At 51.5% G+C, this 104,001-nt stretch overlaps 1 protein-coding gene across 4 annotated transcripts; it reads left to right on the top strand.

Annotated features, from left to right (window-relative positions):
- Positions 1-5,832: 5,832 nt before the first annotated feature.
- SFXN5 (sideroflexin 5) lies at positions 5,833-97,888 on the top strand. Of its 4 annotated transcripts, none has more exons than XM_038745589.1 (15): positions 5,833-5,910; positions 15,124-15,192; positions 23,429-23,506; positions 28,520-28,546; positions 29,163-29,217; positions 31,097-31,122; positions 33,309-33,362; positions 36,293-36,349; positions 38,805-38,870; positions 51,587-51,677; positions 59,834-59,949; positions 62,184-62,269; positions 68,971-69,088; positions 96,712-96,781; positions 97,620-97,888. In XM_038745589.1, exons 1-15 carry the CDS (start codon positions 5,857-5,859, stop codon positions 97,799-97,801), a joined length of 1,149 nt encoding a protein of 382 aa, XP_038601517.1. In that variant the 5' UTR covers positions 5,833-5,856; the 3' UTR covers positions 97,802-97,888. The 4 variants fall into 4 exon arrangements, with proteins under 4 accessions (XP_038601517.1, XP_038601519.1, XP_038601518.1 ...); XM_038745591.1 differs by having other exon boundaries at positions 38,805-38,874; positions 97,620-97,639; XM_038745590.1 differs by having other exon boundaries at positions 38,805-38,874; positions 96,712-97,709.
- Positions 97,889-104,001: the final 6,113 nt, after the last annotated feature.

The following is a 104,001-nucleotide window of genomic DNA, read 5'->3' as shown; positions in this document are numbered from 1 at the left end:
CGCTATCCGAAATTCCATTCGTGATCGGGATCACCCGGTCTTTTCCTCATCCCCCTGCCTGAGGAACCGCAGCCGGAGTTGGGGGGACCATGGCCGGTTGAGGTCTTTACTGCTCTGGTTTCCCGTCTTCCTGTTTGGTTGCCAAAACCAGACCGTGTTTGAATTTAAGGAAAATGTGCCTTTGTGTGGGAGTGGATGGGGCTGGGGGTTGGAGAGAAGATGGGCACGGAGCCCCGCCAAGGGCCCTGACTGGGGGCAAGACCTGTGTGCCCCCCAGCACTGGGCAGAGGGGATCTCCCCCCTGGGTTTTCCTGACATGTCTGTGGCTGTGGGGGGTCTGTGGTCTGGCCCAACCACAAACCCGCCCCCATCAACGTTCATGAGGGAGGGAGGAAGGAGTGAAGGCAGGAAGGGCTACGCTAGTCTCAGAGGCTGGGGTCAGAGCGAGAGTTGAGTCCCAAAGAGTCCTGCCCAGCCCCCACAATCCCCTCCTTCTGACAGAAGGGGAGGAGGCAGCCAGCATGGTGCCCTGACCTTGACGCCCCCCACCCCAGCCAGGATTAGGGATGGGGCTGGCCACACTCCCCGCTCCTGGGTTGTTGCACTTTGGCCTAGCTCTGTTTCCTGCCGCCATGTTGGCTCAGCCGCCTCGCACTTTAAATCCCCCTCCCCTGATCTGTCCACCCCAGACGTATTCGCCTTTCCATCCTATGCCACCCCCCCGGACGCCCAGCTCAGCCCCTGCCCGTGGCTCCATCCCAGTCCCCTTGGCTTTATCCTCTCCACATCCACGTGGGGCTCGGCGGGGGGCCGGGACCACTGTGATTTCTGTCCTCCACACACGCTTAACGCCCAGAATGGGGTGGGGTGACTGCAGGACCGAAGGAGCACAGACTTCTGGGGAACACTGAGCTAGGGCTTGACCAGACCTGCTTTCTCTCCCACCCACCCGTATCCCGACAGCACAGCGTAGCTCCTGGACAGCCCCGGTGCCAGCTTTCGTGGTTGGCTCAGAGGAGCTGGTGCCCAGGGGCCTCCAAAACCTCAGAAGGGCATCCAGCTAGGCGTGGGGAGAGGGATAGGTCTTCAAAGGGGTCTAGACAAGGTGTGTCCCCTGCCAAGATTAGGCTCGTAGAAGGGCCCCAAAGATGGTGTGGCCAGTGTGTCCACCTTGCTGTGGTGGGGGGGTGGGGGGGCTGGGCTCAGATTCCCACAGGCACTGTCTGTTCTCCCGACCTCTGACCTCCAGTGGCCAGGGGAGATGGATTTTTTTGCTTTGTATGTGTCTTCCTAGTAGCCAGCCTGGTTTGTAAAGAGCTTTGTTCATCCCGTTTTGAGCACTTTAAGGAAAATAAAAGTTACTTCATGTACAGCTTGCTTACTTGGTCTGTCTTTGGTGGGGGCCAGGGCAGGGGGCGAGGGGAGTGGTTTGTGGGGAGGCTGAGGGGGGGCCTGGGGAAGAGAAAATTGAGGATGTCTGGAAGTGGATGGGGAGGAAGAGGGTCTGAATTACTCCCTCTTTGACACCCCCACAAACCTGTCATGCCGTCTATCCCCCTGCCTCTGGATGCCCACATCCCCTAACCCAGTATGGGCAGTGAAACCTCGTCTGGGTCCTCTTCTATTCCCCATCTACACCTACCCCCTTGGAGAACTCATTCACTCCCAAGGCTTCAACTGCCTCCTCTCTGCATATAATTCCCAGATCTACAACTCCAGCCCTGATCTCCCTTCTCTGCAGTCTCACATTTCCTCCTGTCAGCTCTACTTGGATGCGCTGCTGTCCCTTCAAACTTAACATATCCAAAACAGAGCTCCTTATCTTCCCACCCAAATTCTGTCCTCCCCCTGACTTTCCTGTCACTGTAGATGGCACCACCATCCTTGCTATCTCACAAGCCCGTGACCTCGGTATTATCCTTGTCTCCTCTCTTATTCAACCCACATATTTGATTAGAATGGAGTAGAGGCCATTGGGTTTGGCAAAAAGGAGATCATTGGTGACCTCTGAGAGGGAGGTTTCTGTGGAGTGAAGGGGACGGAAGCCAGATTGGAGGGGGTCGAGAGAATTGGAGGAGAGGAACTTGAGACAGAGGGCATAGACAACTCGTTCAAGGACTTTTTTTGGGTGGGGGGGGGGCGCTGAGAGGAATGGTAGGAGGGAGATGGGGTGGTAACTGAAGGGAGCCTTGGGGTTGAGAAAGGGTATTTTTAGGATAGGGGAGACATGAGCATCTTTGAAAGCAGTGGGAAGATGCCATTGGAGAGCGAATGATTGAAGACGGGGGTCCAGGAGGGAAGAAGGGGAGGGGGTGAGTGTTTAGATAAGGTGTGAAGGAATGGGGATGGCCACGCAGGTGGAGGGAGTGAATTTTGAGAGAAGGCAGGAAGGGATAGGGGAGTGAGTGAGTTGAATTTGAGAAGCAGGGAGGCCTAGTGGCAAAGCCCAGGCTTGGGAGTCAGAGGACGTGGGATCTAATCCCGGTTCCGCCACTCTTCTGCTGTGTGACTTTGGGCAAGTCACTTCACTTCTCTGGGCCTCAGTTACCTCATATGTCAAATGGAGGTTAAGATTGTGAGCCCCATGTGGGACAACCTGATTACCTTGTTTCTACCCCAGCACTTAGAACAATGCTTGGCATGTAGTAGCGCTGAACAAATATCATTATATTCAGTAGAGAGGGAGGTGTTGAGAGGGTCAATTTGGTCATCAAAGGAAGGTAGTTTGCAGATGGAGGCTAAATGAGGCATGTTGACTTGAGAAAATTGGATGGGGTCAAAATATCGGAGGTCTCTGGGGGGGAATGGCACAGACTTATTAATTATTATTATTATGTAATAATGGTACTTATAATAATAATAATGGTATTTGTTAAGTGCTTACTATGTGCAAAGCACTGTTCTAAGTGCTAGGGAGCTTACAAGGTGATCAGGTTGTCCCACTGGGGGCTCACAGTTTTAATCCTCATTTTACAAATGAGGTAACTGAGACACAGAGAAGTGAAGTGACGTGCCCAAATTCACACAGCTGAGAGTTGGACCCATGACCTCTGACTCCAAAGCCCATGCTCTTTCCACTGAGCCACACTGCTTCTTATTAAGCACTTGTGATGTGCCAAGCACTGTTCTAAGCACTGGGGTAGATAAAAGTTCCATCAGGTTTGTGGGGTGGAGATGTGTGGCAGAGAAAGCACGTGAAGAGGCTATAGTCTGATAGAGGGATTTCAGATTTGGTGAGGATAGAGGTTATTCAGTAGCTAGAGATGATGAGATGGAGTGTGTTCATTCATTCAATCGTATTTATTGAGCGCTACTGTGTGCAGAGCACTGTATTAAGTGCTTGGGAAGTACAAATCAGCAAAATATAGAAACGGTCCCTACCCAACAGGCTCACAGTTTAGAAGGGGGAGACAGACAACAACACAAAACAAGTAGACAGGTGTCAATACCATCAGAATAAATAGAATTATAGCTATATACACATCATTAATAAAATGAATAGAGTAATAAATATGTACAAATATACACAAGTGCTGTGGGGAGGGGAAGGGGGTAGGATAGAGGGAGGGAAGAGAGCGATGAGGAGGGGAGGAGGAGGAGGAGAGGAAAAAAGGTGGGGGCTATTTCCAGCCCATTCCTAGATTTCCGGCCCATTTCCAGATTTCCCGCCCATTTCCAGATTTCCCATTCCCATTTCTACTAGAATCTTGGTGCTGGGATCTGCCTTGGCTTGGAGAGGATAGGTCTAAAGTTCAATGTTGACCCAGGCCCTGTTGACCTGTGAAAACCGGGGAAACCTGCTGGGACGGGCATAGGCTGCCTGCCAAACTCGTTGGGAAGCAGCATGGAATTGTGGATAGACCATGGGCCTGGGAGTCGGAGGTCATGGGTTCTAATCCTACCTCCTTCACGTGCTGGCTGTGTGACCTTGGGCAAGTCACTTAACTCCTCCGGACCTAGTAGGCATTAAGGTGTTTGCCTGATGGTTCGTGAGGTGCCCGCTCTCTTATGCCTGACCCTGCCTCTGGACGCCCCCACCCCTAATCCAAATATCCGAATATTTGGATATTTATATCTTAATATCCTAATCCAAAGGCGGTGAAATATCTGTGGAGAAAGCCACTCTGGGACAGAAATATCCCAGCTTTGGGAATCCGACCTCCATCTCAACCCCCATCCTAGTTACAGGACCCAGCGATCATTCAGTCAATCAATCAATGACATTTATTGAGTACTTACTGAGTGCTTGGAAGCAGCACAGCAAAGTGGCTAGAGTCAGAAGGAGTCAGCAGGTCATGGGTTCTAATCCCGGCTCCACCACTTGTCTCCTGTGTGACCTTAGGCAAGTCACTTCACTTCTCTGGGCCTCAGTTCCCTCATCTGGAAAATGGGGATTAAGACTGTGAGCCCTATGTGGGACACGGACTCTGTCCAACCTATCTTGTATCTACCCCAGTGCTTAGAACAGTGCCTGTCACAGAGTGTTTAATAAATACCATTATTATTACTGTAATTATTATTCTCTGGGCCTCAGGCACCTCACCTGTAAAATGGGGATTGAGACGGTGAACTCCGCGTGGGACAGGGGCTGGGTCCAATCCGATTTGCTTGTATCCATCTCAGCGCTTAGTACAGTGCCCAACACATAGTAAGCACTTAACAAATACCATAATTATTATTATTATTGTTATTATTACAATACAAGAGAATTAGCAGACACGTTCCCTGCTCGTAAGGAGCTTACTTCCTTGAGGGAATCAAATTGAGGAAAGTCCCCTCTCCTACACTGCCAATCTCCACCAGTCCAGGAATCTTGTCCCTAAAAGCCTATCCTCTGGATGCTTGGCATTGTGGGGAGTCCAACTGTGTCAACGGAGGAGTCATTTGTTCATTCAGTTGTATTTATTGAGCGCTTACTGTGTGCAGAGCACTGTACTAAGTGCTTGGAAAGTACAAATCAGCAACATATAGAGACAGTCCCTACCCAACATAGAGGTCAGAGGCCTGAGAAGCAGTGTAGCCTAGTGGATAAAGTAGGGCCTGGGAGCCAGAAGGACCTGGGGTCTAATTCTGACTCCACCGCATGCCTGTCGTGTGACCTTGAGAAAGTCACTTCACTTCTCTGGGTTTCAGTTACCACATCTGTAAAATGCGGTTTAAGAATATAAGCCCCATGTGGGACAGGGACTGTGTCCAACCGAGTTCGCTTGTATTCACCTCAGTGCTTAGTACAGTGCCTTGCACATAGTACAAATACCACTAGTACTATTATTGCCTTGTATCTATCCCAGTGCTTAGAACAGTGCTTGGCACATAGTGTTATCGACAAGTAGGGTGCAAAATAGGTTGGAGTCAGTCATGTCAAGTCCGCTGTGGACAACACATAGTAAGCGCTTCACAAGTACCATTATTATTATTATTATAAATACTATTGTTATTTTAAGTCCAGTAATAATTTGACTGATTGATTGATTGCCTTGGGCAAATCACTTCCCTTCTCTGGGCCTCAGTTCCCTCATCTGTTAAATGAGGATGAGGGCTGTGAGCCCCATGAGGGACAACCTGATTACTTGTATCCACCTCAGCGCTTAGTACAGTGTCTGGCACTTAACAAATGCCATTATTATTATTATTCAGTCTGTAACCCCTCCAGACCAAGATGGCCGCCGGGGCAAAGGCCTGGAAGACGCTCTTGCCTCCCCCTCCTTCTCCCTCAGCCCGCAAGGACTACAACCCCCACAATGCACCGCGCCCCGCGCACGCTGCGGTGGGCGGTGACCAATCAGGAGAGGCGGCCGCGGCGGGGGCCGAGGAGGGACATTTTAAAAGGGCCGAGGATTGCGGGCGTCGGGGGCCATGGCGGGGACGGCGGCTCCTCCGTTCCAGCTGGGGAAGCCGCGTTTCCAGCAGGTAAGGGACGCGGCGGCGTTGGGAAGGATCCGGCGGACGGGATGGAGGGAGGAGGGTCGACAAGATAGAGGGGGAAATCCCCTGCCCCCGCAGCCCCGGCCGCCAGGACCGGCAACGCTGCGGCGGCGGCGGGGGGGCGTGTCCGCCGATACGCCCTCCCCATTGGACGGGAGAGGAGGCGTGAGAAGGGAGACCTGCGCTCCCATTGGCCGACGGGGCCGTCGCTCTCCCGCCTCAGGCCACGCCCACTCCCACTCCCGAGGCGGCCCGTGATTGGCCGAGGAAGGCACTGAGGGGGCGGGGCTTAACCCGAGGGGTGACGAAGCCAACGGCTACGGACCCTGTGGCCGGAAGGTCACGGGTTCGAATCCCTCCTCGAGTAGCCCGGGCGACGGGCTGGGGCCTGTGGCTTTCTAAATTAATTTATTTTGTGGCGGGGAGAAAGGGGATTCATTCATTCAACCGTATTTATTTACTGTGCGCCCAGAACTGTACTAAGCGCTTGGGAAGTACAAGTTGGGATGAGGGGAAGGTGAAGAAACCACCTCCTTCCCCAGTGTGATAATCGCTGATAAGGCACCTGTGCCCAGTCCAAATAGTAATAATAATAATTGTGGTACTTGCTAAGCGCTTTCATTCATTCAGTCGTATTTATTGAGCGCCTACCGTGTGCAGAGCACTGTGCCAGGCACTACACTAAACAATGGGGTGGATACAAGCAAATCAGGTTGGACACAGTCCCTGTCCCACTTGGGGCTCACTGTTGATGATGATGATGGGACAACCTGACCACCTTGTAAACTCCGCAGCACTTAGAACAGTGCTTTGCACATAGTAAGCGCTCAATAAATACTATCATTATTATCACCAGGCTTCTAATAATAATAATAATGATGACATTTATTAAGCGCTTACTATGTGCAAAGCACTGTTCTAATCACCGGGAAGTTTACAAGGTGATCAGGTTGTCCCACGGGGGGCTCACAGCCTTTGTCCCCATTTTACAGATGAGGTAACTGAGGCCCAGAGAAGTGAAGTGACTTGCCTAAAGGCACACAGCTGACAAGTGGCGGAGCCGGGATTTGAACCGATGACCTCTGAATCCAAAGCTCGGGCTCTTTCCACTGAGCCACGCTGTTGTAATTCCCATTTTACAGATGAGGGAACTGAGGTCCATAAAAGTGAAGTGACGTGCCCAAGGTCACACAGCAGACCACTGGCAGAGTTGGGTCTAGAACCCATGACCTTCCGACTCACAGCCCCGGGCTCTATCCCAAAGGCGCAGCCCAATTTTGTTAGCCTCAGGTCTGGGGGCTTGGAGTGAATTTGGCCATTCCTTAGGGACCCCTGTCCCTTCTCCCCCATTTTCCATCCTGAGAAGCAGCATGGCTCAGTGGAAAGAGCCTGGGCTTTGGAGTCAGAGTTCATGGGTTCAAATTCCGGCTCCGCCAGTTGTCAGCTGTGTGACTTTGGGCAAGTCACTTAACTTCTCTGGGCCTCAGTTACCACATCTGTAAAATGGGGATTAAGACTGTGAGCTCCCCGTGGGACATCTGATCACCTTGTAACTTCCCCAGTGCTTAGAACGGTGCTTTGCACATAGTAAGTGCTTAATAAATGCCATTATTATTATTATTATTCCCCACATCCACCCGCCACGGCCCTCTCAGGGCCCAACTGTGGCCTAGTCTGTCATCTCCTCCTCACACCCCATCAAGGTGGCTAACCAAATTGCAGAGTCATCATCCTAAATTTCTGGGCTGGATCCCACTGGCTTTTTCATTTATTCAGTCGTATTTATAGAGCGCTTCCTATGTGCAGAGCGCTGGACTAAACGGTTGGAAAGTACAACAGATAGGGACGATCCCTACCCAACAACGGGCTCACAATCTAGAAGGGGGAGACAGACAACAAAACAAGTAGACAGGCGTCAGTAGCATCAATGTAAATAGACATAGATATAGACACATCATTAATAAAATAAATAGCATAATAAGTATGTACAAATATACACAAGTGCTGTGGTGCGGGGAACGGGGTAGAGAAGAGGGAGGGAGAAAGGGTGATGAGGAGGGGAGGAGGAGCAGAAGAAAAGGGGGATTCAGTCTGGGAAGGCTTCCCGGAGGAGGTGAGCTCTCAGTAGGGCTTTGAAGGGGGGGAAGAGGGATTGTTTGGTGGATGTGCGGAGGGAGGGCATTCCGGGCCAGGGGGAGGACGTGGGCCGGGGGTCGACGGTGGGACGGGCGAGAACGAGGCACGGTGAGTCAGTCAGTCAGTCAATCGTATTTATTGAGCGCTTACTGTGTGCAGAGCACTGTACTAAGCGCTTGGGAAGTACAAGTTGGCAACATATAGAGACGGTCCCTACCCAACAGTGGGCTCACAGTCTAGAAGGGGGAGACAGACAACAAAACATATTAATAAAATAAATAGAATAGACTAGAATAATAATGGCATTTGTTAAGCGCTTACTATGTGCAAAGCACTGTTCTAAGCGCTGGGGGGATACAAGGTGATCAGGTTGTCTCAGGTGGGGCTCACAGTTTTAATCCCCATTTGACAGATGAGGGAACTGAGGCTCAGAGAAGTTAAGTGACTTGCCCAAGGTCACACAGCAGACATGTGGCGGAGCTGGGATTCGAACCCATGACCTCTGACTCCAAAGCCCATGGTCTTTCCACTGAGCCACGCTGCTTCCCAACAGATGCATGCCCCGCCCTCAACAAGCTTACAGTCTAGAGGGTTGGGAGACAGACGTTAAAACACAGAAATTACAGGTACAGATGTGGATCACAGCCACCAGGGAACCAATGTTAATCATGACGATGTTTAGTAAGTGCTTCTTCTGTGCTGAGCACTTGGGTGGATACGGGTTAATCAGTTAGGACGCAGTCCCCGATCTGAACGTGGCTCACAGTTTAATAATAAAATAATAATAATAATAATAATAATAATAATAATAATAATAATAATAATAATAATAATGGCATTTGAGTGCTTACTATATGCAAAGCACCATTCCAAGCGCTGGGGGTGATACAAGGCGATCAGGTTGTCCCACGGGAGGCTCACAGTCAATCCCCATTTTTCCAGATGAGGTAACTGAGGCACAGAGAAGTCAAGTGACTTGCCCAGAGTCACACAGCTGACAACTGGTGGAGCGGGGATTTGAACCCGTGACCACTGACTCCAAAGTAGGTCATTTCCCTCCTCGGTGCCTATTTCAGCGTGGCTCAGTGGAAAAAACCTGGGCCTTGGAGTCAGAGGTCATGGGTTAGGAGGTTAGCGGCGGCAGAGGAGCGGAGGGTGCGGGCTGGGCTGGAGAAGGAGAGAAGGGACGTGAGGTAGGAGGGGTCGAAGTGATGGGGAGCTTTGAAGCGAATAGTGAGGAGTTTTTGATATGGAGGATGATAAGCAACCACTGGGTATAATAATAGTAATGATACTTGTTATAAGCGCTTACTATGTGCCAAGCGCTGTTCTAAGTGCTGGGCGTAGATAATAGTAATTATGGTAAAATAATAATGATGGCATTTATTAAGCGCTTACTATGTGCAAAGCACTGTTCTAAGCGCTGGTGAGGTTACAAGGTGATCAGGTTGTCCCACGGGGGCTCAAAGTCTTAATCCCCATTTTCCAGATGAGGTACTTGTTATAAGTGCTTACTATGTGCCAAGCACTGTTCTAAGTGCTGAGGTAGATAATAGTAATTATGGTACTTGTTATAAGCGCTTACTATGTGCCAAGCCCTGTTCTAAGGGCTGGGGTAGATAATAATGATTATGGTACTTGTTATAAGCGCTTACTATGTGCCAAGCAGTGTTCTGAGTGCCAGGGTAGATGATGAGAAGCAGTGTGGCCTAGCGGAAAGAGCCCGGGCTTGGGAGTCAGAAGTCGTGGGTTCTAATCCTGACTCTGCCACTTGTCAGCTGGGTGACTTTGGGCAAGTCATTCACTTCTCTGGGCCCAAGTTACCTCATCTGTAAAATGGGGGATTGTGAGCCCCACGTGGGACAGCCTGATGACCTCGTGTCTACTTCAGTGCTTTGCACATAGTAAGTGCTTAATAAATGCCATTATTATTATCATTATGTTTTGTTGTCTGTCTCCCCCCTCCGGACTGTGAGCCTGTTGTTGGGTAGGGACCGTCTCTATCTGTTGCCAAATTGTACTTTCCAAGCGCTTAGTACAGTGCTCTGCACACAGTAAGTGCTCAATAAATATGATTGAGTGAATGAATGAACAAATACCATCATTATCAATCAATCAATCATATTTATTGAGCTCTTACTGTGTGCAGAGCACTGTACTAAGCGCTTGGGAAGTACAAGTTGGCAACACATAGAGACGGTCCCTACTCAACAGTGGGCTCACAGTCTAGAAGGGGGTGACAGAGAACAAAACAAAACATATTAACAAAATAAAATAAATAGAATAGATATGTACAAGAAAAATAAATAAATAGAGTAATAAATACGTACAAACATATATACATATATACAGGTGCTGTGGGGAAGGGAAGGAGGTAAGGCGGGAGGGATGGAGAGGAGGAGGAGGGGGAGAGGAAGGAGGGGGCTCAGTCTGGGAAGGCCTCCTGGAGGAGGTGAGCTCTCAGTAGGGCCTTGAAGGGAGGAAGAGAGCTAGCTTGGCAGATGTGGGGAGTTGGGGGGGGGCATTCCAGGCCAGGGGGTGTATGGTGGATGTGTAGCGGGCCAAAAGCGAGTAAAATTGAGAAGCTGGATGTTCCCCAATACTGCAGGTGCCAGATCCAATTTTTCTTCATAAAACTGAGTAACTAAGCAGAAGCCATCATGACGCAAAAATTAAAGGGTTCTGCTGAAGCGGTAGCAAGCCGAGACTAGGTGGCTACACCTTCATGCCTCCTAAAGATGATTTCTTACTTTGTCATTGGCAGGCATTTACTTAAAACGTTTGTCTGTGGGGGGTGATGTAACCAATCCAATAATGTGCTTTTAACGCCCAACTCCTCCTCTAAACTCCTTATGGGCAGGGGTCACATCTACCAACTCTGTTGTAGTGTACCCTCCCGAGCGTTTTGTACGGGGCTCTCCACAAAGCAAGCGAGCGCTCAGTACATACCAGAGATCAATCGATAACCATGGATAGATAAGCAGTATGGCATAGGGATAGGGCACGGGCCTGGGAGTCGCAAGGTTTGCTGCCATTTGTCTGCTGCATAGGGATAGAGCACGGGCCTGGGAGTCAGAAAGTTTGCTGCTATTTGTCTGCTGCATGACCTTGGACGAGTCACCTAACTCCTCTGTGCCTCAGTTCCCTCACCTGCGAAATGGGGATGGAGACTGTGGGCCCCACGTGGGATAGGGAGGGGGTCCAACCCAATTTGCTGGTTTCCACCCCAGCTCTTAGAATGGTGCCTGGCACGTGGTAAGTGCCTAGCAAACAAATAATAATAATAATAATAATGATAGCATTTATTAAGCGCCTACTATGTGCAAAGCACTGTTCTAAGCGCTGGGGAGGTTACAAGGTGATCAGGATGTCCCATGGGGGGCTCACAGTCTTCATCCCCATCTTACAGGTGAGGGAACTGAGGCACAGAGGAGTTAAGCGACTTGCCCAAAGTCGCACCTCTCCCCACCCGCTAACCCCCCAACATTTTACTTCTCTGGGCTTCAGTGACCTCATCTGGAAAGTGGGGATTGAGACTGTGAGCCCCATGTGGGACAGGGACTGTGTCCAACCCGATTTGCTTGAATCCACTCCAGAGCCTAGCACAGTGCCTGGCACATAGTAAGCGCTTAACATATGCCACAATTATTGTGATTATTATTATTAGACCATAAGCCCCTTGTGAGCAGGGAAAGAGCCTACCAATTCTATTGTATTGTACTCTCCTGAGCACTATTTATTATGATAATAATTATGGTACTTGTTATACGCACTTACTGTGTGTCAAGCACTGTTCTAAGTGCTGGGGTAGATAATAATTATGGTACTTGTTCATTCATTCATTCAGTCATATTTATTGAGTGCTTACTGTGTGCAGAGCACTGTACTAAGCACTTGGGAAGTACAAATCGGCAACATATAGAGACGGTCCCTACCCAACAATGCTTACTATGTGCCCAGCACTGTTCTAAGTGCTGGGTAGATAATAATAATGGTACTTGTCAAGCGCTTACTAAGCAATGGGGTAGATACGAGTTAATCAGGTTGGACACAGTCCCTGTCCCACAATGGGGCTCACACTCTTCATCCCTATTTTCCAGATGAAGTAACTGAGGCCCAGAGAAGTGAAGGGATTTGCCCAAGTCCACACAGCAGGCAGAGGTGAGATTAGAACACATGTCCTTCAGACTTCCGGGCCCTAGCTCTGTCCACTAAGCCACCCTGCTTCTCATAAGATACAAGTTCATTCATTCAATCATATTTACTGAGCGCTTACTGTGTGTAGAGCACTGTATTGAGCGCTTGGGAGAGTACGGTACAGTGGGACCAACTAGATTAAACCAGTACAATGCTAGATTTGCTTGTATCTACCCCAGCACTTAGTGCAGTGCCTGGCACATAGTAAGCGCTTAACAAATGCCATTATTATTATTATTTTCATCGGGAAGCAGCATGGCTTAGTGGAAAGAGCATGGGCTTGGGAGTCACAGGTCATGAGTTCTAATCCCCGCTCTGCCACTTATCAGCTGTGTGACTTTGGACAAGTCACTTAACTTCTCCTTCTTCTCTTCTGCGCATCAGGCAGAAACTCCTCACCCTGGGCTTCAAGGCTCTCCATCACCTCGCCCCCTCCTACCTCACCTCCCTTCTCTCCTTCTACTGCCCAGCCCGCACCCTCCGCTCCTCCACCACTAATCTCCTCACTGTACCTCGCTCTCGCCTGTCCCGCCATCGACCCCCGGCCCACGTCATCCCCCGGGCCTGGAATGCCCTCCCTCTGCCCATCCGCCAAGCTAGCTCTCTTCCTCCCTTCAAGGCCCTGCTGAGAGCTCACCTCCTCCAGGAGGCCTTCCCAGACTGAGCCCCTTCTTTCCTCTCCCCCTCGTCCCCCTCTCCATCCCCCCGTCTTACCTCCTTCCCTTCCCCACAGCACCTGTATATATGTATATATGGTTGTACATATTTATTACTCTATTTATTTATTTATTTATTTATTTTACTTGTACATTTCTATCCTACTTATTTTATTTTGTTGGTATGTTTGGTTCTGTTCTCTGTCTCCCCCTTTTAGACTGTGAGCCCACTGTTGGGTAGAGACTGTCTCTATGTGATGCCAATTTGTACTTCCCAAGCGCTTAGTACAGTGCTCTGCACATAGTAAGCGCTCAATAAATACGATTGATTGATTGATTGATTGATTCTCCGTACCTCAGTTGCCTCATCTGTAAAATGGGGATTAAAGACCATGAGCCCCACGTGGGACAACCTGATTACCTTATATCTACCCCAGCACTTAGAACAGTGTGTGGCACATAGTAAGCGCTTAGCAATACCATTATTATTATTCTATGGGCCTCAGTGACCTCATCTGTAAAATGGGGAGGAAGACTGTGAGCCCCACATGGGACACAGATTGGGTCCAAGCCGATTAGTTTGTATCTACCCCAGCGTTTAGTATAGCGCCTGGCACGTAGAAAGCATTTAACAAATACCATAAAAAATCCCCCAGAGATCGTTCATTCAGGTATGTTTATTAAGTGCTTACTGTTTGCAGAGCACTGTACTAAGTGCTTGGGAAAGTACAGTAAAGCAATAAAGAGAGACAGTCCCTGCCCACAAAGAGCTCACAGTCTAGAGGGGGGAGACAGACATAGCCCTGAGAAGCAGCATGGCTTTGTGGCTAGAGCCCAGGCCTGGGAATCAGAAGGTCATGGGTTCTAATCCCATCTCGGCCTCTTGTCTACTGTGTGACCTCGGGCAGATCACTTCACTTCTCTGGGCCTCAGTTACCTCATCTGTAAAATGGGGACTGAGAGTGTGAGCCCCACATGGGACAGGGACTGTGTCCAACCCGATTTGCTTGTATCCACCACAGTGCCTGGCACGTAGTTAAGCACTTGACAAATGCCATCATTATTATTATCATTATAGCCCCTGTGTTATAGGAAAACTGAGGGTAGTAATGATAATAATTATGGTATTTGCTAAGCGCTTACTATGTGTGGTATGTGGTAGCCCCCCGGCTCGGACTTGAGTCAAGCCCTACCCCGGGCATTTCTGGCTGTTAATTCGCCGGAAGCCAGGGTCCCTAACCCAAGACAAAAACCGCTTCCCTCACCCTAGACCCCAACGTGGGGCCACCTTGGCCCCGGTCCCGTGGCTACCCACAGTTGCCCAACTGGCTGGCTTAGAGCTACCGGCTTCCGGCGGCCACCGCTTCTTCCCCTGGCACTGGCTAACTCACCCTCCCTGCGAGGTGGCATGGAGAAAAAAGCAGGTCTGACCAGAAGGCGGCGGGAGGGTCAGAGGCCAAGCCCTACTTTTCCTGGCGGCGTTGACTGACGGAGGAGAAAGAATGCTTATGTTGTCTCACACACACTCACTCTCACACTCTGCTGGACTGTGAGCTCGTTGTGGGCAGTGAGCGCCTCCGTTATGTTGTTCTATTGTCCTCTCAGGGCTCTGCACCCAGTAAGCGCTCAATAAATGCATTTGAATGAGTGAATGATCCAAAGGAAGGGCAAGCCCCAGCCGCTGACCTCAAGGGGCCAGTGGTCTCGGGGAGGAGGGATCCGTGCGCCGGTCTTTAGGGGAGAGGGACAGGGAGAAGGACTCCGTCTTTTTAGGCACTTGGAGTCGGAGGAACGTGGCGTCGACCCTACCAGATGGCCATCCCATCAAGCCACGGGGGAAATCAATCAATCAATCAATCGTATTTATTGAGCGCTTACTGTGTGCAGAGCACTGTACTAAGCGCTTGGGAAGTACAAGTTGGCAGGAAAGGTGTGCGTTTGTGGTGGGCGATGTCAGGGTTGGATGCAGGGAGACAGGAAGTGACAGAGCGGCCCTAGATCGGGAGGGTGGGCTAGGATCTTCCTAGCCTAGGGGGTGGGAGATGGGGGGGATGCCTAATTTGGGGGCAGAGAAGTGGCATAAGCCAGGATTGTTCCCCCAGGACCCGTCCCCTGATAGCCCCTTTCCACCATTCCCCGGAGAGCCCCATTTTACCACAGGGCACAGGCCTCCACTCACGGCCTCTCCCACCTCCTCTCTCATCTACAGACTTCTTTCTACGGCCGCTTCAGACACTTCCTGGATATCATTGACCCACGTACGCTCTTCGTCACAGAGGTAGGAACCTTCTCTCTCCGCCCCACCGACCTCCGGTTCCTTGTTTCTGGCCTCCTTCAGGCCCGAAGAGACTTCCAGAGGTCGCTGAGCCGACCTCACCTCTAGTCAGATCTGCCTGTAGCCTCCCTCCTTCTCCCAGCATGATCCTGGGAAATCTGTTCTCCCGGGAAGCTGTGCATCCAGAAACGGCAGCAGTGGCCAGAAGGGTTGGGTCAGGGGGTGCATCCTGGGTCACAAGGGGATGGAGAAGGGAGAGTTGGGAGTATCAGATCTTCTTCGATGGATCACTGGAGGGATAGTCAGGGATGGAGAGGGGAGAGATGGGGTGTAGGCTTGTATCCCTGACTGTGAGGGTGGAGCAGAGTCAGGGCCACCAGGGAGACATCCTGCTCCCCAGAAAATGGGCAGACATGGCTGAAAACCCAGCCGGGCCAGGTTGGGGCACAGAAGGGAAGGGGAACAAGCAGAAACCTTTCAGAAGTGATGGGGGAAGGGGGTGTGTATATTGGGGGGGGGCAGGTACCTGTGGGACAGTGGCCCAGTATCCCGTCTCCGCAGCTCCCCAACCATGTTCATTCATTCATTCAGCCGTATTTATTGAAGGCTTACTGTGTGCAGAGCACTGCACTAAGCGCTTGGGAGAGTACAATAGAAAATAAGCAGACACATTTCCCCTGCCTCTGCAGCCCGAGAGGGAGCCTGAGGGAGACCCCATCCCACGACCGCCTGCGTTGCCCACACAGAATTGTCCCTGAATCCATTCTTCCTGTGGCCCCCAAAATCCTCCCCTCTGCCCCCTCACCTGCCCCTTTTCACTCCACACCCACCAAATCCATCTCTCTTCTCCTCACACCTCACCTCCTGCCCCTCCCCACTGCCCCCTCCCCTGCCCAAACCCAGTCACCTCCCCTCCTGAGGGCCCGGCGGGAGGGTCTGAGCAGATGTGCGTCCCAGCTGGACTGCTTCTCTAACGCCGCTGCTTCCCTGGGCCCGGCCTGGCCTGCAGAACGCACAATCAACCAACTAGGCCAGCTGAGATCAGGTAGAGCCATTCAGTCATTCATTCAATCGTAGTTATTGAGCACTTACCATGTGCAGATCACTGTGCTAAGCGCTTGGGAGAGGACAGTAGAACAATAAACAGACATTCCCTGCCCACAGTGAGCTTACAGTCCAGAGGAGGGGAGGCAGATGTCCATACAAAGAAATAAAATTATGGATACATACGTAAGTGCTGCAGGGTTAGAGGAGGGAGAACAAAGAGAGTCAGTCAGAGTGAAGCAGAAGGGAGTGGAAGATGAGGAAAAGTGGGGTTTAGTCTGGGAAGACCCCTTGGGAGAGATGTGCCTTCAATAGGGCGTCGAGGGGGGAGAGTAATTGCTTGGAAGAAGAAAGAGTCGGGTGATTGGAATTAGATTTTGAACCATTCCTGGCAAGGAGACAGGGCCGGGGGGCACTTTTATCTTTGTCGAGGAAATTTGTGCCTCCGTTGCTAGTTCTGCACCGAATGCAGGGAGCTTTGAAGTCAGAACACAGACTTTCTGGGAATAGCTCCAGTCTGACTGGGTCTGGGGATGAGTCAGCAGTGACTGAGGAGTTGGGAAGGGGGAGATAGATTCTCTTGAATTTGCGACAAGGAAAATTGGGGTCGCTGTGGGAGGGTTCAGCTTTGGTGACCTATCTTTTCTGTGGGGTGGCAGGGCTTTTCTAATGATAATAATAATTATGGTATTTGTTAAGCCCTTATTATGTGCCAGGCAGTGTACTATGCCTGCGTACGAGCAAATCGGGTTGGACACAGGGCCTTGCCTGCCTGGGGCTCACCGCCTCGATCCCTGCTTTACAGATGAGGTAACTGAGCCCAGTGATGTGATTTGCCCAAGGTCACAGAGTAGGCAAGTTGAGGAGCCAGGATTAGAACCTATGAGCTTCTGACTCCCTTGAGGAGGTGTCTGGGTATGGGCAAAGGTGGGGGGCTGTGGGGAGGGGGAGGTGGCTTTGGAGAGGGGCAGGAGGTGAGGTGTGGAGAGAGGAGGGGGCCTTGGGGATGGGGATTTTGGAGGCCGCAGGAAGAGCGTGCTTTCCCATGCTGCTTCTCCTATGCCATGCTGCTTCTCTTGGCTCTGGGATCTCCAGATAGAGCAGACAACAGTTCCTGCCCTCAGGGAGCCTCCAGTCTGGTGGGGAGTTGGGCCGGACATTGCCATGCCCTCAGGGAGCCCCTGGTGCGGAGGGCGGGGGGGTGGGGGGGTGGGGGGGGGGAATGACCAGATGGACACAGTCCCTGCCCTCAGGGAGCTCCTGGTCCTGTAGGGGAGATGGGCCGGGCCCGGTCCCTGCCCTCAGAGAGCCCTCGATCCCATGGGGGTGACAGGGGTGGCCAACCAGAGCCATCACTGCCATCTGATATAGAGAGAAGGCCCCTCTGCAGCGCCCTGCCCACCCAGCGCAGCCTCCAGCCTCGTTGGCCATTTGACTGCTATCAGACAAGAAGTTCTGTTCACTGGACCCATTCCACAATTCTACTGCCTGAGTCATTTTGCTTGCCAACCCTCTTTTTTTAAAACAAAAAAATATATTTGGTAAGTGCTTACTAGGTGTCAAACAGTGTTCTAAGCGCTGGGGTAGATGCAACTTAATTAGGTCGGATGCAGTCTCTGTCCCACGTGGGGCTCACAGCCTAAGTAGGAGGGAGAATCTTGTGGCTTAATGGATAAGAGTTCAGGAGCCACAGAGTCTTGGGTTCTAATCCCAGCTCCGCCTCTTGTCTGCTGTGTGACATTTGCGCAAGTCGCTTCACTTCTCTGGACCTCATCAGTAAACTGGGGATTGAGATTGTGAGCCCCACGTGGGACAAAGGACTATGTCCAACCCAATTTGCCTATATCCACACCAGCATTTAGTACAGTTCTTGGCATGTAGTATAAGCGCTTAACAAATACCACAGTTATTACTACTATTATTGTTCTAGAAGGTGGTGTACGCCCCCAGTGCGGCTTCAAGCTGTAAACCAGACTGAAGGTTGACAGCGCAGTGCAGTATTAAACCTTCTATTTGGCTGTGAGATCCAACCCTTGAACCCTCCTCCCAAAATTGCCATCCCCGCCCTTCTTGGCTAACTTCCATTTTGTAACACTACTAAATACCCACCTTCTTCAGGAAACCTCTGATTGGCCCACCCCTGCTTTCTAAGCATTTCAGTTTCCCCCTCCCGCCAAGGTCAGTGTCCATAATTGTGTCTCTGTTGTCATGTTTGTGTGGATCGGGGATGTCTGCATTTGACTTCCTGTCTTCCCCCCGTCCCCATGAGCATCTGTGTCTCCCCCAGGACCCTAAATTGTGTGTGTGTACATCTCGTATCTCCCCCGGTGAGAGTCAGCCCCTCGCCCAGTGCCCAGACCATGACTCTTTCCCAAAGCAGGTTTCCAAGATGAGCTGTGGGAATTTGGGGCTGTCCCAGCCCAAATAATAACTGTGTATTCAAGTGCTGACTATGTGCCAAACACTGTACTAAGCGCCGGGGCAGATGCCAGATAATTGGGTTGCCAGTCTAAGTAGGAGGGAGAACAGGTAGTTTGAATCCCCATTTTGCAGATGAGGGAACTGAGGCCCAGAGATGTTAAGTGACTTGCCCGAGGTCGCACAGCAGGCAAGTTACAGAGGTGGAATTAGGACCCAGGTCCTCTGTCTCCCAGGCCCAGGCTGCTTCCCCCAAATTATCCGCTAAATCAAGGAGTCCCCAAGGGGAAAAGGGATTGGGTCAGAGGCGCAAGTGAAGTGGGGAGATTTGGGGGAAAAAAAATCTGGAAGATCTGCTCATGAGAGAGTGGATGTAGGGGTGGGAGGGGGAGGTTTGGAGGAGCCCACCTTGATGGTATGGTCCTCAGGGGCGAGAAAGTAGGGTGGCTGGGATATTCCTCAGCTGTTCTCACTGCCCTTGGGGAAGCCCAGGTTTCAGGTCTGCTCCCTTCGGCTAGGATTTCTGGACCAATCAGTCGTATTTAGTGAGCGCTTACTGTGTGCAGAGCACTGTACTAAGCGCTTGGGAGAGTACAATATAACCAAGTTGGTAGACACGTTCCCCGCTCACCAGTCTAGAGGGGAAGGATGGAAGACCACTGTCAGTTTATCACGGGCGAGGAGTGGGCGTGCTAATCCTGTAGTATTGTACCCTCCCAAGAGCTTAGCACAGTGTTCTGCGCATAGGAAGCACTCAGTAAATACCATTGATTGATTGGCCATTGTTCACCCTCATCATCGCCTCTAAACCCTTAAGTTGGAGAAATCTTCCACCATCCAGCCCCATGGATCTCTCCACCCTTGCTGACATCAAGGGAGGAGAAGGAGGAGGACATGGTATTGGTTAAGCGCTTACTATGTGTCAGGCACTGTACTAAGCGCTGGGGTGGATACAAGCATATCAAGGGGCTGGGGGCTTCTTCTCCACTTAGCCAGCCGCCTCCTTACTCCCTTTCCAGTCCTCCCCTGTGATATCCTGTGGAGGCCAGGCCCTGGGAGAGGAGGGGAATGTGTTATGTTATCATTTAAACAGCATGGCCTAGTGGATAGAGTCCAGGCCTGGGAATCAGAAGGTCATGGATTCTAATCCTGGCTCCGCCTCTTGTCCGCTGTGTGACCTTAGGCAAGTCACTTCACTTCTCTGGACCTCAGCTACCTCATCTGTAAAATGGGGATTGAGCCTTTGAGCCCCGTGTGGGCCAGGGACTGTGTCCAACCTGATTTGCTTGATCCACCCCAGTGCTTAGAACAGTGGCTGGCACATAGTAAGCGCTTAACAAATGCCATCATTATTTAGTAATCTCCTGTTTGAGAAACTAGAAAGTCCTCCCCACCCGCTGACCCTCGCGTTTGCTCCACACCGGTTTAAATGTAGTCTTGCTTGAAGGCAGCGGGCTGGATTGTGTTGCTTTCCCTGCCCCATCTTCACACGCTTTTCTGACCCAGTTTCGGCTCCGTGACAGAGCGGTCGCCCAACTTTTCGTCCTCTGGAGTTTAAGGGATGGAGCCTTTGCCTCCCACCTACCCCAGGCCCTCCCCCTACCCCCTTTCCCCGGAGTTGGGGCCCCGCAGGCTCCTGGCCGGCCGGAGTGTGGGGTCTGTCGTGGGGGTGGGCGGCGAGGGGCTGGGATTGAAGCCGCCCGCTTTGATCAGAGACCCTGGAGCCCAGCCTGGGTTGCCATGGGAACCCTGCAGCCGCCCCCCGCTCCCCTCCGAGCCTATTCATCGCTCGGCCCGCAACCATGGTGGTGGTGGGTGCCCGCTTCGGAGAATTCGGGGTCCCAAATGGCCATGAAAGTTCCCCTCCCCCCGCCCAAGCTGCCGTCCAACTGGCTGCTGCCCGGCAAAGGGGCCGAGGTGCCAGGGGAGAGTGGTGGGCAACACAACGGCTCTACCTGCAGATGATAATAATGACGGTATTTGTTAGGCACTTACAATGTGCCAAGCACTGTTTTAAGCACTGGGGTAGATACAAAGTATTCAGTTTGTCCCCCGTGGGGCTCACAGTCTTCATCCCCATTTTACAGATGAGGTAACAGGCACAGAGAAGTTAAGTCGGTTCCTATCGTGGCTGCAGCCGTCCCTTGGCAATTTTCCCGCAGCTCTGGACGAGTCTATCAGAGACAGTTCCCTCTCTCTTCTCCCTGCTCTAGCCCCAAGGAGATGGCCTCCGCTCCTTTCTCTCTGGCCTAGCCCCTCGGAGACAACCCCCCTCCCTTCTTTCTGGCCTAGCCCCTTGGGGATGGCCCCCTTCCCCTATCTCTGACCTAGCCCCACTGAGATGACCCCATCTCTCCTCTCTCTGACCTAGCCCCATGGAGACAGCCTCCTCTCCCTTCTCTCTGCCCTAGCCCCGTGGAGGTGACCCCCTCTCCCTTCTCTGTAGCCTAGCTCCATGGAGACTGCTTCCTCTCCCTTCTCCTGGCCTAACTCCACCGATCCGGCCCTCTCTCCCTTCTCTCTGGCCTAGCCCTGTGGAGACAGTCCTCTCCTTTCCCCTGGCCTAACCCCACAGAGACACACAGACCCCACAAGCCTGCATGTCTTCCATATCCAAAAATGGGAGTGAGGTGGATGGGCGGGGGGTGGGTAAAACTCCCCTGGAGGCCAGTAGGTATAGCTGGACTTTTCTGGTCTTCAAGAGGCTCGATGAGACTGCTGCCCCTTCTCAGAAGGAAGTTTTGGTCCCCAACCTCTCTTCTCCCTGGCCTAGCCCTGCAGAGACAACCCCCTCTCCCCCTCTGGCCTAGCCCCTCGGAGACGGCCCCCTCTCCATTCTCCCTTGGCTAGCCTTCCCGCCGCAGCCGAGCCCAGCCCGAGAACCATCCCCACAGGTCCTCGAGCAGATCGGGGTTACAGTACTGAAGGCTGGATGAGCTGGCTGCCTAGCTGTGATTATTATTTGTGGTGTTTGTTAAGCGCTTACTATGTGCCCAGCACTGTACTGGTCTTGGCAGCTTCGGCTTGGAACCCAGCGGGAATGGAGGTTCCAATAGGGAGGTTTTGGGGTGTTTGTGTGTCTGTGCCCTGTTTCCCCATCACACTGGCAGCCCCTTGAAGGCAGGGACTTTAATAATAATAATGATAATAAATGTGGTATTTGGTAAGTGCTTACTGTATTAAGCACTTACCGTACTCAACACCAGGGTAGATGCAGGCAAATCAGGTCAGACACAGTCCCCGTCCCATGTATATATGTTTGTACGTTTTTATTACTCTATTTATTTATTTTATTTGTACATATTTATTTTATTTTATTTTGTTAATATGTTTTGTTTTGTTCTCTGTCTCCCCCTTTTAGACTGTGAGCCAGCTGTTGGGTAGGGACCATCTCTGTATGTTGCCAACTTGTACTTCCCAAGCGCTTATTCAATAAATACGATTGAGTGAATGAATGAATGTGGGGCTCACACTCTCAATCCCCATTTTCTAGATGAGGTAACTGAGGCACAGAGAAGTGAAATGATTTGCCCAAGGTCACGCAGCAGAGAAGTGGCGGAGCCAGCAGTAGCACCCAGGTCCTTCTGATTCCCAGGCTCTATCTGCTACGCCATGCTGCTTGTCCTCCCTCTATCCTTTCTCCAGCCTCCGCTGAACTCAGGTCAGACTCTAGATTGCATAACAGCCCATCCCTCCCCCGAATCCCGTGGACAGTGAGGAGGAGGAGGACTGTGAGTTGGCCAATGTTCCCACAGCCTAGATGACGTGGCTGGCCTGTGGGTCCTGCCCACTGCAGACTTGCCAGCTGCCCCTCTGCTCTCTGCCCGGCTCTACCACCCCCAGGCTAGTTCCCCCTCCGGCCTCCCAGCAGATTGGCATCCCCCCGTAATCCGGCAGTGGCACCCCAGACTGGTCCCCATCCTCTTCTGGTTTGCAGGAGGGAAATACCTCCCCTCAATCCAGCCCACACACTTGGCTCCTCTAATGCCAGCCTAGTCATTGTACTCATTTCCCCGCCGACCTCTCACCCACATCCCGCCTCTGGCCCGGAATGCCTTCTGTCTTCATTTCCCACAGGCCACCGCTCTCCCCACCTTCAAAGCCTTATAATAATAATAATAATAATAATAATGGTACTTGTTAAGCGTTACTATGTGTCGAGCACTGTTCTAAGCACTGAATAGAAGGCCTGTCTCCTCCAAGAGACCTTCCTCAACCAATCCCTCATTTCCTCCTCTCCCACTCCCTCCTGCGTCGCCCTTGCATTTGGATTTGCACCCTTTATTCACCCCCTCTCAGTCCTTATATACATCTCCGTAATTTATATTAATGCCCGTCTCCCCTTCAAAACAGTAAGGTCTTTGTGGGCAGGGAACATGTCTAACAGCTCTATTATGTAATACTCTCCCAAGCACTTAATACAATGCTCTGCACACAGTAAGCGCTCAATAAATGTGATTGATTGAATCTATGGACAGGGTTGTCTGGGGGCACCCGCCCACCCACGATACCACCCTACGTCTGCCGACTTTGGGCAAGTCGCTTCACTTCTCTGGGCCTCAGTTGCCTCATCTGTAAAAGGGGGATTAAGAGTGTGAGCCCCACATGGGACAGGGACTGGGTCCTATCTGATTAACTTTTATCTACCCCAGCTTTTGGAACAGTAAGGGGCACATAGTAAGGACTTAACAAGTACTATTATCATTATTATTATTATTATTATTTCAGGGGACTCCTGTCCACAGGGACTAACCTTCTACCTTCCTCTCCCAACCAGAGTCGCCTGCGAGAAGCTGTGCAGCTGCTGGATGACTACAAACATGGCTCCCTTCCCCCCGGGGTCACTGATGAGCAGGTAAAGGGAGTCCTTTTGGGGGTTCTGGATGCCCCCCTCCCAACCCTGGTTAGGTCCGCCGGACCCCCCGGAAGGAAACACAGCTCACGGCGTTAGGCTCGTCGGCCCATCTGGGACCACGGTTGACCCCCCGCTCCTCTCCCCACTTTCCAACGGGGTTTCAACCCTGAGAGCTGGCATGGAGGACGGATGAAACCAGGCGGGTCTGTCTCTTAGCTGGATGCTCGGTTTAGTGTGAGTCTGAGACGGCCTCAACCAGTCCCCCCACCCTTGACCCCAGCCCCTCTGACCCCAGCATTTCCCCCCCAGTTCCTCCTAAATGCCCTCCCTCCCCACCATACCGCCTCCTACCCCTACTTGGTGTGGTGGCTAGAGCCCAGGCGTGGGCGTCAGAAGGTCCTGGGTTCTACTTCCGGCTCCGCCACTTGTCCCCTGTGTTACTTTGGGCAAGTCACTTCACTTCTCTGTGTCTGTTACCTCATCTGTAAAAATGGGGATTAAGACTGTGAGCCCCACGTGGGACAACCTGATAACCTTGTATCTACCCCAGCGCTTAGAACAGTGCTTGGCAAATAGTAAGCGCTTAACAAAATACCATTATTATTATTATTATTATTATTATTATTATTATTACACTGTAACAGTAAACACTCCCTGCCCACAACGAGCTTACAGAAGCTCCGGGACAGCAAGAATCAGGGAGGACACTGAGGACCCTGCCATCTCCGTACCCCTTGTTGGCTTACGGACGGCCCCCAACCCCCTGGCAACAGGGGAAACTCAGCCCTGGCCCTGGTGACAGATGGCGCCTAGCCCGCCACTTGTGTGCTCTGTGACCTTGGGCAAGTCACTTCACTTCTCTGGGCCTCAGTTACCTCATCTGTAAAATGGGGATTAAGACTGGGAGCCCCACATGGGACAGGGACTGTGTCCAACCCGATTTGCTTGTATACACCCCATCACTTAGTACGGTGCCTGGCACATAATAGGTGCTTAACAGTACCACAGTTATTATTATTATTATTTTTATTATTATTATTACTAAACCCCAACTCCTGCCTGTCGGCCCCTAGAGGGGTCCCACCCTATGTTTTCTCCCCCAGCTCCCCTTTCTGCCCCAGCCGTCCCCCACCCCAAATATTGCTCTTGGCTATTCCAACTGTTCCCTTCCCCCTCCTAGCCCCTGGTCCTCCCCTCCCTGTCCCAGCCCCTCCCAGCCTGAGTCCAATCCCTATTCACCCGTACACCCCCGACCTGCCTCTGGTTTTGAGTTCCAGGGACAGGTGGGAAGTTCCAGGCTGGAATGGGGAGCTCAGCGGGAAGTTACCCAGTTCCCTCAGGGCTGGAGCTGGGGGCTGGGGGCTGGGGCGAGAGGTGAGAAAGAAACTGCTACCAAACTGCTGCCATGTTAATATGGTCACTCATCCTCTCCCACCTGGATTATTGAATCAGCCTCCTTGCTGACCTCCCAGTCTCCTGCCTCTCCCCACTCCAGTCTGTCCTTCACTCTGCTGCCCGCATCAGTTTTCTACAAAAATGTTCAAGATGTTTCACCCCGCTCCTCAAAAAACTCCAGTGGTTGCCCATCCACCTCCATATCCCACAAAAGCTCCTCACCATTGTCTTTAAAGCAGGCCACCATCTTGCCCCCTCCTACCTCACCTCCCTTTTCTCCTTCTCCATCCCAGCCCACACACTCCGCTCCTGTGGTGCTAACCTTCTCACTGTGCCTCCATCTCGCCACCAAACCCTCGCCCACGTCCTGCCACTGGCCTGGAACACCCACCCTCCTCAAATCTGAGAGACAATGACTCTCCCCCACTTCAAGCCTTACTGAAGGCCCATCTCCTCCATGAGTCCCCCCGTTTCCTCTTCTCCACCTCCCTTCTGCTTTGCCCTGACTTGCTCCCTCTCTTCATCCCCGCCCCTCCCAAACCCACAGCACTTGTAGATATATCTATAATGTATTTATATTACTATCTTCACTTCTAGACGGTCAGCTCGTTTGGGCAAGGATTGTGTCTGTTTATTGTTGTACTCCCAAGCGCTTAGTACAATACATAGCACTCAATAAATGTGATTGAATGAATAATAATAATAATGGTATTTGTTAAGCGCTTACTATGTGCAAAGCACTGTTCTAAGCGCTTGGGGGATACAGGGTGATCAGGTTGTCCCATGTGGGGCTCACAGTCTTAATCCCCATTTTACAGATGAGGGAACTGAGGCACAGAGAAGTGAAGTGACTTGCCCAAAGTCACACAGCTGACAATTGGTAGAGCCGAGATTTGAGCCCACGACCTCTGACTCCAAAGCCCAGGCTCTTTCCACCGAGCATGAATGAATGAACGAGGGTTCGGGTGGAATTCCCAAGTGCTTAGTACAGTGCTCTGCGCAAAGTAAGTGTTCAATAAATACGACTGAATGAATGAGTTGCCCCAAGCCTGGGAGAGCAGGGAAGGGAATCGGGGCAGACGTGAGCCCAGGGCACGGGAGCCAGGCCGTCTGGCGCCCAGATAGATGCCCACCGAGGGCCCCCCGAGAGCCAGGGTCTAATGAGACGCTCAGCGTGGCCATTAGCCACGGAGGGTTGGCCGAGGAATGGCCTGGGCTGTCACTGGCCACGGGCGGACACAGCTGCTCCCCACCTCCCCCAGGCGTCTGCTTCCTGGCGGACCCATCTTTCCCGGGAAAGCTCAGTCAGTCAGCTCAGGGGGCGGAGACGGATGCCAGAGGACCATTAGGTTCCTGGCCGGCGGGGGTCAAAATTAGGGCTGGGTCCTAGGGCCCGGGGGAAGGACTTCATGGGGATCCCCCACCTCTGCAAGGAGCTGGGGATGCCCGTCTCTGCTCCTGCCAGCAGCGATGTTCCTCAGAGTAGGGTGAGCTGGCACCTGCCCTGCCCCTGAGGCTTCTCTGGCCCCAGATGGCTCATCGCATCGCTGTGTCCGTTGTCCCCGGGGTGTGAGGTTGCCAGCAGATTGGAGGAGCAGCTTGGGGCCGGCGTGCCGGCTGACGGAGCCGGAGGGAGGGCGGTGAGAAGGGAAGGCAGCGGCGGGGCCCGGCTCCATGGACGGGGCCGGGAGAAGGATGAGTCGGAGGCGATTCCGGCCCCTTTCGGGTTGGCCGAGTTCCTGCTCCGGGTGGGGAGCCGAACGTGGGAGGGGAAGACGCGCGGTCCCGGGAAAAGATGCTTTCTCCATAAAGCCGGGAAGGACCGCTCCACCCAGCTAGCCCCGGCCAGGGGCTCGGGCTTTCAGCGACCCCCGTCTGCCCCTCCTGACTCCCACCTCCTCGGCAGGCAGGCCTCTTTGGTCGGCTCCCCTTGCGAGAGCCGGCCGTAGCCTCCGGGAAAGGCAACGGTCCCGAGAAGGCAAAGGCCGGGGTTCAAATCCCACCTCTGAGGGTGGGGTTTTTAGAAAAGATGCTCGCTTTCAAAATGAGATTAAAAGTCAAAACCTTAGGATGCGATGAAATTAGAAGGTCATGGCGTATAGTCCCAGCTCTGCCACATGTCTGCTGCGTGACCTTGGGCAAGTCACTTCATTTCTCTGGGCCTCAGTTACCTCATCTGTAAAATGGGGATTGAGACCGTGAGCCTCACATGGGACAGGAACTGGGTCCAATCCAATTTGCCTGTATCCATCCCGGTGCTTAGTACAGTGCTTGACACATAGTAAGTGTTTAACAAGCACCATTATTATAATTAAGAAAGTCCCTATTCCTCTGAAAGGGCCCATGCCTAGGACTGACTTCCCTCCTGAGCCTGAATTCACACTTGTGACCCACCGCAGATTTGTCGGCCCGGCTCTGCTTGTGCCCTTCCTCCCCCCGCCAGTGGATTATGAGCTCCTCAAGTTTGGGGACTTGGGAGTCAGAAGGACCTGGGTTCTAATTCCAGCGCCGCCACTCATCTGCTCTGTGACCTTGGGCAAGTCACTTCACTTCTCTGGGGCTCAGTTATCTCATCTGTAAAATGGGGATTAAGACTGTGAGCCCCATCTCAGCATGGCCTAATGGAAAGAGCACGGGCTTTGGAGTCAGAGGTCATGGGTTTGAATCCCAGCTCCACCACATGTCTGCTGTGTGACCTTGGGCAAGTCACTTAACTTCTCAGAGCCTCAGTTACCTCATCTGTAAAATGGGGATGAAGACTGTGAGCCCCACGTGGGACAACCTGATCACCTTGTATCCCCCCCAGCGCTTAGGACAGTGCTTTGCGCATAGTAAGCACTTAACAAATGCCATCATTATTATTATTATTATCTCGGACAGAGACTGTATCCAACCAGATTGTATCTACCCTAGCGCTTAGACCAGTGCTTGACACATAGTAAGCGCTTAACAACTACCATCATTATCAGTCCTGGCTCTACCACTTGTCTGCTGTGTGACCTCGGGAAGTCACTTCACTTCTCTGGGCCTCGGTGACCTCATTTGTAAAATGGGGATTAAGACCGTGAGCCCCATGTGGGACAGAGACTTTGTCCGACCTGACTCATTCATTCATTCAATTGTATTTACTGAGCACTTACTGTTTACAAAGAACTCTACTCAGCGCTTGGGCGAGTACAGTATAACAACAAGCACATTCCCTGCCCACAACGAGCTTGCAGCTGGTATCTACCCCAGCGCTTAGAACAGTGGTTAACACATAGTAAGCGTTTAACAATAATAATAATATACCATTATTTTTAATCATTGTTATTATTACTATTATTAATAAGAACCATACCTTGTCCTAACACTGATCAGAAGTCTGGGTTGGCTTGAGATAAGGAGATGTGTTTCCTGCCACCGGTCAGCGGCCGACGGAAACTCTTCCCCAACCTGAGTGTTGCCTCCGAGGTTGTCCCCGATCCCGGGCGAAGCCGGCTGGCAGCGGGGTTGCCGGAGAACACCCGCTCCGCCACTGCCTCGACTGCAGCTCTCGGGGCTGCACCCCGCAAATGCCAGGGTTTGCACACCAGTCCTCGCCGACTTTAACATTTCCTGTCTCTGTTGTTTTTGCAGCTCTGGGGAGCCCAGAAAATAAAGCAGGTAATCTCATTTCACCCCTTCACCTTTCCTACCTCCTCTCTGGCCGTGGTGGGTGTCTCAGTGAACAGCCCCCATCCCCCTCCGCTGGCCTTAGGACTCTGATCTGACGGGCTCTGGCGGGACTCCTCGGGGTCGTCGTCCTGGGCCCCTCATGCCCAGGTGAGATGTTGGGTGGGAAGCACGAGAAGGGAAATTTGGGTTTTACATGGGGCATGGTCTTCTGTCCTTCTCAAAATGGCCCTGGAGGGGACTGGGGATCCCCAGAAAAAGGTGCTAGAAGACTGGGAAGCGACAGCAGTTGTGACTGTGCTGTTGGGCTGCGGGGCCGGGGGTCTTCCCTCCGGCCTGTGGGTGGTCTTGGGGCTTATGGGACTGTGGGAGAGAACCGCTCCCATCACCCAGCATCTGACTGGTCCTTCCTCTGTCTAGGAACAGGGTCCAGGGGAGGTTAGGGAAGCAGGGAGAGGCGGGGGGACTGGTAGGGAATGATGGGAGAGGTGAGCTGGTATTGGGGTGGCGGGGGGGAGAAGCGATGACGGGGTGAGGGGAGTGGGGAAGGGGAGTCAGTCCCCTCTGGGCCTCCATTTTCCACTTGCCATTCTCCCCCTGCCTTCAGGCCATTCTCCACCCAGACACAAATGAGAAGATCTTCATGCCTTTCCGAATGTCAGGTAAACATTGCTGGGAAACTCCTCCTCCCCCTCCATGATTCCCCCTGCCCCCCCCATCATTCCAGCCCTTCCCCTCTCCCCTTGACCATTAATAATAACTGTGGTATTCGTTAAGCACTTACTAAGTGCCAAGCACTGTGCTGAGCCTGTACGGGAAGCAGTGAGGCCTAGTGTATAGAGCGTGAGCCTGTTCGTCAGAAGGACATGGGTTCTCATCCTGGCTCTGCTATTTGCCTGCTGTGTGTCCTTGGGCAAGTTACTTCACTTCTCTGGACCTCCATTCCCTCATCTATGAAATGGGGATTGAGACTGTGAGCCCCACATGTGTCCAACCCGATTAGCTTGTATCCATCTCAGTGCTTAGTACAGTGTCTGGCACATAGTAAGTGCTTAATGAATACCACAATTATTATTATTGTTATTATTATATTACAACCCTCCCTCCCCCCGGTTCTCTGGGAAATCTGTCACCACCATCCACACAGCTGGGGTGGGGAGAAAGGGAGTCGGCGGATAATCCAAAAAAGCCTCTTAGAGTGGGACAATCTGGCTGGATCACTGTAGAGCAAACTTCCTCAAAACAAAAGCCTCCAGGTAATTTCTTGTCTTGATGGTCCCGTTCACCTACTGTACCCCTCCCCTGGGGGGGTCCCCAGCTTTCTCTCAATCAACCAAACAAATTTATTGAGCACTTAGTTCAGGATGCCGTAAGAAGACAATAGTGGTATTGTCCACAGTGGTGGGAAGGTTAGGCGGGAGAGAAGATTTTGGGGGGAAGATGAGGAGTTCGGTTTTGATGATGATTATGGTATTTGTTAAGCACTTACTATGTGTCAAGCACTGTTCTAAACACTGGGGTGGATACAAGATAAGCAGGGTGGACATGGTCCCTGTCCCACATGGGGCTCATAGTCGTAATCCCCATTTTACCCATGAGGTAAGTGAGGCACAGGAAAGAAAAGCGGCTTGCCTGAGACCACACAGCAGACAAGTGGCGGAGCTGGGATTAGAACCCAGTACCTCCTAACTTCCGGGCCTCTGTCTACCCACTAGGCTGTGCGGCTTCCCCGTGTTGAGTTCGAGGGGCTGGCGGGCCATCCGGCTAGAGGTGTCCTGGAAGCAGGAGGAGGTTGGAGCTCGCAAGGGAGAGAGGTCGGAGCTGGAGAGGTAGATCTTGGAGTGGGGGGTGAGTTGTCCAAAGGATTGGGTGTAAACGGAGAGTAGTAGGGACCCCAGAACTGAGTCAGGAGGGACCCCCACAGTTAGGGTTTTGGGGTGGGGGTAACACCAGAGCATCCCAGACTGCAGGGGGAAAACCGGATTCTGACCCGCATCAACTCTGCCATTTCCCTTCTCGGTAAAATGTTTTAATGTCTGTCTCCGCTCTAGACTATAAGTGAATCGTGTGAATAGTGATGGCTGAATTGAATCTTATGGTATGCCCCCAACTGAATCTTATTGTACTCCCCCAAACTTTAGTACAGTGCTTTGGACCCAGTAAGCACTCAATAAATACCATTAATTGGTTGATATCTGCATGACACTGACAGAGCCCTCCAAGTGATAGCTACTCTCCCAGACTGTGGGAGGATGGGGGGGCCAGAGGAGTGGTGTATTGTACTCTCCCAAGCTTTAAAACAGTGGACTCAGTAAGTGCTCAATAAATACCATTGTTTGATTGATATCTGTGCCCTCCAACAGTTAGCTGCTTCCCCAGACGGAGGGAAGGTGGGGGGCTAGAGGGCGTCTCTCTCCGAGATTCCCTGTCCCCCTAATCCATTTTCACATCCCAGGGGAGCAGAGGCAAGTGAAGGGGCGACCTAAGCTTAGTGCTGGAGTCCCACTGACCCATTCCTTTTCCTGCTCCTCTCTTCCACAGGGTACATCCCCTTTGGCACGCCCATTGTGAGTATTTTGGCCCCGTTCCCATGCTCAGGGGCCGGGCGCGATGGACCTGGGGTGAGGGAAGATTGGGCTGCTCAGCAGTTTCGGCAAACAGTTTGGAACAAACAAGGAGGGTCCACTCTTATAAGGTCAGGGGCACCAGCTGTCCCACCCCCCTCCCCGCCACAATGGTGGTCCCAGCCGAGGCCCAAAGGACAGTGTGTGTATTTGTGTGTGCATGCGCACACACCAGTCCAAAGTCATAGCAGACAGCTGGTGGAACACACTCTGGATTGCAGGGAGGTAGTTGGCTAATCGGGAGAGTGTGGAGGAATAATGATAACGATTGTGGTATTTGTTAAGTAGTAGTTGTAGTAATAGTTATTTATTAAATGCTTACCGAGTGCAGAGCACTGTGCTAAGCACCGGGATGGAATACCAAGGCCCCCTGTCCCTCGTTGGGGGGCTCATAATCATGATAAGACTGATGGGACTTGTTAAGCTCTTACTATGTGCCAAGCACTGTTCTAAGTGCTAGGATAGATACAAGTTAGTCAGGTTGGACACAGTCCTTGTCCCACGTGGGGCTTTCACTTGTAATCCCCATTTTACAAATGAGGTCACTGAGGCCCAGAGAAGTGAAGTGACTTGCCTAAGGTCACACAGCAGACATGTGGCAGGGCGGGGTTCAGAACTCAGGTCATTCTGACTCCAGGCCCTTGCCCTATCCATTAAACCATCCTGCTCCACCTAATAATCTCACCATCCAAGAATTTAAGTGGGAAGAAGGGATTGGAGAGACACACACATCAGCAGTGATGAAACATCAAAACAAACCTCAGACAAATAGACCAAATGGGCCCAAAGTCGCGTTGAGGATGGAGGAGTCCAACTCAAGACTTTTCTCAGTGGCAAAGGAGGAGTTAAACGCTTACTATGTGTCAAGCTCTGTGACAGATAAAAGAATCAGATTAGACACACTCTTTCTCAAAGGAGGTTCAAAGTCTAAACCGGGGAGATAGAACAAGTATTTAATCCCCACTTTCCAGGTGAGGAAACTTGGGCCTAGAGAAGTTAACTGACTTGCCCAGCCGTACTCTGAAGGCAAGCGGCAGAGCTGGGATTAGAACTCAGGTCTTCTGAAACACCAGACCAAATTTTTCCCCGTAGGCCACACTGCTTCTCATGTAAGAAACTGAACTCTATACTCACTTTTCACGAGTTCTCTCTGCTAAGAGAAATTGTCCTGTGTACCCCGCCTTGAGGAGAACAAGATGTGGAAACTTTCGACATGCTTAGAATTTTAAACGGGCCTCTTCCACTCCGATTCCAACTGCTTTGAACTAGCCACGTGCCCCTTCCTGAATATGCCTGAATGTGTTTACGGGCTTGCAAAAACCATAAGCAGTAGGGAAGATTTTGAAAAGAAAAGTCTGAATGTCTCAAATGCTCCCTTCTTATTGTGCTAGGGGGTTTGCTCCTTCGTGTCAATCAACCGTATATATTGAGCTTTTACTGTGTGCAGAGCACTGTCCTAAGTACTTGGGAGAGTACAATACAATAGAGTTGGTAGACATACCCCTGCCTACAAAGAGTTTATAATCTAGAGGGAATTAAGGAAGTCCTGAAAGCCGGAATCGAACTGGTGACCTAAGGATATACGGTCCTGTGAGGTGCCATGTGGGTTAGTGAGGCGATATGGAGGAAGATCAGCGCTTAGAACAGTGCTCAGTGCTTACAACAGTGCTTGACACTTTGTAAGCGCTTAACAAATACCATAAAAAGGTCTCTTGCATGTGGTAAATCAAAATCCAGATCAGGGTGTCCACGCTACTGCTGACTTGTCTAGGTAGATGTAGATGTGAAAGACATTCATGCAGTTTCTGTTCATGCAGTCAACTCTACGGTCTACGTGGCGTTGAAAGCGAGGAGAACGGTAATACAGCACAGGGAGGAAACTTGGCCATGGGAGAAAATGGTCTCGAGGCCTGTTTGGACAGAATGGCTTCTTGGCCAGTGGAGGGAAAACAGGTTTGTAGCTGATGAGCATGGAGAAATTGAGCTCCCAAGTGGATATCGAAGAGTGTGATTCCCGTAGTAGTTGGGTCAAACAGCTGTTTGGGAACGCCCCCAAAGTCACCCTTCCACCCCCATCCACAATAGTCACATCGTCTTCTGCCTCTGACATCCCTCCCCTCTTTTCCCAGGTTGTTGGTCTGCTCCTTCCCAACCAAACCCTGGCATCCACAGTCTTCTGGCAGGTAAGCCCGTTCCCCAGCTGCACTGGGCCGAGAGGAAGGGTCCTGGGGGGCTATGGCCGTCTCCGTCGCCCTTCAAGGTCCAGGGCGGATTCCTCCACTCCGGTCAGGACGCCAGCAGAGTGGATGGGCATCAGACATGGCTGGGAAGCAGTCCGATAGGAACACATTCAATCTGTCACTAAATCCTGCCGGTTCGACCTTTGCGACATCACTAAAAACTGCCCTTTTCTCTCCATCCAAACTGCTACCATGTTAATCCAAGCACTTAATCTATCCCTCCTGCATAACTGTTTCAGCCTCCTTGCTGACTTCCCTGCCTCCTGTCTCTCTCCACTCCAGTCCATACTTCACTTTGCTGCCCAGATCATTTTTCTACAAAAACATTCAGGCCACGTTTCCCCACTCCTCAAGAACTTCCTTATTTATCCACCTCCACATCAAACAGAAACTCCTTACCACAGGCTTTAAAGCACTTGGTCACTTTGCCCTCTTTGTTATCTCACTGCTATTACTACAACCTAGCCGTACACTTCACTTCTCTAATGCTAACCTACTCTGTGTACCTCTGTTTCACCTTTCTCGCCACCAACTTCTCGCCCACATCCTGCCTCTGGCCTGGAACGCCCTCCCTTTTCCATATCCGACTGACAATTACTCTCCCCCTCTTCGAAGCCGTATTGAAGGCCCATCTTCTCCAAGAGGCCTTCCCTGACTAAGCCCTCATTTCCTCTTCTCCCACTCCCTTCTTCATCGCCCTTGCACTTGGATTTACTCCGTTTTTTCACCCCTCCCTCATCCCTGCAGCCCTTAGGTACATATTTGTAAAATATTAATTTTTTATTGATGCTTGTCTCCCCCTATAGACTGTAGCTCACTGTGGGCAGGGAATGGTGTTGGCCAACTCTGTTGTATTGTACTCTTAAGCGCTCAGTACAGTGCTTGCAGTACATGAGCATTTAGTAAATACAAATAATCGATTGAACGGAAACCCATCTCTGACTGCCCCTCGGTGACACTCAAGACTCCTAACCAGGTGTTCCGGCTGTGGTTTATGGCAACAGCTTGAGGGAGCGGAGTGTTAACTCCACGTTAGAACGTAAGCATCTTGAGAGCAAGGACCAAATCTCCTACTTTCATTGTATGTTCCCGAGACAGCACTCTGCACATAGCACTCTGCTCCACCGTTGTTTTAATGTTTCAGAAATTTTGCCAAAGTGGGGCGATTATATGAGTGATTGTGGTAATGGAGAGAGCCAAGCTGGTGAAATCAACACACACGTAATAAGATGCCATCGTAGTTAGAATTTCAGGTGTTTCTTCCTTCCGCCTGCCTTCCGGCCCCAAGAAGATGGTCCTTAATAATAGTTCTCTTCCCGTGGGGGTCGGACGGTCTCGGGGCTCCAGAGATAGCACTGGTCCCCTAGAGAAGCAGCGTGGCTCAGCGAAAAGAGCATGGGCTTTGGAGTCAGAGGTTGGGGGTTCAAATCCCAGCTCCACCACTTGTCAGCTGTGTGACTTTGGGCCAGTCACTTCACTTCTCTGTGCCTCAGTTACCTTGTATCCCCCAGTGCTTAGAACAGTACTTTGCACATAGTAAGAGCTTAATAAATGCTATTATTATTATTATTATTATTATTATTATTATTATTATTAGAGATCTCTGAGAGAAGCTAAGGTGTTGTGAGGGAAGAATTATCCCACCTCTCTCAAGCCTGACTTCCCTCATACTCTGACTTTGCTAATCAATTAATCAATAGTATTTATTGAGCATTCACTCTGTGCAGAGCACTGTACTAAGTGCTTTGGAGAGTCCAATACAGCAGTTAGCAGACACGTTCCCTGCCCATACCAAGCTTACAGTCTAGGGGGGAGGCTAACATTAATGTGAATAATTAAGTCATTTATAATAATAATAATAATTATTATTATTATTATTGTGTTTTTTAAGCACTTACTATGAACAAAGCACTGTTCTAAGCACTGAGGGGGGATACAAGGTGATCAGGTTGTCCCACGTGGGGCTCACAGTCTTAATATCCATTTTACAGATGAGGTAACCAAGGCTCAGAGAAGTTAAGTGACTTGCCCAAAGTCACACAGCTAACAAGTGGCAGAGCTGGGATTAGAACCCATGACCTCTGACTCCCAAGCCCATGCTCTTTCCACTGAGCCTCGCTGCTACTAAGTACTGAGGGGCTGAGGGTGGGGCGAATATCAAATATCCAAAGGTCACAGGTCGAAGAGCATAGATGATGCAGAAGGGGGAGGGAGGTGAGGAAAAGAGGGCTTAATTGGGGCAGGCCTCTCGGAGGAGATGTCGCCCTAACAATGTGCTGATGAAGCTTTCTTCTCCCCTGCAGGAAGAAGAAATTCATCTGAGAAATTTTTCTTGGGGATGGCTGGGATTTGTTTTATTAATTGAATCGTGTTTATTGAGTGCTTATTGTGTGCAGAGCACTGTACTAAGCACTTGGGAGAGTATAATGCAGCAATAAACAGACACATTCCCTGCCCACAATGAGCGTACAGTCTAAAGGACTGCAGTCTTAGAAGATGTTAGTTTCACACAGCAGCTGAGCATCCTGGGGCTGGGCCTAAATTTATTGGATTTTTGTTGGGGCTGGAAGGGGCTGTGGGAAAATCTTTTTTTTGCACTGGGAATGGTTAGTTGTAGCCCTGGGTCCAGACTTCATCATCATCAACAGGTCAGGATCGGTATTTGGGTGGCCACAGGATGCCGTTCTGCGTCCTTGGGAGCAAACCATATCAATCGATCGGTGGTATTTATTGAGCGCTTGCAGAGCACAGGGCAGCAGAGTTGGTGGACACATTCCCTGCCCAAGAGGCACTTTCAGTCTAGAGGACTATGGAAGAGGCCATCTCTGGAGGACCTCCTGCCTAACGTTTCTCTTCTGCCATTGCCCTTTCAGTGGTTGAACCAGAGCCACAACGCATGCGTCAACTATGCAAACCGCAACGCTACTAAGGTGAGCAGGGCACAGGGCCTACGGGACCGGTAGTTGGACCAAACGGACATTGGGTCTGTCCTTGGCTATGGGGCTGCGAGGGCTGGTGGAGGAGCGAGTTAGGCATAAAGCAGGGACCGGTCCCCGGCTTTTCTGGTTTGCCACTCTGCCACCCCACGGGGTCATGTCCACAGGACCTGTGACTTTTGGAAAAGCGGGGGGACATCAGCAGGGCTTGGAGGCCGAATTTTCACTCTGTGGATTAGCCACGTCCCCTCACTTTCCCCTTCCCCGTCTCTCCCTCAACCTGAACGTCCCAGTCAGGGCACTGTGGGAAAGATCTTCCCTGGCCTGGCCCTTGTGCCTGCCCCCAGACACCTGGTTATTTGCAAGGCCATTTCCTGGTGTGTCCAGGGCGGGCAGGGCATGTCCCCTGGCCAGCTGCCCAGATACTAGGCTTATCACTTCTGTAGTTGCCCGGGAGAGACACTAAAGACTCTTTTTTGCTTTTAATTCCCCCACTCAAAGCCTCACCATTTCTTAGGGCCCCCTCCTCACTTCCTGCCCCATTTCCTTCTGGGCTTAGAGCCTCACCCTCTCCTCACCACTGCGGGGACTCAGAGAAGAGATTCTATTTTCGTCAGGCCCGCGGCCTCATTTTTATTCAACCCACTGCCTGATTTCTCTTCAGGCCCAGGCTCCTAACACAGGATTTATTGTTGCAGGGGCGCAAACAGGTTCCCTTGGCTAGCGCCAGGCCGAGCGGCGGCTCAAAGTAGCCGGCCGTTTCTGGAGTGGGGTGGCTCCCAGGAGAAAAGGGGATTTTGCAGTCTGTTTAGTGAAGCCAAGGCGGGAGGGGGAGTAGGGCGGGGGTGGTTACCTCAGAGCTGAGCTCGGGATCCCAGGCCGAGAGACGCCCCACTTCTCTTCCCGCTGAGGGAGGCAGCGTGACCCTTTCCCCGCTAAAGGCTGCCGGGACTTGGCTAGTTCCCAGTTGGGAAATCCGGGGAATGGGTAGGGGAAGAACCCCCCCACCCCCCCGCCCCCCTCCAGCTTTCCCTCCCTGAGAGGTCTGGCCTGGTGTAGGGTGGGCAGATCCTGGGACATACCCCACCCCCACTCAGTCCAGGTTGGCCAGGTGAAGAGCCAAAAAAGACGCAGAGCCTGAGGTGTGGGTTGAGGCTGGTTCCAATTCAGTCGTTCATTCAGTTGTATTTATTGAGTGCTTACTGTGTGCAGAGCACTGTACTAAGCGCTTGGGAAGTACAAATCGTTAACATATAGAGATGGTCCCTACCCAACAACGGGCTCACAGTCTAGAAGGGGGAGGCAGACAACAAAACAAAACAAGTAGACAGATGTCAATACCATCAGAATAAATATAATTATAGCTATATACACATCACTAATAAAATAGAGTAATAAATATGTACAAATATACACAAGTGCTGTGGGGAGGGGGAGGGGGGAGGGTAGAAGGAGGGAGGGGGCGATGAGGAGGAGAGGAAAAAATTGGGGGCTTAGTCTGGGAAGGCCTCCTGGAGGAGGTGAGCTCTCAGTAGACCTTTGAAGGGAGGAAGAGAGCTAGTTTGGCGGATGCGTGGAGGGAGGGAATTCCAGGCCAGAGGTAGGACGTGGGCCACTGGTCAACGGTGGGACAGGTGAGAATGAGGCACAGCGAGGATGTTAGCGGCAGAGGAGCGGAGGGTGCGGGCTGGGCTGGAGAGGGAGAGAAGGGAGGTGAGGTAGGAGGGGGCGAAGTGAAGGAGAGCTTTGAAGCCGAGAGTGAGGATCATCTTGGGCCAATTTGGGGAGGGGAAGGGGGTGAGGGTTCCAGCCCCCAAACTCTCTTGCCCCTCATGTCCAGCTGGTCCCTCAGCTCCTCCTCAGCCCACTAGGTTCAGGCCGGCAGTGGGCCATGAGCGAGCAAACCCCAGGATGAGTTCCACACCACTCCGTTTTTCCCTCCCAAATCCCGCTCCCTCTGGCCTGGCACTTGGCCAACACGGCAGTGGGAAGGGGAGGGGGCTCCAGCAGCGGGGAGGGCAAGACTCGGTTAAATAAATAAATAACTAAAGGCCCACTGCCACTCTGAGGCCAGGGATCACTCACTGTCAAGGCATATGATGCGGTTTCCTCAGGGGAAGGCCCGAAATTCATTCAGTCGTATTTATTGAGTGCTTTCTGTGTGCAGAGTGCTGTGCTAAGTGCTTGGGAGAGGACAAAATGGGGACAAATAAGTGCCCACTCCTCCTAGCTTCTTGTTGTCCCCTGGTGGGTCAGCGTGGGGATAAGGGAGCTGACGACTCTGGGTCTGAGCCAGCCACTTGCTTTCGAGCTGCACTCGCTAGGCAGAAGCCACCCTTAAGGGCGCTCGGTGGAAGAGGGGCCACTCAGTGAAATAGGGGAGCGATTCCTTGGGGCGTTTCGTCTGTGGCTCTGGGGTCACCGCGGATGTTCTCTTCCTGTTTTGCAGCCTTCACCCACGTCCAAGTTCATCCAGGGTTACTTGGGAGCGGTCCTAAGTGCGGTGTCCATAGCAGTGGGTAACACTCTTTTATGTTTTGTCTTGTCGACGCGTTGGTGACGGTGGCCTCCTTCCCCCTCCGCTCCACTTGACTATCCCCCCCCCGCCCCGCCCCTGGCCCTTGTTGAGTGTGCTAAGCGCACTCCAAGCAATTAGCACGGTGCATTGCACACAGTAAGCACTCAGAATGAATGAATGAACGAATGTAGGGGTGTGAAACAGAATGAGTTGCTGCTGTGTCGATCCCATCTGATCCGTCCTCTCCTGAGCCTTCGCCTTTTCATTCATTCTGTCGTATCTATCGCACGCTTACTGTGTGCAGAGCACTGTACTGAGCGCTTGGGAGAGGACAATAAGAGAAGCAGCGTGGCTCAGTGGAAATAGCCCGGGCTTGCGAGTCAGAGGTCATGGGTTCTAGTCCTGGCTCCGCCACTTGTCAGCTGTGTGACTTTGGGCAAGTCACTTCACTTGTCTGTGCTTTAGTTACCCCTGCTGTAAAATGGGGAGTATATACCTGTTCTCTCCTATGTTTGTATGTATTTATTACTCTATTTATTTATTTATTTATTTTACTTGTACATATTTATTCTATTTTATTCTGTTAATATGTTTTGTTTTGTTCTCTGTCTCCCCCTTCTAGACTGTGAGCCCACTGTTGGGTAGGGACCGTCTCTATATGTTGCCAAATTGTACTTCCCAAGCGCTTAGTACAGTGCTCTGCACACAGTAAGCGCTTGATAAATACGATTGAATGAATGAATGAATGAATATACTGCAGACCCCAAGCTGGATAGGTGACTGTGTCTGACCTAACTTGGACCTACCCCAGTGCTTAGAACAGTGTTTAATACACAGGACATACAGAAATACAATAAAAAAGGTTCTCTCCCCATCCCACCCCCAACCTGAGTCCGGCAAAGAGGCTCCTGCCCAGAAGCAGCATGGCATAGTGGTTAGAGCACAGGCGGTCGTGGCTTCTAATCCCAGCACCGCCACTTGTCTGCTGTGTGACCCTGGGCATGTCACTTCACTTCTCTGGGCCTCAGTTCCCTCATCTGGAAAATAGGGATCGAGACTGTGAGTCCCATGTGGGACAGGGACTGGGCCCAATCCGATTTCCTTGTTGTATCGTCTCCGGCGCTGAGTACGCGGCCTGGCACGTAGTGCTTTGCACATAGTAAGCACTTAACAAATACCGTCATTATTATTATTATTATTACGTGCTTAACAAGCACCACAATGAGAAGCAGGGCGGTCAACGACGAGATGACGGGTGACCCTTGGGTTTCAGGAAAGGGTTAAACCCTTTCTCCCCCTGCAGTCCCAGTGCTGAGGGGAGGGGGCTTGTGATTTGATTTGATGTGTCCTGGTTCCCTGGGACCGGTGGGCTCAGCCTCATTAACTGATCTCTGCTGTCAATTAGCAGCAAATCGCCTCCCGGGGAGAGCCTATTAGGAGCCAGTGACCTGAAAACAAGTGTCAAGTCTTCCCTCCCACCCCACCCCTCATGGGCTGGGCCCCAGTATTAATTATCCGAGTCCCACCGTCCCTTTGGGCCAGCCAGCCCCTTGGAAGTGGCCCTGGGCTAGGAGGAAAAGGAATAACTGCTCTGAGGTCATGGCCACACCACTGCTGAAATGCCACTTGGCCTTCCAGTCAGGTCACCTGACACACCCCTCCATCCCATCCCAACAGGGCAGGTTAATTTGTATTCAATTAGCATCTATTTGACTCAGGAGAAACCAGCAGCATAGTGGAGTATGTTGCCAACTTGTACTTCCCAAGTGCTTAGTACAGTGCTCTGCACACAGTAAGTGCTCAATAAATGCGATTGATTGATTCAGTGGATAGAGCCCGGCCCCAGGAGTCAGAAGGTCGTGGGTTCTGATCCCAGCTCTGCCACTTGTCTGCTGGGTGACCTCGGGTAAGTTGCTTCACTTCTCTGGGCCTCAGTGATCTCATCTGGAAAATGGGCATCGAGACTGTAAGCCTCATGTGGGACAGGGGCTATGTCCAACCCAATTTGCATGTATCTACCCCAGCGCTTAGTACAGTGCCTGGCACATAGTAAGCTCTTAACAAATACCATAATTATCAATCAATCGTATTTATTGAGAGCTTACTGTGTGCAGAGCACTGTACTAAGCACTTGGGAAGTACAAGTTGGCAACATATAGAGACAGTCCCTACCCAATAGTGGGCTCACAGTGTAGAAGTGGGAGACAAAGAACAAAACCAAACATATTAATAAAATAAATAGAATAGATATGTACAAGTAAAATAAATAAATAAATAGAGTAATAAATATGTACAAACATATATACATATATATACACACATATACAGGTGCTGTATATATCATTATTATTATTACATATCCCTCTTGGGCCGCCACCGTAGTTGGGTTCAAACCCAGGACTTGGAGTGCTACTAGTACTTCTACCAATAATAATTGTTATATTGTTAAGCACTTACTATGGGCCAGATACTGTACCTAGCACTGGGGTGGATACAAACAAATCGGATTGGACACAGTCCCTGTCCTGCATTCATTCAATCGTATTTATTGAGTGCTTACTGTGTGCAGAACACTGTACTAGGCACTTGGGAACATAGGGCTCACAGTCTTGATCCTCATTTTCAGATGAGATCACTGAGGCCCAGAGAAGTGAAGTGACTTGCCCAAGGTCACAGAGCAGACAAGTGGCGGAGCTGGGTTTAGAACCCATGACCTTCTGACTTCCAGCCCCATGCCCTAACCACTAGGCCGTACTACTCTCCTGGCTCTTACTCTTTTCTCCACAGCTTGGGGAGGGACTTCCCCTGGTACCAAAATGAGTGAAAGCATGATCTTTTTGCTCTGATCCGAATCCTGCCCCTGGCTAAATCATGGAAAAGTGGCAGAGTTGATTCCTCTTCCTTCCGGCCTGGGGCCTGATTTCCTCGGGATCTTGGGCCTGGACTATTCTTTGGGGCTGGAGCAGGCCCGATCCCGAGCCCGGCTTTCCTGGAGGATACCGTGGGGATGGGACCCTTGTTTGGGGATTCCAGGGGAAAGGGTTCTGCGAGTTTGTCCGCCTTTAGAAGCAGCATACCTGATGGATAGAGCCCTGTCCTAGGAGTCAGAAGGACTTGGGTTTCCACCACTTGTCTGCTGTGTGGTCTTGGGCAAGTCACTTCACTTTTCTGGGCCTCATCTGTAAAATGGGGATTAAGACTGTGAGCCCCATGTGGGGCAGGGACTGTGTCCAATCTGACTAGCTTGTATCTATCCCAGTGTTTAGTACAGCACCTGGTACATAGGAAGCACTTAAATACCACCAAAAAAGGAAGGCATTTGGGGGGCACTTTGGGCCAATTTAGGGGGGCATCAGAGTCCCGGGGTGGGAAGAGCTCAGGACCCCTTGGCTTCTCTGTCCTGGATCCTCCCCAGTATCTCTCCATTGGCTTTGAAGCCCTCCACCACCTTTCTCCCTCCTGCCTCACCTCTCTACTCTCCTATTATAATCCAGCCGTGCAACCTTCTTACTGTGCCTCGATCTCATTGCCGCCGACATCTCGCCCAAGTCCTGCCTCTGCCCTGGAATGTCCTCCCTCCTCGTATCCTACAAACAATGACTCTCCCCCACTTCCAAGCCTTACTGAAGGCCCATCTCCTCCAAGAGGCCTTCCCTGACTAAGCCCCACTATTCTTCACATCCCACTCCCTTCGGAGTCATCCTGACTTGCTCCCTTTATTAAGGAAGCAGCTTGGCTCAGTGGTAAGAGCCCGGGTTTAGGAGCCAGAGGTCAGGGGTTCTAATCCCAGCTCTGTCACATGTCTGCTGTGTGACCTTGGGCAAGTCACTTCTGAGCCTCAGTGACCTCCTCTGTAAAATGGGGATGAAGACTGTGAGCCCCACGTGGGACAACCTGATCACCTTGCATCCCCGCCAGCGCTTAGAACAGTGCTTCACTCATAGTAAGTGCTTAACAAATGCCATTATTATTATTATCCCCTTATGGCACTTAAGTGCCATATATATACACGTATAAGTATATAAGTATACATAAGTATATAAGTGTATATAAGTGCATATAAGTATATATAAGTGTATATGTGTATATGAGTGTATAGAAGTATATATAAGTATATAAGTATATATCTATAATGTATTGATTTATATTAATGTGTGTCTCCCCCTCTACATTGTAAATTCGTTGTGGGCAGGGAATGTCTGTTTCTTGTTCTATTATATTCTCCAAAGGGCTTAGTAAAATGCTCTGCACACAGTAAGTGCTCAATAAATACGATTGACTGGCTGTATACTTAGTTAAATGGAAGTGGCAGCCAAAGGGGCTGGGATTCTCTGCCCCTTTGGTCCCCCGAGAAGACTCCCAAATAGCCACTGTCTCTCCTGCCTCCGAACCTCTTCCTCTCAGCCCAGACCCTGCTCCGGGCCCAGCTGTGAGACAACTCCTCAAACCGGGAGGGGTCGTTGATTTATTCAGTCATATTTATTGAGCACTTACGGTGTGCAGGGCACCATACTAAGCACTTGGGGTAGGACAGTACAACAAGAAACAGACACATTCCTTGATTACAACGAGTTTACAGTCTGGAGAATCAGCGTGGCCCGCATGAGGCTAACGGCCACAATCCCCGTTTTACAGATGAGGTCACCGAGGCCCGGAGAAGGGAAGCGACTTGCCCAAGGTCACGCAGCCCAGGCCCGGGCTCCGTCCACTAGGCAATACTACTTCACCTGGCTTTCCCCGCCTCTCTCTCCCCGTGAGAGAGATGCACGCACACACACTCTCTGTCTCTCACACAATCTCTCTCTCTCCCGCCCAAGCACTCACAGTCCTGCCTTGGGAAAGGTGCCCCCGTGGTCTTTTCTCATCCAGCTCCCAGGCCCTGATAATTGTTTGTCAGCGGCTGGGGTTGCAGCCCTGACAACCTGTGAATTTGGTGTGAGAGGCTGGTAATCAGGGCGGGGAACTGGAGCAGGCGGCCCCCTCCCGCTCCCGCGGCCTACCCCGCTGCTCCTTGGCGGCCACCGAACTCAGCTCCACAGCCACCCTGAACCAGCCCCGTCGGGAGCCAGTCGGCCGGCGCGGTCGATCAGTCGATTGTATTTATTGAGCACTTACTAGGTGGAATAAGTGCTTGGGAGTGTGGCCTAGTGGGTGGGGCTCAGGCCTGGACATCAGAAGCGGTGGGGGAGAGATAGAAGCTAATAATATTGGACACAGTCCCTGTCCCACACGAGGCTCACAGTCTTCATCCCCATTTTACCAATGAGGGAATAATAATATTAACAATGATGGTGTTTGTTAGGTGCTTACTATGTGCCAGGCACTGTACAGCGACAGCGGCCCTACCTCTCCTGCGGATCTGGAGGCTTCCTCCTGCAGAGGTCATCTCATCCGCTCTGCCCGCCACTGGAAATAAGCCATCTTGGTGCCCTTTCTGGCCCCTAAGGAACTCCCGTGTCATAATAATATAATGATTGCGGTATTTATTAAGCGCTTGCTACGTAGAACAGTGCTTTGCACATAGTAAGCGCTTAATAAATGCTATCATTATTATTATTATTTTGTGCCAGGCACTGTACTAAGCCCTGGGGTGGATGCAAGGAAATCGGGTTGGACACAGTCCCTGTGGGGCTCCCAGTCTCAATCCTCATTTTACAGTTGAGGTGACCGAGGCCCAGAGAAGTAAAGTGCCTTGCCCAAGGTCATCCAGCAGGCAAGTTGAGAAGCAGCGTGGCTCAGTGGAAAGAGCACGGGCTTTGGAGTCAGAAGTCATCGGTTCGAATCCCGACTCCGCCAACTGTCAGCTGTGTGACTTTGGGCAAGTCACTTCACTTCTTTGGGCTTCAGTTCCCTCATCTGTAAAATGGGGATTAAGACTGTGAGCCCCCCGTGGGACAACCTGATCACCTTGTAACCTCTCCAGCACTTTAGAACAGTGCTTGGAACATAGTGCTTAACAAATACCAACATTATTATTATTATTATTATCGTCTGCTGTGTGACCTTGGGTAAGCCACTTAATTTCTCTGTGCCTCAGTTACCTCATCTGTAAAATGGGGATTAAGACTGTGAGCTCTGCGTGGGACAACTGATTACCTTGTATCTACTCCAGCGCTTAGAACAGTGCTTGGCATATAGTAAGCGCTTAACAAATACCATTATTATTATTATAGTAAGCACTTAACAAGTATTATTATTATTATTGTCTTGTATAATAATAATAATAGTGATGGCATTTGTTAAGCACTTACTATGTGCAAAGCACTGTTCTAAGCGCTGGGGGGATACAAGGTGATCACGTTGTCCCACCTGGGGCTCACAATCTTAATCCCCATTTTACAGATGTGCCTTGACACCCGAGCTAGTGTCCACAGTCGGTGTCGATTAAATCCTTCTGCTGCTGCAACCTTTTCATTCAATCGTATTTATTGAGTGCTTACTGTGTGCAGAGCACTGTACTAAACGCTTGTACCCGTTGCTGCCAGGATTTCTAATTCCTGCCAGGATTTCTGCACTCCCAAACCAGGAAAACCAGCAGAGGGAGTTCCAGCTCCCAGACATGCCCATCTTCCCGCAGCCCAGGAAGCGGGAGGAAAAGGAAGTTACGGAGCCAACTCCGAGCGTGGGTTGTTATTCTCCAAAATAGCCGCAGGTTGGGGCGATGGGGGCTCGAGGACCGTGGGCCCGTCGTGGACAGGGAATGTGTCTGTTCATTGTCATATTTGACTCTCCCAAGCACTTAATACAGTGCTCTGCGCACGATGAGCACTCAGTAAATACGATGGAATGAATTGAATGAACCAAGGCCATCACAACAGCCTCACCCTGTGCTTCTTTAGTGCTCTCTGGGTGCGGAGCCCTGGGCTGGGCGTTCAGGGAGGGCAGAAGCTTCCAGATGCTGACTCTGAGATGTCGATCAATCGGTGTTATTTATTGAGCACTTACTGTGTGCAGAGCACTGTACTAAGCGCTTGGGAGAGTCCAATAGAACAGACTTGATAGGCACATTCCCTGCCCACAAGGAGTTTTATATATACATGTACGTTACCTTGGCTCTGCCACTTGTCTGCTGTGTGACCTTAGGCAAGTCACTTTACTTCTCTGTCCCTCAGTTACCTCATCTGTAAAATGGGGATTGAAACTGAGACCCAAGTGGGACAAGGACTGTGTCCAACCCGATTTGGTCATATCTACCAGAGCGCTTAGTACAGTACCTGGCACATAGTAAGCACTTAAAAATGCCATTAATTATTATTATAATTGTTAAGTTAATCAGGCTGTTACTGTCCCCGATTTGGTCGTATCTACCAGAGCGCTTAGCTCAGTACCTGGCACATAGTAAGCACTTAAAAATGCCATTAATTATTATGATTATTGTTAAGTTAATCAGGCTGATACTGTCTCTGACCCACATGAGGCTCGCAGTCTTCATCCCCATTTGACAGGTGAGGTCACTGAGGTACGGAGACTTAAAGTGGCTTGCTCAGAGTCACACAGCACACAAGTGATGGAGTCGGGATTAGAACCCAGGTCCTTTTGACTCCCAGAGCTGTAATTACAGTCTAGAATGGGAGAAAGACATGAATATATATAGATTACGGATATGGACATAAGTGCTGTGGGGCTGAAGGGAGGGGTGAATAATGGGCGCAAATCCAACTGCAAGGGTGACACAGGAGGGAGTGAGAGAAGAGGAAATGAGGATTTAAGACACTGAACATTCCTGAGAAACATGAGCTGTGGAACAAGAACCAGAATTTCAGTGGCAATGGATCCTTCAGGATTAGGGAGCCCAGAGAGAGAGAGAGAGACGCACACTCTGACTATCCATTTAATAATAATTGTATTTATTAAGAACTGGGGTAGAGACAGGATAAACAGGTACAACCACAGTTCCTGTCCCAAATGGGGCTCACAGTCTAAACAAGGCAGTAAATCCCCATTTTATAGGTGAGGATATCGGGGTACTGAAAGTTGTGACTTGATCCAAGTCACGCAGCGGTCAAGTGATTTTATTCCAGACAGTCCGGTTTTCAGCTGACCTCTCCCCTGTCTGACACCAATATGGAGCTGGATGCTTTTCTGTCTGGTTCTTTTATTTCCCACCACATTTCCTTTGGCTGAATTTCACAGCTCCGATGTAATGTTAATGTTCACATGGGCCTGGGAGGGGAACGCTAAGGCTCTGGAATAAAGTAGGGGTTCGAGTAGGAGAAATGCTCTAGGATTGCTGGAAATCAGTAAACCTCTAAAAAACCGCCCTCTGGACATTATCCGCTATAATAGTGATGGTATCTGTTGGGTGTTTACAATGTGCCAGGTGCTGAGGTGGTTACCATCAAATCAAGATGGTCACAGTCCCCATCCCATGTGACGCTGACAGCTCCGTCCCCGTTTTCCAAATGAGGTAACTGAGGCCCAGAGAAGTGAAGTAACTCGCCCACGGCAGACAAGTGGCAGAGCCGGAATTAGAACCCATGACCTTCTGACTCCGGGCTCTGTCCACTATGCCAGCATAACCCAGGTGACATCACATGTTAAGTGGTCCATTCATTAATTCAGTCATATTTATTGAATGCTTACTGTGAGAAGAAGAGAAGCAGCGTGGCTCAGTGGAAAGAGCATGGGCTTTGGAGTCAGAGGTCATGGGTTTGAATCCCGGCTCCGCCACATGTCTGCTGTGTGACCTTGGGCAAGTCACTTAACTTCTCTGAGCCTCAGTTACCTCATCTGTAAAATGTAGATTAAGACTGTGAGCCCCATGTGGGACAACTTGATCACCTTGTATCCCCCCCCCCGCCAAGTGCTTAGAACAGTGCTTTGCACATAGTAAATGCTTAACAAATGCCATTATTATTATTATTATTCTGTGCAGGGCACTGTACTGAGCGCTTGGGGGAGGACAATAGAACAATAAAGAGGCATTTTCCCTGCCTGCAGTGAGCTTACAGTCTAGAAGGAACCCAACTTTGGGCACAGGGAAGTCTTTAAACTGGAATGGGCATGCAGATTCCCAGCTCCCCCACTTGTCTATTGCTGACCTTGGGCAAGTCAACTTCTCTGTGCCTCAGTAACCTCATCTGTAAAATAGGAATTAAGACCGTGAGCCCCATGTGGGATGGTGATTAGCTTGTATCCACAGTGCTTAGCCCGTAATATGCACTTAACAAATACCATTATTATTAGTATGAATATTAGATTCCCAGGCCTTGCTCCGCCTAGGCTCTTGGTGTCGGAAGGCAAAGCGCTCAGCACAGGTCTCTGCACACGGTAAGCGCTGAATAAATGCGATTGAATGAAAGGAGCGACAGTTCTGTTGGAAGGGACTAGCCCCAGAGCAGCCCAGATACGGCTCTGCATCTGACATTCAGATCCGGCCTGGGGCTAGCGGTAGTGAGGGGGGAAGGGGGACCCTCCAATATGCGCAGCCCCCACCCCGCTGGGAGGACAGAACGGAATTAAATGTTGATGGGGATTTAAATCCAATCTCCGAAGTTCTCGGCTTTGGCCCACCCAGCTAATCAGGGTCTGTTTCTGCCGTCGGGAAAATTGTTTTTCCCCCATCTGTGAACTCAATCCTGCGGTTCACCCGTGGAACAGCGGTAAATAAGTCCAGGCGGGCTGGCATTAGACAGGTATTTATCAAACGTTTCACGTCTTAGTAAGTGAAAGATTAGATGGCCGCGCTGTAATGGCTTTAAGTGCGGGGGAGAAACAGTCACTGTTTGCTCAGCAATATCCGCTTTGAAGTTGGAAAATCCAGGGCCAAGATTCTGCCCTTCCAGACTTACTGAATTCATGAACAGCTGATGGTGGATGAGTCTGTCAAGGCTCTTGAGGTGCGTAGAGGGGGTTGGGCGGTGTGTCTGTCCCCATGAAGGCGTGGACTTCTCGGAGTAGGGGGTGGGGAGAGAATTAGAACACGCCAAGCTGGAGACAGATGAGGCTTAATTCCCTCCAACTTCCTGGTCAACATCGCCTGGACAACTGATTGGGAAGGGGTTGCTGGACTTGTGTCTTCCAAGGGAAAAAGCCACCCTGACCGGCTTCAAGTTTGCCTCCTCCGTGAAGCCTTCCCAGATCAGTTCTGATCACCGAGCTCACCCCTCTCTCAATTTTTAACGGGTTATATTTTTCTGTTTGTGCCTGTTATGGCCTTGTGCTTCCTTGGTATTGTGTGTGTTGGTCAAGGAGGGATGCGGTGATCATAATAATTGTATTTGTTAAGTACTTACCACGTGTCGAGCACTGTACTAGGCGTGGGGTACATTCAAGATAATTAGGTTGGACACGGTCTCTGTCCCACGTGGGGCTTGCAGTTTTAGGATGGTGACTAGTCGCTTCACTTCTCTGGGCCTCAGTGGCCTTGTTTTTAAAATGGCTAATTGAGATTCTGCACCCCACACGGGACAGGGACCGTGTCCAACCCGATTTGTTTATATCCGCCCCAGTGCTTAGGACAGTGCCTGGCACATAGTAAGTGCTTAACAAATAATAATAACAATGATGATGGCATTATTAAGTGCTTACTATGTGCAAAGCACTGTTCTAAGCGCTGGAGAGGTTACAAGGTACTGCTATTATTATTAGGTATAGAATCTCCATTTTACCAATGAGGAAAGTGAGTCCCAAAGAAATTGTGATGTGTATGTGTCCTGTCTCCCCATCAAAATGGCAACCTCTGGAGGTCCCTGCCCATTGCCCCCAGCTCTGGGTACAGGGTTCCACAGAGGGTCTATGCTGCCAACCCTACATCATCAATCATCAATCGTATTTATTGAGTGCTTACTATGTGCAGAGCACTGTATTGCAGTCCAGGCTCCGGAGAGGACGGGCGGCCCCGCAGAAGTAGCAGCTGGGAAATGGCAACTGGGGGCCAGAGTGGAGGGGGAGGGATTGGTCAGGCTTTGTCTGAGCTCCAGGGTCTCCGTCACAGCCGTCACGGTGGTGGGGGACGAGGGTGGGAGTGGGCTCAAGTGGGAATTATCAGAGCTCCTCACCCAGTTGTCCAGGGAGCACTGTGGCCGCTGGGTTGTAATCGCCCCTCCGGCTCTGCTCCAACACCATGCCAACCCCGTCCCATGCTCCCTGGTCCTTCTCTGGAGAACAGTCCCTCCGTGTCAACTCCTGCCTCCCCCCTCACCCATCCTCAGCATCACGGCCTTTCCACTCCCTCCGTTTCTGGTTCCCGGGTCCCCCCCTACTCGCCTCCGAGCACAATCCCCCAGATTAACGGCTTCCGACTCCCTCCGATCTTGGCTTCCCCAGCACAAGGTGTGACGGCCCTGCTCCTCTCCCTTTTCTGGTCTCCTCTCGGCCTTCTTTGAGCACAGACCCCAGTGTGACGGCTCCTCTCCTCTCTTCTCTCTCTGATCCCCCATCTCCTCCTTTCCCCTGAGTACAGCCCCCCGGAATCACGACCTCTCTCCTCTCTCCGTTTGGTCCCGTTCCACCCCCTTCACCCACCTCCAAAGAAGATCCCCTGTGCGAATGTCCTCTCTCCTTTCCACTCTTTTATCTGGTCCTCTGATTCCCCCCACGCGATCCCTGATGTAACAGCCGCTCTCCACTCTCCATCTGGTATCTGCCTCCCCTCCACCCTTCTCTGAGCACAATCCTCAGCACCCCGGCCACCCTCCTCTCTCTGTCTGGTCCAGTTTCTTCACTTTACTCCCGTTCACCTCTGGTGTGAATGTCCTCTGTGCTTTCTTCTCCCTTGTCTGGTCCTCTGTTTTTCTCCACACAATCCTCAGTGTCCTGTGTCTGGTCCCATTTCCCACTTCACCCTCCTCAAGGACAATCCCTGGTGTAAATATCCTCCCTCCTTTCCTCTCCTCGGCCTGGTCCCGTTTCCCTCCACACGTTCCCCAGTGTCCCGCCCTCTCTCCTCTGCTCTGTCTGTCTGGTCCCATTTCCCCTTCTTTTCCCTCATCTGAGCACAGTCCCCAGGGTAATGACCTCTCTCCCCTTTTCTCTGTCTGGTCCCATTTCCCTCCCTTCACCCTTTGTTCATTCAATCGTATTTATTGAGGGTTTACTGTGTGCAGAGCACTGTAGTAAGCACTTGGAAAGTGCAGTTGAGCAATAAAGACAATCCCTGCCCACACCGGGCTTACAGCCTAGAAGGGAAAAGACAGATATCAAAACAGGCAAACAGGCATCAGTGTAAATAAATATAATTATAGATATGTACATATATACACAAGTGCTACGGGAGTGGAGGTAAATAAAGGGAGTGAGTCGGGGTGACAGGGATGGGCCGGGGGAGCTGAGGGGCTTAGTCTTGGAGGAGGTGAGCCTTCAGTAAGGACCTTTCTCCAAGGACAATCCCTCATATAAAACGTCCTCCTTTCCTCTCCCTTATCTGGCCCTTTCTTTCCCTCCACACAATCCCCAGTGTCCCAGCCTCTCTCCTCTCCCCTCTGTCTGATCCCATTTCCCCCCTTCTCCCACCTCCAAGGACAATCCCTGGCGTAAATATCCTCTCTCCTTTCCTCTCTTCTGCCCGGTCCTCTGTTTCCCTCCACACACTCCCTAGGGTCCCGGCCTCTCTCCTCTCCCTGTCTGATCCCGTTTCCCCCCTTCACCATCCTCCAAGGACAGTCCCTGGTGTCCCAGCCTCCCTGTGTGATCCCCTGCCTCCCCCCGCCCAGAGTCCCACCCCCACAGTCACGGTCTCTCTCCTCTCCTCTCTCCGTCTGGTCTTGCTGCAGGTCGGCCTGAACGTGCTGGTAGAGAGGGCCAACAAGTTCACTCCCGCCACCCGCCTCCTCATCCAGAGGTTCGTGCCGTTCCCTGCTGTAGGTAAGGCCCGGGGCTGGGCCAGGGGCCCCGGGGCTGGACAGGGTGGGATCCAGGATGGGGATGGGGAGTGGATTCTCACCACGTTTGGTGCCCCCTTCCTGGCCCTGTCCCCCCCTCTCAAATCCGCTGGGATGCCAGGCGGTGGGCCCCAGCGGCCGCTCCCCACTCCCCACCTCCTCTCCACCCAAGGATTTGGTTTTCCCAAGCGCCGGGGGGCAGATGAACTCCTGAGGTCTAATCAACGGAGCCGGCCAACCCAGACCCCCGATAATTGCCGTAGCAACCCCACACGTTTAATGAAGGCCGCGGATGCTTCCGGGAGGCCCATTAAAGGAATAGCTCTTTAGGACCGCCCTCGTCGGAAGGAGGGAGAGAGAGCGGGAGCGAGGCAGCGCCGACTGTGCCTTTGCCCAGCGGAGCAAATTCGATCCCGCTCAGAAAGGCTGGGGGGATGTGATTTGGAGTCAGAGGGGAGATCAGGGAGCGGATTGAAAGTCTGTTCAAAGAGGGGAGGTGTCTCAGCTCTCTCTCCCCCCGCCCCACTGAGAGGGGGCTGGGGTGAGAAGGGGCAGGGCTCCCCCACAGCCCAGAATTCCCAGGGGTCATCTCGGCATCCCGGCCCTGAACCTGAGTGTGGGACACAGCTGGACGGGGGCTGGGGGGACCACCCCACTCTCCTTGGGGCTCTGGCACTTGAGTACCGCCTTTCGCTTGCTATGCGGCCTTGGCCTCCTCACTAGACCTTTCTGAGGGCAGAGGGTGGGCAAGGGAGACCCTCAGGGCTCCTGGCAGTTGAACGCAGCCTCCCACTCTCTGTGTGGCCTCCTCACTGGACCTCTCTGGGCATCACTGTCTCTGGCATCACAGTGTCCACAGCCGTGGCCCAGCCTGAGGAGGGCAAGCCCGATGCAGAGTGATGAGGCAGAGCCTTCCAGCGGCCAGGTGCTGTCTGATGGCTTTTGCAGAGACTCATTGTGTTTTCCTTGTCTTCCCCCTTCATCCAGCTGCCCGGGGGCATTACTCCCAAGTGGCCGTTCTTTCCTCAGCCCCAGAAGGACCTCCCCAACCTTCACCATGTCGGTTAGCAGGACTCAAAGCCGGTCCTTTGTACTGGGAGTAGATGAAGCAATAGCACCATTCCGGGCACAGCAAACACCTGGCCGGGCTCCACCCCGGGATCATGCCAGTTTCGTTCCCCACGGCAGGACATTGCTATCTCCCATTCAGCTTGTGGCCCACTCTGACCCCTGGCCCTTGTTCGTCACTCCTTGGGCCTGGCCACTGTCCTTCGTCCCCCGTGGAACTTCATCTTGGGTGGCAAAGTCCCCAATGCCAGAATTATTAGTCTTATTGTTGTTAGTCTGGTCCAAACCCACTGCTCCCAGGGGAGCCAGGGTACTGGGAATTCCTTCCCGCCTCACGGCAGTTGCACAAAACTCCCATTGGTGAGGGCACTGTGAGACGCTTGCCGGCCGGGTCAGCGGGGCGAAACTGAGGTAAATGTGGCTGATCCCCGGGGGATCCTTTCATTGCTCACCCTGAATCACTGGAGACTGTATAGGGTGGGAGAGGGAGAGGAGGCATGACCCTCGAGCTAGATCCGTATCCACCCCAGCGCTTAGTACAGTGTGTGGCGCATAGTAAGTGTTTAGCAAATACCAGAATTAGTAGTAGTACTATTGTTAGTCTGGTCTGGACTGACTTCTCCTCCACAGCAGGGCAGAGAGCTTGGAGAAGATATTATCTGTTGGTCCTCCCTGCCTGCCTCCCCTGCTGTACTTATTATTATTATTATTGTTATTATTAATATTAATTAAATAATATTAACAAAATGGTATTGATAATAAAATAATAAAATGGTATTTGTTAAGCAGTTACAGTGTGCCAGGCACTGTTCTAAACACTGGCCTAGATACAAGCTAATCAGGTTGGACACAGTCCCTGTCCCACATGGGGCTCACAGTCTTAATCCCCATTTTCCAGATGAGGGAACTGAGAAGTGAAGTGACTTGCTCGAGATCACCAAGCAGATGAGCGGCAGAGCCAGGATTAGAACCCAGGTCCTTCTGACTCTCAGGCCCAAGGTCTATCCGCTAGGCCACGCTGATCCCTCAAGGTCTAAGGAATGGAAAAGATGAAGCCCCACTCTGGGGAGAACAGCAGGGAAAATAGAGAGAGCCTGGTTTCCGTAACCTATCAATCAGTCAGTCAAATTTTTTGAGCACCTACTGTGTGCAAATCACTGCCCCCAGGTACTCACTGGGGAGGAGTACAATACAGCAGTGTTTCCTGCCCATAAGGAACCCGCAGTCTAGAGGGGGAGACAAATATTAAAATAAATTATGGATATGTCTCTAAGTGCTGTGGGGCTGAAGGTGGGGAGAATAAAGGATACAAATCCAAGGGCAAGGGCCACCCAGAAGGGAGAGGGAATAGGGGAAATGAGGGTTTAGTTGGGAAGGACCTCTGCTGTATGACCTTGGGCAAGTCGCATGCCTGTTCCTCAACTGTAAAATTGGGAATTAAATACCTGTTCTTCCTCCTGTTTAGATTATGAGCCCCATGTGGGACAGGAACTGTGTCCGACGTGATGAACTTGTATCTGTCCCAGAGTGCTTAGAACCGTGCTTAACATATACCGAGCACTTAACAAATACTATAATAATAATAATAATAATAATAATAATAACAATAATGATAAAGGAAGAGGAAAGGGTTTGAGAGTCAGGAGACCTGAGTTCTTGTCCCAGCTCTACCACTGACCTGCTGGACAACTGCAGACCAGTCACCTAACGTCTCTGAACCTCAGTCTCCTCATCTGTAAATGGGGGATAATGATCTCTGACTCGCCTGTTGGGGTGAGAAAAAAATGAGATGGGATCACAGGCGGCACTTTTTTTAGTGGTATTTATTAAGTGCTTACTACGTGTCAAACACTGTTCTAAGTGCTGGGGTAGATACAGGTTAATCAGATTGGATCCCGTCTCTGGCCGAAATGGGGCTCTCAGTCTAAGTAGATGGGAAAGCAAGCATTGAATCTCCGTTTTGCAATTGAGGAAACTGAGGCACAGAGAAGCGAAGTGACTTGCTCAAGGTTCACAGCAGGTAAGTGGCGGAGGCGGGATTAGAATCCAGGTCCTTTGGCTCCCAGGCCCAGGCTTTTTCCACTGGGTCACGCTGCTTTGCTTTGGGGAAAGATGCCCCTTGGACACAGTCTAGGTGCGGTTGTGTTTATATGGCCTTGAGTTTGCTTGTTATCATTCTTAAATCATCATCAACGTTATCAGTGTATTTATCAAGCGCTTACTGTGTGCAGATCACTGTACTAAGGACTTGGGAGAGTGCAGTACAACAGAATAGGTAAGCGCGGTCCCTGCCCACAGTGAGGTTACACTGTAGAGGGGGAGCCAGATGTTAATATAAGTAAATAATTTATAGCATATAATTTATATCTATGTACATAAGTGATGTGGGACTGAGGGTGGGGCAAATATCAAATGCCCAAAGGGTACAACTTGAAGCACCTAGATGATGCAGAAAGGAGAGGGAGCTGGGGAAAAGAGGAAGAGGAAATCAGGGAAGGCCTCTTGGAGGAGATGTGACCTTAATCAGTCAATTGTATTTATTGAGAGCTTAGTGTGTGCAGAGCACTGTACAAAGCGCTTGGGTAGATACATTCCCTGCCTCCAATAAGCTTAAATCATGCTTCGAAGATGAAGAAAGTGGTGGTCTGGCATATATGAAGGAGGAGGGAGTTCCAGACCTGGGTTCTAATCCTGCTCCTCCACTTGTGTGCTGTGTGACTTTGGGCAAGTCACTTGACTTCTCTGTTCCTCGCTACCTCATCTGGAAAATGGGGATTAAGATGGCGAGTCTCACGTGGGATGTGGACTGTGTCCAATCCGATTAATTTGTATCTTCCAGCGCTTAATACAGTGCCTGGCACGTAGTTGTCACTTAACAAATACCACTGGAAAAAAAAAAATCAAGCCCAGCTGCATGGATTTATTTCTCTCCCAGAACGGTCCCCTATTCTCAGGTTAGCGTAGGGATGAATTTGGAAGATCTCGCTGATGGGAGGTTTCTGTTTTCAAATCAAGGTGTCAGAAGGGGGAGCGAGAGTAAGCCACAAGCAGAACTGATTGGGGACTCATAATTAATTTGTTTAATCCTTAATTAATTCTCTCGTCCCTTTTTATTTGTGTGCTGTCACACCTAATTGTGCAGAGCCATGAGGACCGCTCCGGCTAATTGCTGTTTTTGCCATTTGAAAGGTGGAACTTATTGGCTTTGAGACCTGGGCAGATGGTTTAATTAAAGGTCATCGCCTTCCAGGGTAGAAGGGGAAGAGAAGAAAAGGATTTGCCTTCCAGTATCTTGGCGGCCTCTTGAGTGAAGACATTTGAGATAACCGTGATCCTCTCCTGTCTCCGAGTGCTACCTTGGATTTCTGGGACCCCTGGGGCCCCCAGATCTCTCCCTGCCAGCCTTCTTTATAGGGCCTCATCCCATCCCAAAGGGTAGAGAAACACAGGCCTGATTGTTCTCGTCTCACAGATGGGTGTTGATTGGGGCCCAGAGAGGTGAAGTGACCTGCCCATGGTCACACAGCCGACAAGCGGTGGAGCTGGAATTAGAACCCACAGCCTTCTGATTCCCAGGCCCAGGCTCTATCCACTTGGCATGCTGCTTCTCCTGTCTTCTCGAGGGCAAAGACTGGTGTTCAGTCAATCAATCAGTCAATCATGGTATATGTTGAATGGTATATATTGAAGCAGCATGGCTTAGTGGAAAGAGCACGGGCTTTGGAGTCAGAGATCATGGGTTCAAATCCCAGCTCCTCCAACTGTCAGCTGTGTGACTTTGGGCGAGTCACTTCACTTCTCTGGGCCTCAGTTACCTCATCTGTAAAATGGGGATTAAGACTGTAAGCCCCCCGTGTGACAACCTGATCACCTTGTAACCTCCCCAGCGCTTAGAACAGTGCTTTGCACATAGTAAGCGCTTAACAAATACCATTATTATTATTATTATTATTATATATTGAGTGTGTACTGCAGGTAGGGCACTGTACTAAGCAACTGGAAGAGTACAATACAGTACAGTTCATTCATTCATCCAGTCGTATTTATTGAGCACTTACTGTGTGCAGAGCGCAGTACTAATGTCTTGGGAAGTACGATTCAGCAACAGATAGAGACAGTCCCTGCTCACAATGAGCTCACAGTCTAGAAAGGGGGAGACAGACATCAAAATAAGTAAACAGGCATCAGTGGCATCGTTACAAATAAATAGAATTACAGATAGGTACACGTGATTGATTAAAAAATAAATAGAGTTAGAATGATAAGCATGTACATATATACACAGGTGCTGTGGGGCGGGGAGGGGTTAGAACAAAGGGAGCGAGTCGGGGTGATGGGGAGGAGGGGGGAGCAGAGGAAAAGGGGGGCTTAGTCTGGGAAGGCCTCTTGGAGGAGGTGAATTTTCAGTAGGGCTTTGAAGGGGGGAAGTGTGCTAGTTTGGCATTGGGAGGAGGGAGGGCATTCCAGGCCAGAGGTAGGACGTGGGCCGGGGTTCGACGGCGGGACAGGCGAGAATGAGGCACGGTGAGGAGATTAGCGGCAGAGGAGCGGAGCGTGCAGGAAGGGCTGTAGAAGGAGAGAAGGGAGGTGAGGTAGGAGGGGGCGAGGTGATGGAGAGCCTTGAAGCAGAGAGTGAGGAGTTTTTGCCTGATGCGTAGGTTGACGGGCAACCACTGGAGATTTTTGATTAGGGGAGTGACATGCCCAGAGCGTTTCTGTACAAAGATAATCCGGTCAGCCGAGTGAAGTACAGACTAAAGCGGGGAGAGACAGGAGGTTGGGAGGTCAGAAAGGAGGCTGATGCAGTAATCCAGTCGGGATACGATGAGTGATTGTACTAACGTGGTAGTGGTTTGGATGGAGAGGAATGCATTGTGGCCTAGTGGATAGAGCCTGGGCCTTGGAATCAGAAGGACCTGGGTTCTAATCCTGGTTCTGCCACTTGTCTGCTGGGTGACCTTGGGCAAGTCACTTCACTCTTCTGTGTCTCAGTTACCTCATCTGTAAAGTGGGGATTAAGATTGTGACCCCCCGCCTTGTGGGACATGGACTGAGTCCTACCTGATTAGCTTGTGTCTACCCCAGCGCTTAAACCTGGGTGCTAATCCTAGGTCTGCCTCTTCCCTGCTGTGTGACCTTGGGCAAGTCACTTGACTTTTCTGAGCTCAGTCTCCTCATCTGTAAAATGGAGATAAAATGCCCATGCTCCCTTGTAGATGGTCTATGAGGGAGAATGGGCATTTTATAAGTAAATATTCAATAAATATCATCATCGCATTAGAAGCAGCATAGCGTAGTGAATAGACCACAGGCCTGGGAGTCTAAGGTCATGGGTTCTAATGCCAGCTCCGCCACTTGTTTGCTGTGTGACCTTAGGCAAGTCAGTTCACTTCTCTCTGGGCCCGTTACCTCATCTGTAAAATGGGGATTGAAACTGTGAGCCCCACGTGGGACAGGGACTGCGTCCAACCCAATTTGCTTTGTATCTACCCCAGCGCTTAGTACAGTGCCCGGCATATAGTAAGCCCTTAACAAATACCACAATTATTATTATTTCCCACAACATTTGTTGAGCACCGACTCTGGGCAGAGTGCTGAACTGAGCACCTGCCTTGTGCAGAGCACTGTGCAGGGCCCTGGGGAGCAGCCAGAAGACATGGATGGCACGATCCCTTCCCTTAAGGAGTCCCAGACTAATGCCGTCCTGATCGGAGGTTGGGAGCTGGACCTCCTCTCTTGCCGGAATGTGCTATGACGATTCCCAGCAAGTGCTCAATAAATACCACCTGATTGATGGATTCCCTCTTTCCGGGTCAGTGGAGTTCCCCGCCCCCGGGCCTGACAAGACTTCATGGGGAAACCCTGTAGCCCACAGACCCACGTCCTGACAGATCCATCGGGGTACCAAGCCTGGAAGAGCATCTGATGCCCGTAAGAAGCCTTGGAGAGGCAGGCAAGGGGGCTTCCAACACCGTGCTCTGCTCCAAAACCAGAGTCCACCCCCTCTCCCGTTCCCCAAACCCGTGTTTTTTCCGTGCTGGAGAGAAAGCAGCATGTGTTGACACTAATCAGCTTCACAGCAGAGAATTCATTGCTACCGGGTTCTCACGACTCTCTCTCTCTCTGTCTCTCACACACACAGACACACACACACACACACACACACACACACACACTCACTCACACACCCCAAAATTAAACATTCATTATCCGACATTAATTGACATCAATTAGCAAATATTAAAACTTTAAACGCCACTTCTCCAGGCAGACTAAAGCTGCAGAGCGTGCTCTGGAGGCATGGGCGACGGAGTTGGAGTTACCCCTGTCCCGTATCTGAGACCGGGACGGAAGAGCGCAGCCCGGTGCCCCCGCCCAGCCCGGTGACCCCCAGACTAGAGAAGCTATTTGGCCTAGTGGAAAAGCCCGGGCCTGGGAGTCTAAGGACCTGAGTTCAAATGTTGTGAAGGTGGGACTGACAGGATTTGCTGATGGATTGACTATGTGGGTTGAATGAGAGAGAGGAGTCAAGGATAACACCAAGAATCCGGGCGTGTGAGTCAGGAAGGATGGTGGTGCCGTCTACAGTGTTGGGAGTCAGGGAGGACAGGGTTTGGGTGGGAAGATAAGGCGCTCTGTTTTGCACATGTTAAGTTTGAGGTGACAGGAGGACACTCAAATAGGAGGAGATGGTCCTTTGGGTCCTCCGGCCCCCACAATTAGGTCCTTGGAGGTGTGCAATCATGGGATGGCAGGCCTGACCTTCTGAGGTGTGGGTGTCAAGGTCAGAGGGCTCCATCCCTGGAGGCTCCAGACCTTCTCTCTAATGCCTGGATATTGAGGAAATCCTCCTTTCTGTGGAATTCCCTCACAGGTGGGTGTGAGGGGTATACTGAGGGTTTTTATTCCACTCTTTCAGCCTCTGGGGACCGGAAAAATCCTCTAGGTCGCTCTGATTTGCGGGGAGCACGGGAGAGCATTTTAGGGGATGGGGGGCTTAGCCCATTTCCCCCCCCCCGCCTCAGGCTGTTACCTCTGTCTCTGTTTCCCCTCACTTCCCCACCTCAACAGCAAGTGCCAATATCTGCAACGTGGTGCTGATGAGGCATACGGAACTGGAGGAAGGGATCGACGTCCTGGATGGAGACGGGAACCTCGTCGGCTCTTCCAGAATCGCGGCCAAGCACGTGCGTCCTGGGTGGCGGCCGGGTGGAGGCCGTGGGAGTCAGAGGACGTGGGGTCTAATCCCCCCGCCACATGTTTGCTGTGTGACCTTGGGCAAGTCACTTCACTTTTCTGGGCCTCAGTCACCTTATCTGTAAAATGGGGATTAAGGCTTTGAGCCCCATGTGGGACAGGGTCTGTGTCCTACCTGATTATTTTGTAGCGACTCCAGCGCTTAGAACATGGTTTGGCACACATACTAAGTGCTTAACCCAAACCACAATTATTTTTATTTCTTACTATTGGATTTGCCCTTTGCTTCAACGGTGGCACATAGCACTGGAGCCCACACCCTGGGTCTCCTCTGCCCTCGCCTCAGAGATTCCCCCTTGACCGATCAGTGGTATATATTGAGCGCCTGCTGTGTGCAGAGCACTCTACTAAGCACTTGAGAGAGTACAGTACAACGGAGAAGCAGCATAGTCTAGTGGATAGAGGATGGGTCCAGGAGTCATGGGTTCTAATTCCGGCTCTGCCACTTGTCTGCTTTGTGACCAGAATCACAGTCAAGACTGTGAGCCCCATGTGGGACAACATGATTACCTTGTATCTACTGTATCTATCAGTGTTTAGAACAGTGCTTGGCACATAGTAAGCACTTAACAAGTACCATAATAATAATTATTATTACAGGGCCAGGCACATAGTAAGCAGTTAACAAATACCGCAAGTGTTATTTTATTATTATTAATAATAAAGGGGTTTTATGGTATCTGAAGTGTTTACTTAGGTGCCAGGCACTCTACTAAGCGCTGAGGTAGATAATCAGGTTGGGCCCAGCCCATATCCCATGTGGGGCTCACAGTCTTAATCCCAATTTTACAGATGAGGTAACAGGCTCAGAGAAGTTAAGTGCCTTGCCTAAGGTCACACAGCAGAGAAGTGGCCAAGCCGGGATTAGAACCCAGGACCTTCAGGTCCAGTTTGTGGACACGATCCCTGCCCTCAGGAAGGTTACAGCCTGGAGGTGGAGACGGATATTAAAATAAATGACAGACAGGGACAAAGTGTCATAGAGCCCACAGTTTGAGGCCTGGAATCCTCTCCTCAGCACTAACTTTCACGTATGTACCTGGTTATTTATAATTATAATTATAGTCTTTGTTAAGTGCTTAACAGTGCATCACTGTTCGAAGAGCTGAGGTAGATTCAACTCTATCAGATTGTGCCCAATCCCCATTCCACGTGGAGCTCACAGTCTAGGAGGGAGAACAGATATTGAATCCCCATTTTACAGATGAAGAAACCGAGGCCCAGAGAAGTGAAGTGACTTGTCCCAGGTCAAACAGAAGGCAAGTGGCAGAGCCAGGATCAGAACCCAGGTTTCGTCCAACCCGATTGTCTCATACCTATGTCAGCACTTAGAACAGTGCCTGGCACATAGTGAGCACTTAACAAATGCCATTTTGTTTTTAAAAAAAGGTCTCGACTCCCAAGCGCCTACTTTTTCCACTTTGCCACACTGCTCCGCCATGCGAGGAGGAGCATATCAGTGTGGGCAATAGACTCATGGTCTTTTTGTCCCAGACTAGACCATGGAAATCTCCTTCCCCTCTGTCCTCGGCTACTTAAGAAGCCTCGCCTCTTGCCCATCCCTCCCCGTTGTCTCTCTCTGCCTCGCTGGGATTGGCGACTCTTCCCGAAGCATGGAGCAGACCCTGTCTCTGATCCTTGATGTATTATCTCTGATCCTGCCCTTTCATCAAGCAGAGGGCAGAGCTGTCACCATGGGCAGGCCGGACAGAGATGAAAACCCATCCTAACCCCAGGATGGGCTCCCGTCTGCTTCGACTGGCTGGGTGTTTCCCTGCCCGGAGGCAGGGGACTGGACCAGGTGACCTCTCAGGGCCACCACTGTCAGGCATTATTGAGCGCCTACTGGGCATATGCATGGGCCTGTGGACTAACAGAGAGATGCTTAGACACATTTGATTTCTTCTCCCTTTCCCCAGCATTTAGTCCAGCGTGGGCATGCGAGAGCCAGGATAGGGTGCTTCTTTTTGTGGGAGCAGTGATCCCCGCCAAACCCCTTCCTCAGAGCCAGATTTCACAGTGGGGGGCCGGGGCGGGCACAAGGGCAGGGGAGTCCGGGCCATTGGCCAGCCGTGGTTTCGGTGGGGCAGGCTCCTCGCAGTGGCCTCGGTCTCCCCAGCCAGCGGTGACAGGGCGGGCTGAGGACTTCTGTTGGGCTTCGCAGGCACTGATGGAGACGGCCCTGACCCGCGTGGTCCTGCCAATGCCTATCCTGGTTCTACCTCCGATCATCATGACGGCACTGGAAAAGTAAGTGGGGGCTGGGGGCGGGCCCAGGGGGTGGGGGAAGGCGGAGGAGGAGGAGGGCGGCAGGTGGGAATGAAGGGGAAACCTGAAATTGACAAACTTGAGAACAGCGACCAGTCACCCCCAAACCATCTGCTTAGCCCGACGCTCAGCCCTCTGAACGCCACGCGTTCATTCATTCGTTCAGTTCCTTCTATCGTGTTTATTGAGCGCCTACTGTGTGCAGAGCACTGTACTGGGGGAGGACAGTAGAACAGTGAACAGACACATTCCCTGCCCACAACAAGCTTATAGTCTAGGGGGCGAGTTTACGCTGTATTTGTAAAGCAGCACCTGGGGTTTCTGGTGTTTGAGGCTGATTTTTAGTTTGTTGATGGTGCTGGTAACCTCAGTTAAGGCAGCGTAGTAATGCTACACATTGCTTGGGATCCGCCTAATAATAATAACAATAATAATTGTGGTATTTCTTAAGTGCCTTCTATGTGCCAGGCACTGTACTAGTTGCTGGCGTGGATACAGGGAAATCAGATTGGTTACAGTATCTGTCCTACATGGGGCTCACAGTCTTCATCCCCATTTTACAGATGACATAACTGAGGTACAGAGAAGTGCAGTGACTTGCCCAAGGCCACAAAGCAGAAAAGTGGCAGAGTTGAGATTAGAACCCATGGCCTTCTGAGTCCCAGGCCTGTGTTCTGTCCACTGTGCCATTCTGCTTCTCTCAGTCTGGGCTGCTCCACAATTTTTCTCACCGTGCCGAAGGTGCCTCCGTTTTCTCCTGGGCCTGTGGGTCTGACGTTACTTCCACGTCTCTTACCCAGAGAAGCAGCATGGCCTAGCGGATAGAACCCGGGCCTGAGAGTCAGAAGGTCAGAAGTTCTAATCCCAGCTCCGCCACTTGTCGCCTGCATGACCTTGAGCAAGTCACTTGGCTTCTCTGGGCCTCCGTTCCCTCATCTGTAAAATGGGGATTAAGACTGTGAGCCCCACGTGGGACAGGGACTACATCCAACCCGATTTGCTTGTATTCCCCTCCCAGTGCTTAGTGTAGTGCCTGGCACTTAGTAAGCACTTAACAAATACCACAATTATTATTATCGTTGCCCCTCCCCTTTTACCTATTGCATTTGGAAAGAAGTGACTATTCCAGGATTATTCTAACTTCCATTCATTCATTCTTTCATTTTTTGTTTGCTTACTATGTGCAGAGCACAGTACAAAGTGCTTGGGAGAGTACAATACTACAAAAAACAGACACATTCCCTCCCCACTGCAAGCTTACGGTCTAGAGAGGAAGACAGGCATTAATGGAAATAAATAAATGACAGCTACGGACATAAGGGCTGTGGGGCTGGGAGGGGGGAATGAATAAAGGGGAGAAGTCAGGGTGACGCAGAAGGGAGTGGGAGATGAGGAAAGGAGGGCTTAGGGAAGGCCTCTTGAAGGAGATGGGCCTTAAATAAGGCATACCCACTGTCTCGGATGTGTGGTTGGAGCCAGGGGGTTGACTTGCAGATAAGCAGGTCACGCTTATCAGCCCAGCAGATATTCTAGACTGTGAGCCCGCTGTTGGGTAGGGACCCTCTCTATATGTTGCCAACTTGTACTTCCCAAGTGCTTAGTACAGTGCTCTGCACACAGTAAGTGCTCAATAAATACGATTGAATGAATGAATGAATATTTTCACCAGCCAGGACCTCCCTCCGGATTCCAGAAGCGTCAGGGTCTCCCAGGGCATCAGCTTCTCCCTGGAGTGGAGAAGGTTGATGTTTTGGGGGACTATTGAGATTAGCACTGAGCCCATCGTGGAAGAACTAATGAAGTCAATTTCATGGCTGCACAGCAGCTTTCTAATAATAATCATAATAATTGTGGTATTTGTTAAGAGCTTACTATGTGCCGGGCACTGTACTAAGCGCTGGGGTGGACACCAGCAGATCGGGTTGGGCACAGTCCCTGTCCCGCATGGGGCTCACCATCCTAATCCCCATTTTCCAGATGAGGTAACTGAGGCCCAGAGAAGCGAAGTGACTTGCCCAAGGTCACACAGCAGACAAGTGGCAGAGCCGGCATTAGAACGAATGACCTTCTGACTCTGTCCCCTGTGCCAGGCTGCTTTCTAAAGTTGAGTCCTAAGACTAGAATGCCGAACTTGGGCTGTGACCAATGGTTTTTTCCCAAATCTCATCCCAGTGTAGATTTGAACTCTGTCCCAACTCCAGGCTGCCCCAGCCCCAATTCCAACTGGAATTCTGAACTCACCCAGCCCCTGGGCTGCAGCAGACAGACCTCACCTGGCATTTTCCCGGCCCCCAATCAATCATTTATTGAACACTTATAGTATGCAGAACACTTCCCTAAGGACTTGGGTGAGTATAGTATAACAGAGTTGGCAGGCATGTTCCCTGCCCACAGTGAGCTTACAGTCTACAGTGTAGAAACTCCCTTCACCTCAGGATTACCATCACACCCCGCCCACCCCCAAGGGAGGCATCACCTCAATTTGTACCACCTGCTATTTTTATTTTTTAAGGGTATTTGTTAAGCACTTGCTATGTGCCAGGCACTGTACTAAGCGCTGGAGTGGAGACAAACTAATCAGGTTGGACACAGTCCCTGTCCTACGTGGGGCTCACAGTCTTCAACCCCATTTTACAGATGAGGGAACTGAGGCCCAGAGAAGTGAAGCGATTGGACATAGGTCACACAGCAGACACGTGGCGGAGCGGGGATTAGGGAAATGGCGTAGCTTAGTGGATAGAGCACAGGCCGATGAGTCATAAGCGCTTAACGAGAACCGTAATAATTACTACTGTTAGAACCCAGGTCCTCCAACACCCAGGACTGTGCTCTTTTTGATAGGCCACACTGCTTCTATTTTGTGCCTTGTGATTTAGATCTACCCCGCCTGGAGCGGGGGATCTAGAGAGGCCAAAGCAGAGCTCTCCATGGACCAGGCCTCAGGGGCTTTGAGGGGGAGATAAGACATCGCCCCCACCCCTACCGTGCCGGTGCTGGGGAGGATGCTATTTCCTCAGTTTCCCCAATGCCCACTCAGCCTGCAGGTTGAAGGAACCATTTTCTTCCACGAACAGTTTATGTTTGGGGACCAAGCCCTCCTGGTCCCCCCCACCTTTTTGGGCACTGCATTTACGGGGCAAGAGGGGTCTGAGAGGGACCAGGATGCACTGGGGCAGGATGGGCACGGGGGCTTTGGCCTCCCTCGGGAGCCAGGCTGCTCCCGGGCCGGATCTGCCAGGTCTTACATCTCTCCCGGGCTGTCCCCACGGCTCTCCATCTGCCTGTTTCCACTCCTCCAGCTGCCCTGCTCCTCTCTCTTGCCATTTTTTTTTTTTTTTTTGCAGACGCTCCTGGCTTCCCTCTCCTCCTGCTGGGTATTTTGGGTCCGGGGTCTGCACCCTAAGCCTTGAAACCCTTCTCCAGGATTCCCCCAGCCCAAACCAAAGCTCCCAGAGATGGCCACTTGAGGGAAGGGATGCAGGGGGGAATCAGATAGCCGGGGGTACGTCTTGGCCTCTCTCTCGCCCCTGCGGGGCAACCTAAGTGCAGAAGACTCGGGGCTGCTCAGGGGTGGGAGCCAGTGGTAATGAGCCCCATTGTAGATGTGGGAAAATGAGGCTTTAGGAGAGGCCGAGAAAATGGGGGCACAGTGTAGACCTGGGAAAACCGAGGCCCAGGGGAAAGCAGAGAAGTCGAGGTAGTAATAATTGTGTTACTTGTTAAGCGTTTACCAGGCAAGGTACTAAGCGCTAAGGGTGGATAACGAGCAAATCAAGTTGACTACAATTCCTGTCCCACGTGGGGATCACCGCCTCAATCCCCATTTTGCGGATGAGGTCACCAAGGCCCAGAGAAGTGAAGTGACTTGCCCAAGGTCGCACAGCAGACAAGTGATGGAGCCGGGATTAGAAACCGAGCTGGTGGGAGTGTGTCAGAATGACCCAGTCCGAGCCTGAGAGGGAAGAGAGGAGACAACCCTGTGTCCTGACTCTGGGAACGGGTGTCAAAGTTCCCACCCTTTAAGCTCCCTTCTAGACTGCGAGCTCACTGTGGGCAGGGAATGTGTATGCTTGTTGTCATATCATACTCAATAAATACAATTGAACAATAGTCCCGGGCTGCCTGGGAATTGGTCACAGCAAGCAGAGGACCTCGGGAAATCTAGTGGAGGTTTCCCCAGCCCCGGTCGGGGCAGGCGGATTGGGAGGCTAGAGGGACAGGGAAGCAGCATGGCCTTGTTACTAGAGCACAAGCTTTGGAGTCAGAGGGACCTGGGTTCTAATCCTGGTGGCACCACTTGTCTGCTGTGTGACCTTGGGCAAGTCCCTTCAGTTCTCCATGCCTCAGTTCCCTCATCAGTAAAATAAGGATTAAGACTGCGAGCCCAGTATGGGCACCGGACTCCGTCCAACCTGACCAGCTTGCTTAGCACAGTGCCCGATGCATAGTAAGCGCTTAACAAATGCCATAATTATTATTATTCTCTACCCCAGTGCTTAGTACAGTAACTGGCACATGGTAAACGCTTAACAAATGCCACAGAAAGGGGGAAAAGTGTCTTGTTGGTTTATGTGTTGGTTTCTCAAGGATTCTGTGGGTTAGGTCTCAGACCCCAGGGCAGTCACTCAGCATGTCAGAGGAGGAGTTAGAGGGGCTTAAGATTGTGCCCTGGGAACCCCCCACCTCCAGTAATAGTTGTGGTATTTGTTAAGTGCTTTCATTCATTCATTCAATCATATTTATTGAGCGCTTACTGTGTGCAGAGCACTGTACCAAGCGCTTGGAAAGTACAAGTTGGCAACATATAGAGACGTTCCCTATCCAACAGTGGGCTCACAGTCTAGAAGGGGGAGACAGAGAACAAAACAAAACATATTAACAAAATAAAATAAATAGAATAAATATGTACAAATAAAATAGAGTAATAAATACGTACAAACATATATACAGGTGCTGTGGGGAGGGGAAGGAGGTAAGTTGGGGGGGATGGGGAGGGGGAGGAGAGGGAGAGGAAGGAGGGTGCCAGGCACTGTAGTAATAATAATAATGATGGTGTTTAAGTGCTTACTATACGCTAAGCACTGAGGTAGATACTAGGTTATCAGGTTGTCCCATGTGGGGCCCACAGTCTTACTGCCCCATTTTGCAGATGAGATAACTGAGGCACAGAGCAGTTAAGTGACTTGCGCCAAGTCACACACTGTACTAAGTGCAGGGGTGGATATGAGTTTACCAGGTTCCTGTCCCTCGTGGGGCTTACAGTCTCACAGCAGCCTCAGCCACCTAGTGAGTTAGCCTCTGCTGAGGGGGCCTCAGCCCAGCCATCCAGGACCCCCACTCCTGGGTCTCCCTAGCCCCCAAAGCTTGCCTTGGAGACCCAACAGAGAGGGTGGGGTCGGGGGGGAAAGCTGGGAGAGGGTTCCGGTCAGGTCCCAGAAGAGACATCTTGGCATCCAGGGAAACCAATCCGGAATCTGTCGCCAGCAGGAGACTCAATCGAATGGATTTCCAGGAGGACCTGGGTTCTAATCCTGGCTCCACTACTTGTCTGCTGGGTGACCCTGGGCAAATCATTTCACTCCTATGTGCCTCAGTTCTGTCATCTGGAAAATGGGAATGAAGACTGAGCCACCCGTGGGACAGAAACTGGATCCAACCTGATTAACTTGGCTCTACCCCGTGCTTAGTACGGTGCTTGGCATATAGTAAGCGCTTACAAATACCACAATTATGATTATTATTATTATGAGTGAGATTGAAGGCTGACCAGCCTCCTGCCCTGCTTTCCCCTCCCCTGCCCAGGAGCACAGGGAAGAGAGGAGAGGGGAGATTTGGGAGGTTTGGCGGGGGGGGGGGGTCACCCTGAGACCACATCCCATCCCCTTATGCAGGCGACACAAATTCTGCATCTTCCCAGGTTCTTCTACATCCAAATTAGGTCTCAATGAAATAATCTCGTTACCTTGACACAGCCAGCAGGGTGAGGGAAAGCGAGAGTCAGGAACAGATGGAATCTAACTGGGGGAGACAGGACACACACACATACGCACATTCACGCACAAGCACACACTTACATTATCTCTCTCTCCTGGGCACTGGGGGAGGGGGCATAAGGAGGAGAAGACGCAGTCCCTGCCCTCAAGGGGCTGCCAGTCTAATGGGGGAGACGGGACAAACGAACAGAACATCCTTTCCACGTAGCATATATAGATCTAATTGGATGAATATTTATTTATATCAAAGTCTTTCTCCCCCCTCTAGACTGGAAGCTTCTTGGGGGTGGGGAGCCTGTCTACCAACTCTGCTGTACCTAGCGCTTAGCACAGTGCTCTGCACACAGTAAGCGCTCAAGAAATGCCACTGAATGATTGACAGGTGGCAGATGACAGATTGATGATGATTTGTCATGGGTTCCAATTCTGGCTGCACCACTTGTCTGCTCTGTGACCTCAGGCAAGTCACTTCACTTCTCGGGGCCTCAGTTCCCTCATCTGGAAAATGGGGATGAAGACCGCGAGCCCCATGCGGGACAGGGATTGGGTCCAACCTGATTTGCTTGTAGCCACACAGTAAGCACTTAACAAATGCCATCATCATTACTATCATCATTATCATGATTATTACAATGATAATGATGATGCCACAAGTGACCCCGGGCTGACGGATTCCCCGTCCTTTTCCAGGACATCTCTCCTGCAGTCCCGTCCTCGGCTCCTCCTTCCCGTGCAAAGCTTCGTGTGCCTTGCCGCCTTTGGATTGGCGCTGCCCCTGGCCATCAGTCTCTTCCCTCAGATGTCCGAGGTCAGTGACCGGGCCCGGCGGGGTCCCCACAGGGCAGTGGTGGGCAGACCAGGCCCGGGTGGGACCGAGGAGGATGGAGTTGGAGGGGTGTAGGGATGGTGTCCAATCTGGAACTGTCGCGGACATTTTTCTTTTTATTAATGGCATTTGGTAAGCACTTACTATGTGCCAGGCACTGTACTAAGTGCTGGGATATGTACAAGAAGCAGCCTAATGGATGGAGCACAGGCCGGAAGTCAGAAGGTCGTGGGGTTCTCATCCCGGCTTTGCCACTTGTTTGCTGTGTGATTTGGGGCAAGTCACTTCACTTCTCAAGCAGCAGCGTGGCTCAGTGGAAAGAGCCCGGGCTTTGGAGTCAGAGGTCATGGGTTCACATCCTGGCTCTGCCAATTGTCAGCTGTGTGACTTTGGGCAAGTCACTTCACTTCTCTGGGCCTCAGTTACCTCATCTGTAAAATGGGGATTAAGACTGTGAGCCCCCCCATGAGACAACCTGATCACCTTGTAACCTCCCCAGTGCTTAGAACAGTGCTTTGCACATAGTAAGCGCTTAATAAATGCCGTTATTATTATTATTATTATTCTCTGGGCTTTAGTTCCCTCATCTGTAAAATGGGGATTAAGTCTGCCAGGCCTCTGTGGGACAGAGACTGTGTCCAACCCAATTACCCTGCTCTTAGTATAGTGCCTGGCACATAGTAAGTGCTTAGCACTTAATAGTTGTGATTATCATTGCTATCATTATCATTATTATTATATTTATTGGGGGCTTACTTTGTGCAGAGCATTGTACTAAGCACTTGGGACAGTACTAAACAACAGAGTCGGTTGCCCACAGTGAGGTTACGGTCTAGAGGGATACAGCATGGCATAATGGCTAGAGCACGGGCCTGGAAGCCGGAAGGTTGTGGCTTCTAATCACTTAACAGCACTTAGAACAGTGCCTGGCACCTAGTAAGCACTTAACAAATACCATAATTATTGTTATTACAAGATAATCGGGTTGGATACAGTCCGTGTCCCACATGGGAGTCCCAGGCACAATCCCCATTTGACAGATGAGGTAACTGAGGCCCAGAGAAGTGACTTGCCCAAGGTCACCCAGCAGGCAAGTGGCAGGGCCGGATTTGGAACCCAGGTTCTTTTGGTTCCCAGGCTCTATCCACTAGGCCACACTGCTTCTCTGTTGAAGTTTGAGGTTTAAAGCCAGGTTCAGAGGCTACCCGCCTCCCACCTTGGGGAAGCCCCTCCTGAGGGCTAGCAACTATGCAGCGTGACTCTCAGAGGGTGGGAGGTGGGGTGAGGGTTTTCAGGGCGGTCGGGAAGGGCCCAGGGCCCAGGCCTTGCGGGCGATGCTTTGGTGTTCGAGTTGGATTGTTAATTCGGTACCTTACTTACACATCCGGGATTCCTTGTGGGCAAGGAACGTGTCTACCACCCGTTGTCCTCTCCCAAGCTGGTACAGTCCTCTGCCCACAGTGAGCGCTCAATAAATATGATTGATTGATCCAAGTGTGGGCCTCCGAGCAGACGACTGAAAACCCGGCACCCTCAGAAAATCTCCCAACTCATCGGCTCTTTCACGTCGAAGCGGCGACAAACTGATCTTTGCCACCGCGCTTTAGCCCCCCGACATCCTAAACTATAGCCTCAGCCCTAACCCCCTCCCTAAAACCAATCCTGACCCCTTCCCTCATCGTAACGAGGTTTGTCAACCCTCCGGGCTGGCGTCCTTTTGGGTGAATGTGGTCGATTCCAGCTCGTTGATGCCTGGACTTCGGGTTAGGCCTCGCCGTAGCTGACTTCGCCGTTCTCTCCCGGTAGAGAAGAGGTGACTCTGAGAGAGGGTCTGCGGCTCAACAGGTACAGAGCCCAGGCCTCCTGGCCCCGTTGCATGTCGGCTGTGTGACCTTGGGCAAGTCACTTCACTTCTCAGGGCCTCAGTTCCCTCATCTGGAAAAAGGGTATTAAGAGTGTGAGCCCCATGGGGGACAGGGACTCTGTCCAACCTAACTTCTATCTACCGCAGCACATAGAATAGAGCTTGGCTCATAGTAAGCGCTTCACAAAAAACACTTATTATTATTATTATTATATTATTATTGAGGCAGGGTGGCCGTGAAGGGAGAAAGGAGGGGAGGGGTGAATTAGTCCTGTTTGAAGATGTTGGGGAAAGTGAAGAAGAAAGGGCCTGAGGTTACCCAGGATGAACATTTATTTAAGTGAAGTCACCAATAGCCCAGTGGAAAGAACCTGGGCCTGGGAGTAAGAGTACGTGAGTTGTAATCCCGGCTCCACTGCTTGTCCGGTGTGTGACCTTGGGCAAGTCACTTCAATTCTGTGCCTTGGTTCTTTCATTTGTAAAACGGGGATTCAATACCTGTTCCCTCTTCTGTTAGACTGTGAGCCCCTACCCAGGTGCTCAGTTTAGGGCTTGACATATAGTAAGTGCTTAACAAATATTATTATTATTATTAATGATGATGATGATGGCATTTATTAAGTGCTTACTATGTGCAAAGCACTGTTCTAAGTGCTGGGGAGGTTACAAGGTGATCAGGTTGTCCCACGGGGGGGGGGGGCTCACAGTCTTAATCCCCATTTTACAGATGAGGTCACTGAGGCAAAGAGAAGTTAAGTGAGTTGCCCAAAGTCACACAGCTGACAGTTGGCAGAGCCGGGATTTGAACCCCTGACCTCTGACTCCAAAGCCTGGGCTGTTTCCACTGAGCCACACTGAGCCTTGATAGCCTCATTAAAGGCCATCAAGGAGAAAAGGGTAGGTCAGTCAGTCGTTTGTATTAGCTACTTACTGTGTGCAGGGCACTATACTAAGCACTTGGGAGAGGACTATGTAATCCTTTATAACAGACACATTCCCTGCCCATAATAAACTGACAGTCTAAGCTCCTTAGCAGCAGGGATTGTGTCCCTTGTCCTCATTGTACTCTCCCAAGCGCTTAGCCCAGTGCTGTGCACAAAATGAGTGCTTGATAAGTATCATTGATTAATTGATTGATTGATTGAGAGGGGCTGCTTCCCCCAACCCCCCAAAAAGCCTGCGGCACAGATCGGTCACTTCATTCATTCAACAGTATTTGTTGAGCGCTTATTGTGTGCAGAGCACTGTACTAAGTGCTTACTGGAGGTCACTTGAGCTTCTCTAGGATGTCCTGAGCCTCTCTGGAGGTGGGGGACGTGTTTCTCCGTGGAAAGGAGACAGTGAGAGAAATGGGAGGTGGCTGGGGACCCCCCACCTCGTTATTGGGAACGTCCATCGTGGTCCTGGCCGAGCCCTGGTTCCAGATTTTAGCTATGTGACTTGGGAGAGTCACCGCCCATCTCGGGGCCTTGTTCTCCCGACAGCGGGCAGGGAAGCGCTGACCTGGAAATACTGCAAAGGAAGGTGTGAGAGAACACGTGGCGTGGTGGATAGAGCATGGGCCCGTGAGTCGGGAGGTCATGGGATCTCTTCCCGGCTCCACCACTTGTCTGCTGTGTGGCCTTGGGCAATTCACTTGACTTCTCCGTGTCTCCGTTACTTCATCTGTAAAATGGGGATTGAGAATGGGAGCCCAACATGGGACAGGGACTGTGTCTAACCCGATTTGCTTGGATCCATCCCAGCGCGTAGTACAGTGCCCAGCACATAGTAAGCGCTCAACAAATACCGCAATTAATATTATTACCCGTGCTGCATGTTTGCAGTGGGAATTGGGTTGGAGCCGGGCAGGGCTCTCTGCTCATTCGTCCCCCTCTCTGACTTTGCTTCGGACCCCCAAAGCCCCCCTTGGCACCCATTCGGGAAGTTCCGCTTCTGATCCAACTTAAATCCTGCCTCTTTAAGCTTGGGTTTCACCGTGGGATTCGTTTTCACCCCCGAGGACTTCCGGGGAATCAGTGTGGCTAACATGTTTACTAGGGGCCTGCTTTCTCCCCGGGTTCCCCGAACTAATTAATGATGTCTAACGAGGTCCCTCCCCGAGGGACGGGCTGATCTTCGGGGATCGGCCTGAGGCCCGAGCGCTGCCCCGTGTTTGCGGTAATAAGTCTGAACTTGCTCGGTCGGAGAGGGCGAAAAGTCACTTGGGTCGCGACCCTGAGGCAGGAGTACGAACATTAAAGGGACAGGCGCCGCGGTCTGTGAGCCGGAAACTGGGGCAGGGAAATGCACAGAGCACCAGAGCCTGAGCTCCACAGGGTTGGGAACCTGACTCCGAGATGGATTTTCCAGCTTTTTCCCGTCTGCTCTTCCGCCGCCTCTACGTCTATCCCGTCTCTTCTCCTCCCTGCCTCCCTCCACCGCGCACACCTTCTCTCTCTCTGTTCCAGTCCGGGACAGCCTCCTTACTCACGATCCCTCGGCAAAGCATAGGCCTTCCTCCAGGTTCCTGCCCATCCTTCCCTGACCCGGTAATCCCATCCGGGATCCCCTCCCTCCCACCAGGGCCCCCCAAGACCAGGCAGTGTGACGTTGCCAATCCTCCTGGTTCCGGCCGGGCTACCCAGGATGGGCAGCTGCTGAACTCCCACGGGCTCTCCACCCTGGATCAAAGCAGTGCTGCCTAGTGGCTAGAGATTGGGCCTGAGAGTCAGAAGGTCATGGGTTCTACTCCCGGCTCCGCCACTTGTCTGCTGTGTGACCTTGGATGAGTCACTTCACTTCTCTGGGCTTCAGTTACCTTATCTGTAAAATGGGAATTGAGACCCTGAGCCCCACCTGGGACAGAGACAGCGTCCAGCCCTATTGGCATGTATCTACCCCAGTGCTTAGTACAGTGCCTGGCACATAGTAAGCGCTTAACAAATATCAACATTATTATTATTGTAAGAGCAAGGGCCTGGAAGACCCCTCCTCCCCCTCCCCGTCCCCCCCGCCCTATCAATCAATCAATCAATCAATTGTATTTACTGAGCGCTTACTGTGTGCAGAGCACTGTACTAAGTGCTTGGGAAGAACAAGTTGGCAACATATAGAGACGGTCCCTACCCAACAGTGGGCTCACAGTCTACCTCCTTCCCCTCCCAACAGCACCTGTATATATGTTTGTACAGATTTATTACTCCATTTATTTTACTTGTACATATTTACTATTCTATTTATTTTATTTTGTTAATACGTTTTGTTTTGTTGTCTGTCTCCCCCTTCTAGACTGTGAGCCTGCTGTTGGGTAGGGACCGTCTCTATATGTTGCCAACTTGTACTTCCCAAGGGCTTAGTCCAGTGCTGTGCACACGGTAAGCGCTCAATAAATACGATTGAATGAACGAATGAATGAACCTGGGTTCTAATCCCAGCCCTGCCACATGTCTGCTGTGTGATTTGGGGGAGTCACTTCACTTCTCTGGGCCTCAATTCCCTCATCTATACATTGGGGATTGAGGCTGTGAACGCTGTGTGGGTCAGGGACTGTGTCCAACCTGATTAGCTTGTATCTATCTCAGTGCATAGTATTGGGATATGCTGGCCCATAGTAAATGCTTAACAAATTCCATAAAAAAAAAAAGCCAGCAGCTGAGAGTGTGATCTGCTCAGATAAGCTCGGTGTGGTCAGGGAATGTGTTTATTGTTGTATTGTCCTCTCCCAAGCGTTTAGTACAGTGCTCTGCACACAGGAAGTGCTCAATAAATATGATTGAATGAATGAATGAATGCATGTGGAGGCCGAGAGGCGGCATGCCGGGGGAGAGATGTTTGCCAGCGGGGGAGAGGGCAGGGTGCCTGATGAAAGTGCTGGGTAGGCCACTCCTGGACGCATGCACACGCGTCCACACAGTGCGGCGTAACTCACTGTGATTCAGCGGAGAAGGACAGTGAGGCCACCTCAGCCTCTCTGTCCCCACAGCCCATCCTGATCCTGCCTCTCTCCAGCCACCCCCACTTCCTCAGCCCCCCAAAATCCAGTCCCCACTTCCCCGAAGGGCCCGGCCCCTAGACCGACCCCCACCCCGCGGGAAGAAAGAGAGGAGGATCCGGAAGGGGACAGTCCCTCCCTTCACGTGGCGGCCAGCCGGTGGGCAACCCTACCTAGCCGGCTCGGCCACGCGTCTCCTACGTGACCCTGGGCAAGTCGCTTCACTTCCGTGGGCCTCAGTTCCCTCATCTGGAAAATGGGGATGAAGATTGGGAGCCCCACGTGGGACAGGGACCATATCCAACCCGATTTGCTTGGATCCACCCCAGTGCTTAGTAAAGTGCCTGGCACACAGTAAGCGCTTAACAAATACCACAATTATTATTAAGCTGCCAGGAGCCAAGCCCGCAGGGAAGAGGATCTGCAATTCCTCAGGGGCCGCCCCTCCACGTGTCAGCCCATGGGGCATCATGGGGCTCCATCTCCTGTCCCCCCCTTTCTGTCTCTCCCTGTTCCCTGCCGTTCCCCACCCCAGCTAGAGCCAGAGCAGCCAAACAATTAGTAATGTCGAGTGTTGGGGTCCCCTTCTGCCAGCAGCTAACTCGGATTCCCCCAGGAGCCAGCCTGGCTGCTGCCAGAACCCTGCTAAGCGATAGCTTGGAAAAGACCCTTCCGTTCTAATGGCACATGGGCCTGCTGCCCCCCTTTCCCGCCAAACACCCTGATTCCTGGCCCTCTCTCCAGGCATCCCGGAGATAATAATAATAAGGAATACCAGGCCAACCTCTCTCTCCCTCTCCGCCCGTCTCTCCGTCTGAGTCTCTCTTATCATTCCAGGGTGTCTCTCTCTCTCCGGGCCTCCCGTCTCTCCGCCTCTGCATCTCTGTGCGGATCCCTTTTGCCCCACATCTCCACCTCCCTCTTTGTCTCTTCCCCGGCTCTCTTGGTTTCTCTCCTTGTCTTGCCGTCTCTGCCTGGGCGAGCCCCCCCGCCCGCCTCGGTTTTTTCTTTGCTTTTTCTCCCCCCCAGGCCCCGGTCCGCTCTTCCTCAGGGATACGTGGGGCAGCAGAGAGAGAGCGAAAATACAAGCCCGAGCCATTGTTAGACAATCTGTTTTAGCCTTCATCTTGTTGGCAGGCAACATGAGAAAAGCTAAAGGTTAGCAAGCCAGTGAGCACTGAGATGGGTGCCGTAAGATGACAGTGAACCAGTAATTACTAATTAGATGCAGTTTAACAGGAGGAAGGAGTGAAATCTCCTCTTCACCAACTGTCAATAATTAGCGGATTTGGTGAGGTTGAAATGTGTCCCCAGTTAAAAGGCTGTTTTTTTCATGGAATGGCACTTGATAAAAAGAGCCGGGTGGCGGTCAGACGCCCCTACCCTCCTTCCCTGTCTCCACTCTCCTGGATGAGGGGGGCGAGGGGAGGACTCCCGCCTGCCCCATACTCTCCCAGACACTTCGTACAGTGCTCTGCACACAGTAAGTGCCCAATAAACACCAGTGAGTGAAAGTTCCCTGTCCCCACTGAAGAAGCTGGCTTAGTGGATGGAGTACAGATGCCACTTGTCTGCTGGGTGACCTTGGGCGAGTCACTTCACTCCTCTGGGCCTCATTTACCTCATCTGGGAAATGGAGATTAAGACTGAACTCCATGCGGAACAGGGAATGTATCCAACCTGATCAGCTTGGATCTACCCCAGTGCTTAGAACATAGTAAGTGCTTAATGAGTACCATTATCTTTATTATTATGAGACACAGGAAGGGTGTGAGGCCTTTACCCATGGAGATTGTTAAATGAGCCCCAAGTGGGGCAGGGACTGTGTCCCACCTGATTTGTTTGGGTACTTAGCACAGTGCCTGGCACATAGTAAACACTTAACAAATGCTTCTATTATCATTATTAAATCCAGGGCCTCTGTCAAGGTGTCACTGGAGGCGGGGGGCTGGACTGGTTGACATCTCAGAGTTCCCTTCCAACCCAGGGTAAGTGTCTCCAGTGGCTCACCCAGCCTTCCAGCGAGCACTCACCCCGAAGTCTGGAGGTCAGTGGGGAGAAGGAGAGAAGAGATGGAGCATCCAACTTTAGAAATAAGTACTGGACAAGAGCCCCAGGAGAGTAATCCTGAAGAATAATAATCATAATTGTAGTCATTGTTAAGTGCTTACTGTGTGCCAGGCACTGTACTAAGTGCATTGTTGAGCACTTATTGTGTGCCAGGCACTATACTAAGCACTGGGGTGGATACAAGCAAGTCAGGTTGAACACAGTCCCTGTCCAACGTGGGGCTCACAGGCTCAATCCCCGTTTTACAGATGAGGAAACTGAGACACAGAGAAGTGAAGTGACTTGCTCAAGATCACACAGCAGACAAGTGGTGGAGCAGGGATTAGAACAGTGACCTTCTGATTTCCAGGCCCGTGCTCCATCCACTAGGCCATACTTCTTCTCTCAAGCACGTAGAACAGTATGCAGCAAGCCCTCAATAAATTCAGTTTGTTACTTCATTGCTGATCAGTGCCTCAGAGCCTTTCTAATCTCAGCCAATTGAGTTGGAGCTAGCTGATTTTCAATTCGACCCAGATTTCTGTATGTAACCTCCATATCATCTCCTCCTTGTTTAGTTGATGGATTCTACTTCTTTTGTTAACGATGTGCATCTAGCTTTACTTCTATTTATTCTGATGACTTGACACCTGTCCACATGTTTTGTTTTGTTGTCTGCCTCCCCCTTCTAGACTGTGAGCCCGTTGTTGGGTAGGGACCGTCTCTATATGTTGGCGACTTGTACTTCCCAAGTGCTTAGTACAGTGCTCTGCACAGAGTAAGCGCTCAATAAATATGATTGAATGAATGAATGAATACAAGCTAATCAAGTTGGACACAGTCATGTCCCACATGGGGCTCACAGTCTCAATCCACGTTTTACAGATGAGGGAACTAAGGCACAGAGAAGCGATCATACGGCAGACAAGTGGCGGAGCCAGGATTAGAACTCGGGTCCTTTGGACTCTCAGGCCTGGGCGGTAGCCGCTAGGCCCTGCTGCTTGCTATCGGCCAGGAGACCCCACGGACCAAAGAACGTGATCCGTGTTCTTGCGGCGACCGAGCCAAGATGGCACCCAGCCATCAGGGTGGAACCAGAGGGAATTGAGGGGAAACTGCAGCAAGAGTTTCTATGGTGTTGGACTCTCCCAAGCTCTTTGAACAGTGCTCTGCACATAGTAAGTGCATGATAAATAGTACTGATTGATTGAAGAGGTGTTGAGGCTGGAGAACGTCTCCTTGTAGAAGGGCCTGTTCAATATGGAAGGTGGGAGGATCGGGTTGGCGATGCGGGGGCTGCGTCAGGGTGTGGATTGACCCCGGAGAAAAGCGGCGTAGCCTAGTGGATAGAGCACGGGCCTGGAAGTCAGAAGGATCTGGATTCTAATCCCGGTTCTTCCACTAATCTGCTGTGTGACCATGGGCAAGTCACTTCACATCTCTGCGCCTCAGCGACCTCATCTGTAAAATAATAATAATAATGATCGTATTTGTTAAGCGCTTATATGTGCCAAGCACTGTTCTAAGCGCTGTGGGGATTAAGACAGTGAGCCCTATGTGGGACAGGGACTATGTCCAACTCAGTTTACCTTGTATACATCCCAGTGCTTAGTACGGTGGCTGGCACTTAGTAAGTGCTGAACAAATACCTCAATTGTTATTATTATTATTATTATTATTATTATTATTATTATTATTATTATTCTCATCTGGCTAGGATGGGTCTGGTTCCCCGCTTCCTGAGGCAGGGCATTGGGCCGAATGCCCCCCTAAGTCCCACCCAGCCTATGGTCTGTACACTTCGTGCGAGGAAGAGAGGCAGAGGGGCAGATTGCTGTTCACTGTTGTTTGGATGGGGTCGCTGAGGCCCAGAGAGGCTGGGTGAGTTTCCTGAGGTCACACAGCAAATCAGCAGCAGAATAACAGACCAGAGCCCAGGTGTTTCCTCTGCCCCCTGACTTGTGCCAGCCGGGTGCCCAGCCCTTCCCAGCCCCACTCTCCTGTGTCGCCACTTTTGCTCGGATTGGGTACCAGCCTAGGGAGGCTCTCCCATCCTCTCTAGCCGTGGGAGCCCCCTTCCCGTCCCCCGGACATCCGACCTGGTATCTTTCTGACCGGGACTGAGAGCAGTGGGATTTGGGTGGCGGGTTACTGGGAAGGGGCTTGTCTGTCAAAAGCACCTCACCCAGCCCCCCTCCAAAGTCCCACAGACCTTCCTGCCTCTCCTTTGTTACCAGAAACCTTAATCCCCCCCTCCCCAGCTTCCGCACCCCTTCGCCTAGAAGCCCCCTCCCTGCCTCTCCTCCAGGGGGAATGTTACAGCAGCAGTTCACACACACACAGACACGTGTGCACGCACACCCATCACCCCCCGCAGCAGAGTTTGTTCCGGCGAGGGTTGTGCTGTTGTGGGTGTGCGTGCCTGTGGGTGCCAATGCGCGCACCAGCTGTTCTGGGGGGGGGATCCAGAAGGTGGTTTGTTTTCCGGCAGACCAGGGCCGGCGTATTTCTGGGCACCTCTGCCCCTTGACCCTCCCTCATCACCTCAGCCTCCTCCTGTATCCCCCCGGGCGGCATCCGTGGCTCACCTTGGCTGAGGAGGGGGCATGATGGGAAGGGAGAAGCAACTCAAATCAGTCACCCTCTGCTTCCCAAGGTGCCCAGCCCTTCCCTTCTAATAATAATGATTCACAATTGTGGTATTTGTTAGGCGCTTACTTTGTGTCAGGCACTGTAATGAGCACTGGAGTAAATACAAGCAAACCAGGTTGGCCACAGTATCTGTTCTCCCCTCATCCTAACGGTGGTGCTCCTTGGGCTCCCCTGCTGATAACAGTAGTAATAGTAATTGTGGTGTTTGTTAAGCGCTTAATACGTGTCAGGCATTCTCCTAAGTGCTGGGGTGATTACAAGCAAATCAGGTCGGACACAATCCCTGTCCCACCTGGCGCTCACAATCGTAATGCCTATTTTACAGATGAGGTCATTGAAGCCCAGAGAAGTGAAGTGACTTGCCCAAGGTCACCTAGCAGACAAGTGGCGGAGCCGGGATTAGAACCCATGACCTATCTGATGCCCGCAGCCTTGGGGTTTAGTGGTGAAAAAGTCCCCCTGGACCCTGCTGTCCACCTCTGCATCACCATCTTCACCAATAATAATAATAATAGTAATGACATTTGTTAAGCGCTTACTATGTGCAAAGCACTGTTCTAAGCGCTGGGGAGGTTACAAGGTGAGCAGGTTGTTCTACGGGGAGCTCACAGTCTTCATCCCCATTTTACAGATGAGGTAACTGAGGCCCAGAGAGGTTAAGTGACTTGCCCAAAGTCACACAGCTGACAGTTGGCAACCCACCCCCCGATTTCCAGCACAGTGCCTGCTGGGCCAGGGGTTTGTGGCCTGGAGGATTGGCAGGAAGAGTCGAGAGGTCAATTAGTCCATCCCCCTGCCTCAGAGGCCTGATTCTTAGGAATGGTTGGGAGACAGAATTGGCCAGGCCTGTAAATGGACACAAGATCTGGGCCAGAAAGAAGTGAGGCTTGGCTTCCCGAGAAGTCTGGGCAGGGAGCGTGCCTCCTGACTCTCTTGCACGGTACTCTCCAAGCGCTTAGTACAGTGCTCTGCACACAGTGAGCACTCAATAAATAGCAAAGATTGAGTCAGACGGGCTCCCAAGAAGTCACCCTCAGCCCCACAGCTGAGAGGACAGTGTTTCCTCGATCCCAGGGAAGAAAGATATCTGGCGTTTGAGACCAAACATTGGGCTACAAGTGGCTCTTCATTGACCACCCCAGCACGTGGCCAACTCGTGGAGCTTGTCACTAAGAAAGACCCATTGCTCAGGAAGGTGGGTAGAAATAATAGCAGTCGCCCTGGTAGTATTCATTCAATCGTTTTTATTAAGTGCTTACTGTGTGCAGAGCGCTGTACTGAGTGCTTGGGATAGTACGATATAACAAAATCGGATTGGGCACAGCCTCTGTCCCACGTGGGGCTCACAGACTCAATCCCCTTTTTCCAGATGAGATAACTGAGGCACAGAGAAGTGAAGTGACTTGCCCAAGGTCACACAGCAGACAAGTGGCATAGCCGGGATTAGAACCCGTGGCCTTCCGACACCTAGGCCTGTGCTTTATCCACTACGCCAAGCAGCATTTATTAAGCACTCACTTGGTGTGGTTACTCTACTAGGCGCTTGAGAAGTACAGACTAATGAATCAATCAGTGCAGTTTACGGAGCACTTACTGTGTGTCAAGCACTGTACTAAGCGCTTGGGAAGGCACAATATAATAGCGTTGGTACACAGACATGATCCCGGCCCTTAGAGAGTTTACGGGCTAGAGAAGAAGCTTTCAGTCCAGAGGAAGTAACATACACGAGAAGCAGCGTGGCTCAGTGGAAAGAGCCCGGGCTCTGGAGTCAGAGGTCATGGGTTCAAATCCTGGGTCTGCCAATTGTCAGCTGTGTGACTTTGGGCAAGTCACTTAACTTCTCTGAGCCTCAGTTACCTCAACTGTAAAATGGGGATTAATACTGTGAGCCCCCTGTGGGACAACCTGATCACCTTGTAACCTCCCCAGCACTTAGAACAGTGCTTTGCACATAGTAAGCGCTTAATAAATGCCATTATTATTATTATTATTATTATTATGCCTTCCTACACTCCTGTGCCTTGAGCTTACACTCAAATGGGAGAGGAAAGATTCAAATAATCAACTCAAATAATCCAAGTAAATTCACTGAGTGGGTATGTATTCATAAATGCTAAAGAGCATGTAAATAAGCTCACGGGGCTAGAGTTGTCCGAAGGAGAAGGAGAACATCCTAGTGGATGAGGCCCATGGCTGGGAGTCAGAAGGTCCTGGGTTCTGATCCCGGCTCCACCACTTGTCTGCTGTGTGACCTTGGGCAAGTCACTTCACTTCTCTGGGCCTCAGTTCCCTCATCTGGAAAACGGAGATGAAGACTAAGTACTAAGCGCTGGGGTGGATACAAGCACATCGGGTTGGACAGAGCCCCTGTCCCAGGTGGGACTCACAGTCTCAATCCCCATTTTCCTGATGAAGCGACTGAGGCCCAGAGAAGTGAAGCGACTTGACCAAGGCCACACAGCAGACAAGTGGCAGAGCCGGGATTAGAACCCGTAACCTTTTGACTGCCGGGACCTGGCTCTACCCACTATGTCTTGCTGCTTCCCACTGTTTAGTCCAGTGCCGTGCACACAGTAAGCGCCCAATAAATACCATTCATTGATTGATTGCGGAGGGGCAGGCGTTTGCCTTTGCTGCTGGGAGAAGCCCAAGGAATTCCGATTTCCTAGTTTCGGAGCAAATCCCTGTGGGCGGCAGGGCCGGGCCGGTCTCCCCCCGGTGGGAGCGGTCCCCGGGAACGCCATTTCCCGCCGCCCTGAGACGGATCTCCACCTTTGTTTGAAAATGTTTGTTTTGGGTTTGGGAGGTTGTTTTAATCAATTCCCGTTGAACCGTGAAACTGGATATTTTTTTGCCGTTAGACATTGGTCGCGTTCCCACCCGCTGCTTTCATGGAATTTGCCCACAAGCCCCCCGCGAGGACCTGGATTTGAGTGACAAACCATTTGGAAACTTCAGGGAGCGGGCACAATGCCCGCTACTATGCAGGCCACTTTGTGGGGGCCGTGAATGGGGAGGGGTGTCTGAACACGGTCCCCATGTCCTACCCTGCCACCTTGCTGTGTGACTTTGGGCATGGTGCTGGCCCTCTCTGGGCCTTCACCTCCCCCAAAGGGAAATCTCATCTCCTGAAGCTTCCCCGCTTCCTCGGAGTGCTGATTTATCTTGGGCCTCCCCGACTCTTCCCCAGAAAGTTCTGGATAAATAAGCGTTCCCTGACCTGGAGTCAGGGGGCTGCCCTAGTTGAGATTCTCACAGGCTCTGCCGCCATTGTCAATCAGTCAGTGGTATTTATTGAGCATTTACTGTGTGCAAAGCACTGTACTAAACCCTTGAGAGAGTACAGTTCATCAGAGTAGGTAGAATCATTCCCCAGCCCACGATGACCTTACTCTTTAGAGGGAGGCGTTAGCTTGTTGTGGGCAGGGAGTGTGTCTCTTTGTTGTTTTATTGTATTCTCTCAATCACATTAGTACAGTAAGCGCTCAGTAAATGCAATTGAATGACTAGTGGGCGAGAGGGGGAGTGGGTGGGATGGTGGAAGAGGGAGCCAAGGGGAAACCTGGGGAAACCAAGGTTCGGAGAAGGCTCGAAGAATAGAGTCAGTGGTGGAGTTGGGTGGTGTGTTGTGTAGAATATGGGATTAGCCGACACACTCTCTTCCCGTAACGAGGGTCGGAAGGAGTCATAAACCTGGTCCCAAAGGGTGGGAGAGCTAACGATAGTAATGATAATAATACCATTGTGGTATTTGTTAAACGCTCGCAGTAGTCATTCCTTCATTCGATCGTATTTATTGAGCACTTACTGTGTGCAGAGCACTGAGGTAGATACAAGATCCATCAGGTCAGACACAATCCCTGCCTCAGATGGGCCTCCCCGCGTAAGGGAGGTAGGTAGTTCTTCCCCGTTTTACGGATGAGAAAACCGAGGCAGAGAAGCTAAGCGCCTTCCCCGAGGTCACCCAGGAGGCGAGTGGTGGAGCTGGGGTTAGAACCCAGGTCCTCCGACTCTCAGGCCTGGGCTCATTCTACTAAGGCACACTGTTCCTTTGCCAGAACTGTTGGCAATGTGGTGTCTGCACTGAAAGGGGCGGGGGTAGAGAGACCTTTCCGAGGCGTGGGGTCCGGGGCAGAGTGGAAGGGTTGGAGCCCCTTGCCTTCCGCACTAGGGGTCCCCCAGCCCCCTCCCAGCTGGCCCCAGACCCTTCTGCTCTGCTCTTCTTGGTCTGGAAATCACCGTGAGCCCCCCTGCCCACCTCCCAGCCCCTCGCCGTCCACCTCCAGCCCCCGGAGCTGTCACCGAGAGTCACTCCAAATCCTCCCCGCCAACCACCCCCTTTCAAAAGGAGAAAGAAAAGCCAAAAAGAAAGAAGAGGAAGAGGTCAAAGCATCCCTTTGTAGTGGGTAAAAGCCTTCAATAATGGGCCCGGGCTGGATCTGGTTTCGTGTTGATGCCCCCGCACCTCGGCGACAGGTTCAAATATGTAAACTATCCGTCCTGGAGCGGAGGGGCCACAGAGGGGCCGCAGGTGTGTGGGGAGGGGGCTCGTGGGCCGGCCGGCATTCCTGACACCCTCCAGCCCCCAGGGCTGGGACCGAGAAAATCCCCGACATCCGACAGCCAACGCGGGATAAACACCTAAACGTTAACCCTTCCGGGCCTTGAGAGGTACACTTAGGGCTCCTCCCTCACGCAGAAGGAAGTGGTCCTGGAGGAGATAATAGTAATAATAATAATAATAACGGTATTTGTTAAGCGCTGTTCTCAGCGCTGGGATAGATACAAGGTGATCAGGCTGTCCCACTTGGGGCTCACAGTCTCAATCCCCATTTTATAGATGAGGTCACTGAGGCCCAGAGAAGTGAAGTGACTTGCCCAAAGTCACACAGCTGACAAGTGGCAGAGCCGGGATCAGATCCCACGACCTCCGACTCCCAAGCCTGGGTTCTTTCCAGTAAGCCACGCTGCTTCTCTATGATGAGGCTCTGGTGGATGGTGGATTCATTCATTCAGTCGTATTTATTGAGCACTTACTGTGTGCAGAGCACTGTACAAAGCGCTTGGGAAGTACAAGTTGGCAACATAGAGAGACGGTCCGTACCCAACAGCGGGCTCACAGTCTAGAAGGGGGAGACAGACAATGAAACAAAACATATTAACAAAATAAAATAAATAGAAGAGTAAATATGTACAAGTAAAATAGAGTAATAAATATGTACAAACATATATACAGGTGCTGTGGAGTGGATTAATTTATTCATTCATTCATTCAATTGTATTGAGTGCTTACTGTGTGCAGAGCACTGTACTAAGCGCTTGGGAAGTATAAGTTGGCAACATGTAGAGACAGTCCCTACCCAACAGTGGGCTCACAGTCTAGAAGGGGGAGACAGAGAACAAAACAAAACATATTAACAAAATAAAATAAATAGAACAAGTATGTACAAATAAAATAAATAAATAAATTTAGCCCCCGGAGGATTGGGATCAACTTCCACACCCGTCCTCAGCACCCTCAGCCCTGGGACAGACATTGTCAGGGGGTCCTTGCCCCCCGCCTCCAGAGACCACCCAGTCCTGGTGGGGAGAGGGCACCTACTCAGAGACCATCTCCTCCTCCCAGACCGACAGCGGTGACAGGATTGAGCCAGGGGCCCCAGGGTAATAATAATAATGGTGGTATTTGTTAAGCGCTTACTATGTGCCAAGCGCTGTTCTAAGCACTGGGGTAGATACAAGGTCATCAGGTTGGACTCAGTCCTTGTCCCACATGGGACTCACAGTCTTCATCCCCATTTTCCAGATTAAGGAACTGAGGCACAGAGAAGTGAAGTGACTCACCCAAGATCACACAGCAGGCAAGTGGTGGAGGGAGCTAGGATTAGAACTCATGCCCTTTGACCTCCAACCCCGTGCTCCTGCCACTAGGCCAGCCCCGATGGCAGGGGGGTGGGGATGCTGGAATCTGATGCCACCTCTTCCAGGAAGCATTCCCTGATTCCTGGTCATGCCTCCCCATCGGCCCCCCTTAGCTCATTTATTCTGTGTATTCACTCATTGATTTATTTTTTCCTTCCTTGGTAGGATAAGATCAGGTCAGATGTATAATAATAATAATAATAATAATAATGGTATTTGTTAAGGGCTTACTATGTGCCAAGCATTGTATGAAGCGCTGCAGTGGATACAAGCAAATCGGGTTGGACATAATCCCTGTCCCACGTGGGGCTCACAGTCTTAATCCCCATTTTACAGATGAGGGAACTGAGGCCCAGAGAAGTGAAGCGACTTGCCCAAGGCCACCCAGCAGGCACACTGCATCTCCTGCAGCCTATATTTGACTCTGTATTTATCCCGGCGCCCATCTTTTACGTCGATTTGGTGTTACGGTGGTTTTAATTTCTCCTTATGCATCCGTCGCCATCTCCCGATTCCGCCTTTAAGCTTTGACTGTGAGCCCCGTGAGAAAGAGAGAGTTGTGTTTTCTTCTCTGTATTCTTATATGACGGACTCACAGTCTAGAGGGGAAACAGAAGTGAATATACATAAATAAGTAAATAAATGAATAAATAAATTACAGGTGTATACATAGGCGCTTTAATAATAATAATAATAATGATGGCATTTGTTAAGTGCTTACTAATGTGCAAAGCACTGTTCTAAGCGCTGGGGGGATACAATGTGATCAAGTTGTTCCACATGGGGCTCACAGTCTTAATCCCCATTTTTACAGATGAGGTAACTAAGGCTCAGAGAAGTTAAGTGACTTGCCCAAGGTCACACAGCAGAATTCTGGTGGAGCCGGAATTCGAACCCATGATCTCTGACTCCAAAGCCCGGACTCTTTCCACTGAGCCACGCTGAGCCATGCTGCTTTAGACTGTGAGCTCGTTGTGGGCAGAGAATGGGTCTGCTTATTGCCGTATCGGACTCTCCCAAGCACTTAGTACGGTGCTCTGCACACAGTAAGCGCCCAGTAAATACGATTTGAGTTGAATTACAGTACAACGTAATTCCCCCCCATGCGATCTGACAGTCTAGAGAAGATAAAGCCTTCAGTAAAGTCTTATTGAAGGCCCATCTCCTCCAAGAGGCCTTCCATGATAAGCCCCACTTTTCCTCATCTCCCACTCGCTCCTGCGTCACCCTGCATTGCTCCCTTTGCTCTTCCCCCCTCTCCCCTCCCCACAGCATTTATATATATATATATATATATGTATATATCTGTCATTTTATTCATTTATATCGATGTCTGTTTATTTGTCTCGATATCTGTCTCCCCCCTCTAGACTGTGAGCTCGTTTTGGGCAGGGAATGTCCCTGTTTCTTGTTGTATTGTCCTCTCCCAAGAGCTTAGGCCAGGGCTCTTCACACAGTGAGCGCTCGATAAATACGACTGAGAGAATGAAAGGATATAGAGCTCGTCCCAGCTAGGCCGGGCGTTGGGGCTGGAGGCAGGGGGCTGTTCCCAAGCGCTTAGTACAGTGCTCTGCACACAGTAAGCGCTCAATAAATATGAATGAATGAATGAATGACCGTGGTGAGCTGCCAGATTCGGCCTCCCCCTCCCCACTGTTCTGGCTGGTCTGGGCCTTCCCACTGGGCCTGCTAACACCGAAGGCAGAGGGCCCAGCTGCTACCAGACTGGCTTGGCGGCAGCTTGGAAGCTCTCTCAGACCCTCACGCGGAGAGGCACCTTCGGTCCTGTGAGACGGGGCAGCTGGAGATGCCTCTCAGCCCAGAAGCTTAGGCCTGCTCTTTCTCACCTGTCGGGGGGCCGGGAGGAGGGGCGAGAAGGAGGCAGGTGGCGGGGGGGTGCATTTGAGGCAGGCTGGGAGCCGTATTACACCCCAGCCCTCCCCCTCCCACCTAACGGCCTCGGAAACCCAGCTTCTCTGGTCCCCTCGAGTCGCCATCTGGTCCCCTCTCGCTCCCACCCGCTCACCAGAAAAATGCTTGGGCCGGAGAGAAGAGAGACCAGGGGGCCGGCCGGAAAGACTCGCCCGCCCGCCAAAGGCCCCGGGATCAGCCTGCGACATCAGGGGGAAATGGTGGAGACCGCAGCTGGAGGGAGGGTGGTTAGAGCGAGACGAGAACTTCTCGAACGCCCGGGGGATTCAGCCCTGGGACAAGGGGTGCGGTCTCTAGACACCCTCGGCACCCTCCAAAATCAGTCAGTCAATCGTATTTATTAAGCTCTTTCTGTGGGCAGATCACTGAACTTAAATGCTTGGGAGAGTACAATTAAACTGGGTGGGTAGGTATGTTCCCTGGCCACAAAAAGCTTACAGTCTAGAGGGGGAAACAGACATGAATATAAATCGATAAATTATAAGTGCTGCCGAGGGAGGAAGCAAATCCAAGTGCAAGGGGGATGCAGAAGGGAGTGGGAGAAGAGGAAATGAGGGTTTAGTTGGGGAAGGCCTCTTGAAGGCCTTCTTCAGGAGATGGGCCTTATTGAAGGCTTTGAAGCGGGGGAGAGTAACGACTCGTCAGCCCTGGAATATAAAGGTGGAGGTTGAGGATTCACAGCTTTGATATCCTCTGAGCACAAAAAGGTGCTTACCTTCCCCCTTCATATCCACCTGACCGTGGTTCTCCCTTCGTTAGAGCCTCTTAAGAAGTCACCTCCTCCAGATATCTCCCCTGATTAATCTTCCCCCTCTCCTTCCCCCCTACCCCTTTCCCATTCAAGCCATCCCCTTAACCACCTTCACCCTTGAGTTATTTCTGTTTACGATTTGGCCGCTTAATTTGTTGGGCTTTTTCAATCGTTTTGCTTTTGTCATCCTCTGACTTTTCTATTGTCAACTTAGCAGCTTGGGGCTACTGATCCCGGCCATTAGATTGTGTCTTGAAGTGCCTGTTTGCTTCTTTTGAGGTGTATATAGCTATAATTCTGTTTATATTGATGCCCATTTACTTGTTTTGATGTCTGTCTCCCCCCTTCTAATAATAATGATGATGATGGCATTTGTTAGGCGCTTACTATGTGCAAGGCGGGATTAGAACCCACCACCTCTGGCTCCCAAGCCCAGGATCTTTCCACTAAGCCATGCTGATTCTCACTAGGTGCTTACTTTGTGTCAAGCCCCGTTCTAATCGCCGGGGTAGAAATAAGCTAATCAGGTTGGACACAGTCCCTGTCCCACATGAGGCTTCATAGTCTTAATCCCCATTTTACAGATGGGGTGACGGAGGCCCAGAGAAGTCAGTGACTTGCCCAACGTCACACAGCAGGCAAGTGACGGATCCAGAATAGAATTATTTTGTTGTCTGTCTCCCCCCTTCTAGACTGTGAGCCCGTTGTTGGGTAGGGACCGTCTCTATATGTTGCCAATTTGTACTTCCCAAGCGCTTAGTACAGTGCTCTGCACACAGTAAGCGCTCAATAAATACGATTGAATGAATGAATGAACGTACTTTGGTCTCCTGACTCCCAAGCCTGTAAGCCCGGCTGCTCCTGCAGGCCAGGGGAACCAGAGGTCTGGTTGAGGGTGGGTCAGAAGTGGGTATCCTTGGGGTCCAGGACTACTCAGAGGAGCCCTGTTGGTTGTCCCTGGTCGGTTGAGTTTGGGGGAGACGCTAGGCTCTTAGGGGTGTCTCTGCAGCCGGCTCAACTCTGCACCCCGACCTCTGGTCTGAGTCTCCCTGGGGCTGTCTCCCCCTCTGTACTGTAAGCCAATCATCAGCTGAGAATGTGTCCATTTGTTAATCGTGATGGTATTTGTTAAGCGCTTACTATGTGCCAAGCACTGCTCTAAGCACTGGGGTAGATACGAGGTAATCAGGTTGTCCCATGTGGGGCTCACAGTCTTAATCCCCATTTTTCCAGATGAGGTAACTGAGGCACAGAGAAGTTAAGTGGCTTGCCCAAGGTCACCCAGCAGATGAGTGGCAGAGCCGAGATTAGAACCCATGTCCTCTGACTCCCAAGCCCCTGCTCTTTCCACTAAGCCATGCTGCTTCTCTTATTTGTTGTTCTAATGTACTCTCCCAAGTGCTTAGTACAGTGCTTGGCACACATTTAAGTGCTCAAATACGATTGACCGAATGAAAGAAATGAGGCCAAGAAAGAGTTAGATGGCCCTACCCTGGAGTTTGTCAGGGCGCAGGCTGGACTTCCGTGAGATCCGCCTCTCTCCTTCCCATTCAATTATTCATTCAATCGTGAGCCCACTGTTGGGTAGGGACCGTCTCTATATGTTGCCATCTTGGACTTCCCAAGCGCTTAGTACAGTGCTCCGCACACAGTAAGCGCTCAATAAATACGAATGAATGAATGAATGAATGAATTTATTGAGCGCTTACTGTGTGCAGAGCGCTGTACTAACTGCTTGGGAGAGTACAAGACAACAACAAGTCGACACATTCCCTGCCCACAACAAACTTAAAATCTAGAGGAGGGGAGACAGACATCAATACAAATTAATAAATGACAGATATGGATACTTATGCTGTGGGGCTGGGAGGGGGTGATAAAGAAAGGGATCCCAGCTCCACCAGTTGTCAGCTGTGTGACTTTGGGCAAGTCACTTAACTTCTCTGTGCCTCAGTTCCCTCATATGTAAAATGGGGATGAAGATTGTGAACCCCCCGTGGGACAACCTGATCACCTTGTAACCTCCCCAGTGCTTAGAACAGTGCTTTGCACATATTAAGCGCTTAATAAATGCCATCATCATTATTATTAAAGGGAGCAAGTCAGGGCGACACAAAAGGGAGTGGGAGAAGAGGAAAGGGGGTGCTTAGGGAAGGCCTCGTGGAGGAGATGGGCCTTCAGAGCGGCTCTGAAGTGGGGGAGAGTCATTGTCTGTTGGATTTGAGGAAGGAGGGCGTTTCAGGCCAGAGGCAGGACGTAGGAGAGATGGAGGCCCAGTGAGAAGGACTAAAGTGTGCGGGCTGGGTTGGAGAAGGAGAGAAGGGAGTTGAGGTAGGAGGGGGCAAGGTGATGGAGAGCTTTGAAGCCAATGGAGCGGATTTTTTGTTCGCTGGCTTCTTCTCTCTCCCACTCCCTCCTACCTTCCTTCCCTCCCTCCTTCCCTTTCCCTTCCTCCCCACCTCCCCGCCGCCGTCTTGCCTTTACACCTTTCCCTGAGTAGAGCCGGGTTTGCTGCCAAACCCCGAGCATCTGCGCTGCTGCGGTGGTGGTGCCTCCCTTCCCTCCCCCTCCCCTCTCCCCCCACCACCCCCTCCCCACTCATCTGCAGGGCCTGTCCCCCCCCCCCCCCCCCCCCCCCCACTACACCCCCCCCCCCCCACCATGTTCACATCCCTCCCACTCCCCACTTCCCACATTTCCAGCTGTGGCCCACAGGCCTATTGTTCCCAGCTCCAGCTGAAGCAGCATTATTCATTCATTCAGTCGTATTTATTGAGCGCTTACTGTGTGCAGAGCAAGCACTGTTTAGCGTTGTGGATAGAGCACAGGTCCAAGAGTCACAAGGTCCTGGGTTCTAATCCCGGCTCTTGACTGCCGTGTGACCTTGGCCAAGTCGCTTCCCGTCTCTGGGCCGTAGTGACCTCATCTGGGATTGAGAATGCAAGCCCCACGTGGGACGGGGATCGTGTCCAACCCGATAGGCTTGTAGCCGCCCTGGTACTTAGTACAGTGCCTGGCACATAGTAAGCGTGTAGCAAGTACCATTATTATTATTGTTAGCCAGGCTGCGGAGCGGAGCCAGCCAGGACTGGGGTTTGCGGGGGTGTTGGAGGCTCCTTGGTTCACGGGATGGATGGATTCGGAGGGTCAGAAGGCCCGGCCTGCACAACTCCCTTAGCCATTGTTCAGGCCCCTCTCATTTCAAAATAATAATAATAATTGTGGTATTTGTTACTCTATTTTACTTGTACATATTTATTCTGTTTATTTTATTTTGTTAATATGTTTTGTTTTGTTGCCTGTCTCCCCCTTCTAGACTGTGAGCCCGCTGTCGGGTAGGGACCGTCTCTATATGTTGCCAACTTGTACATCCCAAGCACTTAGTACAGTGCTCTGCACACAGTAAGCGCTCAATAAATGCAATTGAATGAATGAATGTATATATGTTTGTATGTATTTATCACTCTATTGTATTTGTACATATTTATTCTATTTATTTTATTTTGTTAATATGTTTTGTTTTGTTCCCTGTCTCCCCCTTCTAGACTGTGAGCCCACTGTTGGGTAGGGACCGTCTCTATATGTTGCCAACTTGGACTTCCCAAGCGCTTAGTACAGTACTCTGCACACAGTAAGCGCTCAATAAATATGATTGAATGAATGAATGAATCTGCCAGGGGTTCTCGAAGGCAGGAGGAGAAAACAGAGGATGAGGCGATATCCTCCTCTTGCGGGGAAGAACCGGTGAATTCATGTTTCCCGTGTCTGCAATTAGGTTAAAAGCTTCTCGAGAGCTTCTCTCTGTCCCCCAAACACTCCAAAGAGCGCTCTTCCTTTCATTCGTATTTATTAGAGAAGCAGCGTGGCTCAGTGGAAAGAGCCCGGGCTTGGGTGTCAGAGGTCATGGGTTCAAATGCCGGCTCTGCCACTTGTCAGCTGGGTGACCTTGGGTAAATCACTTAACTTCGCTGTGCCTCAGTTCCCTCATCTGTAAAATGGGGATTAAGACTGTGAGCCTCACGTGGGAAGATCTTGTTGTTGGATAGGGACCGTCTCTATACGTTTCTGACTTGTACTTCCCAAGCGCTTAGTACAGTGCTCTGCACACAGTAAGTGCTCAATAAATACGACTGACTGACTGACTGAACGAATGAATGAGTGAATGACCTGATCACCTTGTATTCCCCCCCCCCCCCCCCGGTGCTTAGAAGAGTGCTTTGCACATAGTAAGCGCTTAACAAATACTATTATTATTATTATTATTATTATTATTATTATTATTATTATTGAGCACTTACTCTGTGCAGAGCACTGTACTATGGCCTAGTGGCAAGATCCCGGGCTTGGGAGTCAGAGGTCATGGGTCCTAATCCCGGCTCTGCTACTTGTCTGCTGTGTGACCTTGGGCAAGTCGCTTCACTTCTCTGGGCCTCAGTGACCTCATCTGTAAAATGGGGATTGAGACTGTGAGCCCCACGTGGGACAACCTGATGACCTTGTATTTACCCTAGCGTTTAGAACAGTGCTTGGCACATAGTAAGCGCTTAACAAATGCCATTATTATTATTGTTATTATTATTATTATTATTAAGCACTTTGAGGAGTGTGATACTGTGAACCCGCTGGGTAGGGACCATCTCTACATGTTGCCAACTTTTACTTCCCAAGAGCTTAGTACAGTGCTCTGCACACAGTAAGCGCTCAATAAATACAATTGAATGAATGAATGAATGAATGAATGAATAAACAGACACATTCTCTGTTCGCAATGAGCACACGGTCTAGAGGGGGGTGAGGACAGACATCAATACAAATAATAATAATAATTTTGGTATTTGTTAAGTGCTTACTATGTGCCAAGCACTGTTCTAAGTGCTAGGGGAGATACAAGGTATTCAGGTTGTCCCACAGGGCGCTCACAGTCTTAATCCCCATTTTCCAGATGAGGTCACTGAGGCCCAGAGAAGTGAAGTGACTTCCCCAAAGTCACCCAGCTGATCAGTGGCGGAGCCGGGATTAGAACCCATGACCTCTGACTCCCAAGCCCCCGCTCTTTCCACTGTGCCACACTGCTTCTCTGAATAAATAAATAAATGACAGATCTGGACATAAGTGATGTGGGGCTGGGAGGGGGGAAGAACAAAGAGAGCGAGTCGGGGCGACGCAGAAGGGAGTAGGAGAAGAGGAAAGGGCGCTCTGCAAGCAGTAGGCGTCTAGTATAGCACTTGGAACGCACGCAGTAGGCGCCCTCATCTATTCATTAAATGGTATTTATTGAGCGCTTACTCTGTGTAGAGCACTGTACTAAGCGTTTGGGGCCTTCTATAACACTCTGACACAGTGAGTGTTCTCTACAGTGCTCTGCATCTAAGAACCCAGCAGGTACCCGGAATATTCTGTTGCCGACTTGTACTTCCCAAGCGCTTAGTACAGTGCTCTGCACACAGTAAGCACTCAATAAATACGATTGAATGAGTAAATAGTGCTCTGCCGAACCCAGTACAGTGATCAGCACACGGTAGACAACCAGTCAGTGCCGTCGATTCTGATCTCGAGGGGGTTTTGGCGACGCTGTCCCTAATAATAACAGTGACATTTATGTGCCAGACATTGTTCTAAGTGCTGGGGTGGAGACTAGATAATTGGGTTGGATCCAGTCCCTGTCTCACATGGGGCCTCACAGTCTTAATCCCCATTTTACAGATAATAATAATTATGGTATTTGTTAAGCACTTACTATGTACCAAGCACTGTTCTAAGCGCCGGATGAGGGAACTGAGGCCCAGAGAAGTGAAGCGACTTGCCCGAGGTCACACAGCAGACAGGTGGCGGAGCCGGGATGAGAACTCCTCCTCCCCACTCCATCCCCCCCCGCCTTACCTCCTTCCCTTCCCCACAGCACCTGTATATATGTATATATGTTTGTACGTATTTATTACTCTATTTATCTTACTTGTACATATCTATTCTATTTATTTTATTTTGTTAATATGTTTGGTTTTGTTCTCTGTCTCCCCCTTCTAGACTGTGAGCCCACTATTGGTTAGGGACCGTCTCTATATGTTGCCAACTTGTACTTCTCAAGTGCTTAGTACAGTGCTCTGCACACAGTAAGCGCTCAATAAATACGATTGATTGATTGATTCCGGGTCCCAGGCCCGGGCTGTAGCCCCTAGGCCACACTGCTGCTTCTCCCTGCCACGACCCAACCAGGGTCTGACGTAGGTTCCTCTTTGCTGACGAGGTTTAGCAGGGGGGCTCGCCTCGGAGGGCTTACGATCGAACTTGACCAAGGGCACCAGAAGCCAGCGCTTAGTCCAGTGCTTTGCACACAGTGAATGAAGCCACGTGGTGCATTGCTAAGCAGGGGCTGGAGACCCGGGGGCCTAGGCCACAGCACTGGTCTGCCACCTCCCACAATCTTTCCCCTCAGGACGAGGCACCATCCGGGAGGGGATTAATTAGGGAGAGGCCGAGACCCCCGTCTGGGCCAAGAGACGGAGGGCGGCTTGTGGCCCAGGACCACCCCACTCCCTCGGTCTCCTGCAGGACTCTGTCCGAGTTCAGTCCAGTTCAATCGGTGGTATTTATCGAGCGCTCACTGAACTCGCAGTGCGCTCAGGAAAGTCGAAATACAACGGGGCTGGGGGTGGGCGGGGTGCAAGAGGGGACCCTTAGCCGCCTCCTCCCCGGAGCCCGGCCGGGAGCCGAGATGTGGCTATTTCGAGGGGCCGGTTGCGCTCCCTTCTGCAGGAGCGGGCTTCCAGTTTCCAATGCCGGGCTTGGCGTTTCAGAGAAAGAAGGAACGGTGAAGTTGCTAATAATGGTAAAAGAGAAAATATGCTACATCTGTTATGGATAACAGTACAAAATTAGCTGCTCACACCTCTGACACCCAAGATGTCTTAACTTAAAATACTCCTTGGCTTACTTTACATAATTTACTGATTATATTTAAGAGAAATACAATTTTGCAATTACTGTTCTTTCTAGTGTGATATCTATGCATCATTTTCCTTTTATGTTTATATATTTCTCCTTCATTAGTGCAGTCTGAAGGGTGATTAGGATCCTTCAAACATTTTACAGAGGTTAAATGTTGATTAAGATTTAATTATTACTGTAAATAGCTTGGAATCGCATATGGTGCAAAAACCTGACATATGTGCATTTGAATAAATGAAGTGCTATTTCCCATGATGCTCCAGGAGCTGTTTAACAGCTTTGCTGAAGGGTTATGTTACACCTCATGTTAAGATTGCTTTGATGTTATATTTTGTTGGTTTTTGCAGCTGAAAGCTAAGAACAGTTTTTCCAGTTTTTTAAAAACATTGAATATTTTAAATACCTAAATTGTTTTGCACAAATTTTGGCTAATTTGTCTAACTAGGTTAAACATTTTCCGAAGCATTTAGATTTTCAACGTGGGCTCCCCGCATTGTGTCGGCACCGGGGCCGACTCGACGCGCGGGGAGAGGCCCCGCGGGGGCGTCGGCCGGCCGGGCGGAGGAGGCCGGATGGACCCCCGGGTGCCCCGATTCCTACCCCCGCCCATCAGGGTCTTTTCTCCTCGTCCTACACCAAGGCACAGCTCCCCGTGTTCCTTCTGAGCCCCGGGGGTCCCCGGGATCCACTAAGAGAAGCAGGACACGGAGGTGGCCTCCTCCTCCTCCTCCTCCTCCTCCCCACTTCCTTCCCGGAGGCAGGGGAGGCCTCTTCCGGCCCTGTTGGAAATTTCCTGACAGGGCCCGGGTTACTGTTCAGTTGGTTCTGGAGAAGCAGCAGGACCTAGTGGAAAGAGCACAGGCCTGGGATTCAGAAGGACCTGGGTTCCAATCCTGGCCACTTGTCTACGGGGTGACTTTGGGCGAGTCACTTGGCTTCTCTGGGCCTCGCTTCCCTCATCTGGAAAATGGGGATTAAGACCTTCAGCCCATGTGGGGCAGGGACTGCGTCCAACGCGATCAGCTCGTATCCATCCCGGGGCTTAGAACAGTGCCTGGGACATAGTAAGCACTTAACAAGCACTAGTATCATTATTGTTATTATTCTCGGCCTGTGCGACCAACCAGGTAGAGAGGGCAGAACTGTGAAAAAGGTTTCTGGGAATGTGGGAAGAGCCAAATCCAGGTCAGCCTCCCGCCTTCGTCCACCTCGCGCGATAACGGGCCTCCAGGGATCGATGGCCCGCCTTCCCGCTAAGCTCAGCAAACACGGTCTTCAGACCCTCTTCTCTTGGAGAAAACTGGAAGGTGATGGGGGGCCGTTGGTTGGAGACGGTCCCGGAGGAGGGACGGTTACGAGGGGTGACCTACCGGCCACCTTCCTCTTTGGCAAGGACGTTGACCGCTTCTTCTTCCGGCCGTGGGAGAAGAAGCCGTTTGATTCGGGCAGGACAGATCGGCTGACCCATCACGGGCCGGATCCTGATCCCCCGCCCCTCCACATTTGCTCTCTCGCAGATCGAAACATCCCACCTGGAGCCTGAGATCGCCTCGGCCACCACCAGCCGGACCGTGGTGTACAATAAAGGTCTGTAGAGGGTGACCCGCCGTCCCCGGCCCCCTCGAGGAGAAGAGAGGATCCGGGGGGCAGGGGATAGGAGCGGGATGCTCCCGCCCACCACTGGGAAGTAATCACAACCCGGTTTTGGAGACCATCCCCACACATTCTTCCTGTCGGGAGGCAGGAGGACATTAACACATTCACAGCATTCCCACCTGGCGGAGGGAGAAGAGATTAATCCATTAAAGTTTTAAAGTAGGGAGGAAAAGTAGACGGAGGAGGAGGACTAGGCCGAAGAGGTAATCAGGTGAGCCTCCAGGCCTAGCGGGAGGGCAAGCATGAGTGCCACGGTGCATCCCCTAAAGTTGGGAATCAGCAGCCTGCAGGGGGTGGGCACAGGCCGGGGGCTTTTTTCTGCACTTTCAGCTTCGAAGGCGAGAGCTCAGTTTTAGCAACTTTCTGTGCCCGGAAGCTCGGCCCAGGTTCGCCCCAGAGAACTTGGGGGGTTGGAGGTCATCCCTGTCAAAACCCACCCCGTGGGGGCCTGCGTACCCCTCAACTGTCTGCCCCGGCCTCCATCACCACAGCACCCCCCCGCTCCGCGATGTGGACGGACCGACACCCCCGTCCCAGGGGAGCTCAGATGCTGGGGTCCGGACGGGGGGACCGATCTCTGCTGGGGATGTATGTAAGCACCCCCTCCTCTGCGGATGGGCAGCACTCAGAGGAGGCCTTGGCCCCAGCAACGGAAGCGAGCGACCATGTGAACAGCAGCGGGCAAGGTGTGCCCTGCTGGCACCTCCCACCGCGGCCTCGGCCTCCGGGCTCCCCACCCCTTCCCCTTCTCCCCAATCTGACCCACCAGGGGCCAACTGGCTGGACTCGGACTTGGACAGTGACCAGGCCCCCCAGGAGGGCAGAGCCGGGAGCCCAGGGAAGGCGCCCTGCAGAGGCAGAAGAGACCCCCACCCTCCTGGCCCCGGGACCCCCAGCCGGCAGCGAAGGACCGAGTTCCACAGACGCCGAGGACAAGCAGCCCACGCGTGACTGGAATCCTCTCCCGGAGAAGTGGACCGTCCCGGGAAAAGCCACCCCAGCGCTTATCGGCTGGCGGGGGACAGGGAAGCAAAGCGATCTGTGTCTCTTCGGCAGAGAGATGTCCGTGGGGGTCTGTGGTGGATGGGGGACGGGTGGGCAGGGAGGGGGATGTGACTGCTTCTGTCTGAACCACTCTGCTGAGGCTATGACCCCTCCCTTCTCCCCCATCCCCCGGGCTTGGGGCAGAGACAGGGTGAGCAGGAAGGGTCTTCACCCCTTGGGTGCGGTCGGGCAGCAAACCCAAATCAAATGCCAAAACGCCAGTGGCCAGGGGTGAGGGCAAGGAGGTGGTGCCAACCCTCCCCTGTCTGCCCTCAATCCCTCCCGCTGTCGCAGCATCCTCCTGTCTCTCCCAGTTCGAGAACTAGGAGAACCGGCCACAGTTCTCGGCCTAGAATAGGGTCCCGGAGGCAAGGGGCTGAGATTGGGATGGGTCAATCCAGGGGTCACCCTTCTGTGCCCCACCCCGCCCTTCCCCTCCAGCCCAGCCTGGCCCCTGGCAGACCCCAGGCTTCAGAGCCAGTCTTGAGGTCACCCTAGTCAGATGGGGTCTCCTGGTAGCCCTTTTCAGGGTCAGCTCAGTCCGTTCATGGGTCTGAGCCCAGTCCCGTAACTGGGAGAGGGGGTTTCCACACCCTCCTTCAGCTGCCCATTCTAGGGTCTGACCCTTTTTCGGTAACTGCTGGAACCCCTTTCCCTTTGTTCCACCCTAAGGAAGAACAGAGTGCCCCCTTCCCCAGAGGAGACCTCTTCAGAGTTAGAGATTTAGATTCTATTGACACCCCCCTCCCACCCCTAAGAAAATGAATATCTTTATGATCATAAGAATGTTTCTTAAGCACGTCCTACGTGCCACGCTCTTGTGTTAAACCTTGGGGTTGATGCAAGATAATCAGCCCAGACCCAAGCCCTGTCTCGCATGGAACCCGCAGTCTAAGAAGAGGGAGAGTGGGTATTTTATTCCCCATTTTACAGATGAGGAAAAGGAGGCACAGAGAAGTGACGATGTCACACGGCGAGCAAGTGGTTGGAACTGGGATTAGAACCCAAGCCTCCCTTGCGCTTTCCACATGGCCTCTATTGGAAAGGTCATCTAATCTAATGACCTAATCATCTAATAGAGAAGCAGCGTTGCTCAGTGGAAAGAGACTGGGCTTTGGAGTCAGAGGTCATGGGTTCAAATCCCGGCTTTGCCGATTGTCAGCTGTATGACTTTGGGCAAGTCACTTAACTTCTCTGGGCCTCAGTTACCTTATCTGTAAAAAGGGAATTAAGACTGTGAGCCCCCTGTGGTACAACCTCATGGCCTTGTAACCTCCCCAGCGCAAAGAACAGTGCTCTGCACATAGTAAGCACTTAATAAATGCCATCATTATTATTATTATTATTAATCCATCCCCCAGCCTCTGAGTGGGACAAGCCCTCAACAATCAATTCCTGCAATTTCTGTCATTCTGTCAATGCCTGCAATTTCTGTCATTTCCCATTTCTCCAGGAAACTGACATCTCCTGCGACCCCAGCAACCTGTAAACCTGGGCCCCCGGGTCCATTTCTACTAGTACAGAAAGGTCCAGCCACATTCCCAGAGTCTGCCAGCACAGCCCTAACCAGGGCAGGATTAGAACTCTAGCCCCCTAAATCTGCCTCCTTCTCCATGGCTCTTTCGTGGGAGGAAGAGGAACCAATTTAACGATGGTATTTATTGAGTGCTTACTACATGCCGAGCAGTCAGTGAGTCGGTCAGTTATATTTATTGAGCGCTTACTGTGTGCAGAGCACTGTACTAAGCGGTTGGGAGAGTACAGTGCAACAATACACCGATCCGTTCCCTGCCCACGGTGAACTTACAGTGTAGGGTGCCGTACTAAGAACTAGGGAGAGTACAACAGAATTAGCCAATACATTTCCGTTACTCCTGGACTTCCTTCCGAGCCGGTTGGCCGCACCACCCCCAGGACCTTGTTTGGTATTTTGAGAGGATCCCATCCCCCCACCCCACCCCTTCCCCAGGTCCCCACCCACAGAGGCTCAGCTGAGGCAGGCCTGGAAGGGAAGACCAACCATGGCAAGGTTCCGTGGGATCCAAGGATGGGAAGCGGTCCGTCCGCGGGGTCGTGACCCCAGCAGAGCTGGACGACGGGCCCCAGCCCAGGCCTCAGGGGACCGGGCACGAGCTGAGGTCAGAACCGACCGTAGACCCCATCTCCCCGGCCTGATCACCCGGGTGATCCGTTAGGCCCCACCCCGCCTGCATTCCCTTGAATTATCCTGGAGATTCCTGCCCAAGTCGGGTCTGGGGGAGCCTGGATTCTGTAGGCAGTCCCTGGAGATGTATGCTCCCAGGGAAGCCTACTCCACTTAAATGGGAACACGTAGACAATCCCCACCAGGCCCCTCCCCAACCCCCATCTCCACCAATCAGTCAATCAATCAATCGTATTTATCAAGCACTCTACGTGCAGAGCACTGTACTGAGCCCCTGGGAAAGTACAATACCGCAGAATTGTAAAGACTGAGCCCCTCGCCCTGTCCGAAAGAAGAGCCAAGCAGAGCTGGGGTGGGCACGCTCCCCCTCCGGTGCCCCGGGTGAGGTGGGGTACGGACACTTGCCTCCAGCAGAGCCTAGGCTCTGCCCACTTTGTTGTCCTGGGGGCAAGGGGATCTGGAGTTTGGCCTAGAAGGAAAAGATCTCCGCACCCCAAGGCGAGCTGAATTCAGAATCAGTCAGCCTTGCAAATAGCCACTGCCTGATCGCGGCCGCTCTCATTTCCTGTGGATCGATTGAGTCAAAAAGAGCGTTGGCGTCCCAGATTGCCTGCCTGCGGGGAGGGCAGGCTGGTGCTTATCTGCAAGGCTTACGGAGAAGTGGGAGGCGGGAATCTCCCAGTTGCGGGGCGCATCCTTCATCCCAAATCTGGGAGCCCACCTGCGGACTTGGGTCAAAGCCAAGAGGCTCCGTCATGACAAGGTGGGGAGTTGGGGGGCTGTCCCCCCTCTGCTCACCACAGGCACCCAATCAACCCAGCGTCACACCACCTCCCTCTGTCTTGCCATCTTGATAATATTGTTGTCTTCCTAATGAACATAACTGAGCCAGAGATCTAGTGCACCAGGAAAGAGGAGAATACGATTACCTCCAGCACAGTGTAAATATGGCCAACCCCACCCCAAGATGAGCCAGCTGAAGGATAAAACAGCCATGCAGATAACCATTCGCCCACCCGCATCTCCTGCCAGGCGAGCGGAAAAGAATGATGGTGACCCTGATTTCCTGCCCCGGGGGAAGGCGGGCTGTTGTTCATCAGCGAGGCTGGTGTAGACGGACGGGGAAGGACGTCGGCCATCCGGAACCGCACCGAGTCCTCTAGATCTCAGGGTGATGGGGTCCCCCAAAGAATCCCCAGCCCCAGGGGGTGCCCCTGGGACCAAACTGGTCCGTGGGGTAGTCCGGTTTCCCCGATGGTGGGGTACTCTCGCCTCCCGGCCACGTTGGCTCAATCAGAAAAGTAGGAGGGTCGGGGTGAGGGGTCGAGGGCTGAGGTGGTGGGAGGGGAAAGGTCCCGGGTCGATCCAAATGTCACGTCTTCCAGCTACGCTCCGATCTCCCCGGACAAGCACACGAATACCTCGGCCAGATCCAACGGACTTTGGATAAAGCAATGTGCATGGTCTTTTTAACCTCCTCGCTAGACCAACCACCTTAACTGATGTAACACCGTTAGACGTCAGAGAAATAAAAGCCGGTGTGTTTAAATGGCGTGGGGGTCCCGGGTTATTGAAGTGCCGGGGGAGAGCAGAAGGGAGGAGGACGTGGCAGGGCCGGGAAAGGGCTGAGGGTCACATAATAGCAGGAATAATAATAATTGTGGTATTTGTTGAGCGTTTACTATGTCCCGAGCACAGTACTAATACAAGCTAATTGTGTTGGATACAGTCCCTGTCCCACATTGATCCCCATTTTATAGATGAGGGAACTGAGGCCCAGAGAAGTGAAGTGACTTTCCCAAAGTCACACAGTAGACGGGTGGCAGAGCTGGAATTAGAACCCAGATCCTCCCACCTGCCAGGCCCATTTTCTATCCACTAGGCCACACTGCTTCTCTTCTGGGTCTCAAGCAGATCGACTCCTCATCTCCCACCCGTTTGGGATCTCCAAATCCCTTCCAGAGCCAGCAGGGTCTTCCCAGATCCTGGCCTGGGCCTGGGTTTCAGCTGCTGGGAAATTCCAAGAAGAGGGAATGCCTCATCCAGCTACGTATCCCCCTCGGTTCTGACTTTCCCAGTCCCTGCCTCATCAGCCCTGGCCTTCCAAGGATGGCCAAGACGCCCCCAAAAACGTAGCTGGGAGAACAGGCCTGGAGCCCCACTGGCCTGCCGCCGGGCAGAGACCCCTGACCTTAGATGGGAAGGACCCTCCAGAGGTCATGTCAGCCAGCCCCCTGCCTCTGCAGGAGGAAGCCCCAGGTGGCGAAAGACCAGCTTGTGGGCCAGAGAGCTGTACCAGGCTGAGAGGAATTCAAAGGGCCCGCAACGAGCAGGTCCAATCTAGATTGGCTTCCTGGAGGAGGAGGAGGAGGAGGAAGGAGGCGTTAACTTCGTTGTGGGCAGGGAATGCTACTGTTTATTCATTCAATCGTATTTATTCTTCTAGACTGTGAGCCCATTGTTCGGTAGCGACCGTCTCTATATGTTGCCGAATTGTACTTTCCAAGCACTTTAAATACAGTGCTCTGTACACAGTAAGCGCTCAATAAATACGATCGAAAGAATGAATGCATTTATTGAGCGCTTACTGTGCAAATGACTGTACTAAGCACTGTTTATTGTATTGTACTCTCCCAAGCAAGTAGTACAGTGCTTTGCACATAGTTAGTGCTCAATAAATAGGATTGAGTGAATGAATAGAAGCAGGTGGGAATGGAGGAGGAGCCTCATTTGACACCCCTCTGGACAGTGGGTGTCTAACCACTCTCCTACCTGCCCCGATATCTGATTTGTCCCAGGAGACAAATCTCTAGGCTATTCCCCACCCTGCCCCAACCCACCCCCTTCCCAGAGAGACCCCCGCCCACCCCAGAAGGCCCCCTTAGGCCACGGAGCCTTGATGTGGGATTGTCCAAGGTTAGGACCCTGAGGGAGACATGACTCCCCTCCTTTGCTGGTCCCACAGCAGACAAGTGGCAGAGGCAGGATTAGAACCCAGGTCCTTCTGACCCCTAGGCCCGGGCTCCAGCCACTAGGCCACGCTGCTACTCGCACGAGTCTCGGACAGCTGGATTCCTTTTCTCCCAGCTTTGTCCTCTGCCCTTTCCAAAAGGGAGCCCAACCGCCCACCTCCTGCTTGGAAACCTGCCCCTCTGGACTGTCAGCTCTCTGTGGGCAGGGAATGTGTCGGCTTATTATTGTATTGTCCTCTCCCAAGCACTTAGAACAGTGCTCCGTGCATGGTAAAGCAGCGTGGCTCAGTGGAAAGAGCGCGGGCTTTGGAGTCAGAGGTCATGGGTTCAAATCCCAGCTCTGCCATTGTCAGCCGTGTGACTTCAGGCAAGTCACTTAACTTCTCTATGTCTCAGTTACCTCATCTCTAAAATGGGGATTAAAGACTGTGAGCCCCACCTTGGGACAATCGGATCACCTTGTAACCTCCCCAGTGCTTAGAACAGTGCTTTGCACATAGTCAGCACTTAATAAATGCCAACATTATTATTATTAATAAATACGATTGAATTGAGTGAATGAACCTGATTCTCCTCCCTCTGCTAGGAACCGGTCAGCCTCTGGACCCTTTTGGGCCAAAAGACCACCTCATCCATCCTCCTGTCTCCAGGACCTAGCAGCATGGCCTAGTGGATAGGGCACAGGCCTGGGTGTCACAAGGACCTGGGTTCTAATCCCCGCTCCGCCACGTCTTCTGTGTGACCTTGGGTAAGTCACTTCATTTCTCACGGCCTCAGTTCCCTCATCTGTCAAACGGGGATTAAGACTGTGAGCCCTATGTGGTACGGGGGCTGGGTCCAACTCATTTGTCTTGTATCTCCCCCATTGCTCAGAACAGTGCCTGGCACATAGTAAGCGCTTAACAAATACCACAATTACTATTAGACCAGCCTCCAGGCAACTTTCTCCTCAGCGTTCACCAGAGCTCTCC

This window comes from Tachyglossus aculeatus, chromosome 4 (genome assembly GCF_015852505.1).
Source record: "Tachyglossus aculeatus isolate mTacAcu1 chromosome 4, mTacAcu1.pri, whole genome shotgun sequence".
Taxonomy (NCBI): Eukaryota; Metazoa; Chordata; class Mammalia; order Monotremata; family Tachyglossidae; genus Tachyglossus; species Tachyglossus aculeatus.
This window is presented reverse-complemented; position numbering and strand designations above follow the sequence as displayed.

Coding starts and splice junctions, on each gene's coding strand:
- SFXN5 (XM_038745589.1), top strand. CDS start 5,857: ATGGCGGGGACGGCGGCTCCTCCGTTCCAGCTGGGGAAGCCGCGTTTC. Junction 31,123..33,308: donor TCCCCTTTGGCACGCCCATT/GTGAGTATTTTG, acceptor CTCTTTTCCCAG/GTTGTTGGTCTGCTCCTTCC. Junction 38,871..51,586: donor TAAGTGCGGTGTCCATAGCA/GTGGGTAACACT, acceptor GTCTTGCTGCAG/GTCGGCCTGAACGTGCTGGT.